This window comes from Elgaria multicarinata, chromosome 1 (assembly GCF_023053635.1).
Source record: "Elgaria multicarinata webbii isolate HBS135686 ecotype San Diego chromosome 1, rElgMul1.1.pri, whole genome shotgun sequence".
NCBI classification, from domain to species: domain Eukaryota; kingdom Metazoa; phylum Chordata; class Lepidosauria; order Squamata; family Anguidae; genus Elgaria; species Elgaria multicarinata.
The window spans coordinates 219,698,512-219,827,887 of NC_086171.1; the positions used below are offsets into that span (position 1 = coordinate 219,698,512).

The window sequence follows — 129,376 nt, forward strand, 5'->3', positions numbered from 1 at the left end:
AAGCAGGGCCCTGTACTGCAACCAGCAAAGGGCATGCTGTTGTCATCACCCCCAGTCATCAGCAGCCTTAGAGACAACGGGAATCTACCCTCTTTCTCAAGATCTTTCACCTATAAGCGTTAAAGAGAAGATAATAAACTCTACCAACTAAGGTTGTGCTTTTGATACTGTATTTGTATTTGTGTTGGTAGTTTTATTATGGTTTTAATTTTTGTAAACCGCCCAGAGAGCTTTGGCTATTGGGCGGTATAAAAATGTAACCAATCAATCAATCAATCAATCTATATAAATAAAAATGAAAAAGACCGTTCGTTACTGTCGTTATATCTCCGAAAGTTCTTCACCGATTGCTTTGAAATTTTGACACAGCGTTGCGTTTGAATACGCGAGCGTTGTTATGTAACTATGTTCTCTATGGGGTCAAAGGTTTGTCTTAAAATCGAAGAAATAGGCCTCCTCAAAACCAGTCCTGCTGATCATTGTGACATCACCAACCAGTAGGCCAATCCGCTGCCTCTGCGTCCTCTCCTATTTGCATGTTCTCTCGCAATTGGCTGAGTGAATATAGATGTCACACCTGTGACAGTTACACGTTCTGAAGAAAGGTAACTGCCAGGAGTTTCCAGTAACCTCCTCACCGTAAAAACATCCTTTTTAAAAAACCAAACAATCTGCTTTACTTCATCCAAATAATGCCTCGCAGAAGATCACACTTAGGTTGTCATACTCACAGAGCAGAGGCACTGCGACGAGAAATTGCAAATCAGACTGAGGTAGAACGGGCATCAGCAAACGAGAAAAAAAGAAGAGGAAACCAAAGGTCTCAATTAAGATGGGTGCATTGTCATTTTATGAATCTGGAATATATTTAAAAGAAAATTCAGCCCATAGGCATCTCTTCTAGCTTTGGGGACATAGTATGTCTTTAAATTATAGTTTGGAGAAAAGGTGGTTTATAAGCCTTGCTTCCTCTGTGTCACCAGGTTTATGTAGCAGACTGACAAAGTGATGGATACACACACACACACACACACACATGCAAAGAGACTTCAGTACAGTGGAGGAAAACCCCAAGTTTAAAAGACAAAGCCTAAAACATACCAGGCTATTTACATTTCTGTTATGGACATACAATTCCCAATCTGTTCAAAACTCGGTGTTTGCTGGAATATGAGAGCCTAAACAAGCATCAGCAGGCCTATATTCTACTTCTTGACTTGCAGTGGTACAAGCCAAGCCTTCTGCCACAACTAAAACATCCTCTCACATGAGTTGTCTGCTACACCTAAAGGACCATTTGTGAAAATAATATGTCAGAATAACATAGCACAAGCATTGGATCAGGTTAATCAGTCACTTGCAGCTCATCCCTGTACTGTATAGAGCAGCCTTCCCCAACCTGGTGCCTTCCAAATCTTTTGGACTCCAACTCCTATCATCTCTGACCATTTGCCATGCTGGCTGGGGCTGATGGGGATTGTAGTCCAAAGCCATCTGGAGGGCTCCAGGTTGGGGAAGGCTGATTTGGAACTTCACCAGTGTGGCTGTTGCCCCAGAATGCCTCAAATACGTGCCAAGGAACCAGCCAAGCAACGTTCAGCCAGACTTGAGGATGCACGGTTGCGAGCACAGCAATCGCATTCTACAGCTTCAGATCTGCTTTGTTCTCAACAGAATGAACGCGACAGGCTGAGAGTGGCTGAAAGACGTCAACGAGAAACAGCACATCAGCGTCAAACACGACTCCGTGGTAAACAATCACACAGTTACAATCGCCTTGCATTCCGGTACAACCCAGCTGATGATTATAGTTTGAGGTGGCATGTTCTCATTGGCACTATGACTGAAGTGTGTCCTTATTGCAAGGCTCTTAAATTGAATGGAGAAACAAAAGGAATGTGTTGCGCTGCTGGAAAAATTAAACTGCCTCAACTTGGACAACCACCAGAGCCATTACAAACTTTGCTTGCCGGATATACCGCAGAATCAAAGCATTTCCTATCTAACATCAAGAAATACAACTCATGCTTCCAAATGACGTCGTTCGGCGCAGAAATCATCACAGCTCCATTTATGCCAACTTTCAAAGTCAAAGGACAAATTTATCGTAAAGCCGGCTCCTTCCTTCCGTTTCAAGATAGTCAACATAAATTCCTACAAATGTATTTCATTGGTGATGGCAATGATGAATTGAATGCACGCTGCGGAATTTATACCAGCATAAAAAGGTCCATCGTTTCAAAACTGCAACAGCTACTTCACGAAAAAAACAATTTAGTACATTTGTTCAAAACAGCAATTGACATGATGCCATCTGATACACACAAGATTGTTATTCATGCTGACAAAACGCCTGCTGGAGAACATGTGCGAAGATTCAATGCTCCAACTATAGACCAAGTGGCAATTGTTATAGTCGGAGATCAATCTTGACAGGACCTTTCAAAGGTGAAGATGTCCTCATTCCTCGCATTCCTATGATTCCAACAGATATGCCATTTCAATTTAAGAGATTGCAATTCCCAATTCGATTGGTGTTTGCAATCACCATCAACAAAGCTCAGGGCCAATCTTTAGAATTGTGCGGTTTAGATCTAGACACAGATTGCTTCTCACATGGACAATTATATGTTGCGTGTTCTAGAGTCGGCAAACCAGACAATCTCTATATCTACACAGACAATGGAACAACTAAAAATATTGTATATCCACAAGCATTGTGAAATTAAACATATTAGAAACATTCGCTTTGTCTTTTCTTTCTTTTCAATTTAACCAGACTGAGCCACAGCAACGCATGGCAGGGTACAGCTAGTAAATAATAAAAATAAAGATGCAGCAACCTCAGGGCACAGTAGGGGCTCACGGGTAAAGCACATGCTGGGCATAGAGCGACAAGGATCTTGGAATTGTTGTAGATCACAAACTGAATATGAGCTACCAGTGTGATTTGGATTCCTTTAACTTGAGCCCGTTATTCTGTGTCCTGACTGTTAGAGCAGTACAACAATGGAACCAGTGACCTAGGGAGTTTGTGGGCTCTCCTACACTAGAGGCCTTCAAGAGGCAGCTGGACAACCATCTGTCAGGGATGCTTTAGGGTGGATTCCTGCATTGAGCAGGGGGTTGGACTCGATGGCTTTGTAGGTGCCTTCCAACTCTGCTATTCTATGATTCTATGAGAGCCATGGCTCCTGCCAGCCACCGTTGGCAATACTGGGCTATATGGGCCAAGCTGTGTCTGACTTAAAGCTTCATCCCACGTACCTGCTTCCTTCGGATTAGCCCCGTAGCGCAAGGGCCGGTGCTACCATAGAGGCCACTCAGGTGGCCGCCTAGAGCGCCAAGCTAAGAGGGGTGCCGCGAAGCACAGCACTCACGCGCGTTGTTGGCTTTGAGCCGGCCCAGCCCGGCCCAAGGATTCAGCTGGGTCTGGGTGGGCGAGATGGCGCCCCGTGCCCACCCAGCCAAAGTGAAGCCAGGGACGCTGGGGTGGGGTGGGGCAGCTCCATGTTTGGACTTCCACCTGGAAGCAGCCCTCCTAGAGCTGCTCTAGCCACCTAGAGCTGCTCAGAGCCGGGAGGCCACCGCCAGAAGAAGAAGAAAAAACCCCTGGTGAGCTTGACCCTGGCTCAAGCCAGCCTCTGCCTGACTCTTGAGGAACGGGTCGCCTCACCTCTCTCCTCAAACAGGCCACGATGTCCAGGCAGGTGGGCAAGCAGGACTCCCTCTCCCTTTCCCCAGGAAAGCTAGGGACTTGTGGACTCCTCGCAAGGCAAACTCTCCTGATTCCCGATCCTCCGCGCGTGGATCAAAGGGACTTGCACCGGGAGGCACCAGTGCGGCCCGATTCGCCTATGCCTCCTTACTCAGAAGCCTTATTCCGCTGAGTAAATGTGTGGAGTGGATCGGGATGCCAGGATGCATAGCGGATTGCATTTGCACGGAAGTAAGTCCCAGTGAATTCCAGACGGTTCAGTCCCAAATCGAAGTTAGCCAGTCCCAGCTCTCCACTTGGCGCATATGTTCAGACTTCCGCACAATTTGGGGTGGTGGTGCAAGTAGCTCGCCTTGCCTAGGGTGCAAAATAGTCTGGCACCGGCCCTGTGTAACGCTAAGCTTTCGTGGTTGTTGTTGTTTTTGCTACTGGGCGACAGCGATCCTTTGCATACCAGGAAGTCCTACATTCCTTTGAATACCCTGGGAAAATTCTGGAGCAGATTATAAAGAAGTCAATCTGTAAACACCTTAAAATCAATGCAGTGATCACTATAAGCCAACATGGACTTGTCAAAAACAAGTCCTGTCAGACTAATTTGATCTCATTTTTTGATAGGGTAACCTCCCTTGTAGAGCCTCATGTGGCGCAGAGCAGTAAAGTAGCAGTTTCTGCAGCTGAAATTCTCCCCAGGGCCTGAATTCGATCCCAGCAGAAGCTGGTTTCAGGCAGCCGGCTCGAGTCGACTCAGCCTTCCATCCTCCCGAGGTCGGAAAAATGAGTACCCAGTTAGCTGGGGGAAAGGTAATAACGGCCAGGGAAGGCAACAGCAAACCACAACGCTATAAGGCCTGCCAAGAAAACATCAACGAAAGCTGGCGTCCCTCCAAGAGTCAGTAATGACTCAGTGCTTGCACGAGAGGTTCCTTTCCTTTTCCCAACCTCCCTTGTAGACTGTGGGAATGCTGTGGACGTCATATATCTTGACTTCAGCAAAGCTTTTGACAAAGTACCACATGACATTCTGATTAACAAACTAGCTAAAAGTGGGCTAGATGGAACAACTATTAGGTGGATTCACAGTTGCCTACAGAATCGGACTCAAAGAGTACTTATCAGTGGAACCTTCTTCGATGGCCTTGTAGGCCCCTTCCAACTCTTCTGTTCTATGATTCTAAGTGAGTTGAAGGGGGGAAATGTAAAAAAAATCATTAAAAATTCTATGGATGACCCAATTCAATTCAAATACGGTATGCTTAAAGCTCTCCCTAATATCTATTACTGTGTGAATTTTGGTGTCTTTATCTTTAAAGCTTACGCAGATGTAAGCATTCCTTTAAAATCCTGCTCCTGTGCCCCAGCGGCAGCTTGGAAGATACGTTCAAAAGGTAGAGGCTAAATATGGCGAATCTTTTGGCTTTATAGCACAAAAGGATGCATGGGAGTACTTCACAATCAAAGCAGATTATACGGTGGAGTCCTTTGCATGCAATTCACAGTGATTGCACAGTATAACGCTGGTGTGATAAAGCTCTCAGTAATCTTCCTATAAAGACCTAAATAGCTTGGGACCAGGCTCTTTGAGGATCTTCTCCAGGATGGGGCTGCCTCCCCACTGTCTCCATCACTGGAGATCTTGTTCCATGGTCCTCCACTGCACAGCTGGAACTGGTTCAGAAATGGGCAACAAAAATTACCAGAGGCTGGGAGCCTACCTTTCCCTATATGGAAAGTCTAACACAGTTGGATCATTTTTCTTGAGAGAAAAAAAAGGTGTGTGTGCGGGGAGGGGCTAATGATAAGAAGATAAGAAGAGCCCTGCTGGATCAGACCAAGGGTCCATCTAAACCAGCACTCTGTTCACACAGTGTCCGACTAGTCGTTGACCAGGCACCAAAAGCAGGTCACAGTGCAACAGCAGCCTCCCGCCCATGTTCCCCAGCAACTGGTGTATATAGGCTTGCTGCCTCTGATTGAGAACATATATTTATAAAAGTATTCCTGGTTAATGTAGGGCAATGTAGATAGGGAGAAGGTTGTGTGTGCCCCCCCCCACAATTCTAGAACTCAGTGTTTTCTATCTAAGTGGAGAGAAAAGTCCTTCTTTACACAACCTGTAATTAACATGGAATTCATTGCCCCAGGGTCTGCTGATGGCCACTAAACTAGTTTGCTCTGAAAGGGGCTGGGAGAAATTCATGATGGATTAGCTCTTAGCCATAACTAAACGGAACCTTCAGGTATCTGGGGAGAATCTCTCTGAATGCTCATTGTGGGGGCAACTGACTTCATGTCTCCTTTGTTTGCTTCCCAGAGGCATCTTGCAGGCCACTGTTGGATGCTGCTGGACTAGCTGGATTTGCCTCTGGCAAAGCTGTACTTAACAAGCATTCTCCCAAGTGGCTACAGAGCTTGGAGCTACAGAAATGTCCCAGGATCTACATAAGAGTCTTAGAATAGTAGAGTTGAAAAAGGCCTCTAAGGCCATTGAGTCCAACCCCCTGCTCAATGCAGGAATCCACTTTAAAGCTTACCTGCTAGATGGCTGCAAGAGCCATGCTGGATCAGTCAAAGGGTCCATCTAGGTCAGCACTCTGTTCACAGTGACTATCCAGTTGTCAACCAGGGAACCATTAGCAGGACATGGTGCAACAGCACCCTCCTACCTATGTTCCCCAACAACTAGTGGATACAGGCTTGCTACCTCTGATACTGGAGGTAGCACTTGGCCAACAGGACTAGTAGCCATGAATAACATTTCCCTCCAGGAATTTATCCACCCCCCTTTTGAAGTCTGGTGGCTGTGATGTTCAGCTACCTATTATGTATTAAATGTAAATGGGGTACCACAGGGCTCAGTCCTGGGCCCAGTGCTCTTCAACATTTTTATTAATGATTTGGACGAGGAGGTGCAGGGAACGCTGATCAAATTTGCAGATGACACAAAATTGGGTGGGATAGCTAATACCCTGGAAGACAGAAACAAACTTCAAAGGGATCTTGATAGGCTGGAGTGCTGGGCTGAAAACAACAGGATGAAATTTAATAGGGATAAATGCCAAGTTCTACATTTAGGAAATAGAAACCAAATGCACAGTTACAAGATGGGGGATACTTGGCTCAGCAATACTACAAATGAGAAGGATCTTGGAATTGTTGTAGATCGCAAGCGGAACATGAGCCAACAGTGCGATATGGCTGCAACAAAGGCCAATGTTATTTTGGGCTGCATTAATAGAAGTATAGCTTCCAAATCACACGAGGTACTGGTTCCTCTCTATTCGGCCCTGGTTAGGCCTCATCTAGAGTATTGCATCCAGTTCTGGGCTCCACAATTCAAGAAGGATGCAGACAAGCTGGAGCGTGTTCAGAGGAGGGCAACCAGGATGATCAGGGGTCAGGAAACAAAGCCTTATGAAGAGAGACTGAAAGAACTGGGCATGTTTAGCCTGGAGAAGAGAAGATTGAGGGGAGACATGATAGCACTCTTCAAATACTTTAAAAGTTGTAACACAGAGGAGGGCCAGGATCTCTTCTTGATCCTCCCAGAGTGCAGGACACGGAATAATGGGCTCAAGTTAAAGGCAGCCAGATTCCAGCTGGACATCAGGAAAAACTTCCTAATTGTTAGAGCAGTACGACAATGGAACCAGTTACCTAGGGAGGTTGTGGGCTCTCCCACACTAGAGGCCTTCAAGAGGCAGCTGGACAAGCATCTGTCAGGGATGCTTTAGGGTGGATTCCTGCATTGAGCAGGGGGTTGAACTCGATGGCCTTGTAGGCCCCTTCCAACTCTGCTATTCTATGATTCTATGATTCATATCATAGAATCATAGAATAGTAGATTCTATGATTCTAGAATAATAGAATATTCTAGAATCTAGATTCTAGATTCTAGAATCTAGAATATTCTAGGTTCTAGAATCTATTCTAGAATCATAAAATATTCTATTCTAGAATAGCAGATTCTATATGCAGAGTTAATGGTTTATATCGTGCATAAAGTTCCCGGAAGTAAGTAGGCCTCAATGTACATACAATTTCTATGCACAGGTTGGGTTTGTAGGGGTGGGGGTTGAATGCCTGAGTGCTGATTGGCTGTGTGAGAGTGGGAGGAGCTGGAGAAAGGTAGCTATATATAGTCTGGGCTACCAGTGTGTGAGGGTGTGTGTGATGACTCTGTGAAGTGAAGGGTAGAAGTGGGGTAGAGAGAAGTGGATGATTATATGAGAATGAAGGTAGTTGAGTTATAGAGAGCAGATGTATATAGTGGAACCTTTAAGAGAAAGAACTGACAGAAACCAATATGCTTTGAACCTTGTAGCCATACACATTTCAACTGAGGAAACCAATAAGTTTATGTACACACACTTACTTATGTTAATAAGTGCTAATTACTTCTAACCAATTGGTGTGGTCTGTGCAGGGGTGACTGAGGAGAAAACAATTAATGGTGGCAGTGGAATGGGAAACAGGGCCGGGTTGCTGGGCTGTGATGCTGTGGAGCCTCAAGAATAAAGGTGAGGCAGGAGCAGCAGCAGTAGGCCCAAATCCTCACACACGTCATCAGCACGGGGTGGGGTGGGGTGTTGAAGTAGGTCCTGGGTGCGAGTGGCATGGAGAGTCCTGTCAGGTAGCTTGTGGGCGTCTCAGGTGAAGTTGAGACGATGTGAAGTGGCAGAACATCACAGTGGCCATCACCACATCTAGTGGTAGTGAATTCCAGAGTTTAACTATGCGTTGTTTGAAGAAGTGCTTCCTTTTATCTGTCCTGAAGTGTGGCCACACCACAGATTTGTAAAAACACAGTATGATACTGGCAATTTTATTCTGAATTCCTTTTCTAATAATGCCTAACAAGGAGTTTGCCTTTGTTACAGCGGCTGCACACTGCATTGACATTTTCATCGACCTGTCCACTACAACCCCAAGATCTCTTTCTTGATCTGTCACTGCCAGCTCAGATCCTATCAGGTTATCCTTGAAGTTGTTTCCCCCCCCCCCCAATGTGCAGGTTTGTTGAGAAGGTTGGGGTGCAACTCTCAGGCCATTACCTGGCATGCACGCTGGGGAGGTTGGGAATGTTTCCTGATTCCTTTGCTCATTATGTGTCACTTAGAATCATAGAATAGCAGAGTTGGAAGGGACCTACAAGGCCATCGAGTCCAACCCCCTGCTCAATGCAGGAATCCACCCTAAGGCATCCCTGACAGATGGTTGAGGAAGTGCTTTGGCCAAACACTTGATTTCTTTGAAGTTCAGAAAGAATTTTAAGGTCTATGGGCGCCTTCTCCTGGTAAAGCAATATAACTACTATTAGGCTGTACATATTACTGGAAATATTCAGAAACTCCTTTTAGACATGTGCCTATGTGAGATGGGAAACAAACTGTAGAAGGTGGATCATACAAAAGGCAATTAAGGGGGGACATGATAAAAAATTACATGAGGCAGGGAGGAAGTGGAGCTGGAGTCCTTATATCCCTGTCTCATGATACTAGAACTCAATGGGATCAACCAATGAAAGTGGATGGTGAGAAATGCAGGACAGATGAGCTCTTCCAACAGTGTATAAAAAACCCAATAGAACTACCCCAAGTTGTGGGAATGGAAACAAACCTCCACATTTAGGGGTGATATGCCTCTGAATATCACTTACTAGAGAGCAACAATGGGAGAAAGCTATCACCCTTATGTCCTCCATGTAGGCTTACCAGTGTCATGTCTAGCCCTGCTCCCCCTGGGTTGGAAGAAGGTGTTTCAGGAGATCAATCAGAATCAGACTCTGAAGTAGAGGAGTCGGCACCAGAAACAGGCCAGCCTGTACCAATGGGGGAGAAAGCTCTCACGCGCTCTTCACCAGCTGGTGGTGAACCCTCTCCAGAGCTTATCTAGTCAAGGGCAAATAATACACAGTCAATGGGAAGCCAACATTCTTCCGAAGGGGAAAGCACGGAGGGGTTAGCCGATCCTAGAGCACGCCCACACTAAAACAGGTGGAGCAAGAGGAAGGCAAGAGAAAGTCGGCCCGGCTGGCATCCCATCAGAAGCTGCGTCACAACTAGTCTCTCTGAAGTTAACACGTCTTGGGAAAAGGCTTTCCATTCTTCTTGAAAGGACGGTTTACTCACTTAGTTTGCATAGTTTTGCCCAGGGGAAAGCTCCTAGAGATTAGACTCTCTTCAAGTGGGAAAAGAGTTTATTGCTTGAATAAAGCTTTGTGGATCACTTAGCTGGCCTCCTTATTGTCTCTCAAGAAGGCAGGAGGTTTTGAAAAACACGACGACACACAGTGAGAAACAGAATGATGGATCTAACCCAGCATTGCTACTCTTATAGAATTGTAAGAGTTGGAAGGGACATCAAAGGTCATTTGGATCAATCCCCCAGCAATGCAGGAAATAGACAGCTAATGCATCCCTAGAGGTGGCCAACCAGCCTCCACCAGCAAAGGAGAGACCACTACCTTCCAAGACAGGCTGTCCCACTGTCCAATAGTTGATGCCATCAGCTGTTCTTCCTAGAACTTAGTCAACATTCTTTTTCTTGTAATTTGAAACCTCTAATCCTGCTCTTACCCGCTGAAGCAATAATTCCCACCTACCCCGCCCTACATCATCTATGTGAAAGACATTCAAGTATCTGAAATTGGCTATTTCTAATCGCCTCTTTGCCAGGCTAAACATACTCCTTCCACTTTTCCTCACAGGATTTGGTTTCTCCCTCCCTCACCATCTTTATTGCTCTCCTGTTCCAGTTTATTAATATCCTTCCTAAACTGCAGTGCCCAGAACTAAACACAGTACTCCAGGTGACGTTTATTGAAAGCAGAATAGAGTGGTACTATTTCCTCTCATAATGAAGAGACTCCACTGACTCAGGACAATGGGAGTCGATGCACCATAAATTTGGAGAGCCGAGCATAGGTAGGTTGGTGGGTGAACAAGCTGCCTTCTTCTTATTCTGGTGTCAAGCCAGAGGTCACCCCATTATATAAGCGCATCCACATTTTTGTGCCTTAATGGAGAACTTTATACGCCTCTCTCTTGAAGTCCTTCGTTTGTTTTGGCCCAATTCTCCAGCAAATCAGGACCATCTGAAACCGTCATAGAATTATAGAATAGTAGAGTTGGAAAGGGCCCCTAAGACCATCGAGTCCAACCCCCTGCTCAATGCAGGAATCCACCCTAAAGCATACCTGACAGATGGTTGTCCAGCTGCCTCTTGAAGGCCTCTAGTGTGGGAGAGCCCACAACCTCCTTAGGTAACTGGTTCCATTGTCGTACTGCTCTAACAGTCAGGAAGTTTTTCCTGATGACCAGCTGGAATCTGGCTTCCTTTAATTTGAGCCCATTATTCAGTGTCCTGCACCCTGGGGGGATCTGGAAGCTCTAACAAGCTGACATTCCAGTCTCTTCATCCAATTAGTAAGTACATCTGGGTGAAGATCCTTATATATGCCAAAGAAATGCCAAGTAGTGCCTTGTTTATCACATGTAACCTCATGCTATAGATACTTATGATGAGAAGAGGTGCTTAGTTATTAATCCCCATGTATGATTAATCACTCTCTTGGCAGCAATGCCAAGTTCAGTTATGCTATAATTGTTCTTGTGCCCAGAGGTGGATGTCCAGACTGCTCGAAGGGTCTTCTGTGCAGGAAGCTTTCGCAAGTAAGTCTGCTTTTATTAGGATACATGCAATATGCTAATAAATTAGTCTTTGTAAGCAAACTTGTGTCGGACTACTTTGTCTCCTTGGCAACCCTGAAACAACCTGAAGCTCACAGCCGGAGCTAGATGGACTGGAACAATATTGAAAGACCCCAGATTTATTTTCCAGACCTCTGAGCCATGGGCCTGAAGATCTTGAAGTTCTGATTCTTTGCTAATTAATTTTATGTCATTAACAAGGATTCTAACTAAGACTTGCAGGATGGTCTTTGAAAGAAGAAAAAAAATGCAGTTTATTTTACAAGCGGCTCCACAGAGCTTGTTCAAGGCCACAGTGTGCCGGCAGAGTGTATGAGCGAGCTGAACAGAACTGAGCATGCTCAGATGCCCACTAGAAGGGAACGTACCCGTTTTGACATCTCGTGGTGTAGACCTGCTGCTAAGAGAACGTTCTTACTAGACACCAGTTGGGTGGGGCAAGTCATAGCTCTGAGCACGCGTGACAATTGGGAAGAGGTGTTCCGGCGGTTATGTTAGTCCTACATAGACTCATTGAAATGAATGGGTCTTAAGTTAATCACGACTAATCTAAGTTCCATTCATTTCAATGGGTCTACTCTATGTAGAAATAACAGTGGATACTACCCTCTGTGCTTATGCTGAGCTGGAAGCATGAAATGCAGCGAGTGCTGCATGAGCAGTTGCCCAAGGATGCTGCCAGGCTTGCATGGCCTGGGCAACATATGGTCTGTAAGGCAGATGTTGAGCGTCCTTTTTCTTGTAGAACAACAGAAAATGATCTGCTTGCAAGGAGGACCCTTTCTAGCAGACAGAGAAATATATAATGTTGGATTTAATGCCAGGGCCTGTGATGCTGCTGCATTGGCAGACTCTATTGGATTTTATTTTGGAATTAATTCTATCTAGTTAAAAATGTTTATATTGCCTCAGAGCTGAGAGGATACAACCCTCCTCTAAAATAATGAGTAAGAACGTAAGAAGAGCCCTAATGCTGGATCAGACCAAGGGTCTATCTAGTCCAGCACTCTGTTCATTCAGTGGCCAACCAGCTGTTGACAGGAAACCTATAAATCTTTATTCCAAGAAGCCTTTCTTTAACATGCAGCCTTGGATTTCTGTGTTGTTGTTTTTTGCTTCTTTTTAAATTTTGTTTTAACTGTTTTATTGTTTTTATTTTCATTTTACCTTGTACACCGCTCCGAAATTTTTTCAATGAGGAGCAGTATATAAATATTCTAAATAAATAAATAAATAAATAAACAGGCCACGGTGCAACAGCACCCTCCTACCCATGTTCCCCAGCAACTGGTGCACACAGGCTTACTGCCTCAAATACTGGAGATATAGCACACAACCATCAGGGCTAGTAGCCATGGTTAACCTTTGCCTCCAGGAATTTATCCAATCCCCTTTTGGAGCCATCCGAATGGGTGACCATCACAACATCTTGTGGCAGTGAGTTCCATATTTTAACTATGCGCTGTGTGAAGAAGGAAAGTGTATGGATAGAAGACTGATGATATAATGTACAGCTTATCCGACTGCCAAGGAAGAGGGAGCCAACGAGGGTGCTGAGCTGGGTGCCTGGGCCCATAAGCTTGCCAGCACTGCCCAGATGTTCCAGGCAGCCAAATGTCTGGCACAGAGGAGCATGTGGATGCAGTGGGCAGGCAAGCCCATCCGGGAGAAGGTGGCCCTCATAGGAAAGCTGGGCGCTGTGGGGAAGGCAGGTTGTGAGGCTAGAGTTGAGAGGGGGAACCGGGGCCTCCACTGACTTGGCAACGGGAAGAGAGGCTTTTCCCGAGGGAGGAAGTGGGGGAGAGCAGGAAGCGGAGCCCACGAGGAGCCTCCTCCTCCTCCTCCTCCGCCCCCTGAACCACCTAGCAAAAACCACCGAAGACGGGGAGGGGGGAGCGAAGTCCCCCTCGCCTTCCTCCTCCTGCGCTGCTCCTCCCACCCAGCTGGCTTCAGCCACACAGGACTTTTCTTGGAATCATAGAGCTGGAAGGGGCCCATGAGGCCATCGAGTCCCACCCCCTCCCAGGCACCCGCAACGCAGGCCGGGGAGGACGGCAATCTCCTGCCCCGGGAAGGGGCATCTGGGACAGGCCCGGCTTCTCTTCCCCAGGCAGGCGCCGAGGACGGAGGGAGAAACGGGCGCTCTTCCCGCCGGATCGAGGGCAGGAAGAGCAGCGCCGGCCCCGCCGCCGCCCCCGCCCTCGGACTCCAGCCCCACGTGGCCTGCGTGTGGTAGCGGCGTGCGCGTGCGCAGTGTGGCGGGAGCCGCGTGCCAGGCAGGCGCGGTGGGCGGGGCCCCTGCTTTTCCCGCCTAGCAGCAGCAGTAGCAGCGATGGCCGCCGCCGGGCCCGGGGCGCTGCGCGGGCAGAGACGCTCCACGGTCGCTGGCCGCGGCTCTCCCCGCGCGTCGCGTCAGGCCGCCCTGTCGTCCCCGTCGTCGATGTCGCTGAGGAGCGGCCACCGCCTGCCCGGGCGGGCGGCGTCTGCCCCGGGCTCCTCCCCGCCGGGCAGCCCGTGAGTCCGGAGGGGCTGGAGGAGGTCGTGGCCGGGGGGGGGGCGGTTGAGAGAGTGAGTGAGTGAGTGAGTGAGTGGCCGCCTCCGCCCCGCACGAAGCCCGTCGTCGTCGAGGGAATCATCTCTCTCTCTCTCTCTCTCCTCCCCCCCCCCCCCCCGACGCAGAGCCCTGAGTAGCTCGGGAGAGGACGCGTCGGCGACGTCTGACTCGGGCAGCGACTTCGAGGCGTCGCTGCTCGGCGAGGGCAAGAAGCGGCAGGCCCGGCGGGGCGGCGTCCCCCGCCCCAAGCGTCCCCCGGTAGGCCCGGGAGCACCCCGAGCCGCCTCCCCCGGCGCCCTCCGCCCTGAGGCCGCGCCGCGTCGGGGGTGGGAGACCTCTGCGCCCCCTCCCTTGCCGCCCTCCCTCCCTCCCTCGCTTCCTCTCTTCCGTGACCCCTTCCTCCTTCTCCCTCCTCAGGGTGGCAAGCGGCCGAGGAAAGGGGCGCGTGTGGCCGTGGCGGCGCCCCGCGGGGCAGGTAGCGGGAAGCGCCCGGAGCCCAGCAACCTCTTCCAGGCGCTGACCGTGGGCAGGAGCGCCCTGGAGGTGAGAGCTCCTGGGGGGGTGGGGGGAGGCTGCCCTGGCCTGAGGGCTCCCAGAAGGAAGGCCGGCGCGAGGGCGGGGGAGGCATCGGAAGCTGTGGCGACAGAACGCAGAGTCTCCGTTTAGGGCTTGGAGTGTTAATGGCGGCATGTTGAATTGGGCCCTAGAGATGGACTGGCGGCCAGTGTAGATGGAGAAGTACTGGCATAATAGGATCCCATGGGCCAGACCCTGTTAACAGTCTCGCTGCCCTCTTTTGGACCAGCTGAAGTTTCCGGACCATTTTCAAAGCAGCCCCACTTACAAGCATTGTAGAAATACAGATGAGAGGTTATCGGAGCAATAATCCCCCAGTACCACCTTCTGGCAGTGACAGACCTTGTATTTCTGGGCGCAAAGATTACTGCAGACGCTGACTGCAGCCAGGAAATCAGAAGACGTTTACTTCTTGGGAGGAGAGCAATGACAAATCTTGATAAAATAGTTAAGAGCAGAGACACCACACTGACAACAAAGGTCCGCATAGTTAAAGCAATGGTATTCCACGTAGTAACCTATGGCTGCGAGAGCTGAACCATAAGGAAAGCTGAGCGAAGGAAGATAGATGCTTTTGAACTGTGGTGTTGGAGGAAAATCCTGAGAGTGCCTTGGACTGCAAGAAGATCAAACCAGTCCATACTCCAGGAAATAAAGCCAGACTGCTCACTTGAGGGAATGGTATTAAAGGCAAAACTGAAGTACTTTGGCCACATAATGAGAAGACAGGATACCCCGGAGAAGAGGCTGATGCTAGGTTTTGGCCTCAGCCACCAGTGGCATGTGGCCACAGACAAGTTATCCCCAATTTCATGGATCTATGGATCGCAATAAAGAAGTATGGAGTTATCCCCAAGGGAATGCAGCTTGTGGAGAAGTGGGAAGGATGATCAGGGGTCTGGAAACAAAGCCTTATGAAGAGAGACTGAAAGAACTGGGCATGTTTAGCCTGGAGAAGAGAAGATGGAGGGGAGACATGACAGCACTCTTCAAATACTTAAAAGGTTGTCACACAGAGGAGGGCCAGGATCTCTTCTCGATCCTCCCAGAGTGCAGGACACGGAATAACGGGCTCAAGTTAAAGGAAGCCAGATTCCAGCTGGACATCAGGAAAAACTTCCTGACTGTTAGAGCAGTACGACAATGGAATCAGTTACCTAGGGAAGTTGTGGGCTCTCCCACCCTAGAGGCCTTCAAGAGGCAGCTGGACAAACATGTGTCAGGGATGCTTTAGGGTGGATTCCTGCATTGAGCAGGGGGTTGGACTCGATGGCCTTGTGGGCCCCTTCCAACTCTGCTATTCTATGATTCCCAATTCACTGAAATACAGTGGTGTTGAAGAGTACAAGAGAGGTTGTATTTAGTTATTTGATTTGTATCCCAGGAAAAATGTCACCCAAGGCAGCTTATAATTGTAGGTAAAATATGATTAAAACAACAATTAAGCAATGCTTTAAAACAATAAAAACACGATGATAACAATAAAAACAGCATCCAACCCAACAGATCTGCTTACTTGACAAAAACCTGCTTGAATAAAAAGGTTTTGCTTGCCTGTTGAGGGACAACCGAGAGGGAAAGAGCTTGGCCTCCCTTGGCAGGGAGTTCCACAGCCAATGAGAAGGCCCTGTCCTGCATTTATTTATTGCATTTATATACCGCCCCACAGCTGAAGCTCTCTAGGCGGTTCACAGAAGTTAAAACAGTAAGCATTAAAAAGTATACAAAATTTTTAAACCACCAGAAACATAAAAACAACAGTATCCATTTAAAAAACAATTCTGGGGTCCGTTAGAAAACAAACTTATCGGTTGTTAAATGCTGTTAAATGCCTGGGAGAAGAGGAAAGTCTTGACCTGGCGCTTGAAAGATAACAGTGTTGGCGCCAGGCGAGCTTCATCAGGCAGATCATCCCATAGTCAGGGGGCCATCATCAAAAAGGCCCCCTCTTGTTGCCATCCTCTGAGCTTCTTTCAGAGTAGGCACTCAGGGAGATGTTGAGCACAGTGTACAGGTAGATTCATGTTGGGAGAGGCGTTATATCAGGTATTGTGGTCCCAAGCCATGTAGGGCTTTATAGGTTAAAACCAGCACCTTGAATTGGGCTCGGAAACGAATAGGCAGCCAATGCAAGCGGGCCAGAATCGGTGTTATATGCTCAGACCTCCCTGTTCCAGCTATCAATCTGGCTGCTGCATTCTGCACAAGCTGCAGCTTCTGAACCGTCTTCAAAGGCTGCCCCATGTAGAGGGCATTCCTCCTGAAGTCAGCGTTATAAAAAGGGCATCTGTTAAGACCCAGGAAGGCTGGCATGGAAAAAGGCTGTCTTTTGGGTTGTCTGGTTCCACGATGTATATCATCATCTCCATCATCTCTTTCAATTCTTCACCATCCAGTATCTGAAGCTCTCTTGGTGGTTCATAACAACTCATACACAGAAAAGAAAGTAAAGTACAATGTTCAAACATAAAGCATTATAATAAAACATAGTCTAAAAATAGACTAGTGTGGCCTGGGGCTCTGGAGCGCCCTTCCTAGGGACGCTAGATTGGCTCCTTCCCTGGTGTGTTTCTGGATGCAGGCTAAAACGTTTTTGTTCCAGCTGGCCTTTGGACATCTGTTTATGTGTTGTTTATATAGAGAGAGATGTAAAATTTCTGGAAATTTTGAAGCCATGGAAAAAAACTTTTTCTGGGGGGTTTGGAAAAAACCCAGAATTTTTTGGATAAATTGAAATAATGCAATATTAGCACTTTTTACAGATTTAAAGTCACTTTGTTACTTTAGTAACAAAATGTAATTATGGCCATTTGGTTTGGCATAAAATTATTACATTTGGTATATTAAAAGTACAGTGTATTCAAACAATTATTACAAATTGAATTTACTATTTTACTTTTTTTTGGTAACAACTGGAGCTACAAGCTCCTGAACTGTAAGGAACCTCTTTGGTTCTGCCAGTTTATGAGGTGCAGGCAAAAAAAATCAATTTTAAAAAACAAGAAACCACCAACATGAGTTAACAAAGAAAATTAGTTATGTTTCTGCTAGTCCTCCAATGTCAAGACATAAAGCAACCTTTCCCATAAAAATAAATGAGGAAAAAGGAGAAACAAAGATTCAATGAATATACGGTAGATGAAATTTAATCAGACTCATTTTATGAGCTGTAGCTATCACTATTAGTTTCAGTCTCTGCTTCAATGGCAGTGCCCCCCAGAGGCAGAAATGCATCTTGCTCTTGCATTTGACAGTTGTAGTCTGAGTTTGCAAACTACGACTTGCTTGTCCTTGGTGCACAGACATAGAATCATAGAATAGCAGAGTTGGAAGGGACCTACAAGGCCATCGAGTCCAACCCCATGCTCAAGGCAGGAATCCACCCTAAAGCATCCCTGACAGATGGTTGCCTAGCTGCCTCTTGAAGGCCTCTAGTATGGGAGAGCCCACAACCTCACCAGGCAGTTGATTCCATTGTCGTACTGCTCTAACAGTCAGGAAGTTTTTCCTGATGTCCAGCTGGAATCTGGCTGCCTTTAACTTGAGCCCGTTACTCCGTGTCCTGCACTCTGGGAGGATTGAGAAGAGATCCTGGCCCTCCTCTGTGTGACAACCTTTTAAGTATTTGAAGAGTGCTCTCATGTCTCCCCTCAATCTTCTCTTCTCCAGGCTAAACATGCCCAGTTCTTTCAGTCTCTCTTCATAGGGCTTTGTTTCCAGACCACTGATCATCCTGGTTGCCTTCCTCTGAACACACACCAGCTTGTCTGCGTCCTTCTTGAATTGTGGAGCCCAGAACTGGACGCAATACTCTAGATGAGGCCTAACCAGGGCCGAATAGAGAAGAACCAGTACCTCGTGTGATTTGGAAGATATACTTCTATTAGTGCAGCCCAAAATAGCATTTACCTTTCTTGCAGCCATATCACACTGTTGGCTCATATTCAGCTTGCGATCCACAACAATTCCAAGATCCTTCTCGTTTGTAGTGTTTCTGAGCCAAGTATCCCCCATCTTGTAACTGTGCCTTTGGTTTCTATTTCCTAAATGTAGAACTTGGCCTTTATCCCTATTAAATTTCATTCTGTTGTTTTCAGCCCAGCACTCCAGCCTATCAAGATCCCTTTGAAGTTTGTTTCTGTCTTCCAGGGTATTAGCTATCCCACCCAATTTTGTGTCATCTGCAAATTTGATCAGCGTTCGCTGCACCTCCTCATCCAAATCATTAATAAAAATGTTGAAGAGCACTGGGCCCAGGACTGAGCCCTGCGGTACCCCACTCGTTGCCTCTCCCCAGTTTGAGAAGGTTCCATTGATAAGTACTCTGAGTCTGATTCTGTAGGCAACTGTGAATCCACCTAATAGTTGTTCCATCTAGCCCACTTTTAGCTAGTTTGTTAATCAAAATATCATAGGGCACTTTGTCAAAAGCTTTGCTGAAGTCAAGATATATGACATCCACAGCATTCCCACGGTCCACAATGAGATCAAATTAGTCAGGACTTGTTCCTGACAAATTCATATTGCTTTCTAGTGATCACCGCATCGATTTCAAGGTGTTTACAGATTGATTTCTTTATAATCTGCTCCAGAATTTTCCCTGGGATGGATGTCAGACTGACTGGTCTGTAGTTCCCAGGTTCCTCTTTTTTGCCCTTTTTGAAGATAGGGACGTTAGCCCTCCTCCAGTCGTCCGGCACCTCACTTGTCTTCCATGAATTTGCAAAGATAATAGACAAATGCTTACTCCGGTCAAGGAAGCTCGTAGTCTTGGCTTTATATTTGACTCCTCGCTCTCCTTTACTCCTCACATCGAGGCAGTAGCTAAATCCTGTCTTTTCTTCCTGTATAATATTGCCAGGATTCGACCATTTTTGTCTGTCTCTTCTGCCAAGACTCTCATTCATGCACTGGTTATCTCTCGGTTGGACTACTGCAACCTTCTTCTCTCTGGCCTTCCTTCGTCTCACATCAGTCTGCTGGTCTCTGTCCACCACTCTGCCGCTAAGATCATCTTCTTGGCCTGCCGCTCTGACCAGGTCACTCCACTTCTGAAATCTCTTCATTGGCTTCCAATTCACTTCAGAATCCAATATAAACTTCTCCTGCTGACCTTCAAAGCTCTTCACGGTCTAGCTCCTGCCTATCTCTCCTCTCTCATCTCACACTATCGCCCCGCTCGTGCTCTCCGCTCCTCTGATGCCATGCTTCTCACCTGCCCAAGGACCTCCACTTCCCTTACTCGGCTCCGTCCTTTTTCTTCTGCTGCCCCTTACGCCTGGAACGCTCTTCCAGAACACTTGAGAACTACAAACTCAATCACTGCTTTTAAAACTCAGCTAAAAACTTTTCTTTTCCCTATAGCCTTCAAATATTGAGTTTGTTCTGACTCTATACTGTTAGCTTCACCCTACCCGGTGCCTGTTTACACTTCCCTGTGCCTGTTTGCATTCTCCTTCCCTCTTTATTGTTTACTACAACTTATTAGATTGTAAGCCTATGCGGCAGGGTCTTGCTATTTACTGTGTTATCTGTACAGCACCATGTACATTGATGGTGCTATATAAATAAATAAATAATAATAATAATAATAATAATAATAATAATAATAATAATAATAATAATAATAAATGTTCTGAGAGTTCTTCCGCTAGCTCCTTCATTGCTCTAGCAGTTTTGAACTCATTCAAGGGAATTTGGTGTTCTTTGACCATTTGTTTATCAATCTCAAATTGCAATCCTGCCCCCTCAACTTCTGCTTCACTTTCTCCAGGGGGTCATAGACCCGCTTTTGGGAGAAGACTGAGGCAAAGTAGGTATTGAGCACTTCAGCCTTTTCTTTGTCATCTGTTATCAATTTGCCATCCTCATTAAGCAGTTGAACCACCATTTCTTTCCTCTGTCTTTTACTACTCACGTATCTGAAGAAAGCCTTTTTATTGCTTTTAGCATCCCTCGCTAATCTCAGCTCATTCTCAGCTTTAGCTTTCCCGATGCCATTGCAGCACTTCTGTGCCACTTGTCTGTACTCTTCTTTTGTAGCCTGGCCTTCCTTCCACTTCCTATATGTATCCTTTTTTGTTTTCAGGTCATCTCTAAGCTTTTTGTGGAGCCACATTGGTTTCCTCTGTTGTCTTCTATCTTTTCTCCTTGTTGGAATTGTAACTGTGCCTTTAAAATTTCCTTTTTTAAATACTCCCACCCATCCTGCACTCCTTTTCTCATTAGGCTCCCTTGCCACGGGACCTTACTTATTATAGTTCTGAGTTTATTAAAATCAGCTTTCCTAAAATCCAGAGTACGTGTATGGCTACGCTCGACTTTTGTCTCCTTCATAATCAAGAATTCAAGTATGACGTGGTCACTTTCCCCCAGAGTTCCCGTAACTGCCACTTTATCCACTAAGTCATCCCTATTGGTCAGTATCAAGTCAAGGATTGCCGATCCTCTAGTTCCTTCCTCCACTTTCTGTAGGAGGAAGTTATCACCTACACATGTCAGGAATTTCTTGGAAGGGCCGCTTTTGGCAGTATTTGTCTCCCAACAGATATCAGGGTAATTGAAGTCCCTATCACTACTACATCACACTTCCTTGAAACACTGGCAATTTGTTTCTCAAAAGTTTCGTCCTCATCTTCTCCTTGATTGGGTGGTCGGTAGTAGACTCCGATTATCATGTTCTTTTTATTCCTTGCCCCATTTATTTTAATCCAGATGCTCTCGATGGGGCTCCCAGTCTGATCCACCTGTATTTCTGTGCAGGGATAGGTATTTTTAACATATAGTGCAACTCCGCCTCCCTTTCTATTTCTTCTGTTCTTTTTGAACAAGTTATATCCTTCAATTGCTATATTCCAGTCATGGGAGTCATCCCACCTAGTTTCAGTTATACCTATCAAGTCGTATTTGCCTTCATGTAATAAGAGTTCAAGTTCGTTCTGTTTGTTTCCCGTACTCTGGGCATTAGTATATAGACATCGAAGACCATGTGTTTTATAGTCTGGCTTTGTTCCTACCTTGTTGCAGACACTATTTTGGGGCACTATTGGAGCTGTTCTCTGTACTGTTGTGCATTGGCCTTCATCCATTGTTGCCTCGAAGTTTACGTCTCCCGCCCCAGTAAGATTCGGTTTAAAGCCCTCCTGATCAAGTTCTTCATGCTGTGGTCGAACACATTCTTTCCAGCCCTTGTGAGGTGCAACCTATCCCTTGCCAGCAGTCCATGTTCCAAGTAGTGTAGCCTGTCGTCCCAGAATCCAAAACTCTCACATCGGCACCACCTTTGTAGCCAGTCGTTCATCCGGAGTATTTTTCTTTCCCTTTCCAATCCTCTTCCAAGAACCGGGAGGATGGATGAGAAAACTACCTGGGCCCCAAAGTTCTTCAGTTGCCTTCCCAGAGCTTCAAAGTCTGAAGTGATTTCTTTGTAGCTCTGCTTGGCAACATCATTTGTTCCCAAATGGATGAGAAGAAAGGGGTATGTGTCCGTGGGCTTTATGAGCTTTGGTAACCCTTCAGTCACATCTCTAATCTGTGCTCCAGGGAGACAGCACACCTGGCGAGTCCACGGGTCTTCACGACATACTTTGATTTCAATCCCACGCAGCAGGGAGTCTCCCACAACGACTACTCTTCTCTTCTTCTTGGTTGACCTACCTTCTGCCTCTTGTTCACCTCTTGTTCACATAATCTGATACTGTACAGTTTTTAGAAATCATTTGGAGAAGTAAATATCTGAACACCTTGTCTTAAACATTTTATTCATCATGCTAAAATAAAACATCCCATAATCTGTTTTTTGGTCATTTTTTCCAATTTTTTGGAAAAAAATGAAAAGAAGCTTCGGAAAAAGTGGAAAAAACCCATTCCCCCCAATTTTTCTGTTCCCCCCCCTCCAGGCCTTCACATCTCTATTTATATATTGGAATTCTTTTTAAAAATATATTTTAAATGTTTTCAGTGTTTTAATATTGTATGTTTAATAATGATTTAAATTGTGTATTTATCTATTTTAACTGTACTTGTTTTAATTTGTAAAGCCACCTTGAATTCCAGTATTGGGACAAAGGTGGATAATAATAATATTAATAATAATAATAATTAATAATAATTCAGCATACAAAATTTAAATCGCTAAAAGCAGTTTTAGTCAATTTCAATAACAGACCTGTTCAAGACAGCTGACATTAATGCCCCATCACATGCCATTAAATGCCTGGGAGTCGAGGGTAGTCTTAGCCGGCAACAGAAAAGATGGCCATGCTGGCGCCAGGCGGCCTCAGCATATGAGAGAATTGTTGGGGGAAAGTTAATGAGATATGTAGGGGATGTGTTGAATCGTGTCCTATGTAGAGTAGACCCATTGAAATGAATGAGACTTTTGTTATAACTAACTTAATTCCTATTCATTTTAATTGGTCAACTCCAAGCAGGACTAACATTGGATACTACCCATTGGGAAACAAGGGCAGAATTACATTTCCAGGTGAGACATAAAAACTTGTTTGTGCTTTTGGGACGTCATTATTCTCTCTTGCCTCCCTGTATGTATGTGTCACAATCTTCTCATCCTTTCTCTCTCAATTGCTACAGTCTGTAGTTGATGATTGGCTTGAGAGCTATATGGAAGACAGGGAGTCTGGTTTCCTGGAGCTGTTTAACTTCCTTGTACACTCCTGTGGCTGCAAAGGTGAGTGGTATGTTCTGTCACGACAGCCTTCCTATGTTTCAGCCACCTCCTAGGTTTTGTCTTCTACATAAGAACACTAATGCTGAATCACACCAGATGCACACAGAAACCCATAAGTAAGACATGTGTGCAACAGCACACCCACTCACCCACCACTCATGTTCCCCAGCAGCTGGTGTACATAGGCATCATACTGTCTCTGATCCTGGAGGTAACATAGAGTCATCAGGACTAGTAGCCATTGGTAGCCTTATTTTCCAGGAATTTCTCTAACCCCTTTTAAAGTTATCCAAATTGGTGGCCATCACTATGTCCCACAACAGCGAACCCCACAGTTTAACTATGGGCAGTGTGAAGAAGTCCCTCCTTTGATCTGTCCTGAATCTCCCACCAATCAGTTTCATGGGAATGACCCCTTTGGGTTCTAGCATTATGACCCTTCTTTGCCTTTTTCTCCAAGCTAAAGAATCCCAGCTGTTGTAATCTTCCCTCATTGGAAGAGGCTCCAGCCCGTTGATCATTTTAGTTGCCCAACTTTGGAGGCAGTTTCCTCCTTATGCCAAGTAGCTTCTGGCTCTAGGTCTGGATTAAGATCTTTGTTGCATTGTGGGAGGATGGACTACTCACTTTTCTCCCTCTGGCAGGTGTAGTGACCCTGGAGATGCTCAGAGGCCTCCAGAACTCAGAGATCATTCAGCAGCTGACAGAATCCTTTGATGAGGTGACAGCCGAGGGAAGGGGCTGGGTCCTTGGGAGGCCTTTGTTCTGTCTTAGAGTGAGAACGGTAGAGACAACATGGTGGGCTTGGTTGAATCTCCCCCTCCAGGACTCGGCAGACTATCCACTGTCACTGAACACTCAGGCTTGGCGTCGGTTCCGGGTGGGATTCTGTGAGCTGATGGCAGTTCTTGTGCATCGCACCCAGCATGGCGTGATCTATGATGAATACTTGATGGACAGTCTTGTTGCCCTGCTGACTGGCATGTCCGACTCTCAAGTGCGTGCCTTCCGCCACACCAGCACTCTCTCAGGTAGGAGAGTAGTGGGACTGGCGAGACAGATGTGGCTCTTCCAAAGAGATTTGGGAATGCCCACGCTGTGACCTTGTCTTCCTCTCTAGCCATGAAGCTGATGACGGGCTTGGTGCGTGTGGCTCTGAGTGTCAGTTTGCAGAAAGACAACAGTCAGCGGCAGTATGAATCTGAGTGGGCCAAGGGACCGAGCCGCCGGGCCCCAGAGAAGCTGGAGGGGCTGCTGGAGCAACGCAAGGAGGTGAACGGGGGCAGAGTTGCAACCAAAACGGGTCTTGGCAGATGAGAACAACCCCACTGGACTGGGCCAGGATCCATCTCGTTCCTCACTTTGTCCCCTGAAGTGCCCACGCAGATGTTTCTGGGAAGTTGTAAACAGAGAAGGGTGTTGGAGAAAGTCAATCATAGAATCATAGAATAGCAGAGTTGGAAGGGGCCTACAAGGCCATCGAGTCCAACCCCCTGCTCAAGGCAGGAATCCACCCTAAAGCATCCCTGACAGATGGTTGTCCAGCTGCCTCTTGAAGGCCTCTAGTGTGGGAGAGCCCACAACCTCCCTAGGTAACTGATTCGATTGTCGTACTGCTCTAACAGGAAGTTTTTCCTGACGTCCAGCTGGAATCTGGCTTCCTTTAACATGAGCTTGTTATTCCGTGTCCTGCACTCTGGGAAGATCGAGAAGAGATCCTGGCCCTCCTCTGTGTGACAACCTTTTAAGTATTTGAAGAGTGCTCTCATGTCTCCCCTCCATCTTCTCTTCTCCAGGCTAAACATGCCCAGTTCTTTCAGTCTCTCTTCATAGGGCTTTGTTTCCAGAACCCTCATCATCCTGGTTGCCCTCCTCTGAACACGCTCCAGCTTGTCTGCGTTCTTCTTGAATTGTGGAGCTCAGAACTGGATGCAATACTCTAGATGAGGCCTAACCAGGGCCGAATAGAAAGGAACCAGTACCTTACGTGATTTGGAAGATATACATCTATTAATGCAGCTCAAAATAGCATTTGCCTTTCTATCACACTGCCTATCACACTGTTGGCTCATATTCAGCTTGCAATCTACAACAATTCCAAGATCCTTCTTGTTTGTAGTATTGCTGAGCCAAGTGTCCCCCATCTTGTAACTGTGCCTTTGGTTTCTATTTCCTAAATGTAGAACTTGGCATTTATCCCTATTAAATTTCATTCAGTTGTTTTCAGCCCAGCACTCCAGCCTATCAAGATCTCTTTGAAGTTTGTTTCTGTCTTCCAGGATATTAGCTATCCCACCCAATTTTGTGTCATCTGCAAATTTGATAAGCGTTCCCTGCACCTCCTAATCCAAATCATTAATAAAAATGTTGAAGAGCACTGGGCCCAGGACTGAGCCCTGCAGCACCCCACTCGTTGCCTCTCCCCAGTTTGAGAAAGTTCCACTGATAAGTACTCTTTGAGTCCAATTCTGTAGCCAACTGTGAATCCACCTAATAGTTGTTCCATCTAGCCCACTTTTAGCTAGTTTGTTAATCAGAATGTCATGTGGTACTTTGTCAAAAGCTTTGCTGAAGTCAAGATATATGATGTCCACAGCATTCCCATAGTCCACAAGGGAGGTTACCCATTCAAAAAATGATATCAAATTAATCTGACAGGACTTGTTCTTGACAAATCCATGTTGGCTTCTAGTGATCATGGCAGAATATGCCAAGGATGGCTGTCGAATCTTACCAGCCTGTTCGCACAGTAACCCATACAGACTGTGGATCTTCCTCAGTGGAGGAGAGTTTCCAGAGATAGGTGACACCACTTGTTCTTCAGGCAGGGCCATGTCAGCCATTGCAGTCCCTTGACCTTGTATGGGAAGAGGCCTCATAAGAACATAAGAGCCATGCTGGATCAGACCATCTAGTCCAGAACCCTGTTCACACAGTGGCCAACCAGCTGTCAACCAGGAACCCACAAAGCACGACATGGTGCGACTCCACCCTCCCACCCATGTTCCCCAACAACTGGTGTATATAGGCTTACTGCCTCTGATACTGGAGTTGCACTTAGCCATCAGGACTAGTAGCTGTGGCTAGCCTACTGGAAGAATTTATCCAGCCTCCTTTTAAAGGTATCCAAATCTTGTGGTAGTGAATTCCACAGTTTAACTATGTGCTGTGTGGAGAAGTACTTCATAGAATAGCAGAGTTGGAAGGGGCCTACAAGGCCATCGAGTCCAACCCCCTGCTCCTTTGAACTGGTCCTGAATCTCTCACCAAGCTGCTTCATGGGATGACACTGTTGGGTTCTAGTATTATGGGAAAGGGAGAAAAATGTCTCTCTATCCACATCCTTCACCCTATGCATAATTTTCTACACCCCTATCATGTCTCTCCTTACCCTTTGAGTCTGTGGCTAGAATGTTGGACTGGGAGTCGTGAGATCCGGGTACTAGTCCCCACTAAGCCATGGAAGCTCACTTGGGGGACTTTGGGCCAGTCACAGACTTTCAGCCCAACATACCTCACAGGGTAGTTGTGAGGATAAAATGGAGAATCATAGAATAGTAGAGTTGGAAGGGGCCTATAAGGCCATCGAGTCCAACCCCCCTGCTCATTGCAGGAATCCACCCTAAAGCATACCTGACAGATGGTTGTCCAGCTGCCTCTTGAAGGTCTCTAGTGTGCGAGATCCCACAACCTCCCTAGGTAATTGGTTCCATTGTACTGCTCTAACAGTCAGGAATTTTTCATGATGTCCACCTGGCTTCCTGTAACTTGAGCCCATTATTCTGTGTCCTGCACTCTGGGAGGATCTTGGAATTGTTGTAGATCACAAGCTGAATATAAGCCAACAGTGCAATATGGCTGCAAGAAAGGCAAATGCTATTTTGGGCTGCATTAATAGAAACATAGCTTCCAAATCACATGAGGTACTGGTTCCTCTCTATTCGGCCCTGGTTAGGCCTCATCTAGAGTATTGCATCCAGTTCTGGGCTCCACAATTCAAGAAGGACGCAGACAAGCTGGAGCGTGTTCAGAGGAGGGCAACCAGGATGATCAGGGGTCTGGAATCAAAGCCCTATGAAGAGAGACTGAACAAACTGGGTATGGTTACCCTGGAGAAGAGAAGATTGAGGGGAGACATGATAGCACTCTTCAAATACTTAAAAGGTTGTCACACAGAGGAGGGCCAGGATCTCTTCTCGATCCTCCCAGAGTGCAGGATACGGAATAACGGGCTGAAGTTAAAGGAAGCCAGATTCCAGCTGGACATCAGGAAAACTTCCTGACTGTTAGAGCAGTACGACAATGGAACCAGTTCCCTAGGGAGGTTGTGGGCTCTCCCACCCAAGAGGCCTTCAAGAGGCAGCTGGACAAGCATCTGTCAGGGATGCTTTAGGGTGGATTCCTGCCTTGAGCAGGGGTTTGGACTCGATGGCCTTGTAGGTCCCTTCCAACTCTGCTATTCTATGATTCTATGAAGTTGTAAAAGGACTGGTGTAATGTGGTCTCGCTGGCCAGTCCCTGCCCTGTTTTGTACCAATTGACGTTTCTGAAATGGGCAGCCCCACGTATAACACGTTGCAGTAATCTAAACGAGTGGTTATCAGAGCATGGATAACTGTAGCTATACTATCTCTGTCCAGATAAGGACGTAGTTGGTATATCAATCTAAGCCGATAAAAGGTGCTCTTCACCACTGAGTTCACCTGTGCCTCAAGTGACAGTTCTGGATCCATGAGCACCCCCAAACTACGGACCCGATCCTTTAGGGAGAGTGCAACCCCGTCCAGGACAGGGCAAACATCACCTCGCAGGACAGATGAATCACCCACTAACAGTACCTCCGTCTCAGTTTATTAGCCCTCATCCAGTCCATTACTGCACTGGTTCAGAATAGCCACTGCCTCACCTGGGTTTGATGAAAAGGAAAGCTAGAGCTGAGTACCATCTGCATATTGATGACACCTCAGTCCACCTCTCTGGATAACCTCCCCCAACAGCTTCATGTATATGTTAAACAGCATAGGAGATAAAATAGAGCCCTGTGGAACCCCATGGCTTAGGTGCCATGGCACAGAGCAATAATCCCCCAGCACCACCTTCTGGAATCGGCCATCCAAGTAGGAGCGGAACCACTGCAACACAGTACCTCCAACTCCCAGCTCAGACAACCTATCCAGAAGGATACCATGGTCGATGGTATCGAAAGCCACTGAGAGATCCAGGAGAACCAACAGGGTTGCACTCCCCCTGTTTCTCTCCTGGTAGAGGTCATTCCACAGGGCGACCAAGGCAGTTTCCGTTCCAAAACCAGGCCTGAAACCCGATTGAAATGGATCTAGATAATCCGTTTCATTCAAGAGTGCCTGGAATTGTCCTGCAACTACCCGCTCAAGCACCTTGCCCAGGAAAGGGATATTAGCCACCAGCCTATAGTTTTTAACATCTTCCCGGTCCAGGTTTGGCTTTTTCAGGGTGGTCTAATAACTGCCTCTTTTAAAGAGGCCGGCACCACTCCCTCTCTCAAGGAGGCATTTACAACCTCCTGGACCCAGCCGGCGATCCCCTCCTTATTTGATGTAATGAGCCACGAGGGGCAAGGGTCAAGCACACAGGTGGTCGACCGGACTTGGCCAAGCACCTTGTCCATATCCTCGGGCCTCAATAACTGAAACTCATCCAATAATGCTCTATAGAATCGAATAAAACACAGCAGCAAGTTTAGCAAACACGAGTATAATTTTACTTTGAGGTAGATAGTTTTAGGATCATGACATACAAGATTATATTCATGAAACGTAACACGTTTAGAAATATATCACATAGGAGAGAAATATATACTGTACAGACACTCTTTAAATACAGATATTGCAGATCACGAGTCAATCATATTACATCACAGCTGCCAATTAATCTTTGTATTTTAATCCTATATCAACTTTGCTGTGTGGTTTTATCCTGGTTGCGCTTTTTATACTGTATTTCGTAATTGTGTTTTAAACTGTTGGGTGTTTTACTGTGGTTTTAATTTTTGTGAACCGCCCAGAGAGCTTCGGCTATTGGGCGGTATAAAAATGTAATAAATAAATAAATAAATAAATAAGACACTGGCTGATGCAATGACTAGTCTGATGCAATCTTCTTAAGAATTGCTTCAGCTCTGGTTGCTTCAAAAATATGGACAATAAAAATCTAACCCTGACACTCTTAGACCTAGCTTTTCTATCTTAGAAGTTTGCATCTTAGAGTCTTCGACTTACGGTAAACTTGCATTTATTTATTTATTTATTTATTTATTACATTTCTATACCGCCCAATAGCCGGAGCTCTCTGGGAGGTTCACAAAACCGCCCAGAGTATGAACTTGTGGTCTCTCAGAAATCTTCATTTCGTAAAATACTTGGTGGGGGCCTTAAAACTCTTAAATCTTGCTTTGCGTGTTTCCAGTTCCAGGAGAAGCAAGAAGAGCTTGAGAATTTGATGAACGCTATCTTCAAGGGAGTCTTTGTTCATCGTTATCGGTGAGTTGGCATGAGAACAAGTGCGGATAGAGCAGGCTGAGCCAGGGAGTCATGCTGTCTGTCTTAATGCCTCCCCATTACTTGCTTCTCAAGGGACCTTCTACCTGAGATACGTGCCATTTGCATTGAAGAGATGGGCCAATGGATACAGCATTACAGCGCCTCCTTCCTGACTGATGGCTATCTCAAATACATTGGGTGGACACTGCATGATAAGGTGGGTAGTATGGACATGGTGGGTATTACTCCACATCAAGAAGAGGAACTTTTCTGCTCACAGGAGAACACTGGTAGACATACAAGGATTCCTGTACATGACATCCTCTCACCCTTGTTTACACAACCTTGACCATGGCTTTCTGCTGATCCATGGACTGCTGCCATAAGTAATTGTTCATTGTGGCAAGGTTATTTCATAGAGGATAGAGGCTCTCTCCAAAGCAGTAGGTGGATATAGTAAGGGATGATTCTAAGAGTTGCAACGAAGTGGACTCGCAGCAGTCGCTTCTTCTTGTTTTGTGTGCTGCGGCAGCCAAGCCATTTTGCAGGCTCAGGGTAGCAGTGGTGCAAAGTAGCTTAGTTCTGACAGTAGAGGGGACTGTTAACAAAGTCTGCATGTTCAGTGATGAGTGAGCCGCCTCCAGAGTGTTTCAGAAGCATTGCCTTGGTAATGCCCTGCAAGATAAGTCAGTACTATCCCTGTTTTACAGATTGGTGGGAGGGTTATCAAAGGAGAGGCTTGTCTAAATGAGCTCATGGCTGAGATGAGATTTGATCCCAGGAGATTCTTAACTCAAAGGCAGTTAAGAGTGAATAAAAAGCCAGTTTGGAGGAAAGAACTTTACAACTTGTTCATCAGATGAAGATTTTAGGCTGACATTAGGACAGCTGATTTGCAGTCCTTTGCTTTTAAAGCTGCTTAAAACCCATTTAAATCAATTTAAGCAGCAAGATTACAGATTTAGCCTATAGACAGTAATAATCCATGGTCATATTGGATGCAGAAACAACTGTCTTGTGATTCAAACATGCCTGTCTGTTGTCTGTCACAGTAGTTTAGGTCATCTGCTCAGACCGTTTGGTATAAATATTGCATGGGAGAGCATGTGGAGGTAGAAATTTCCAGCTCTGGCCATGCTGTTCCCATGTGATTAAGGCATTCTGGTGTGGTGAAGAGATACCTGCCTGGAAGTTGCTTCTCTACTACATGCCCCCGTCTGTCCTGCAGCAGGGAGAGGTCCGCCTCAAGTGCCTGCTCACGCTGCAAGGGCTGTATCGAAGCCAGGAGAGGGCAGCCCGAATGGAGCTCTTCACCAGCCGCTTTAAGGTAAGGGACCCCATTGCTCCCCAGAATTGCTGGTTGGAGTTATTGCCTCTGACCCGTCTCACTCCCAAGTAAATGTAGCAAGAGCACGGCTGCAGGAGAGAAGGTCTGGTTGAATCATGTTCATTGAGACCATCCACGGTATTCACACAGTGTGGGCCATGAGATGGCGACACTCGTCCATTGCAGCCATTGCACAGCAGCCAGCTGGCTGAATAAGATACAAGAGCAGAGGATGCCCTTCCATGAATTAGGTGGGCTTGTCAGGTCCAAGAAAACGATCTCTTCCCTTCACAGCCTAGTTCCCATGCCTTTCAAAAGTTATAACTCTAGGCGAGAAGGCTCAGACAGTTTCACCATCTTGGGATGTCTTATTGAGAGTTACCCAAACTAAGTTGAATGTGTTTTTTTTTAATGTGTGTTTATTTTATGGACTGCAGATGTTATCAGATGAGCATGTACTATATCAACTTCATTTGTTTGACATTTTTATATTGGCTCTGGGTCTGGCAGTGCCTATGGGTGTCATGCTATCTTGGACAACTTCTTTAGTGTGGCCCAGGCCCTCTGCCCCTCTCAAGTTTGGGGGGAATTAAAAAACCAAAACAAACCTTGGATGGCTGAAAAGCAGCAGAGTTAGGGCAGCAGGTCTCTGGATCTCCAGAACATTCTTCAGGAAGGAAAGAAGCAGGGCGGCTGGAGGTTGTAGCTCTGCTGCTTTCCGGCCATTGCTTAAAGGGGGCAAAAGAATAATAGAATCATAGAATAGAAGAGTTGGAAGGGGCCTACAAGGCCATCAAGTCCAACCCCCTGCTCAAGCCCTAAATGGTTTGGGGCCAGGTTATCTGAAGGAACGCCTCCTCCCATATGTACCTACCCGAACCTTAAGATTATCTACAGGGGCCCTTCTCCGTGAGCCCCTGCCAAAGGAAGTGAGGCAGGTGGCTACTAGGAGGAGGGCTTTCTCTGCTGTGGCACCCCGGTTGTGGAACGAGCTCCCCAGAGAGGTCCGCCTGGCGCCTACACTGTACTGCTTTCGTCGCCAGCTGAAGACCTTTTTATTCTCAGTATTTTAACACTTAATTTTAACTTAAATTTAAATTGTACTGTTTTAACTCTGTATTTTAATCTTATAATCAACTTTGCTGTGTGGTTTTATCCTGGTTGCGCTTTTTATACTGTATTTCGAAATTGTGTTTTTAACCTGTTGGATGTTTTTTGTGGTTTTAATTTTTGTGAACCGCCCAGAGAGCTAAAAATGTAATAAATAAATAAATAAATGCAGGAATCCACCCTAAAGAAAAAGCTGCTGCCCCATAAGATTGGGATGGGAGTTTTAAGGCGATTACAGGGGCAGTAGGAGAAGTTAGGGAGGACTGCAGGCAGACCAGCTGAGATTGTTTAGCTTGGGGGGAAAAGAGGCTAAAGGGAGACATGATATGTACAAAATCATGCAGAAGAGGAAACTTCTCTAAAATGAGGGAACTGGTGAAAAGAGAGTTGAAAGGGGGAATCAAGAGGGTTAAATCCTTGCAAAATGCATTGAGCTTCCTCAAAAGCACAATAATATAAGCTCATCTAAAATGTATTCCGCAGGTTAGGAAAGGTGGCACCAAGTTCAAGGGGTCACCAGCATGGTTAACAAGCAGTGTCAAAGAAGCTTTTGTAGAAAAGGGCTTCCTTCAGAAAATGGAAGTTTGCCCAAGTGAGGAAAATAAAAGGGAGCACAAGCTGGCACAAAGGAGATGCAAGCAAACAATAAGAGATGCAAAAAAGCATTTTGAGGAGCACATGGTTAATAATATCAAGGCCAACAATAAAGAATTCTTTAAATATATCACTTATAATGTTGTGTACACTTCTGGTCACCACACCTAAACAAGGATATTATAGAGCTGGAAAAAGTGCAGAAAAGGGCAACTAAATGATGAAGACTCATGGGCTACTAGCCCTGATGGTTGTGTGCTGTGTCCAGTTGCTGGGGAACATGGGTGGGAGGGTGCTGTTGCACCATGTTCCTGTTTGTAGGTCCCTGGCTGATGGCTGGTTGGCCACTGTGTGAACAGAGTGCTGGACTAGATGGACCCTCGGTCTGATCCATCATGGCACTTCTCATGTTCTTACTATTTTGGGCCGCTATTAAAGCTGTTCTCTCTTCATCCATTGATGCCTCCAAGTTTATGTCTCTCTCCCCCATAGGATTCAGTTTAAAGCTCTCCTGATGAAGGTCTTCATGCTATGGCCAAACACATTTTTCCCAGTCTTTGTGAGGTGGAACCTGTCACTTGCCAGCAGTCCATCTTCCAAGTAATGCAGCCCATGGTCCCAGAATCCAAATCTCTCTCGTTGGCATCACCCTCGTAGCCTGTTGTTCACCCAGAGTTTTTTTCTTTCCTTTTCTATTCCTCTTCCAAGAACTGGGAGGATGCATGAGAAAAGTATCTGGGCCCCGAAGTTCTTGAGTCTCTTCCCTAAAATTTCAAAGTCTGACGTGATTTCTTCTTAGCTCTACTTGGCAGTATCATTTGTTCCCACATGGATGGGAAGAGAGACTGAAAGAACTGGGCATGTTTAGCCTGGAGAAGAGAAGATTGAGGGGAGACATGAGAGCACTCTTCAAATACTTAAAAGGTTGTCACACAGAGGAGGGCCAGGATCTCTTCTCGATCCTCCCAGAGTGCAGGACACGGAACAACGGGCTCAAGTTAAAGGAAGCCAGATTCCAGATGGACTGTTAGAGCAGTACGACAATGGAATCAGTTACCTAGGGAGGTTGTGGGCTCTCCCACCCTAGAGGCCTTCAAGAGGCAGCTGGACAACCATCTGTCAGGGATGCTTTAGGGTGGATTCCTGCCTTGAGCAGGGGGTTGGACTCGATGGCCTTGTAGGTCCCTTCCAACTCTGCTATTCTATGATTCTATGAAGAAAATGATATGTGTCTGTGGGCTTTATGAGCTCTGGCAACCCTTCACTCACATCTCTAATCTGTCCTCCAGGGAGACAACATACCTCGCGAGTCCATGGGTCTTTGTGACATACTTGAGTTTCAATTCCATGCAGCACAGAGTCTCCCACAATGATTACTCTAACTTTCTTCTTGTTGTAGGCCTTGGTATTGTTGCCTCTGCTTGACTGGCCTCTTGCTCACTGCTGCACTGGGTCCCCTGTAATTCTTCCTCTGCAGGCTGTTCTCTAGTCTCATCTTCCAGTAGCTGAAAGCGGTTACATAGCTCTAGTGGTTCCACTGGTGCAGAGTGTCTTTTAGTTCTTGTGCTCCTGCCACCCTTTTCCAGGGATTTTCCTCTTCATTGGCTTTCCTCACCTCAACATTCCCCGCTTCTGTTTCAACTTGCTGTTGCTCTTCCTCCTTCTGTGCTTTTTTTTGCTGCTGCAAGAACTCCTCACCTCTTATTTCTTGGAGGGTGGGCACTCGTTGCTCAAGTACTCTCACTTTTTCTTCCAATAGTGCAAACAGCCTGCATTTGTTGCCAATGTTCACCATGTTGAACTCAGACAGGAACACAAACATTGCACACACTTTGCAGGTCATCATCACCGGAGAATCCTTTCTGTACATAGTCTCTATTCACTTTTTGTTTGTGCCTTTCCGATTGTATTGGAATAGCCTGTGCTTTGTCCTGTACTCCCTGAAGGTTAACAACAAAATCCCCTACTTACATGAGTATGTGTTACAAGAACACATTTTTTTTTATTAGGGTCCTTCCCCTTGACCTTGCCAAACTCCCCCTGCCAAACTCCTTCTTTATGAAGCTTCTAGTCCAGCTGGGGCAGCTCCTCTGCTCTGCTCTGCTCAGCTAGAAGTCAGGAAACAGAATGAGACTCGCCACCCACTCAGCTGCTATGAGCAATCAGGCCACACACCTTCAGGCCCAGCAGCAGCTCTCAAGACACGTCCCTTTAGTCACAGCTCTCAGGAGCACATGGTGAGCAAACATCGACTTTGAATAGGCAGCTCCCTGGATTTATTCTAGGCCTCTTCTCTTGGTCTCCTCTTCCACTACACTCCCCCTGACAAACTCCTGTTTGCTCTTCCTGTTTGCTCGCTCTCTGGGAGCTCACTTCCTTATGTATGTTCTAGCCCAGCTGGGGCAGCTTCCTCTTCTCTGCTCAGCTAGGAGTCAGGAAACAGAATGAATGACTAGATGGACCTTTGGTCTGATCCAGCATCAGGGCTCTTATGAGAAAGTGGCAGATGTGTATGTCTAGGGGTTTGTGATGCTGAAGCAGAGATAAAGGAGTGATGGGTCACAGAGAGAGTTTCAGGGTGGAGGGGTGAGTTGTGGGTTCAAAGCAATGGGTTTGCATTTGGGGGCTCAGACTTCTCTGCCATGCGTTCAGGATCTTATTTGTCTGTTAGCCTCATCAGTTTCCCTGTCTCCGAAATGGGTGTTTTGTGACTGTCCACGCCCACCATGGCAGCCATTTTGTGAATCAGCAACCCCCATGGTCAGCATTTTGTGAATCAGCAAACCCCCATGGGTTGATTTCTCTCCATTTGAGAGAAAAATGTGATGTTTTTAAAACGATAAACTGAAAAACATATTGTTGAACCTTCCACAGGAAAACTGATATGTGAATTAAACTTAAAACCCCTGGGGTTCCCCAACCCTTTTTGGACCAGTGGGTGCATTTAGAATTTTGAGAAGTCAGGAGAATTCCTGTTCAAGAATTTTTATTCAACTGCGATCTACCCATAGTTGCAACTTACCCCTGAATGCCCAAGACATGTCTCATACCAGAAACATTTGTGGGCTTGAGTCTACTTTGTTCTCAGTTGGCAGGAATCTATCTATCTATGTGTGGTTTTTCTATCTCTCTACACTGATGTGTGCGCAGAGACCTGGCAACTGAGGATAATAGCACTTCCTGCATCTGGTGAAGTGGACACTGCAAGCCCATGGATTAGTGGTAGAGCACGTTTTGCATACCTCAGGTCTCGGATTCCGACCACAGCACTTCTGGTTTAAAAGGTGTCAGGCCTAAAATAGGCGTTGCAAGGGTGGGTGGATGCTGCCAGTCCGCATCTCCCTAACAATGTCCAGTGAAAGGCCACAGGCCATGTCACTGAGCTCAGACAGCCCCCCGCTTCATTAACTTCCGCTTGTGGGGAATGGGGAACTCTCTTAAGCTTGACCGTGTCCCATTGTGTTGCCTTTTACTGATGTCCGCAGGAAGACATTGGTTGCAGCAACGTGGCTGTAACATCTCCTTTGGGCTTCCATTGCTCTGCTGTGGCGAGCCATGCCATTCGGAGGAGACCCTCCAGAGTAAATGGAGCAATTGTTTGGTTTTGTCGAAGGCAGTGTCATGGGGGGAGTTAGTAGCAGATGTGCTCCCTGCCTTTCCAGTTCCAAAAGGGACCAGCAGCAGGAAAGGCCCTCCTGTGTATCTGGGCCCATTGTTCTTTGGAAGGCCACAGGGGAGGTGCAGCAGGACGTCACCCCCTGGCCTTCACAGCCGGGGAGATGCATGTGGGAGGAGGCGGTTCTCCGAAGCGTCATGGTCCAGTGTCTAAGACTCCTGTCTTCAAGCAGACGTGGGCCTTCAGTGTTCCGTAAATGGGGGTGAGTGCCTGTGCTGCTGTCCCCACACCAAGTGCCTCTGCTGTTCCCTGCAGGAGCGGATGGTGTCCATGGTGCTGGACAAGGAGCCCCAGGTGGCAGTGGAAGCCGTCCGGCTGCTTACCCTCATCCTTCAGTGAGTTCTGTCCGGGGCGGGGGGTGGAGGAGAGACAGGGTGATGGCTGGAGCAGGCCCGCTAGCAATAGCCAGAGCGGCCTTGTGCTGAGCCAGGCCGTGGGTCTATCTGGCTCCGCATATTGGCTGCACTGATTGCCAGCAATGGCAGAGCCAGCGGCTTTTCCATCCCTACCTGCACAGGCTGCTGCTGGGGGTTGAACCCGGGGCCTTCTGTGCAGAGCTGCAGCTCTTCTTCACTGCCATGCTGACCTCCAGTCTCCGTGCAGGAACATGGGCAATGCTCTCTCAGACGACGACTGTGAGAGGGTCTTTCCACTTGTGTATGCTTCTGGCCGCCCTTTAGCTGCTTCTGCAGGTGAATTCTTATACAAGAGGTGAGTGTAGCCCTGCCCTGCTTCTCCCTCCTCCCCAGGCCACTGTGGCCGACAGAGTGGCAGACCCGGTGCTGCCCTGGTGTCTGGCTGGCCCCTGCCCTGGCCCAAGGTTCTCCGTTCAGCTCCCGCTTTCCTAATGATGGTGGCTTGGCTCCTAGGCTGCTCGTGCCTGCAGTGTGTGCTAGGGGAGAGGCTGAGGAGCACTGCGGGGACTCCCGAATCTTCCTCCAGTTGCTTCTCGCCTTCTTCATTGAAAGTGAGGTGAGGCAGGTGTCTGTTCACCGGGGCTGTTGGCGGGGGAGGCTGGCCTAGGCAGGAGTCACATCTTGGCTCTCCATCCACAGTTCCACGACCATGCAGCCTATCTGGTAGATAGTCTGTGGGATTGTGCGGCTGCCTTACTGAAGGACTGGCAGGCGCTGACTGGGCTGCTGCTGGAGGAGCCTCTTGCGGAGGAGGGTGAGTGAGGAGCGAGAAGTCTAGGTCAACTGGAAGCAGCCAGAGTGCCTGTGTCTGTTCAGCCTCAAGGCCAGCCTCTGCTGTTGTGTGGGGGAGGGACACAGTTGCTGGACATAGTTAACTTGTTCCATCAATGCTGCATTTAAAAGCCTTAATTTGGAGGGGTCCCATCCCCACCCAGTGCAAAAAGTCTGAGTAGAGTTACTGAAGGGAATAAATCAGGTTGGGCCCTCGCACCTGCAGCAGAGAGTAGATCTTTCCCTTCCAGCCTGTTTTTGGCCACCTCCAAGGGCAACAGGTGGAAGAAGGCCAACTGAGCTGGAGTGGTGGGCGCTGGCTGCCTCCACGGGGCGGCTTCCAGCATGTGTCCCTGGTTGTGGAGAGGAGCGCCCGTGCGGAGGGCCCTGCGCAGGCTTCCGTCAGACGTGAGGCATTGGGACTTCGTGGGCCGCAGAGGATGTGGGCTTTCCAGAGAATGCTTTAAAGGGTAGCACGGACTTAGGTATGTGGTTAATGTGTAATAACAACCCACCTAAGGTAGCAGAGACCAGCAGATGGACTTCAGAGTGAATCGGGGTGGGGGGCATCCTTGCTGCTTTGCTCAGTTCTTTTGCTCAACAGGCTTCGGTGACCGGCAGGAGAGCACCCTCATTATGATTTTGGTGGCCAGCATGCGCCAGGCCACAGAGGGACATCCACCTGTTGGCAGGTTTTCTGGAAAGAAGGTAACTAAGGGTGGTGGTGGAGGGTTGTTGCCGGAGTGGTTCCGGGCTTGTTTCTTGTCCCCGCTTTGATCACAGGAACTTGGGGAGTCGCCTTACACTGAATCAGACCGTGGGTCCAGTGTAGACAATAAGTCCCTTATTGTCTACACTGACTGGCAGCAGTGGCTCTCCGGGGCTTCAGGCTGTATTATTTGCCAGTCCTGCCTGGAGATGCTGCCGCCGGGGATTGAACTGGGACCAGCGGTGTGCAAAGCATAGGCTGTACCACTGAGTGACAGCCCCTCCCCTTCTAATCCGCTCGGCCCTGCTCCCGTTTCCCTGCCCCTCCCCTCTTTCTGCTCTGTCAGGTGTTTTCTGCGCGAGAGCGCAAAGTCCAAGCTGAGGACCGCCTGAGACTCACTCAGCACCTCATCCCACTGCTGCCCCAGCTGCTGGCTAAGGTGAACCATGTTATGAGGGCGGGGGTGGGCGGGACATCGTTTGGTGGAGGAAGGGGAGAGATGGAAGCATTCTGTTCTGGTTTTGCTGTGATCTTGCCTCTTGGGTCTGGGTTCTAGGCTTGGCTTCAGCAGGTGGAAATGAGGCGGTTTCCCTCGCAAGGGGCATCGTGTCTCATTTGTCCCCGGGCTTAGCTAGGCAGAAAACTGAAGGCCCCTTTATGTCCTCCCGTCTGGCAGTTCTCCGCCGATGCCGAGAAAGTGGTGCCTCTGCTGGAGGCTCTGCGTTACTTTGACCTGACCCTTTACAGCATGGGCCGCCTGGAGAAGGTAGGGGACATACGCTGGACATTCTCAATTGACTGCTTCTCCTGGCAAATCCAGAGGGTGGGTTGTGGGGCTGTGCCTGCTGGCTCTTCCCCAAGGAAGCTTATCCAGACTTGCCACTCCAAGGTCTGCTGCCTGACACTGCCGTCTTGTCTCCCTGCCCACGCCGTCCAGTACTTAGAACTGCTGCTGACCCAGCTGTGGGAGGTGGTGGAGAAGCACACCAGCTGTGAGGTGCTGGAGTCAGCGTCCAGGGCGCTACAGCTGCTCTGCCGTCTGGAATTTGCTTTTTACACCCGTGCTGATTTTGCTCGGAGCCGCTTGGTGGACCACCTGGCAGACAAGTTCCAGCATGAGGCTGCTGAGCTGCTGCAGGTACTGAGTGCTGTAGAGGGCATCTTTTGAGAGCTCAGAGGGAACTGCAGGTGGCCAAACCTCATGGCTGCCTGTTCTGGGAGTGAGTGTCGCGATGCGGGAAGCGGTGGGGAGGGATGTTGGTGTGGGTTGACAGCACAAGGCCCCAGGGTGGAAATGCCTGGGGAATGTGGGGCTGGCCCTTGAGTGCTAAAGTGGCATTGTGCATTCTTGCTCTCTCCTCCCTCCATGTAGGGATCAGAGCATCATGAGCTGGTTTACTCCTCCCACTTTCTCCAAGTCCTGTTAATAATTGCAGCCTTTTGACCTCCCCATCCAGCAACACAATTTTTCTGGATCGCCTATTCCTCCAGCCTTTTTCTGTCTCCCTTTCTCTCAGGTGGTTATGGTGGGAGAGGAGCCCAATTCGCTCCTAAATCCTGGAATCGTAGAGTTGGAAGGGAGCTATAAGGCCATCGAGTTCAACCAGCTGCTCAATGCAGGAATCCACCTTAAAGCATCCCTGACAGATACTGTAGTTGACGACCGCTAAGAAACTGCAGTTAGTAAAGATACTGGGCAGCTTGATTATTTATTTACAGTATTTATATACTGCTCCCCTTTCAGAATTTCGGAGCGGTGGAATAAAAACACATTAAAAGTACATTTTAAAACAAACAAAGTGCAAAATACACCACGGCTGGTCATTAAGGGAAGGCTTCCTGGAACAACAATGTTTTCAGGAGGTGCTGGAAGGAATACAAAGTCGGCACCTGCCTGACCTCCAGAGGCAGGGAATTCCATAGGAGGGGGGCCACCACGCTGAAGGCTCTTCTCCTGGTGGACCCCGATCGGATGATAGGTCTATGTGGAACCACCAGGAGCATACCCTTGGATGACCTTAGTGACTGGGCAGGTTGATAGAGGAGAAGGCACTCTGAGGCATCCTGGTCCTAAGTTGTTTAGGACTTTGTACACTAGTGCAAGAACCTTAAACCTGGCCGGGTTTGTGGAGCAAGTGGAAGGAGTGACATTTCTCAGGATGCCCTCTGTGGAGGAGGAGAAGAAACCCTAACGGAAAGTCTAATGTTCCTTTTCTCCCTTGCTTCCTGCTCAGTCCTCGTTTCTGGAGAAAGAGGATGCGTACAGTGTGGCCGCCACTCTCAAGCGCATCGCCATCTTCCACAGGTACATCCACAGCACCCTGTCTGTTCCTATGAATTCAGACCTGCCCTATTTCCCATCTGCTTTCATTCTTTGGGTTGAGGGAAGAGGTAGCAGCACTGCTTGGGCTTTATGATGTTTTGTCTGCAGTGCTCATGACCTGACTGCGTGGCAATTCTTTGAGCCCTGCATCCACCTCTTGCACCACATGGTGGACACAGGCGAGGTTCCCAAGCAGGTATGTATATGTGTGTGTCTGTGTGTGTGGTCTTCCTGCATTGCTACCACACCCATTTTCCCTACCCCATTTTGGAGGTAGGGTAGCTTTGCGGTTGCAAAGTAGAAGCCCTGCTCCCTGTCCCCCAGATGTCCTGACCTTCCTGTGGTGGCTACTCTCACCTTCCTTTGTTGCAGGTGGTTATCTCTGCCATGACCTGCTCCCACTTCTCACTGCTCTGGGAACTGGCCCGTCTGTCAGATGCTGCCGCTGGTCCCTTTCCCAGCCAGGTGAGAATGCCTTTGGGGGGCTCTTGGGAGCGCCCCTTTTGCATCACACCTTCCTGACTTCACTCCCTGCCCCCCTCCAGGAGCCCTTGCTCAGCCTCAAGGAGAAAGTGACATCCTTCTGCTCCCTCTGTCAGAGTTTCCTCATGGACATGGACCCCAGTGTCCAGGAGCAGGTGAGAGATACATGGCCGGGGGGTTAGGAGTGTGGCTTTTGCCTACTTCGTAAAACCTTAGAGGTCTCTAAATGTTGGCTGGTCTTGGCCAGACGGCTGCCTGATAGCTCTTTTCTTGTTTACCTTCTGACGGTCAAAACATAAAACCAGAGTCCTTTGGTATCTGAAAAGATAACCCACATATGTGTTGTGGCAAAAAATGTTTGTGGGCCACAACCCACTACATTGGATAGATGAATAAATTTTTAACTTCACTGAGTAGACACATGCACTGCAAGTATGTGAGGCCAGAGCACAAATGAAAAGAAGATCCTGTCAAATGGAGTTAAAGATCCAGTTGGAATGAGTGCGACACATTCCGTATCCTTGTTGTGTCCATCTCTTGTGGCATCAGATTGCCTTCAGAAGAAGAGCTCATCCATCAGTGGGATGTCAGGTAGAGTCTGTCAAAAGGTAGGTACTGCCGCCCAGTCTAACTTGGACTTGCAATATTCCTTGGAGCATGTGTGTCTTCTAACATGTTTCTGCAAAGGTGAATGTTTTGTATGTATGTATTTGTTTGAAATACTTTTTGGCTGCCTTCAAGGGTAAAGCCCTTGCAAGGCAGCTGTGCAATAGAATCTGATATAACCACATAAAATTAATAAAAGCCAGCAATGATGTCATGGTGACTGACTAAGAAAGAGATTTTGGGGTTGTGGTGGACAGCTTGATGAAAAGGTCAACCCAATGTGGCTGCTGTGAAAAAGGCAATTTCCATGTTAGGCATAATTAGGAAAGGAATTTAAAAAAAACCCTGACAAGATCATACTGCCCTTATTAAAATAATATAAAACACTTGGAATACTGTGTACAGTTTTGGTCACCACACCTAAAAAACAATATTGGAGAGTTGGAAAAATAACAGATAAGAGCAACTAAAATGATTAAAGGGCTGGAGGAAATGAGGAAAGGTTACAACCCACACGAGAGGCCTTCAAGAGGCAGCTGGACAACCATCTGTCAGGTATGCTTTAGGGTGGATTCCTGCATTGAGCAGGGGGTTGGACTCGATGGCATCGTAGGCCCCTTCCAACTCTACTTTTCTATGATTCTATCTGGGACTATTTAGCTTAAAGGAGAGGTGAGTAAGGGGAGACATGATAGAGATATACAAAACTATCCCTACTGTGGAGAATGTGGAAGGGGAGCCATTTTCCTCCCTGACTCATGTTGCTAGAACCCGGGGTCATCCCATGAAGCTTGATTGGTGGGAGATTCAGGACAGATAAAGCTAAGTAGGGTTAAATCGCTTCCGAATGCTTGGAGCTTACTCAGAACCACAATAACAGAAGGCACCTAGAGTGAATGCTACACCAGGTTAGGAAAAGGTAGCAACAAGTCCAAAAGGTCACCACCACTGTTAATGACCATTGTCAAGTAAGCTATTAGAAAAAAGAAAGCTTCCTTCAGAAAATGGAAGTTTTAGCCAACTGAGGAAAACAAAAGGGAGTACAAGTTTGCACAAGGGCAATGCCAGGAGACTATAAGAGATGCAAAAAGGGTGATAATGGAGTTGAAGAAGTTGAATGAAATCTTTTCATCTGCCCTCACTGCAGAAGATACAGGACAGATGCCTGTGCCTGAATTGATGTTTTCAGGAAGGGAGTTTGAGGAACTGAGGCAAATAGTGGTGACAAAAGATGAAGTTCTCAACCTCATTGACAAATAGAAAGCAAATAAATCACCAGGCCTAGATATTATTCATCTTAGAGTTCTCGAAGAACTCAAATATGAAATTGTGGACCTCCTCACAAAAATATGCAACATGTCCCTAAGCTCAGCCTCTGTACCAGAGGACTAGAAGATGGGCAATGCAACACCATTTTTAAAAAGGGATCCAGAGGGTATCTAGGAAATTACAGGCCAATTAGCTTGACATCTATTTCAGGTAAATTGGTTGAAAGCATTATTAAAGACAAAATTAGTAAGCATATAGAAGGGCAGGCCCTGCTGAAGAAGAAACAACACGGCTTCCGCAAAGGCAAGTCCTGTTTCACTAGTCTAGAATTCTTTGGGAGTGTCAACAAATATGTAGACCGGTGATCCAGTGGACATTGTTTACTTGGACTTCCAAAAGGCTTTTGATAAAGTCCCTCATCAAGGACTCCTGAGCAAACTTAGCAGTCATGGGATAAGAGGAGAGGTCCTCTTATGGATCAGTAACTGCTTAAAAAACAGAAAGCAATGAGTATGAATAAATGGTGAATTCTTCCAATGGAGGGAAGTAAGCATTGGTGTCCCACAGGGATTGGTATTGGGACCAGTTCTTTTCAATTTGTTCGTAAACGATCTGGAATTAGGAGTGAGCAGTGAAGTAAGTGGCCAAGTTTACTGATGATGCCAAATGATTGAAGGTTGTTAAAACACAAAGGGATATTTCCAAGCTGGTGAAATGTTGGAAGACTGGAGATGGGCAAGTGTTGTCTCTCTTTTTAAGAAAGGCGGGGGAAGATAAATCCAGGAAACTGACAAGGCCGCCTGATGTTAATACCATGTCTTGGATGAGGGTGTAGAGGGGCTGCTTATCAAACCTGCAGATGGCACAAAGGTAGGAGGGATAACCAACCCCATAGAAGACAAGAAAAATTCAGAACGATCTGGAAAGCCTGGAACATTTAGGTATAAAAAAATCAAATGTGGAAGTATGGGAAAGGGGAGACCTGGTTTGCTAGCAGTGTGATGCGGCAGCTAACAAAACAAAACAAAAAGTGAAGCAGAAGTTGAGGGAGCAGGATTACAGTTTGAGATTGATAAACAAATGGTCAAAGAACACCTAATTTCCTTGAATGAGTTCAAATCTCCAGGGCCCGATGAACTGCATCCTAGAGTAATGAAGGAGCTAGCGGAAGAACTCTCAGAACCTTTGTCTATTATCTTTGCAGTCATGGAAGACAGGTGAGGTGCCGGATGACTGGAGGAGGGCTAACGTTGTCCCTATCTTCAAAAAGGGCAAAAAGGAGGAACCTGGGAACTACAGACCAGTCAGTCTGACATCCATCCCTGGGAAAATTCTGGAGCAGATTATAAAGACATCAATCTGTAAACACCTTGAAATCAATGCAGTGATCACTAGAAGCCAACATGGATTTGTCAAGAACAAGTCCTGTCAGACAAATTTGATCTCATTTTTTGATAAGGTAACCTCCCCTGTGGACCATGGGAATGTTGTGGACGTCATATATCTTGACTTCAGCAAAGCATTTGACAAAGTGCCCCATGATATTATGATTAACTAACTAGCTAAAAGTGGGCTAGATGGAACAACTATTAGGTGGATTCACGGTTGGCTACAGAATTGGACTCAAAGAGTACTTATCAATGGAACTTTCTCAAACTGGGGAGAGGCAACGAGTGGGGTACCGCAGGGCTCAGTCCTGGGCCCAGTGCTCTTCAACATTTTTATTAATGATTTGGATGAGGAGGTGCAGGGAATGCTTATCAAATTTGCAGATGACACCAAATTGGGTGGGATAGCTAATACCCTGGAAGACAGAAACAAACTTCAAAGTGATCTTGATAGGCTGGAGTGCTGGGCTGAAAACAACAGGATGAAATTTAATAGGGATAAATGCCAAGTTCTTCATTATTATTATTATTATTTATTTATATAGCACCATCAATGTACATTGATGTACATGGTCTCTGTGCATCACACTGATGGGCTCTGCGCCTGCGAGAAGCTTCATTCGGGAAACTTCCATAGCCTAGAGTTTTGGCGGGAACCCCGTCCCTTCTGCGCATATCCCTAGGGGTTCCCGCTCACTTCAGTTCTTTGTTGACCGCCATTGTGGCAGCTTCAACTTGGGATCTCTCCGTTGGTCGGACCTGCTTAGAGTAAAAAAAATAATAATTTGTTATTCTATTTTATTCATCTCCTCTTTCTGTATTCTAATTCTTCCTCTTTCTGTTTTCGTGTTTAATTTCCTCGTGTTTTTATTTCTAGTGATCTTTTGATCGCTGTGCCTTAGCGCATGGCCGTTAAGGCCGCGTTTCGAAAATGTGTCCAATGTGGGAGTAAACTTCCCCCCACGGACGGGCACTCCCTATGTGTTTTGTGCTTAGGCGAAGGCCATAAAGTAGAAACTTGCCATCCCTGTATGGCCTTCACCAGACAGACCAGGAAACACAGAGCTGACCGTTTGAGATCCTTACTCTGGGATAAAGCCTTGAGAGCAGTGGATACGCCCTCTAAGGCCACCAAACAAAGACCCATGGCAACCCCTAACCGAGGGGACACACTGGACTTAAACATAATACAGGTCTCCCCAATGAGACCATCTGTATTTGCTGCTCCAGATCCTCCACCTAGTTCTACAAAGCACGCCAAGAAAATAAAAAAACCTAAACACCTGGACTTGCAAAAGAAAAAGAAATGTAAAGAGCTAAACCATCGATCTCGAGGGGACTCGCCCATAAGGCTACTGTCACCACCGATAGCCGCCTCGGTACCGAGAGAAGCACCAATACCACCTTGAACGCTCTTGGTATCGGCACCCGCTTTGGTACCGAATGCTTCGGTCTCCGAAGGAGAATTGGTGGAACCATCACCACCGGTTATGGCAGAGCAGGCTATGATACCAGCCTCGCCAGGCCAATTGGAAACTCTGAGCTCCGTCCCAGCAGAAACAGAGATCGACGAAACTCGCCATCGAGGAAATAGATCTAGATCCCCTCGCACAGAGTGGGACAGATCTTCCCAGTACTCCCATACCAGGAGACGGGAATGCTCGGACTGGGAATATCGCCCACCTTGCTATGAATATGAATCGTGTCGGTACCGTGGCTATCCTCCTGCTCTGTACCGACGCGTCTCCCCTTCGCCACCGAGGCACGGACATCGAGTGGACACTGCTCCGTATCAACGTTTTTCTCCCTCGCCATCGAGGCATGGGCACCGTACCGAGACAGCTCCGTACCGACGGACGCCACCATCGACACCGAGCCATGGACATAGAATGGACTATGCACCACCGCCATCAGTACCGAGGCAACATAGGTTAGCGCACTCGATACCGAGTCGCCCAATATCACCACGCAGGAGTACTAACCTCATTCTACAGCACACTGAAGATCGATCCCGCGACTCCCCTACTGATGACTACCAGTCTGATTCCTTATCAGTCTCATCCGTTGCGCCCTTGACCTGAGGACATAGGAAGTTTCTCAGAACACATCCTCCGCATGGCTAGAACATTGGGTTTGGAAACCCAACAACATATCGAAAAACCTAAGGACCCAGTTTTTGACACGGTGACAACTGAGAACCCTACATTAGTCTCCATACCGTACTTACCAACTTTACTGCAAACAGCGCAACAGGCATGGAATAACCCATCTTCCATGGTTCCAGCCTCTAAAGTCTGGAAAACATGTACAAGGTGCAAGAAGGGGAGGTTTCCTTCCTTATGAAACACCCAGCTCCAAACTCCATAATAGTGGAGTCATCCCAGGGAAGATCACAAAAGATACAAGCCTCCCCTGTGGATAAGGAAGGACGAAGATTCGACCTCATGGGACGTAGAGTCTATACCTCTGCATCACTTGCCATGAGAGTAGCCAACTACCAAGCCGCAATGGCCCGTTATCAGTTGTTTTTATGGGAGAAGATAGGGGCTTTGTGTTACAAACTCCCTGATGATCGCAGAGACCTAGCCAGAATTTTTCAGGCTGAGGCATCCAACATTGCAAAACAACAAATACATTCCGCTAGGCACCAAACATAGAATCATAGAATCATAGAATAGCAGAGTTGGAAGGGGCCTACTGTCAGGTTTTCGTGTTAACCTTAACAGTAATTAAGGCAGATTATTGGCAAAGACTTGCAAGCTCAGCACACCTGTTGGTGATTGAGTGAAGGGAGTAAAAGGCTCACTCTTTCACAGCAATATGCAGTCAGCCAGTGGAGGTTTGAGGGTATGGCGTAAGCTGCTGCCGCTGCCAGAGAAAGGAGTATGCTGTTTTGATGCAAAGCCAACTTTTGTCAAGGAGAACCGTAAAGCTGTTATGCTTACTTTGATTTATGGTGAGACAATTGCTTTGTTATAATTTGCTGCTACAAGCCTGGTTGTTTTGTTTTGAAGAACTTCTCTAAATAAACCATTGAAGATTCAAAGCTCACGCTTGCGTTTATCTGCATGGAGGAATTTGTACAACAATACTTATTTCCCCCAACATCTGGTTATGGGCCCAGGAGAAGAATTTTGAACTTTAATGCAGTCCCAGGAGAAGATTTCTGGAACCTTGGATGCTGTAACAGAGAGGCTTCAAGACGGCAGAGTGAGTTTGTTTAAACAACGTGAGTGCTGGATATTTGGCTGCTCTTCTGGCTACTGTTTAATTGCTTGATTGCTGGCTGTTGAAGCAAGGCTCAATGGCGGAACATAAAGACAGTGGCTTTTATTTCCCTCAGCTAGATGACTCCAATTTTTCTATTTGGTGTTACCGGATGGAGGCATTTCTGGTGAAAGAAAACGTTTGGAGAGTCATAGCAGAAGATCCTCCCACTCCTGTTAGGCAGGCATGGAATAATGATGACGCCAAAGCAAAGGCTTTAATTATTTTGGCTGTCTCAGACCAACAATTGGTTAATATCCGTGGAAAACAAACTGCAAAACTAATGTGGACAGCATTAGAGACAATTCATCTTCGTCGTGGAACTGGGTCGACCATTGTGTATTTCAAACAAATGTATCGGGCTGAACTTGCTCCAGATGGTGACCTAGCTAAACATCTGAGGAATTTAAGGTCGCTCCGAGATGAGTTATTACGACGTGAAGTAGAAATTCCTGACTTGCAATTCTGCTACGTTGTATTGAGCAGTTTAAATGAAAGTTATGAAAGTATCACTGCTCAATTAGCTGCTTTGCCCCCAGCACAGCTGACTCTTGAACTTATTCAAGTGAGGCTCATGGCTGAAGTAGATAGGCGTGTTGCTTCTAGGTGTAATGATGCAGTTGCAACTTCACAAAAGCACATATCAAACAGCAGGGGTAATTTAACTGCTGAGAGTGAGAAGATAGCGGCACTGAAAGTACGTCGTTTTTCTTGTGGAGAAACAGGGCATCTACGTAAAGATTGTAAAAAGAAGAAAGGACAAGGACAACAGCAAGGGGTGTTTAAGCGACAAGTTAAAGCGCTTGTTGCTGTGTCCACTTCAAAGAAAAGGTGGGACCATTTTGTGATAGACAGTGGTGCTACCTGCAATATGTGTAAAGATAAGAGTCTGTTTACAGGTTTAACTAAACAAAAGGGGAATATCCATCTTGCCAATGGGGAAGTAATTGAGAGTAAAGTGCTTGGAACTGTGTTCCTTAAAAGCCTAAATGCCTCAATTAAGAATGTACTATATGCTCCTGAGTTATCTGAAAATTTATTGAGTGTGTCACAATTAATTGAGCAAAACTTTGTTGTTAAATTCTCAAAGTTCAAATGTGAATTGATAAAAAACAACAAAGTGGTCTTGTATGCTAAAAAGAGAAACGGGCTGTTTCTCTTATACTGGAATGAAAAAGAGGAGAATGATAGTGTTGTGAGGTTAAAACTTTGAAATCAAAGTCAAATGCTCAATTACATGATAATTGTATTCACTCTTATCATAGGCTGTTTGGTCATCTAAATTTTAAAGCGGTATCTAAAATGCAGCCTATAGTAGAAGGGATGAAACTGAAAAGTTGTAAGTACCACATGAAATGCGTATCCTGTGCAAAGCATAAGGTTAAGCAAGTCCCTAAGGGAAAAATGACAAATAGAAAAGCTGAAAAACCATTTCAGATTGTTCATGGAGATCTTGTTGGACCTCTTAAGGTATCCAGAGGTGGAGCAAATTACTTTATGGTGCTTATAGATCAATATACGAGATATTCTTTTGTATATATGCTTCAGAAGAAAAATGAGGCATTTGAAAAATTTAAGTCATTTTGTGCTTGGGTGAAAAATAAGCATAATACCCAGGTCACCTGTTTTTTCACTGATAAGAGGTGGAGAATTCTGCTCTGCAGAATTTGAAAGTTTTCTTTCACAGCAGGGGATAGAGCACATGATTGCCACCTCACGTTCTCCATGGCAAAACGGTTTGTGTGAGAGAATGAACCAAACCCTGTTGCAGGGGTTAAAAACACTTCTGCACGATGCCAACTTAGGAGATGAGTTCTGGGCGGAGGCACTGAACTGTTTTAACTATGTGCGTAATAGAAGCATAAGTTCAGTAATAGAGTGCACTCCTTATCAAAAATTGTACAACAAAAAACCTTCTGTGAGTCATTTTAAGATTTTTGGATTTGACATGTGGGTGCATACACCACAAAGTCAGAAGTTACAAGAAAAAGGTCAACATGGAATATTTCTTGGTTATGAAAAAGGGTCATATAGAGTGCTAATGACAAATACTCAAAATATAAGATTAACAAGAAGTGTTGAGTATAATGTTAATTGGGAACGAGTTGGAATTTTCCAATCCACTCCTGTTGATGAAAGTGAAACAGAAAGTAATGATAGTGGTGATAGTGATGAAAGTGAGGATAGTAGTAATGAAAGGGACAGTTTAAAACAATCAGAAGAATCAGGGAGTGATGCAGAAGATAAACCATTGCATACTATGGACACAGTGAAAAAGGATAGTGGTGCTGATAGTTCTAAGGATGAGCATGTTGTAGTGCGTGTCAGAACGTTCTACCAAAGGTATACCTCCTGTGAGATACTCTGATGAATTTGCTGGTAAAGCCATTTATAAACCTCAAAGTTTTAAAGATGTAAAGAAATTGTCTGAGGAAGATGCTAAGCCTTGGCTTCAAGCTATACAAATGGAATTAAACTCGTTAGATAAAAACAAAACATGGAGGTTGGTTAAAAAACAACCTTTCATGGAGACAGCAGGTGGATTTTTAAAGTAAAAACTGATCATTCTTCTTCGTGGTCTCTGTGCATCACACTATGGGCTCTGCGCTTGCGCTGAGCTGAGCTTCGGAAAGGATCAGTAGCTGAGTAAAAAGAACCGTTTGGAAGGCGGGAACCCCTCCCCCACCGTCCACCGCGCATGCTCCCACCCGCTCCCGCCTTCCTCTCAGTTCCTTTGCGACCGCTTACCTGCTAGGTTCGTCGGAAGGATCCTCCTCATAAATTTTACAAACCTTTATAGCTGAGCTTTTTTCTCCGTTTTTTCTTCTCAAAACTTTTTACTTCTTACTTCTTATATTCTTTTCCCTAAAAAAATAATAATAATCTTATTCTCGTCTTGAGCTATTTTTTCTTAACTATACATTCTTCTTCGACTATACGTCTCCTCTATACCTCTTCCTTCTGTAAAAACTATTCTCTACCTTGTATGGCCCTCAGGGCGCCATTTAGAAAGTGTGTCCGCTGCGGCACAAAACTCCCTGCAGCAGACGGCCACTCCCTTTGTGTCCTCTGCCTTGGAGAAGCCCATGTGGTAGAGACCTGCCACCACTGCCAGGCCTTCTCCAAACAAACTAGACGCCACAGGTCTGATCGCCTGAAAGCCGAGCTGTGGAAAAGAACGCTCCGCTCTGTAGACACGCCTAACCCTACGGGTTCACAAATGGCGTCATCCCCTGTATCGATACCGAAAGCTTCGACAACATCAGCTTCCTCGGTATCTACGGCGCATAACGAGCCATCACGCTCTATTACTATATCGACTGCGAAGAAGCTCGCTAAAAAGGCGAAGAAGCCAAGGTCGTCACCCGACGCCCAGCCTAAAAAGAAAAAGAAGCATCCACTCCAAACGCGAGGGTTGTCGACAGCACAACAACCGACGCCAACCAGAGAACGTTCAAACCCGCCTGATTGCCCGGTCAACGAACTTCTCTCGACGCCATCGGAAGGGGAGATCAGAGAATCCTCGTTATCACCACAGAGACCACTCCCTCCTCCTCCTCCCCCTAGGAGGACTTCCAGCGCTTTGTCACTAGTCAGACCTCCCTCAGCCAGTCAAGGAGCTCCACAGTTTTTTCCTCGACGCCCCTCTCCAAACCAAGAGCGTTTCGAGCAGGCAGTCACGACTGCACTTCAGCCCTCCTCGGAAGCCTACCGTCGACGCCAGCACTCTCCAAGATCGACTTCCGGATACCGTTCTTCCCCATATAGAGAGCACCATCCGAGGGGCTATTATGATAACTACAGAGGCCGATCTCGATCACCGCCTCACGACTGGGATAGATACTCGGACTACCGCTATCCGGGGGATTACCTCTACTATGACAGGGACTCTTATTTCGATCCCTACTCAGATAGGAATCAACCTCGCCTTCCACCTTCACGAGATATGTCTGCACCACCTGTACCTCCTCGATCTCTGTCTCTACCACCTCAACCTCAGGAAGATACATACCACGTGCTACAACCTGACCAGGCTTCCCAAGAAGGCTATCAATCTGACTCTTCATCCTCAAATATCCAGCCATCGCTACCCTCTCCTGGGGATGAAGTCGGCACAAAGGACCGCCCTTCGCCATCGGAGGACATGGGTTCATTTTCCGAACAAGTCCTTTATATGGCCACTGCTCTAGGCGTCGACGCCCAACAACATCAAGAGCAGATTCACGATCCGTTCTTTGACAATATGTACACGGAAGCCTCGACGCCAACCGAAATACCGTTCTCGCCTATCTTACTGCAAACACTAAAACAGACTTGGGAATCGCCATCGCTCATCTCACCCACATTACGCAGGCTCGAATCCATGTATCGAGTTCAAGCTAAAGACGTTGAGTTCTTCTTTTCGCATCCCAAGCCCAACTCGATAATCGTAGAGTCCTCGCATTCTAGGTCACAGAAAGCACACTCCTCTCCGGTCGATAAAGAAGGTCGCAGATTGGACTTTATGGGTCGTCGTGCGTACTCCGCGTCAGCTTTAGGTCTTCGAGTGACTAACTACCAGGCACTGATGGCTCGTTACCAGGCTTTTCTCTGGGACAAAATGGGCTCCCTGTGTGACTATTTGCCAGACGACCAGAGAGAGTTAGCAAGAGCTTTTCAAGCTCAAGCATCCAGACTTTCTAAGCTTCAGACCAACTCTATCCGGCACCAAGCCGACTGTTATTCTAAACTCATGACAAACGCAATAGCCCTCCGGCGCCACGCCTGGCTTAGATCTGCTGGTCTCACACCAGAAGCCAGGTCACGCATCGAGAGCCTCCCTTTCGATGGGGATGGTCTCTTCAACTCAAAGACCGATGAACAGATGGATAATGTCCAGAAGGCAAGAACAACTGCCAAAAAGATGGGCATCGGCCCACAGCAACAGCAGCAACAACAATTCCAGAAATCCCGTCGCTGGCCACGTCAATACTAGCCATACTCACAGAGGCAGTCTTTCGACAGAACACCAAGGTTCCAGCCTTCTCAAACCTTCCAAAGGAAGACGACTACCCCTCAAAACAAGTTTAGATCCCAAAAGAAAGGGGACAATTTCTCTAAACGTCGTTTTTGACGCCACACCACACCCTCGATCCCACCTCTTTCGAGACTGTCTCGCCACATTCTTTCACGCGTGGGAAAACATCACTACGGACTCGTGGGTGTTAGACATCGTTCTTACAGGATACAGGATAGACTTCCAGACTCTCCATCCCCTCGGCACTGTGAAGTATACAACACCATCGGAAGTACTGCTTCAAGAAACATTAACACTTTTGCACAAGGGAGCTATCGAAAAAATTCCCGAACAGCTCGCAGCCGCGGGTTTTTTCTCCCGGTATTTCACAGTTCCGAAGCGAGACGGAGGTCTCAGACCTATTTTGGACTTGAGAGACGTAAATTCATTTATATGTCCCCAGAAATTCAAAATGACAACCTTGAGCACAACTCTACAACTCTTGAGAGAAAACGCCTGGTTCGCCGTCGTCGATCTCAAAGACGCCTATTTTCATATTTCCATCCACGAACCCTGCCGTCACTTTCTACGCTTCGCCATAGGCACAGACACCTACCAGTTCTGCGTGCTACCCTTTGGGCTCACATCGGCCCCAAGGGTGTTCACCAAATGTATGGCAGTCGTCTGCGCCCATCTCCGCCTCGTAGGCGTCGAGGTTTATCCATATCTAGACGACTGGCTCTTGGTATCAGACTCCAAACAGCATCTTCAAAATCACATATCGACCACTATCTCCCTATTCAACGACCTCGGACTGTGTATAAACCACGAAAAGTCCGTTCTCCAACCGACCCAATCAATAACCTTCATCGGAGCCTGTCTTGACTCCATACCTGCAAGAGCCTACCTACCACTCGAACGATCCCGTACACTGATAAACAAAGCCCGAGTCATGATGTCAGCCACTCGAACATCAGTACACTTCATCCAGTGCCTACTAGGATACATGGCATCGACCGTCGCCGTCATCGAATGGGCCAGGTTCAGAATGCGCCCCCTACAGCTTTGGTTCCTCCGACACTTTGACAGGTCACGCAATCCCAGACGACACTTCCTCAGCCTCCCGAAACATGTAGCACAATCCATTCAGTGGTGGACAATACCCAGACATCTCCTTCACGGTGTTCCATTCCATCCGACGCCGCCGTCACGGGTCCTAACCACAGACGCTTCCACCATAGCCTGGGGAGCCCACTGCGGCCCGCTGCAGATCCAAGATCGTTGGTCGCGATCGGAGTCGAAAAACCATATAAACTTTTTAGAACTCGAAGCGGTCAGGAAAGCTCTGCTCGCATTCGAACCGGAACTTTCCAACCGACACGTCCAAGTCCTCACAGACAACACCACAGTCTTATGGCACATCAACAAGCAAGGGGGCACGCACTCGTCAAAGCTCGTCAACCTTACCCTGCAGCTACTCAGTTGGACTATTCCCAGAGGAATCCACCTCACCGCAATTCACATTGCCGGTACGGACAATACCCTAGCAGACTCTCTCAGTCGCCATATACGCCCCCAACACGAATGGAAACTCTCCACCTCGATGACCCATTACCTCTTCCATCGCTGGGGCCGACCAGACATAGACCTCTTCGCCTCCGAAGAGAACACAGCCTGCAAACATTACTGCTCCAGAGGAGGTGTAGGCACTGCCTCACTAGGGGACGTGTTCCTCCACAATTGGCACGGTCCTCTACTCTATGTATTTCCTCCGTTTCCCCTGCTCAACAAGGTGATAGCCAAGATCATCACAGACAATGCCAACTGCATACTGATTGCCCCTCGGTGGCCCAGACAAGCTTGGTTCTCCTCTCTTCTCCGCATAGCAGACAAAGAACCTTACGTTCTACCACTCTACCCATCTCTCCTATCTTGCAATCATGGCCAAATTCATCATCCGGACCTACGCACCCTCAACCTCTCGGCATGGAGGATACACGCCTAGCTGCACCTGCCTCCACACCGGACCTCCCCGCAGACGTCGAAGAAATCCTATCTGCATCCATAAAACCCTCTACAAGAAACTCATACTCGAAGAAGTGGGCATCCTTTTCCGCTTTCGCTTCTGCCAACTCCTTCCAGCCTGAACAATGCTCAACTAAGGACGTCCTCCTCTTCCTCCACTACTTGTATTCTAAAGGCCTACAGTACTCTTCCATTAGAGTGTATCTCACTGCACTATCAGCTCACAGAGGCGAAATCAAGGGCAGAACCCTCTTCTCCACTCCAATCATCAAAAAATTTCTAAAAGGCTTAAAGAATCTAATTCCACCTATAAAGCCTATATATCCAACTTGGAGTTTGTCTGTAGTCCTCAATGCCCTCACTACAAAACCCTTCGAGCCACTAGCCACTACATCGCTACACCTACTTACCTGGAAAGTTGCCTTCCTTGTCGCCATAGCATCTGGCCGAAGATCAAGTGAACTCTGCGCACTCCATGTCGATCCACCATTCACAGTATTCCACACCGACAAAGTTGTTCTCCGTCCAGACCTCGTCTTCTTACCTAAAGTAGTTTCAGAATTCCACATCAATCAACCAATCGTCTTACCAGCCTTCTTTCCTTCTCCCACCACCTCCCTTGAAAAACGATTGCACTGCCTCGACGTCTGTAGGGCCCTTGCCTTCTACAAAGACAGGACCCAGGCCTTCCGCACCACTAATAGACTTTTCGTTTGCTATGGAGGTGCTCAAAAGGGCCAAGCAGTCTCTTCCCAACGCCTTGCGGGATGGATAGCTAGTACCATCCGCCTTGCATACCAAACGTCAAAGCTTCAACCCCCCACCGTGGTAAGAGCACATTCCACCAGAAGTTTGGCCACATCCACTGCCTTCGCCAGAGGAGTTCCACTTATTGACATTTGCAAGGCAGCTACTTGGTCACGCCCGTTGACCTTCGTCAAACACTACGGTGTCGACACCCATTCCAGGAACGATTCCTCCTTTCGGCAATCTTACAATGACACCGACCCTCCTCCGGTGAGTACAAGGCTTGGTAATCGCCCATAGTGTGATGCACAGAGACCACGAAGAAGAAGAACAGGTTGCTTACCTGTAACTGTGGTTCTTTGAGTGGTCATCTGTGCAGTCACACAACCCTCCCTCCGTCCCCTCTGCGGTGTCATGCTAGTTGTTCAACTCCGTCTTCCTCTCGGTACCAGGTTCGATCTAGTCGCAAAGGAACTGAGGGGAAGGCGGGAGCGGGCGGGAGCATGCGCGGTGGACGGTGGGGGAGGGGTTCCCGCCTTCCAAACGGTTTTTTTTACTCAGCTACTGATCCTTTCCGAAGCTCAGCTCAGTGCAAGCGCAGAGCCCATAGTGTGACTGCACAGATGACCACTCAAAGAACCACAGTTACAGGTAAGCAACCTGTTCATTTGGAAAAATAGTACGCCACAAGGCAAGGTTAGTTGCTCGTGGTTTCGCCCAAATACACTTGGAAAGCTATGAAGCGAATAGCACGTTATTTAAAGGGCACTTTGAACTACAGGTTGAAGTTCACAAAGGAAAGCACTGGAGGTTTAGAAATTCATGCTGATGCTAGTTTTGGAGATGATATAAATGATAGAAAAAGTACATCTGGAGTTTGTTACATGTTAAATAACAGTTTATTTGATTGGTCCTGTAAAAAACAGTCTACAGTTTCGTTAAGTTCTTGTGAAGCAGAACTGAATGCTTTTAACTATGCAATTGTAAACATTGAATGGTTATTATAATTGTTAAAGGATGCCGAGATTGATGTACCAAAACCTGTTATTGTTTATCAAGACAATCAATCAAGTATTTCTATCTTAAAAACTGATAGTTGTAAGCAAAGAACCAAATATTTGCAAATCAAATTGTGTCATGCAAAAGAATATATAAGAAATGGTTTATTGCAAGTTCAATATTTAGCTGGAAAAGACATTCCTGCGGATTTGTTGTCTAAACCGATAAGTAAGAAGTTGACAAAATACTTACAATTGTATTAAATGAGGTAATTACTGTATCGGTGTACACAAAAAGCAGGGGGATGTCAGGTTTTTGTGTTAACCTTAACAGTAATTAAGGCAGATTATTGGCAAAGACTTGCAAGCTCAGCACACCTGTTGGTGACTGAGTGAAGGGAGTAAAAGGCTCACTCTTTCACAGCAATATGCAGTCAGCCAGTGGAGGTTTGAGGGTATGGCATAAGCTGCTGCCGCTGCCAGAGAAAGGAATATGCTGTTTTGATGCAAAGCCAACTTTTGTCAAGGAGAACCGTAAAGCTGTTATGCTTACTTTGATTTGTGGTGAGACAATTGCTTTGTTATAATTTGCTGCTACAAGCCTGGTTGTTTTGTTTTGAAGAACTTCTCTAAATAAACTGCATTGAAGATTCAAAGCTCACGCTTGCGTTTATCTGCATGGAGGAATTTGTACAACAATACTTATTTCCCCCAACACCTACAAGGCCATCGAGTCCAACCCCCTGCTCAATGCAGGAATCCACCCTAAAGCATCCCTGAGAGGGTTGTCCAGCTGCCTCTTGAAGGCCTCTAGTGTGGGAGAGACCACAACCTCCCTAGGTAACTGATTCCACCGTCGCACTGCTCTAACAGTTAGGAAGTTTTTCCTGATGTCCAGCCGGAATCTGGCTTCCTTTAACTTGAGCCCGTTATTCCGTGTCCTGCACTCTGGGAGGATCGAGAAGAGATCCTGGCCCTCCTCTGTGTGACAACCTTTGAAGTATTTGAAGAGTGCTATCATGTCTCCCCTCAATCTTCTCTTCTCCAGGCTAAACATGCCCAGTTCTTTCAGTCTCTCTTCATAGAGCTTTGTTTCTAGACCTCTGATCATCCTGGTTGCTCTCCTCTGAACACGCTCCGGCTTGCCTGCGTCCTTCTTGAATTGTGGAGCCCAGAACTGGACACAATACTCTAGATGAGGCCTAACCAGGGCCGAATAGAGAGGAACCAGTACCTCACGTGATTTGGAAGCTATACTTCTATTAATGCACCCCCAAAATAGCATTGGCCTTTCTTGCAGCCATATCACACTGTTGGCTCATATTCAGCTTGTGATCTACAACAATTCCAAGATCTTTCTCGTTTGTAGTATTGCTGAGCCAAGTGTCCCCCATCTTGTAACTGTGCATTTGGTTTCTATTCCCTAAATGTAAAACTTGGCATTTATCCCTATTAAATTTCATTCTGTTGTTTTCAGCCCAGCACTCCAGCCTATCAAGATCACTTTGAAGTTTGTTTCTGTCTTCCAGGGTATTAACTATCCCACCCAATTTTGTGTCATCTGCAAATTTGATCAGCGTTCCCTGCACCTCCTCGTCCAAATCATTAATAAAAATGTTGAAGAGCACTGGGCCCAGGACTGAGCCCTGCGGTACCCCACTCGTTGCCTCTCCCCAGTTTGAGAAGGTTCCATTGATAAGTACTCTTTGAGTCCGATTCTGTAGCCAACTGTGAATCCACCTAATAGTTGTTCCATCTAGCCCACTTTTAGCTAGTTTTTTAATCAGAATGTCATGTGGTACTTTGTCAAAAGCTTTGCTGAAGTCAAGATATATGACGTCCACAGCATTCCCACAGTCCACAAGGGAGGTTATCCTATCAAAAAATGAGATCAAATTAGTCTGACAGGATTTGTTCCTGACAAATACATGTTGGCTTCTAGTAATCACTGCATTGATTTCAAGGTGTTTACAGATTGACTTCTTTATAATGTGCTCCAGAATTTTCCCAGGGATGGATGTCAGACTGACTGGTCTGTAGTTCCCAGGTTCCTCCTTTTTGCCCTTTTTGAAGATAGGGACAACGTTAGCCCTCCTCCAGTCGTCCGGCACCTCACCCGTCTTCCATGATTTTGCAAAGATAATAGACAAAGGTTCTGAGAGTTCTTCTGCTAGCTCCTTCATTACTCTAGGATGCGGTTCATCGGGCCCTAGAGATTTAAACTCATTCATTTGACCATTTGTTTATCAATCTCAAACTGTAATCCTGCCCCCTCAACTTCTGCTTCACTTTTTCCAGGGGGGTCATAGACCCGCTTTTGGGAGAAGCCCGAGGCAAAGTAGGAATTGAGCACTTCAGCCTTTTCTTTGTCGTCTGTTATCAATTTGCCATCCTCATTAAGCAGTTGAGCCACCATTTCTTTCCTCTGTCTTTTACTACTCACGTATCTGAAGAAAGCCTTTTTATTGCTTTTAGCATCCCTCGCTAATCTCAGCTCATTCACAGCTTTAGCCTTCCTGACGCCATTTCGGCACTTCTGCGCCACTTGTCTGTACTCTTCTTTTGTAGCCTGGCCTTCCTTCCACTTCCTATATGTATCCCTTTTTGTTTTCAGGTCATCTCTAAGCTTTTTGTGGAGCCACATTGGTTTCCTCTGTTGTCTTCTATCTTTTCTCCTTGTTGGAATTGTAACTGTGCCTTTAAAATTTCCTTTTTTAAATACTCCCACCCATCCTGCACTCCTTTTCCCATTAGGCTCCCTTGCCACGGGACCTTACTTATTATAGTTCTGAGTTTATTAAAATCAGCTTTCCTAAAATCCAGAGTACGTGTATGGCTACGCTCGACTTTTGTCTCCTTCATAATCAAGAATTCAAGTATGACGTGGCCACTTTCCCCCAGAGTTCCCGTAACTGCCACTTTATCCACTAAGTCATCCCTATTGGTCAATAACAAGTCAAGGATTGCCGATCCTCTAGTTCCTTCCACCACTTTCTGTAGGAGAAAGTTATCACCCATACATGTCAGGAATTTCTTGGAAGGGCCGCTTTTGGCAGTAATGGTCTCCCAACAGATATCAGGGTAATTGAAGTCACCCATCACTACTACATCACACTTCCTTGAAACACTGGCAATTTGTTTCTCAAAAGTTTCATCCTCGTCTTCTCCTTGATTGGGTGGTCGGTAGTAGACTCCGATTATCATATTCTTTTTATTCCTTGCCCCATTTATTTCAATCCAGACGCTCTCGACGGGGCTCCCAGTCTCATCCGCCTGTGTTTCTGTGCAGGGATAGGTATTTTTAACATATAGTGCAACTCCACCTCCCTTTCTATTTCTTCTGTTCTTTTTGAACAAGTTATATCCTTCAATTGCTATATTCCAGTCATGGGAGTCATCCCACCAAGTTTCAGTTATACCTATCAAGTCGTATTTGCCTTCATGTAATAAGAGTTCAAGTTCATTTTGTTTCCCATGCTCTGGGCATTAGTATATAGACATCGAAGACCATGTGTTATAGTCTGGCTTTGTTCCTACCTTGTTGCAGACACTATTTTGGGACACTGTTGGAGCTGTCCTGTGTACTGTGGTGCATTGGCCTTCATCCATTGTTGCCTCAAAATTTACGTCTCCCACCCCCGTAAGATTCAGTTTAAAGCCCTCCTGATGAAGTTCTTCATGCTGTGGCCGAACTCATTCTTTCCAGCCCTTGTGAGGTGCAACCCATCCCTTGCCAGCAGTCCATGTTCCAAGTAGCGTACCCCGTGGTCCCAGAATCCAAAACTCTCACGACGGCATCACCTTTGTAGCCAGTCGTTCATCCGGAGTATTTTTCTTTCCCTTTCTAATCCTCTTCCAAGAACCGGGAGGATGGATGAGAAAACTACCTGGGCCCCAAAGTTCTTCAGTTTCCTTCCCAGAGCTTCATAATCTGAAATGATTTCTTCGTAGCTCTGCTGGGCGACATCATTTGTTCCCACATGGATGAGAAGAAAGGGGTATGTGTCCGTGGGCTTTATGAGCTTCGGTAACCCTTCAGTCACATCTCTGATCTGTGCTCCAGGGAGACAGCACACCTGGCGAGTCCATGGGTCTTCACGACATACTTGGGTTTCAATCCTACGCAGCAGGGAGTCTCCCACAACGACTACTCTTCTCTTCTTCTTGGTTGACCTACCTTCTGTCTCTTGGTCACTGCTGCATGGTGTCTCCTGTACTTCCTCCTCTGCAAACTGTCCTTCAGTCTTATTCTCCAGAAGCTGAAAGAGGTTGCTTAACTCCAATGGCTCCACCGGTGCAGAACGCCCTCTAATTCCTCCGCTCCTAACTGTCACTCTTTTCCAGGGAGTTTCCTCTTCATTGGCTTTCCTCCTCTCAGCATACTCCACTTCTGCTTCAGCTGGCTGTTGTTCTTCAATCTCATGTGCTTCTTGTTGCTGTTGCAGTTCCACCGTTCGGTCTAAGAACTCCTCGACTTGTCTTATTCCTTGGAGGGTGGACACTCGCTGCTCAAGTCCTCTCACTTTTTCTTCCAAAAGTGCCACCAGCTTGCATTTGTTGCAGGTATACGCCATGTTGAGCTCAGGCAGAAACAAGAACATTGCACACCCTTTGCAGGTCACCACCTCTAGGGACTCCTTTCCATCCATATTGTCGATTTCTACTTGGTTTTTTCCCTTTTTGATTATAGTGGAATTGCCTTTGCTTTGTTGTGTCCTCTCTGAAGGTACACAACTATATGAGTATGTCTTAAGGGAAAGTAAGATCTTTTGGTTGTTGTTGTTTGTTTGTTTGTTTGTTTTGGTGGTGGTTTTGTGGGGTTTTTTTTCTCTTTATGTTTTTCTTTGTTTTTCCCACCTTTTTTTTTTTATTTAATTTTTTTATTTTTTATTTTATTTTTTAGAGGCCTCCCCCTTGACCTCCCCTGCCGAACTCCCCCTGTCAAACTCCTGTTTGCTCTTCCTGTTCGCTTGCTCCCTGGGAATCTGGCTTACTTTTATAGCTCCTACTTGAGCTGGGCCAGCTGCTCTTTCCTGCTTCTGTTCAGCTCCAAGTCAGGAACCAGAATAAGGTCACTGAGAGGCCAACAACAATCAACAGCAATTAGGCACTGATTGCTGAGTCCAACTGACAATCAGGCCACACCCCCTTCAGCTCCTGCAGCAACTGTCCACACCTACCCTCTTCACTCAGCACTCAGGAGCACATGGCAAGTACACGGCCTCTTTGAATTGGCAGCCTCCTGGGTTTCCTTGAGGCTTCTCTTCTTCCCCTTTCCTTGGTTTCCTCTTCCCCTATACTTCCCCTGTCAAACTCCTGTTTGCTCTTCCTGTTCGCTCGCTCCCTGGGAATCTGGCTTACTTTTATAGCTCCTACTTGAGCTGGGCCAGCTGCTCTTCCCTGCTTCTGTTCAGCTCCAAGTCAGGAACCAGAATCCCAAGTCAGGAACCAGAACAGACTGTGGCACTAGGACAATGATGGCTGCTATTGCCTTACGCAAGCATGCGTGGTTGAGGTCCACAGCCTTGTCACAGGAGGCACGGACGAGGATAGAAGATTTCCCATTTGATGGGATTGGCTTGTTCCACTCAAAGACGGACGAAACCATGGATTCTGTCCAAAAAGCCAGGACGACTGCAAAGAAGATGGGCTTAACGCCTTTCCAACAACTCCCCAGACAACGTCGCTGGTACCGCCAGCAATACCAGCCGCAAAGTCGCTTTCAACCGGATCGTCCCTTTCGACAACAGCAACACCACAACAATCAAAACGGACCCAATACTTTGCAGGAAAATTCCCCACCTATTGTAAACGGCAGGATTTCCAAAAAACTAAGCGTCTTTGACTCCCAGCATCAGACAGACGACACAACAACTGTCATTTTCAACGGTCACCTTTCCAATTATTTACATGCTTGGGAAGGGATCATGACGGACAAATGGGTACTCAGCATAATCGAGACAGGTTATGCAATCGAATTTGACACCCCCCCTTTTCCGGACTAAAGTTAACAATCAGGAAAAACTTCCTGACTGTTAGAACAGTGCGACAATGGAATCAGTTACCTAGGGAGGTTGTGGGCTCTCCCGCACTAGAGGCCTTCAAGAGGCAGCTGGACAACCATCTGTCGGGGATGCTTTAGGGTGGATTTCTGCATTGAGCAGGGGGTTGGACTTGATGGCCTTGTAGGCCCCTTCCAACTCTGCTATTCTGTGATTCTATGATTCTATAACTCCATCTACGATACTCAACAACGAGGTCAACACCTTGCTAGAAAAGGGAGCCATCTGACCCTTATTCCAGCACGAGATACTCGGAGGCTTCTGCTCCCAATATTTCACTGTCCCCAAAAAGGATGGGGGTCTCAGGCCCATCTTGGACCTCAGAGATGTCAATCTTTTCATAACAACCCAAAAGTTCAGGATGGTCACTCTCTCATCCATCATTCCCCTGTTAACATAAGGAGATTAGTTTGTCACAATAGACCTCAAGGATGCATATTTCCATATCTCAATACGGGAGGACAGCCAACAGTATCTCCGTTTCGAAATAGGGAAAAGGTTCTACCAATTTCTAGTGCTTCTCTTTGGATTAGCCACCGCACCAAAAGTGTTTACAAAATGTATGGCCGTGGTATGCGTTCATATCAGAACTTTAGGCATACAAGTTTACCCATACATAGGCGATTGGCTCTTGGTAGCAAAGACTTATCACCAGCTCCAGAATCATCTTTCCACTACTATGGAAACGTTGTACAATCTAGGTCTATGTGTAAACACAGAAAAGTCTATTCTACAACCCACTCACACCATCAGGTTCATAGGAATAGACATAGATTCTGTACACAGCAGGGCGTCTCTCCCCATACAAAGAGCTCTTGCGTTATCCACTCTCGCCAAAAAACTCCGAAAACGCATTACAACATCTGCTCATGCGGTGCAAAGACTATTAGGTTATATGGCAGCAACAACAGCTGTGGTCTCCTTCGCAAGACTCCACATGAGAGATTTATTTATTTATTTATTTATTTATTACATTTTTATACCGCCCAATAGCCGAAGCTCTCTGGGCGGTTCACAAAAATTAAAACCACAGTAAAACACCCAACAGTTTAAAACACAATTACGAAATACAGTATAAAAAGCGCAACCAGGATAAAACCACACAGCAAAGTTGATATAAGATTAAAATACAGAGTTAAAACAGTAAAATTTAAATTTAAGTTAAAATTAAGTGTTAAAATACTGAGTGAATAAAAAGGTCTTCAGCTGGCGACGAAAGCAGTACAGTGTAGGCGCCAAGCGGACCTCTCTGGGGAGCTCGTTCCACAACCGGGGTGCCACAGCGGAGAAAGCCCTCCTCCTAGTAGCCACCTGCCTCACTTACTTTGGCAGGGGCTCATGGAGAAGGGCCCCTGTAGATGATCTTAAGGTCCGAGTAGGTACATATGGGAGATCTGCAAAATTGGTTCATCCGAATCTTCGACACCCAACTAGACGATCAGCACACCAGACTTCAAATACCCAACAAGATAAAAGCCTCCCTGATATGGTGGGAAAACATGCACAACCTCACAGAGGGAGTCCCTTTTCGAAAACCACTGACGACCAAGACAGTAACCACAGATGCCTCACTCTCTGGCTGGGGAGCACACTGTGGTCCACTCAAGGTACAAGCTCTTTGGTCGAGATCAGAAGCAGCGAATCATATCAACTATTTAGAGCTGCTCGCAATAGAGAAGGCGTTAAGGTCCTTCGTAGTAACTCTGCGCTACCAACGCATCACAGTGGCGTCAGATAACACCACAGCCGTGTTTTATTTAAACAAACAGGGAGGAACACGATCCAGTCGCTTCCTTCACCTCACCGAAAGGATATGGAAATGGTGCATCATGCACCATATTTACATCACAGCCATACACGTGGCTGGACAAGACAACACTGTTGCCGATTCATTAAGCCGCACTACACTGAACACTCACGAGTGGATGCTACACCGCGATGTTGTCACCCTCTTGTTCAGTCAATGGGGACATGCTACTGTGGACCTCTTTGCCACAGAGCTCAATGCAGCATGCGCTCAATTCTGCAGCCGAGCAGGCAGCAGCCCGAACTCGATCGGGGATGCTTTCAGCATCAGGTGGAGAGGAACTCTATTTTATCTCTTTCCTCCAATTCCACTCATAACAGAGTCCTGAGGAAGACAATACGGACTGCATCCTTATAGCCCCTTGGTGGCTGTGCCAACCGTGGTTCACCAAGCTACTTCTCCTCTCTGACAGTCTGTTCTACAAACTTCCTCAACTACCAGATCTGACAACACACCAAGGGCAAATCAGACGTCTGAATGTCCAGACATTGCGATTAACAGCTTGGAGGATCACGCCCTAGACCCCAGCTGCTTACCTGAACCAATACAACGAATCATAAATGAGTCCAGAAAACCGGCCACACACCACTCTTACTTGGCGAAGTGGAAGTGATTGTTGCTGTTTGCGCGAAATTTGAAGTTTGATCCCCTAACAGCCTCCATATCTGAAGTGTTACACTTCCTATATTCCTTGCATCAATCTGGATTTAAACTAACATCCCTAAGGGTTTATTTAGCAGCAATTGAGGCGTATCAAGGCCATAGGAATGTATACCCTCTTTCCTCACACCCACTCGCGAGGAGTTTTTTGAAGGGTCTGCATAATACGTCTGGACTGTCACGCTCCATAATCCCTGCTTGGAATTTGTCGGTGGTTCTTCATGCCCTCACTAAGGCTCCTTTTGAACCACTGGCAACTGCTGATTTGAGACTTTTGTCTCTCAAACTAGCTTTTCTGGTGGCAGTTATGTCAGCAAGAAGGGCAGGGGAACAAACAGCCCTAAGAATAGATTCACTGTTCTTGGTGTTTCATAAGGACAAGGCGGTTCTCCACCCTGACGTCACCTTTCTGCCAAAGGTGATATCAGATTTTCATATAGGACAGGACATTATCCTTCCATCCTTTTTTCCAGCGCCATCAACGCCACTAGAATGCACTTTACATTCACTGGATGTTCGCAGGGCCCTGGCTTTTTATAAAGCGAGAACAGAATCCATTAGGACCACATCCCACCTGTTTGTGTCTTATGGAGTAAAGTCTAAGGGTTCAGCAATTTCTGCTCAAAGACTCGCCACTTGGGTCGTTGATACCATTAAATTGGCATATGAAATCAAAAAGTTACCTGTTCCATCACAGGTCAAGGCAGTTGCCACATCAGTAGCTTTTGGGAAGGGAGTTTCACTTCCAACTCTCTGTAGAGCAGCTACATGGGCTAAACCCTCTACATTCATAAGGCATTATTGTCTTGACGTGTGTGCCAGACAGGACTGCACCTTTGGTTGAGCGGTCCTTTCAGAGATTCTTCGCTGAAGACACCAACCCACCTCCAAGGTATGTTAGCTTGCTAGTCGCCCATCAGTGTGATGCACAGAGACCACGAAGAAGAAAGTCAGGTTGCTTACCTGTAACTGTAGTTCTTCGAGTGGTCATCTGTGCATTCACACGACCCACCCTCCTTCCCCACTGGTGTATATCAATATATGTCGTAAAACAAGATTTCCTCTCAGTACTGAGTTGGCCACAATGTTGGTCACTTAGGAACTGAAGAGGTGGGCGGGAACCCCTAGGGATATGCGCAGAAGGGACGGGGTTCCCGCCAAAACTCTAGGCTATGAAAGTTTCCCGAATGAAGCTCCGCGCAGGCGCAGAGCCCATCAGTGTGTGACCTGCTGAATCTGTGGGTCCAGAGACCAATTGGGATAGGCCCATGTTTGTCATGGATGCCATGAACTCCCAAGCTATTATGTATATTATTATTTGTATTATGGCACATCAATAAACATGGTGGCACTCAGTCATCGAAACTGGTCAACTTCACCCTTGATTTGTTTCGGTGGACTGGACAACCATCTGGACAACCATCTGTCAGGGATGCTTTAGGGTGGATTCCTGCATTGAGCGGGGGGTTGGACTTGATGGCCTTGGAGGCCCCTTCCGACTGCTGTTCTATGATTCTAAGGAAGTGTGATGTATTATTATTATTATTATTTATTTATATAGCACCATCAAAGTACATGGTGCTGTACAGAGTAAAACAGTAAATAGCAAGACCCTGCCGCATAGGCTTACATTCTAATAAAATCATAATAAAACAATAAGGAGGGGAAGAGAATGCAAACAGGCACAGGGTTGTGTAAACAGGCACTGGGTAGGGTAAAACTAACAGTATAAAGTCAGAACAAAATCAAGTTTTAAAAGCTTTAGGAAAAAGATAAGTTTTTAGCTGAGCTTTAAAAGCTGTGGTTGAACTTGTAGTTCTCAAATGTTCTGGAAGAGCGTTCCAGGCATAAGGGTCAGCAGAAGAAAATGGACGAAGCCGAGCAAAGGAAGTAGAGACCCGTGGGCAGGCGAGAAACATGGCATCAGAGGAGCGAAGAGCACAAGCGGGGGAATAGTGTGAGATGAGAGAGGAGAGATAGGAAGGAGCTAGACAGTGAAAAGCTTTGTAGGTTAACAGGAGAAGTTTATATTGGATTCTGAAGTGAATTGGAAGCCAATGAAGAGATTTCAGAAGTGGAGTTACATGGTCAGAGCAGCGTGTAGTAGTGATGGGGTAGTAGTGATGGGGGACTTACAATAACCCTGATACCTGTTGGGAGACCAATACTGCCAAAAGTGGCCCTTCCAAGAAATTCCTGACATGTGTGGGTGATAACTTTCTCCTACAGAAAGTGGAGGAAGGAACTAGAGGATCGGCAATCCTTGACTTGATATTGACCAATAGGGATGACTTAGTGGATAAAGTGGTAGTTACAGGAACTCTGGGAGAAAGTGACCACGTCATACTTGAATTCTTGAATATGAAGGAGACAAAAGTTGTGTGTAGCCATACATGTACTCCGGATTTTAGGAAAGCTGATTTTAATAAACTAAGAACTATGATAAGTAAGGTCCCATGGCAAGTGAGTCTAATGAGAAAAGGAGTGCAGGATGGGTGGGAGTATTTAAAAAAGGAAATTTTAAAGGCACAGTTACAAACAATTCCAACAAGGAGAAAAGATAGAAGACAAAAGAGGAAACCAATGTGGCTCCACAAAAAGCTTAGAGACGACCTGAAAACAAAAAGGGATACATATAGGAAGTGGAAGGAAGGCCAGGCTACAAAAGAAGAGCACAGACAAGTGGCACAGAAGTGCTGCAATGGCGTCAGGAAGGCTAAAGCTGAGAATGAGCTGAGATTAGCAAGGGATACTAAAAGCAATTAAAAGGCTTTCTTCAGAAACGTGAGCAGTAAAAGACAGGAAAGAAATGGTGGTTCAACTGCTTAATGAGGATGGCAAATTGATAACAGACGACAAAGAAAAGGCTGAAGTGCTCAATTCTTACTTTGCCTCAGTCTTCTCCCAAAAGCGGGTCTATGACCCCCCTGGAAAAAGTGAAGCAGAAGTTGAGGGGGCAGGATTGCAGTTTGAGATTGATGAACCAATGGTCAAAGAACACCTAATTTCCTTGAATGAGTTCAAATCTCCAGGGCCCGATGAACTGCATCCTAGAGTAATGAGGGAGCTAGCAGAAGAACTCTCAGAACCACTGTCGATTATCTTTGCAAAATCATGGAAGATGGGTGAGGTGCCAGATGACTGGAGGAGGGCTAACGTTGTCCCTATCTTCAAAAAGGGCAAAACGGAGGAACCTGGGAACTTCAGACCAGTCAGTCTGACATCCATCTCTGGGAAGATTCTGGAGCAGATTATAAAGAAGTCAATCTGTAAACACCTTGAAATCAATGCAGTGATTACTTGAAGCCAACATGGATTTGTCAGGAACAAATCCTGTCAGACTAATTTGATCTCATTTTTTGATCGGGTAACCTCCCTTGTGGACTATGGGAATACTTTGGACATCATATATCTCAACTTCAGCAAAGCTTTTGACAAACTACCACATGACATCCTGATTAACAAACTAGCTAAAAGTGGGCTAGATGGAACAACTATTAGGTGGATTCACAGTTGGCTACAGAATTGGACTCAAAGAATACTTATCAATGGAACCTTCTCAAACTGGGGAGAGGCAACGAGTGGGGTACCGCAGGGTTCAGTCCTGGGCCCAGTGCTCTTCAACATTTTTATTAATGATTTGGACGAGGAGGTGCAGGGAACACTTATCAAATTTGCAGATGAGACAAAATTGGGTGGGATAGCTAATGCCCCGGAATTAAGTTAAAGGAAGCCAGATTCCAGCTGGACATCAGGAAAAACTTCCTGTCTGTTAGAGCAGTACGACAATGGAATCCGTTACCTAGGGAGGTTGTGGGCTCTCCCACACTAGAGGCCTTCAAGAGGCAGCTGGACAACCCTCTGTCAGGGATGCTTTAGGGTGGATTCCTGCATTGAGGAGGGGGTTGATGGCCTTGTAGGTCCCTTCCAACTCTGCTATTCTATGCTTCTGTGATTCGAAACGTCCTCATGTTATCGATATCCATCATGCTGTCTCCCCGTTACAACGGGTGCCAGCAGGCATACAGAAAGTCCTTTCCGCATCAATAAAACCATCTACTGCTAGATCATATGCCAGGAAATGGACAGCCTTCTCTTCATTTGCAACATCAAAGGCCTTCACAGCTGACAACTGTGCAATTATAGACAGTCTAGCCTTTTTACACTATCTGTATAAGAAAGGACTAAAATACTCTTCCACAAGAGTATACTTGGCAGCGCTTTCTGCATACCATGGAGAGATCGATCACAGAACTCTGTACTTGACACCTCTCATAAAAAAAATCCTACATGGTTTAAAGAACTTAGTACCGCCTGTCAGATCCATGTCCCTGGAGTGGAGCCTATCAAAGGTGGGCTTTATCCCTTGCCTCAAGCGTATCAAGCGGTGGTGCTTGGCTTGAGCAGGGAGTAGCCTCGGCCGGATCTGGTGTTCAGAGCCTGTGTCGCCCCATAATAAGTGGTGGCAGATGGGAGGTCTGGTGTTCAGAGCCTGTGTCGTGGCATACCTCCCCCCCCTCTCCGGCTGCCCCAAATGGAAAATAAAGTCAGGAAACAGTGTGGTTAGAAGGAGAAGGGAACATGCTGTCAGGGCGTGGGGGTGGTGCTGCTCTTTGGTCCACACTCATTTGCCAGTGACATCCTCCCTTGCAGCCGGTCCCTCTTACTTCGGTGAGCTCCTGCCTCTCTCCCCTACCTGCGTCCCCCTCCCATTTGTCCTTTGTGCTCCTTTCCAGGCCTTTGTGCTGCTGAGTGACCTGCTCCTGATCTTTGGCCCGCAGCTGGCTCGAGGAGGCAGCCATGGCCCTGTGCTGCAGGGGCTTGTGTACCGGGCAGAGTCTGCTCTGCAGTCGCAGCTGGCAGGCTTCCTGGTGGACCGTGTCTTCAACCACAGCCAGGCTCCAGGTAGTCTTTGGGCGGCGGGTCTGCAAAGGGTTGAGGGCAGGGGCAGGGTGGGCCCATGCACTGACTCTCCCCTTCCTCTGTCAGACAGCGAGGACGAGGAGCTCCAGGTCGAGCAGCTGCACCAGCGCCGCAACTTGCTGGCTGGATTCTGCAAACTCATCGTCTACGGTGTGTTGGAGCTGAGTGCCGCCTCAGATGTCTTCAAGTATTACTCCAAGGTACGTGAGGCGGGGCAGAGGGCTTTGTTTCCAGACCGCTGATCATCCTGGTTGCCCTCCTCTGAACACGCTCCAGCTTGTCTGCGTCCTTCTTGAATTGTGGAGCCCGGAACTGGACGCAATACTCTAGATGAGGCCTAACCAGGGCCGAATAGAGAGGAACCAGGACCTCCCGTGATTTGGAAGCTATACTTCTATTAATGCAGCACAAAATAGCATTTGCCTTTCTTGCAGCCGTATCACACTGTTGGCTCCTATTCAGCTTGCGATCTACAACAATTCCAAGAACCTTCTCGTTTGTAGAATTGCTGAGCCAAGTATCCCCCATCTTGTATCTGTGCATTTGGTTTCTATTTCCTAAATGTAGAACTTAGCATTTATCCCTATTTAATTTCATCCTGTTGTTTTCAGCTCAGCACTCCAGCCTATCAAGATCACTTTGAAGTTTGTTTCTGTCTTCCAGGGTATTAGCTATCCCACCGAATTTTGTGTCATCTGCAAATTTGATCAGCGTTCCCTGCACCTCCTGGTCCAAATCATTAATAAAAATGTTGAAGAGCACTGGGCCCAGGACTGAGCCCTGCGGCACCCCACTCGTTGCCTCTCCCCAGTTTGAGAAGGTTCCATTGATAAGTACTCTTTGAGTCCCTGCACCTTGGTCCTTGGTTGACAGCTGGTTGGCTACTGTGTGAACAGAGTTCTGGACTAGATGGACCCTCAGTCTGATCCAGCATCATGGCTGTTCTGATGTTCTTAGAGAGCCAGTGTAGTGGTTAAAAGTGTTGGACTGGGAGTTGGGAGATCTGGTTTCTAATCCCCACTCGGCCATGAAAGCTCACTGGATGACTTTGGTCTAGTCAGACTTTCAGCCCAAACTACAGTCGTGTGAAAAAGAAAGTACACTCTCTTGGAATTGTATGATTTTACATATCAGGACATAATAACAATAATCTAATCCTTAGCCGGTCTAAAAATTAAGTAAATACAACCTCAGATGAACAACAACACATTACATATTACACCGTGTCATGATTTATTTAACAAGAATAAAGCCAAAATGGAGAAGCCATGTGTGAAAAAGTAAGTACATCCTTACTGCTTCCGTAGGAATTAAGATGCTAAGTAGCAGATAGGTGCTGTTAATCAAATGTCCGTGATTAATTGATCATCAGCAAGTATGACCACCTCTATAAAAGCCGAAGTTTTTTTCAGTTTGCTGGTCTGGAGCATTCAGGTGTGTGTTAACACAATGCCAAGGAGGAAAGACATCAGCAATGATCTTAGAGAAGCAATTGCTGCTGCCCATCAATCTGGGAAGGGTTATTAGGCCATTTCCAAACAATTTAAAGTCCATCATTCTACAGTGAGAAAGATGATTCAAAAGTGGAAAACATTCAAGACTGTTGCCAATCTTCCCAGGAGAGGATGTCCCAGCAAAATCACCCCAAGGTCAGACCGTGCAATGCTCAGAGAAATTGCAAAAAACCCAAGAGTTACATCTCGGACTCTATAGGTGTCAGTGAGCATGTTAAATGTTAAAGTTCATGACAGTACAATTAGAAAAAGACTAAAAGTGGGCTAGATGGAACAACTAGTAGGTGGATTCACAGTTGGCTAGAGAATCGGACTCAAAGAATACTTATCAATGGAACCTTCTCAAACTGGGGAGAGGCAATGAGTGGGGTATCGCAGGGCTCAGTCCTGGACCCAGTGCTCTTCAACATTTTTATTAATGATTTGGACGAGGAGGTGCAGGGAACGCTGATCAAATTTGCAGATGACACCAAATTGGGTGGGATAGCTAATACCCTGGAAGACAGAAACAAACTTCAAAGGGATCTTGATAGACTGGAGTGCTGGGCTGAAAGCAACAGGATGAAATTTAATAGGGATAAATGCCAAGTTCTACATTTAGGAAATAGAAACCAAATGCAGTTACAAGATGGGGGATACTTGGCTCAGCAATACTACAAACGAGAAAGATCTTGGAATTGTTGTAGATCACAAGCTGAATATGAGCCAACAGTGTGATATGGCTGCAAGAAAGGCCAATGCTATTTTGGGGGTGCATTAATAGAAGTATAGCTTCCAAATCACGTGAGGTACTGGTTCCTCTCTATTCGGCCCTGGTTAGGCCTCATTTGGAGTATTGTGTCCATTTCTGGGCTCCACAATTCAAGACGGACGCAGACAAGCTGGAGCGTGTTCAGAGGAGGGCAACCAGGAAGATCAGGGTCTGGAAACAAAGCCCTATGAAGAGGGACTGAAAGAACTGGGCATGTTTAGCTTGGAGAAGAGAAGATTGAGGGACGCCATGATAGCACTCTTCAAATACTTAAAAGGTTGTCACACAGAGGAGGGTCAGGATCTCTTCTCGATCCTCCCAGAGTGCAGGACACAGAATAACGGGCTCAAGTTAAAGGAAGCCAGATTCCAGCTGGACATCAGGAAAAACTTCCTGACTGTTAGAGCAGTACGACAATGGAACCACTTACCTAGGGAGGTTGTGGGCTCTCCTACACTAGAGGCCTTCAAGAGGCAGCTGGACAACCCTCTGTCAGGGATGCTTCAGGGTGGATTCCTGCATTGAGCAGGGGGTTGGACTCGATGGCCTTGTAGGCCCCTTCCAGCTCTGCTATTCTATGATTCTATGAACAAGTGTGGTTTGTTTGGAAGGGTTGCCAGGAGAATGCCTCTTCTCTCTAAAAAAGAACGTGGCAGCATAGCTTAGGTTTGCAAAGTTGCATCTGAAGAAACCACAAGACTTCTGGAACAATATCCTTTGGACAGACGAGACCAAAGTGGAGATGTTTGGCCATAATGCACAGTGCCACGTTTGGCAAAAACCAAACACAGCGTATCAGCACAAACACCTCATATCAACTGTCAAGTACGGTGGTGGAGGGGTGATGATTTGGGCTTGTTTTGCTGCCACAGGACCTGGGAACCTTGCAGTCATTGAGTCGACCATGAACTCCTCTGCATACCAAAGTATTCTAGAGTCAAATGTGAGGCCATCTGTCCGACAGCTAAAGCTTGGCCGAAATTGGGTCATGCAACAGGACAATGATCCCAAGCACACCAGCAAATCCACAACAGAATGGCTGAAAAAGAAAAGAATCATAGAATCATATGATAGAATCCTAGAATAGCAGAGTTGGAAGGGGCCTACAAGGCCATCGAGTCCAACCCCCTGCTCAATGCAGGAATCCACCCTAAAGCATCCCTGACAGATGGTTGTCCAGCTGCCTCTTGAATGCCTCTAGTGCAGGAGAGCCCACAACCTCCCTAGGTAACTGATTCAAGGTGTTGCAATGGCCCAGTCAAAGTCCAGACCTCAACCCGATTGAAATGCTGTGGCAGGACCTTAAGAGAGCTGTGCATAAACAAATGCCCTCAAACCTCAATGAACTGAAGAAGAGTGGGCCAAAATTCCTCCACAACGATGTGAGAGACTGATAACCCTCCAGAACCCTACATTCTGTTTTCCCATACAGAAAATGATTACTTCAAGTTATTGCTGTTAAAGGTGGTTCTACAAGCTATTGAATCATAAGGTGTACTTACTTTTTCTCCATTTTGGCTTTATTTTTGTTAAATCATGACACGGTGTAATATGTCATGTGTTGTTGTTCATCTGAGGTTGTATTTACCTAATTTTTAGACCTGCTAAGGAACAGATGATTGTTATTATGTCCTGATATGTAAAATCATACAATTCCAAGAGGTGTACTTTCTTTTTCACATGACTGTACCTTACAGGGTTGTTGTTAGGATAATTTGGAGAGGAAGAGGATTATGCTCGTCGCCCTGGATTCCTTGGAGGAAAAAGAGTGGTATATAAATGCAATGAATATAAACAAATGAATACATAATAATAAATTATAATAAATAATAATAATATATTTCTTACCTGCCTCGCCGATTGGATCAAGGCGGAGAACAACAGCATGCATAAAATACTGATTAAAAACATAGCATATGCTGTTAAAAACATCCTAAAAGCATACTAAAAGTATCCTAAAACAGAATAGAATAGTAAGCGCCCAATGTTCTGTTTCCCCCACTTTATCAGTTCTACAACGACTACGGAGACATCATCAAGGAGACACTGAATCGGGCTCGCCAGATTGACCGGACCGAATGGGCTCACACGCTGCTCCTCAGCCTGCAGCAGGTATCGGGCAGGGTTGTGGTGTGGTGTGGCTCTTGGATGGGTGGGTGGGGTGACATTTGTGCTGCTTCTTGTGGCTGATGAGATTTCCTCCTCCTAGCTGCTGACTCAGCTGCTCCTGGAGCAGGGACCAGGCGGCGTAGACTCTGCTGCTTTCCTGGAGATCCGGGACTTGGCACGGCGTTTCTCTCTGCTCTTTGGGCTGCACCAGCTGCAGAACCGCCCAGCGCTCGTTGCCCTGCACAAGTGAGCATGGCGCCAGTGCCTTTCCCTGTTTCACGTCTGGGTGGAAGGTAGTGGGAGGAGGACAGGAAAATGCCTGTTTAGGAGGCCAGTTCCGTGGGGGGAAATGTTTCCAGGATGTGATAGGGAGGCTAATGGAAGGGCTGGTTCCAAAGGCTGATGCAGCCTCTGTGGCACACTCCCCCTTTCATAGAATCATAGAATAGCAGAGTTGGAAGGGGCCTACAAGGCCATCGAGTCCAACCCCCTGCTCAATGCAGGAATCCACCCTAAAGCATCCCTGACAGATGGTTGTCCAGCTGCCTCTTGAATGCCTCTAGTGTGGGAGAGCCCACAACCTCCCTAGGTAGCTGATTCCACTGTCGCACTGCTCTAACAGTCAGGAAGTTTTTCCTGATGTCCAGCCGGAATCTGGCTTCCTTTAACTTGAGCCCGTTATTCCGTGTCCTGCACTCTGGGAGGATCAAGAAGAGATCCTGGCCCTCCTCTGTGTGACAACCTTTTAAGTATTTGAAGAGTGCTATCATGTCTCCCCTCAATCTTCTCTTCTCCAGGCTAAACATGCCCAGTTCTTTCAGTCTCTCTTCATAGGGCTTTGTTTCTAGACCTCTGATCATCCTCGTTGCCCTCTTCTGAACACGCTCCAGCTTGTCTGCGTCTTTCTTGAATTGTGGAGCCCAGAACTGGACGCAATACTCTAGATGAGGCCTAACCAGGGCCGAATAGAGAGGAACCAGTACCTCACGTGATTTGGAAGCTATACTTCTATTAATGCAGCCCAAAATAGCATTTGCCTTTCTTGCAGCCATATCGCACTGTTGGCTCATATTCAGCTTGTGATCTACAACAATTCCAAGATCTTTCTCATTTGTAGTATTGCTGAGCCAAGTATCCCCCATCTTGTAACTGTGCATTTGGTTTCTATTCCCTAAATGTAGAACTTGGCATTTATCCCTATTAAATTTCATTCTGTTGTTTTCAGCCCAGCACTCCAGCCTATCAAGATCACTTTGAAGTTTGTTTCTGTCTTCCAGGGTATTAGCTATTCCACCCAATTTGGTGTCATCTGCAAATTTGATCAGCGTTCCCTGCACCTCCTCGTCCAAATCATTAATAAAAATGTTGAAGAGCACTGGGCCCAGGACTGAGCCCTGCTGCACCCCACTCATTGCCTCTCCCCAGTTTGAGAAGGTTCCATTGATAAGTAGTCTTTGAGTCCGATTCTGCAGCCAACTGTGGATCCACCTAATAGTTGTTTCATCTAGCCCACTTTTAGCTAGTTTGTTAATCAGAATGTCATGTGGTACTTTGTCAAAAGCTTTGCTGAAGTCAAGATATATGACATCCACAGCATTCCCACAGTCCACAAGGGAGGTTATCCTATCAAAAAATGAGATCAAATTAGTCTGACAGGATTTGTTCCTGACAAATCCATGTTGGCTTCTAGTAATCACTGCATTGATTTCAAGGTGTTTACAGATTGACTTCTTTATAATCTGCTCCAGAATTTTCCCAGGGATGGATGTCAGGCTGACTGGTCTGTAGTTCCCAGGTTCCTCCTTTTTGCCCTTTTTGAAGATAGGGACAACGTTAGCCCTCCTCCAGTCGTCCGGCACCTCACCCGTCTTCCATGATTTTGCAAAGATAATAGACAAAGGTTCTGAGAGTTCTTCCGCTAGCTCCTTCATTACTCTTGGATGCAGTTCATCGGGCCCTGGGGATTTGAACTCATTCAAGGAAATTAGGTGTTCTTTGACCATTTGTTTATCAATCTCAAACTGCAATCCTGCCCCCTCAACTTCTGCTTCACTTTTTCCAGGGGGGTCATAGATCCGCTTTTGGGAGAAGACCGAGGCAAAGTAGGAATTGAGCACTTCAGCCTTTTCTTTGTCGTCTGTTATCAATTTGCCATCCTCATTAAGCAGTTGAACCACCATTTCTTTCCTCTGTCTTTTACTACTCACGTATCTGAAGAAAGCCTTTTTATTGCTTTTAGCATCCCTCGCTAATCTCAGCTCATTCTGAGCTTTAGCCTTCCTGATGCCATTTCGGCACTTCTGCGCCACTTGTCTGTACTCTTCTTTTGTAGCCTGGCCTTCCTTCCACTTCCTATATGTATCCCTTTTTGTTTTCAGGTCATCTCTAAGCTTTTTGTGGAGCTGCATTGGTTTCCTCTGTTGTCTTCTATCTTTTCTCCTTGTTGGAATTGTTTGTAACTGTGCCTTTAAAATTTCATTTTTTAGATACTCCCACCCATCCTGCACTCCTTTTCTTTTTAGGCTCCCTTGCCACGGGACCTTACTTATTATAGTTCTGAGTTTATTAAAATCAGCTTTCCTAAAATCCAGAGTACGTGTATGGCTACGCTCGACTTTTGTCTCCTTCATAATCAAGAATTCAAGTATGACGTGGTCACTTTCCCCCAGAGTTCCTGTAACTGCCACTTTATCCACTAAGTCATCCCTATTGGTCAATAACAAGTCAAGGATTGCCGATCCTCTAGTTCCTTCCACCACTTTCTGTAGGAGAAAGTGATCACCCATACATGTCAGGAATTTCTTGGAAGGGCCGCTTTTGGCAGTAATGGTTTCCTTTGTCCCAGGGATGGAATAAAGTTTGCCTTCCAGGAGCCAGCAACCCCCAACTCGAGATTGGGTCTTGTCAACCTGCCGTTCTTCGAGCTGCTGAGTGAATTCTCCCCAAGGTTGCTGCTCCCAGACAAAGCCCTGCTGTGAGTGCCTTGAAGGGGAAGATGGGAGAGGGCTTGGGAGGCCGCTGTGCTTGAGCCCCGTGGAATTGGGCTCTTGGGTGGAAAGAGCTTATGCACAGCCTGGTCCTAATGCACTCTCCCACCCCCCACAGTCTATCGTATTTAAAGAAGATTAGTCAAGCTTACCTTTCCTCCGGGCACAGAGAGGAGCCTCACTGGGCCTCATTCATCGCCTATCAGCATTCCCTGAGCCCCCAGAAAGATGCGTCCCTCCAACCTGATTCAGCTGCCAAGAGGAAGCCCGGAGCTCTTGCCAAGAGGAGACGTCTGAATGGTGGGAGGGGGGCCAACAGAACTGAGGGGAGCAGGGGATTGTGGGTGGTGAATGGGATGTGCTTACAGGAGTGGCTGGGGCCACATGGGAGGTGCTCGGGAGGGTTTTAGCCAGACTGGGAGGGAACTGGTTGTGCCTTTGGGGAATCGGATGGAATCCCATATTTCTGGTCTACTTTACTAGAGTCCTCCGAGCATGGTGATGATGCCAGCCTCTCCTCCAGCAGCCGCCTACAGACCCCCCTGCTGACTTCCACCGCCCTTCGGGGCAAGCGCCAACCAGATGTACTTATGCTAGGACACGAGGATTCGGGCTCTGAATCGGAGTTTGTGCAGAGGTAAGGTGCAGTACAGGTGGACTGGGGGGCGAGGTGGGTGGGTAGGGGGCACAACTCATTGCCGCCGCCTCACCTTGGAACTACCACTCTTGTGTTAAATTACTTAACTAACAATTAGTTGGTTGAAAGCATTATTAAAGACAAAATTAGTAAGCATATAGAAGGGCAGGTCCTGCTGATGAACCAACATGGCTTCTGCAAAGGCAAGTCCTGTCTCACTAATATTCTAGAAAGAGATCTTGGGGTTATGGTGGACAGCTTGATGAAAAGGTCAATCCAAAGGCCAAGGGAATGAATTAACGTAACACATCTATGTGAAACTGTATAATGGCTGGTTGCTAAATACAATAAACTTGACTTCGACTTGAAAAGGTCAATCGAGTGTGCAGCTGGCAAAGTGTTAGGCATTATAAGAAAAGGAATTGAGAATAAAACTGCCATTGTCTTACTGCCTTTATACTAATCTATAGTGCAACCACACTTAGAATATTGTGTACAGTTCTGATCAACACACCTAAAAAAAAGATATTAACAGCATTTAACAACGTTAAGTTTGTTTTTAATGGACCCCACAATTGTTGTTTTTAAATGGATACTGTTGTTTTTATACTGTTTTTATGTGTGTGTGTGTGTGTGTGTGTTTTAAATTGTATACTTTTAATGTTTACTATTTTTAAATGTTGTAAACCGCCCAGAGAGCTTCGGCTGTGGGGCGGTATATAAATGTAATTAAATAAATAAATAAATAAATAAATTATAGAGCTGGAAAAAGGGCAGAAAAGGGCAACTCAAATGATTAAGGGGTTGGAGCATCTCCGCTATGAGGGAAGGTTACAACAGCTGGGATTGTTTAGCTTGGAAAAAAGGGAGGCTAAGGGGATACCTGATAAATGTGAACAAAATTATGCATGGTGTGGTGAATGTGTATAGGAAGACTTTCCCCCCTCTTAAAATACTAGAATCTGGGGTCATCCCATGACGCTGATTGTTGGGAGATTTTGGACAGATAAAAGGAAGTTTTACACAGCGCATCGTTAAATTATGCAATTCACTACAAGTTGTAGTGATGGCCACCAAATTGGATGGCTTTAAAAGGGGGTTGGATAAATTCCTGGAGAAGCCTATAAATGGCCACTAGTCCTGATAGTTGTGTGCTGTCTCCAGTATTCGAGGCAGTAAGCCTATATACACCAGTTGCTGGGGAACATGGGTGGGAGGGTGCTGTTGCAGTCATGTCCTGCTTGTGAGTTCTGGACTAGAGGGACCCTTGGTCTGATCTAGCATCAGGGCTCTTCTCATGTTCTTGTGCTCTTTGCAGCCAACCACGGCTGGCCTCCCAGCAGCCCCACGAGGCTTTTCGCACTCGCCGGCTGCAGGAGCAGAAGGACTTTGGACTGGGCAGGAAGCTGGATCGGTAAGGATGGCTGGGCTGGACCTTCTCTATGTTGTGGGGCTTGGCTGGGAACTTGCATTACCTTGCTTACCTGGAGCATTTGGAGTAGGATTCTGTTCTTCTTCGTGGTTTCTGTGCTTCACACCCATGGGCTCTGCGCCTGCATAGAGCAACTTCGGGGGGGGTGAGGACTTCTAGAGCTAGAGGCGTTCTAGATGGGAACCCTTCCCCCACCCTCAACTCAAATATTCCAACTGTTCCAGTCTTCCCTTCAGTTTCTCTTCAACCGCCATTGTGGTAGCAGTGTGAGGAAAGCTTCTAAGTCAGTGTTTAATATTTATTATGAGGCATTTCGTTTAAATTTACAGTTGATTTTATTCTTTCTAACTATTTTATTTGTACATATTTCTGTCTTTAATTTTTGTGGTTTTGTTTGTTTCGCGATCTCGGATCGTCTGTTAGGGCGTATGGCCCTCAGGGCGCCGTTTAGAAAATGTTCCCGGTGTGAAAGTAACTTGCCCCCGTCCGACGGCAGCGCTAAAAAGAGGCACGCTCTGGTGCTTCAGAAATCATATAAAAGTTGTTTTATTGGTTTATATCCAACATCCTCTGCTCAACGTTCTGGACTGCTTGTCCTTCGTCAGGAGCTGGAAACAGTTGCTGCACAGCTTTCGTTACATGGTGCAATTTTCCTCCCTGCACAGTCACACCCCCATCTGACAGCCACAGTTTGTTTCCTCCGTTTGGGAGAGGGGCACATAGTTCAAGCATGTTCACACTGTCAGGCGTTTTCTAAACAAACGAGAAGACATCAATCTGATAGATTGAAAGCCATTCTATGGCATAAGGCTCTGGAAGCAGTTGGTGATAAAGAACCGATAATGGCATCTACTTCAGCAATTTCACAGGAAACAGTTGCTACCCAAAAATGGGGGTAGGCAGAGATTCACAGAATAGCCGAGTTGGAAGGGGCCTACAAGGCTACCGAGTCCAACCCCCTGCTCAATGCAGGAATCCACCCTAAAGCATCCCTGACAGATGGCTGTCCAGCTGCCTCTTGAAGGCCTCTAGGGTGGGAGAGCCCACAACCTCCCTAGGGAACTGGTTCCACCACTCGATCCAAAGGGAGAGGCGGGCAAGAAATAAATATATTATTATTATTATGACAGTGCAGATGTTATGCACCAATTATATATTTGTAAAAAGGTTTATTGCTACTGTCTGTCACTATATGCATATCGCGTAGTTGCGTGCCTTGGGCACTTCGTATATATTAGATTCTTCATCGTGGTCTCTGTGCATCACACATATGGGCTCTGCGCCTGCGCCGAGCTTGTTTTGGGAAACTTCTAAAGCCGAGGCTAACGCTTTCGGCGGGAACCCCTCCCCCACCATCCACTGTGCATGTCTAGGGGTTCCCGCCCTTCCCCTCAGTTCTCTTTCGACCGCCTTGTTAGCAAGACGTCTCATCGGGAGCTTCTGCGATCTCTTTGAGAAAGCTAGCCGAGTGCTTTTCCAATTGGAACTAGTCTTCTAATTTAGTGTAGATAGTTATAGTGTAGATAGTTTTTTTTTAAAAAAGATTACAATCTTTTCCTTAGATAAGCTTCGCTTTTTCTTCTCAGCATTGACTGGCCTCATGGCCGTTAAGGCCCCATTCCGCAAGTGTTTGGAGTGCAGAAGTAAGCTTCCCCCAACCGATGGACATTTCTTGTGTTTGCTGTGTTTGGGGGAGGCACATATTGTTGAATCTTGCCGATTTTGTATGAGATTCACAAGACAAACAAAATGCCATGGGGCGGATCGCCTCAGATCCTTACTCTGGCAAAGAGCTTTGGAAGCTGCTGATCAAGCGAAACTTCCATCAACAACTACTATCTCTGTTCGTCACGTTCCTCCTCCAGATTCGAGGGCCCCCACTCTCGGAAAGAGCCACCTAGGGTCCCCGGCGTCTACCCGGGCTTTGACTGCTGACACGGCAAAAAAGATATAAAAAAAAGCCAAAACAAATAAACCTACGGAAAATGGACATAAAAAGAAAAAGGACAGACCTGCAAAAGCGGCTTCTGCAAAGACTGTGCTGAGGATTCCTATTCCACCATTGCTAGAATCTCCTATCAGGCAATTACTTCCGCCAGTACCAACAGCTCAAGTAGCTGCATCGGTACCAAGGATGGAAGGACCGCCTGTAGCATCAATGTCGGAAGGGGAAATACGTGATACTTCACCTTCCAGGCTGGGAACGGCACACAAACACCGTGGCCGTTACGAATGTGAACCTCGGGATCGACGTCAAACCCGATCACCAAACTCACCCAGGTCACATTCCTCTGACCATCGCAACCGAGATTTGCAAACCAGATCTGATTACTGTGATCAAGAGTTTCAAACCAGATCGGCTTGGAGCCATTACCCAAGATCTCCTGACAGAGACTGGGATAACTATTCTAGTTGGTCAGGTCCTCCTTGAATATCATACCAATATCCCAATTGGCAACGAGAGTCTAGCTACTACAATGATCCACCAAGATACTTCACTGATCATCGATCTCAATACTGCGTCGACCCACCTCGATACCGATCACAGCCTTCGGTCACGATTTCGCGACCACCGATTGACGACGCAGCGCTCCCTACCGACCAACTACTGCTATCGATACCAGCGCCAAGAACAGAAAACCCGAGACCTTCTCCGCTCGCAACCGAGCCCATTAGATCTCACCATGGAGATGCAACCATAGATGGGGGACAGGCGAGTAACGTATCACAATTGAGGGTGATTCAACTGCCGCAGCCTGCTTCCCCACAACAACCGTTGCAGTCAACAGAAGTGGATCTGCTACTGCAGTCAGAAGGAAGACACCCTGATTCACCTACGAGACCAACCTCATTATATTCGGGATGATTATCAATCCGACACTTCCTCCTATTCAACAGTGGCCCCATCAATACCGTCCCTGGATGACATAGCCACAACGCAGGAAGGTGCCTCCCCATCCGAGGACAATTATAATTTCGCCGACCAAATCTTGCATATGGCGCAATCCCTAGGCATAGAGACTCAGCAACCATCAGAACAAATATTGGACCCTGTATTCGATGCTGTGTACACGGAAGCAGCGACTCCAGTCTCTATCCCATACCTACCTACTTTGCTGCATACAGTTAAACAGTCCTGGAAAGCCCCAGCAACCATGGGTGCAACGTCGAAACGTCTGGAAGCCCTTTATAAAGTGCAGGAAAAGGGAGCTGAGTTCCTTTTCACGCATCCTAGGCCCAATTCAATAATAGTTGAGTCTTCTCAGAGGAAAAGCCAAAAAATTCATGCTTCCCCAGCAGATGAAGAAGGGCACTGGCTTGATCTCCTAGGCTGCCGAATTTATTCTTCAACCTCCTTGGGACTTAGAGTGGAAGACTATCTTGCTGTGATGTCACTCTACCAACTTTTCTTATGGGAAAAGATGGATGCACTTTGCAACCATCTCCCCGAGGACCACAGGGAACTTGCAAGGGTCCAAGCCCTTCGTCTGTCCCGGCAACAATTGAACACAACCTGTCACTTGACCGATTGTGGCGCCAAGGCCATGATAGGATCTATAGCCTTACGCCATCATGCGTGGCTCCGATCTGTCGGACTTACCCCCGAAGCAAGATTGTGTATTGAAGAACTCCCATTTGATGGGGAAGGACTCTTTAATGCTAACACTGATGAAACTATGGAGGCGATACAAAAAGCAAAAACAACTGCAAAGAAAATGGGACTGTCTCAACAGACCCAACAACCAGCCATACGACAACGTCGCTGGACGAGGCCACAGCCATATTACAACCCCCGTCAGTACACGGAACGCCCACGTTATAGCCAACAACCACCAAAAAAACCCACAAACATGTGGGAAGTTCCGACAGAATCGCCAAAGATCGGACCAAAACCAAAAGTGGAGTCTTTGACTTTTTCAACATATCCCTTTCACATCGGAACATCCCCAAAATTTTCGGAACACTTCTGTCAAAGTTCCTACCAAATTGGCAACTCATCACCACAGACAAGTGGATCCTAAAAATTATCCAGTTTGGCTATTCCATAGAATTCGAAGTCTTCCCTCCCCTCGGTACCGTGAAGATAACACCTCTGTCACAGGTCCTGCTTGCGGAGACCAACAGCCTGCTAGCGAAGGATGCTATTCAGAGAGTCTACCCATACCGCGCCGGAGAAGGATTCTTCTCCCGTTACTTCATGGTACCGAAGTTGGATGGAGGACTTCGACCTATAATGGACCTAAGAGAACTGAATTGCTTTATAAAGACCAAACGATTCAGAATGACAACATTAGCAGGACTTCTACCCCTTCTTCGAGGAGGGATTTGGTTCGCGTCCATAGACTTAAGAGATGCATACTTCCACATTGCGATCAAGGACGCCCACCAGAAGTACCTCAGATTCATTATTGGTACCGAGATGTTCCAATTCAGAGTGTTGCCATTCGGCCTCTCGACAGCCCCAAGAATTTTCACCAAATGCATGGCAGCCGTTTGTGCATTTCTTCGTCTAAAAGATATAGAAGTTAACCCATATCTAGACGACTGGCTGCTCGTAGCATCGACGGAAGAGAGACTCAGAACAGCGATAAGAATAACACTGAACCTCCTCGATGCCCTAGGCTTGCAAGTCAACACCAAAAAATCTTGCCTTACACCTACACAAACAATTGTGTTTATCAGAACCATAATCGATGCCATCACTGAAAGAGTGTACCTGCCACAAAAAAGAGCGCTCACACTTTCGACGTTGGCACGCAAACTACACCGCAACGGAAATACCACGGCGTTCGAGATCCAAAGGCTGTTAGGTCTAATGGCTTCCACCATAACAACTGTGCAATGGGCACGACTGCGAATGAGGACCCTACAAAAGTGGTTCCTCAACAATTATCACCACAACTGCCATGCTCCTACTGACTATCCCGAAAAGGTTACAGAGCGACCTAAAGTGGTGACAACAACAGACAACCTGCTATACGGCATGCCCTTTTCCCCGGTACCAGTAACAAAAGTACTGGTAACGGATGCTTCCCTATCGGGTTGGGGTGCGCACTGTGGCCCCCTTCGAGCCCAAGGTGTTTGGACACAATCCCAGAAATCTCTACATATCAACCTCTTAGAGTTGACAGCAGTTCGTTTAGCCCTGCGATCTTTCGAGACTTATCTGACAGGCCATCACGTCAGAGTACTCACGGACAATACCGCAATGCTCTGGTACCTCAACAAGGAAGGGGGTACGCATTCATCTACACTTCTGCAACTAACGTTACAGATTTTCCTTTGGGCAAAAGACAAGAAACATTCTGATATCTGCCCTGCATATCGCAGGCAAGGACAATCGCCTTGCAGACTTGCTAAGCAGACATCACTCAACCTCCCACAAATAGGAAATCAATCGACATGTCCTGGCTACAGTCTTCAACAACTGGGGATGGCCTCAAGTCAACCTGTTTGCGACTCCTCGCAACACAGTCTGCCCTCAATTCTGTTTGAGAGCGGGAATAGGTCACCAGTCGTTGGGAGACGCTTTCCAGATCTCCTGGCACGGAACAATGCTTTATCTCTTCCCACCTTTCCCGCTCATCCCAAAGTCGCTACACAAGATCCTACGCGATCGGACGGATTGCATAATAGTGACACCTTGGTGGCCACGGCAACATTGGTTCAGCCTCCTCAAGAAGCTGTCCAACAACTGATTCCTGCGGTTGCCGGCATACCCGACTCTCCTCACCATGGATCGGAGCAATACACGTCACCTCGACCTCCATACGATCAACTTAACTGCTTGGAGGATAATGCTGCGATAGGTGCCCTTGATAACAGTATCACTACCATCCGGCTAGCGGCTCGGAAACCGTCGACTAGAAAATCATATGAAGCAAAGTGGAAAAGATTTTCTGTCTAAGTCGAGTCTAAGGGAACCCAGCCTGCCAAAGTGTTGTTAGCAATAATACTGTCTTTCCTCACAACGTTGTATGATAAGGGACTTAAGTTATCCTCCATTAAAGTTTATCTCGTAGCAATTTCAGCCTACTATGGCCAATTTCAAGGATCTTCCTTGTTCACCCATCCAATTGTGAGACAATTTCTAAGGGGCCTAAGAAACCTGGTCCCCACAGTAAGGACGATAACCCCGTCCTGGAGCCTGTCAGTTGTGTTGCAGTCCTTCACTGCGAAACCGTTCGAACACATGGCAACTTCAGATATTCGACTCCTATCGTGGAACGTTGCTTTCTTGGTGGCCATAACCTCTTCCCGTAGGGTGAGTGAATTGGCCGCCCTACGCGTGGACAAGCCTTACCAACTCTTTCACAAAGTGCAGGATGGGTGGGAGTATTTAAAAAAGGAAATTTTAAAGGCACAGTTACAAACAATTCCAACAAGGAAAAAAGATAGAAGACAAAAGAGGAAACCAATGTGGCTCCACAAAAAGCTTAGAGATGACCTGATACATATAGGAAGTGGAAGGAAGGCCAGGCTACAAAAGAAGAGTACAGACAAGTGGCGCAGAAGTGCCGAAATGGCATCAGGAAGGCTAAAGCTCAGAATGAGCTGAGATTAGCGAGGGATGCTAAAAGCAATAAAAAGGCTTTCTTCAGATATGTGAGTAGTAAAAGACAGAGGAAAGAAATGGTGGTTCAACTGCTTAATGAGGATGGCAAATTGATAACAGACGACAAAGAAAAGGCTGAAGTGCTCAATTCCTACTTTGCCTCAGTCTTCTCCCAAAAGCAGGTCTATGACCACCCAGGAAAAAGTGAAGCAGAAGTTGAGGGGGCAGGATTACAGTTTGAGATTGATAAACCAATGGTCAAAGAACACCTAATTTCCTTGAATGAGTTCAAATCTCCAGGCCCGATGAACTGCATCCTAGAGTAATGAAGGAGCTAGCGGAAGAACTCTCAGAACCTCTATTATCTTTGCAAAATCATGGAAGATGGGTGAGGTGCCAGACGACTGGAGGAGGGCTAACGTTGTCCCTATCTTCAAAAAGGGCAAAAAGGAGGAACCTGGGAACTACAGACCAGTCAGTCTGACATCCATCCCTGGGAAAATTCTGGAGCAGATTATAAAGAAGTCAGTTTGTAAACACCTTGAAATCAATGCGATGATCACTAGAAGCCAACATGGATTTGTCAAGACGAAGTCCTGTCAGACTAATTTGATCTCATTTTTTGATAAGGTAACCTCCCTTGTGGACCGTGGGAACGCTGTGGACGTCATATAGCTTGACTTCAGCAAAGCTTTTGACAAAGTACCACATGACATTCTGATTAACAAACTAGCTAAAAGTGGGCAAGATGGATCAACTATTAGGTGGATTCACAGTTGGCTACAGAATCGGACTCAAAGAGTACTTATCAATGGAACCTTCTCAAACTGGGGAGAGGCAACGAGTGGGGTACCGCAGGGCTCAGTCCTGGGCCCAGTGCTCTTCAACATTTTTATTAATGATTTGGACGAGGAGATGCAGGGAACGCTGATCAAATTTGCAGATGACACCAAATTGGATAGGATAGCTAATACCCTGGAAGACAGAAACAAACTTCAAAGGGATCTTGATAGTCTGGAGTGCTGGGCTGAAAACAACAGAATGAAATTTAATAGGGATAAATGCCAAGTTCTACATTTAGGAAATAGAAACCAAAGGTACAATTACAAGATGGGGGATACTTGGCTCAGCAATAGTACAAATGAGAAGGATCTTGGAATTGTAGACCGCAAGCTGAAATTGAGCCAACAGTGCGATATGGCTGCAAAAAAGGCCAATGCTATTTTGGGCTGCATTAATAGAAGTATAGCTTCCAAATCACGTGAGGTACTGGTTCCTCTCTATTCAGCCCTGGTCAGGCCTCATTTGGAGTATTGTGTCCAGTTCCAGGCTCCACAATTCAAGAAGGACGCAGACAAGCTGGAGCGTGTTCAGAGGAGGGCAACGAGGATGATCAGGGGTCTGGAAACAAAGCCCTATGAAGAGAGACTGAAAGAACTGGGCATGTTTAGCCTGGAGAAGAGAAGATTGAGGGGAGACATGATAGCACTCTTCAAATACTTCAAAGGTTGTCACACAGAGGAGGGCCAGGATCTCTTCTCGATCCTCCCAGAGTGCAGGACACGGAATAACAGGCTCAAGTTAAAGGAAGCCAGATTCCAGCTGGACATCAGGAAAAACTTCTTGACTGTTAGAGCAGTGTGATAATGGAATCAGTTACCTAGGGAGGTTGTGGGCTCTCCCACACTGGAGGCCTTCAAGAGGCAGCTGGACAAACATCTATCAGGGATGCTTTGTGGTGGATTCCTGCATTGAGCAGGGGGTTGGACTCGATGGCCTTGTAGGCCCCTTCCAACTCTGCTATTCTATGATTCTATGAAAGAAAAGTTCGTTCTTAGACCAGACTTAGCCTTCCTCCCGAAGGTTGTATCGGATTTTCATATGGCTCAGGACATTATTCTATCAGCCTTTTTGCCATCACCCTCTATGGCAGTAGAGGTTAAACTGCATTCACTAGACGTACGCAGGGCCATAGCCTTCTACAAGGCTAGAATGGAATCCTTCCGTAAAACCAAGAGTCTTTTAGTGTGTTACGGAGGTCCAAATAAAGGAAATCCAATGTCGTCGCAACGCCTGGCACATTGGATTGTCAATACTATAAAGTTAGCCTATGATTTAGCGTGATTAACCATCGAAAGTGCTGTTAAATCCCACTCGACTCGAGCCATTTCCACGTCCACCGCTTTCCTCAAGGGTGTATCCATACTGGACATCTGTAAGGCAGTGACGTGGGCTCAGCCTTCAACCTTCATCTGGCATTACCATCTGGATGTCCGCGCCAGGGCTGACTGTTTCTTCGGGTGAGCCGTTCTGTCATCGATTTTGCATTAGGGCATCTCCACCTACCCTCCACCAGTAAGTGAGCTAATTAATCGCCCATTTGTGTGATGCACAGAGACCACGATGAAGAAGAACAGGTTGCTTACCTGAAACTGTGGTTCTTCGAGTGGTCATCTGTGTAGTCACACAACCCACCCACCATCCCCACATCGGTGTCAATGTTTTGTTTCGATACCGAGTGTTTATCTCCTTGTTATGGGATCGACAATTTGGTCTCAGAGAACTGAGGGGAAGGGCGGGAACCCCTAGACATGTGCAGTGGATGGTGGGGGAGGGGTTCCCGCCGAAAGCGTTAGCCTCGGAAGTTTCCCAAAATGAGCTCGGCGTAGAGCCCATATGTGTGACTGCACAGATGACCACTCGAAGAACCAGTTACAGGTAAGCAACCTGTTCTTCCTTCCCCTTTTTCTGAAGAGACTAAAGCTGGGCTTCCCAGCATTGATCCCATGGATGCCCCCGGACACCTCCCTTGGCACCCATGAAAGCCCCTTACGCTTCTCATTTACTTTACATGTTTTACTGTGGCTGTGCTGGAAAGGGGGTGCAGCCATTCTGTGATGGTGCCCATGACAGTTTCTCAAATTTGTAAATGTGCTCACAGCCCCAGCAAGGTTGGGGACCTCTGGGCTAAAGCACCACCACGGGAACTTTTCAGTCTGAAACTGAAAGCAGCTTTTGGCCAGGATTCCGTACGGACAAAGACAGCAGAGTTCGTCCACCGTAAACCTTCCTTGTGTTCGGACTCACAGTGGCAAGTCAGCCGGATTCCATGGTGGAAGGTGCCTGCAAGGGCTGGGCGGAGCTGTGACTTCACCTGCAGGTGGCTGTGGCTTTCCTCACCCTGCCCGGCACGATCTGACTGCTGTCCGGACTGGGGCTTCCCAAAACGTCCCACCCAGCATCTCATTTAAACTGCATGCCATGGATCTACTCCATGCAGATGTGCCGACGGTGCAGACAAGGCCGCTCTGTTCAAACCAGAGAACACTGCGTGGGCAGTGGGGTGGAGTTGCCCGATGTAGACTGGCCCTCAGCCCTGCTGACTCAGAGCCTCCATGGAGACCCTTTACTTTGGGTGGCACAAGAAGTATCCCAAGAGAAACCCAGAAGAACATAGGAGTGGCCTACTGGACCAGGCAAAGGCTTGTCTAGTCCAGCATTCTGTTCACGTAGTGGCCAAGCACAAGTAGGATGTGAGTTCCACAGCATCCTCTCACTTCTGCTCCTCCCTAGAAGCCATTGATAACCGTGTTCTCCATGAATTTGTCTAATCCCTTCCCCCACCCCACCCCACCCCACCCCAGCTGAGTGGGTTTAAACCATCACTACATCTTGTGGTAGTGAATTCCATAGTTTAGCTCTGTGCCAAGAGGTCCTTTCATCAGGAGTCCTGTCTCCTGCCCAGCTTCAAGGGAAGATGTGTATTGGGGCGGGGTGGGGGCAGCTGGACAAGCATCTGTCAGGGATGCTTTAGGGTGGATTCCTGCATTGAGCAGGGGGTTGGACTCGATGGCCTTGTAGGCCCCTTCCAACTCTGCTATTCTATGAGTAAAACCTCTCCTTACAGTTCTCCACCCCATGCACAATTTTATGCTCCTTTATCATTCCCCTGCTTTCTCATCCTTTTCTTAAGCTAAACCTTCTCGAATGTTCCCTTTCATCAGAAGGGCATTGCTTCCTGACCTGGATGATTTTGAGCAGCTGTCTGCATGGCATACACCTGTTTTTTGAGACCTCTGAATCCCCAGAGCTGGGAAATGAGGCAACCCTTCGCAGGGGGCCAGAGCAGGGTTGGTGAAGCTCCTGTGCCCCCCAGGTGATGGGAAGCCTGGTCATGGTTCAGCCCAGGGCAGACGCCCTCCACCTTGTGTTCGAGGCCAGGGCTATGGAATATGTTGCCACATGGGCCTCTCTGTAGACCAGGGATAGGCAGCTGTGGCTGCCAGATGTTTTGGGCGACAATACCCATAATCCCTGACCATTGGGGGCTAATTGTAGCTGTGGTCCAAATCTCACTTGTTCCCTGAACCACTGGGCTTGGGTGGCCTCAGTTGCCTGCTGCATTCCCTGTGCAGGAGTTCCTCTTTTTTTGCTGCTGCTCTCTCTCAGCTCATCCCCACCCAACGTTACTACCTTGGCAGAGGTGGGGGAAAGCAGCTAGTGGAATGGGTGGAAGTGTGTCCACGCTCTTGTCCAGCCTTCCTTGGGAGCACAAGATGTAGCGGGAAACATACAAGCCAGCCAGCTTCTCCCACGTGATCTTCTGAGCTCTCTCCAAAAAGGTCCAGTTGTACAGCCTGGGGAAAGGGTGGCGGCTGGGAATTGGTCAGTGCCTAATTTGGCTTCCTCAGAGCAGAGCAGCGAGCTCTGTCCCTTTGTGCCCTGAGCTGCTCCTGTCCTTGGGAGACAAAAGCCTCTGGCAGAACCTGGGCTGCACTCTCCCCCACAAGATTGAATTGAGGCACAGACATTAGCAGCCCGGTCTTCCAGTGAGAAATGACCTTCCAGGCTGGAACTACCATAGAGAAGCTGCAGCCAAGGGTGTGTAATGCTCTAGATTCAGGATGGCAACAGTGGCTTCTACAGATGTGTCCAAGGGTAGACCTCAGGCCTCCTTGCAAAGCACCCTTTGCGTTGGTGGTGGTGGTGGTAAAGGGCTTGAAGCCCAGTTCTCTGTGCTGTCACCACGTAAGGAGAAGAGCCCCGGGTGGGAGTGTTGGACTGGAGCAGGGGAGACTGAGGTGCTTGTCCCCTTCTGGTCATGGAAGTTCACTGGGTGACTCTGGGTCAGCCACGAACTCTTATAAAGAATGTAATAAATAAATTAAAAATAAGCCTAACCTACGTCACAGGGTTGCTTGTGAGGATAAAATGGGGAAAAGGAGAACCGTGCCAGCCGCCTTGGGCTCTTGCAAGGGGGAAAAGGGGGGATATAAATGTCGTAATAAATAGGTTGCGAACATCAGCAAGGACTTGGCAGGAGCGGCTGCAGGAAAGCTTGCTGTGTGGAAGGGGCCTGGGATTCTGAGGTGATGGCCGCCCCCACAGCGCAAGCGTTGAAACCCCTGACTGACGGGCTGGGAGAGCTGCAGCTCTTCAGGGGTCAGAATGCTTCCTGTGTTTCTGGTCCACAGGCTGAATTTGATGGAAGCTGAAGAGGCAGTGATTGAGGAGCTGGAAACCAGCGAAGAGGAGAACGAAGAAGAGGCCGCTTTTGGCTCTGGGCAAGGTAACGGGGAAGGTGCAGAGAAGGCCCAGAGAGTGCAGCCGGCCCAGGGCTGCTCACCAGAAGACAAGGGAAGAAGGGGCCTCTGTCTCCCCTCGCTTTCTGGTCTCCCTCTTGAGGGCCTTTGAGCAGTGTGAAACTGGGGCAGGGGCAGGGTGGGTGCTTGGCATTCCCCAAGAGATCCCTTTTTCCCATTTCTGTCTTAAGGGCAAAGGCTCCTCGATTGGGACTGGCCTCGTTTTTGTTACTTCTTCAGTTCTGTCACACAAGAACTCCTTTGCTTACTCAAACCAAAGTCCACCTAGTCCTGTTCCCAACAGCCAGGTGTCTCTGGAAGCTTCCAAAGCAGGTCATGAACATAGAGATGGTGGCCTGCCTTTCCTGCCCACTCCCCGCCCCAAAAAACCCCTGCCTCAGCACAATAAGGTTTTGTTTAGCTGTTGTGGCTAAAGGCTGTCAACAGACCTCTCTTCTTGGAATGAAGCTTAAGGCTTTTTGAAGGGGTAACTAACAGGGCTGGTCCCAAGGGAACAAAATTCATCCATCCGCCTGCTTGTCTGTCTGTGCAGGATCCCTGAGGTGGTAGTGCCTCCTGCCCTCCTCTCCAGCGGCTGCCTGAGAGAGAGAGAGCCGTCACAGTGCCCAGTCTGTGCACCGCAGAGGAGGAGGAGGAACAAGTTTCAGTGCTCCAGGTTGGCCTTTCATCGACAAGGCCCTGTTTGGGTGGCCTTGGGGCTCAGCTCACCCCTATTTCTCAGGGGCAGTTTGTGATGTGTGCCGTTAACCTTGTTTCCTCTACCTCGGAAGGAGGCCTCAGGGACATTTTCTGTTACATTGTTTATTAGGTGCTGAACAGTGCCTCGATCTGGCTCTGTCTGTTAATCCTTGTTAGTAAAAAATAAAGGTGCTTGTTGAAAAAACCAGTGGTGTCTCAAAGAAGCTTGCTCTCACCATTTTCCCCAGAGGGTCTAGCCTGCATTGAGACGGATGACGTAGGACTCGCTGTGGGTCACATACCGCACCCAGCGGTGAGGAAGGCTCGGCTGAGGCCCCAGGAAACGCAGAAAGCGGATTTGCAGCCCAGAACAAGTGTAGGCAGGCACCTCAAAAGAGAGGTTGACGGGGCCCAGTTCCAGCAGGCCTGCCCGGCTCAGGCCTGGCACCTCCAGCTGCAGAAGAGCGGAGGCAAATCTGTGAAGCGGGAAGGTGTCCCACCCCGTTCCCCCCATCACAAGCTAGGAAACAGTGGGGCAGTCACTGCATCTCCTTCCCTTTTGGCTACGGTGCATGGCCGAGCCCACGGCTAGGGCCTCCTCTCCCTCCTGCTTGCCCCTCACCTTAAACAGGGCAGAGAGCTGGGAGCCACCCTGCACTCGGGGCACGACCCATTCAATGGACTTGGTGGTGGGCTGCAAGACTGCTGTCTGTTCTGGGCTGCTCAGCTCCTGGGAGAGGCTGGAGAGGGAGGAAGACAGAAGGGTTAGAACCCACCCACCCCAAACAGCAGATCACACTAGGCGTGTGGGCCGTGCAGCACGCAGTCCAGTGAAGACGATCTCTGCCTTGGAAAGGGTGCTGCCCGGAAGGGCAGGCGAGAGGCTTCTGGCTCACCTCAGAGTAGCCTTGGGAACAGGGAGGTGGATGTGGACATTCACCGCATGGCTGCAAGAGAGACAGACAGACCACTACTAGCTGAGTAATTGGGGGGGGGGGAATGGGGAGCTGCACCTCCCCGCCTCAAAGCCCCCACGGAGGGTGTTTTACCTCTTGGGTGATAAGTCACAGCGAAGCTTGAAGTAAACTTGCACCCTGCAAAGGGAGGAAACGGGAAATCAGGGAGAGCTCTCCCCCCCAACCTTCCTAAAGTGAGTACAGATTGTGTTCAGGCAGCAGCAGGACTCACCGGCCATTGGGGTCGTGGCTGATGGTGGGGAAGAGGTGGAAAGGCAGGGCAGTGGGGATGTCATCAGCCAGCTGGTACTGCATCAGGGCCAGCTGCTCAAAGGAGAGAAGCACTCAGGCACTGTGGCCCTCGCTTCCACCCCCCTCCCACCCCCTCGCTTCCCTTTACCTCCCCTTGGCTTGGGTTCACCCGAAGGATACGGCTGCGCTCAAATTCATCCAGCTTGACAGAGTTGTGGAAGGAGCATTCGTCCACACGGACCGCCGTACCATAGCCTAGGGTGGGTAAGGCAAGGACAAAGAGGAGCATTGAGGAGGAAAAGGTGATTCCTTGAGCTGGGAGAAGAGTTATTATTTTTATTTATTTATTTATTTATTTATATAGCATCATCAACGTACATGGTGCTGTACAGATTACACAGTAAATAGCAAGACCCTGCCGCATAGGCTTACAATCTAATAAAGTTGTAGTAAACAATAAGGAAGGAAAGAGAATGCAAACAGGCACAGGGTAGGGTAAACAGGGTGAAGCGAACAGTATAGAGTCAGAACAAACTCAATATTTAAAAGCTATAGGGAAAAGAAAAGTTTTTAGCTGAGTTTTAAAAGCTGTGATTGAGTTTGTAGTTCTCAAGAGTTATGAGGGCCACACACTCACCTCGTAGTTCCATCTTGCCGACACAGAATTCCTCAGTGAGGCCGACCCGCATCTCTGCAAGGGACGAGAGACAGCCCTGGTGAAGTTCATTCCTTACCCATCTCAAGGGGCAGGCGCCCTCCGCCGTGAACACAGCGCTGTCCTGCAGAGGCTTCTGCACAAGATGCTCCTTGCGCTCGCCACCTAAGCGCCACTGGAGTACAGGGTCCGGTCTAGGTGTGGCAGACGTGCTTCTGTGCCATCCTGGGTCCAGTCCTGGCCACCATCCAAGGCTCTCCACCTGTTCCCGAGATTGTGCTGGGCTTTCTCAAGAGCATCAACAAGGACTGGGTAATGGGTCTGGAGCTCTCCCTGGGAAGCCCTGTGGCTTCCCTCACAGAGGGGCGGTGGCACGAAGCACGGAAACGACATGAATCCACTGCTGAAAGGATCACAGCAGTGGCAAGGAAGCCAGCGGGGTGCTGGTAATTTCTGGTGGGCAGAATTCCAAAGAGCACCCCCTTAAAGGCAAGCTAGGCACAATTTCAGGTAGCGTCAATAGCTGTAAGGGGGGTGGGGAGAGCAGGAAATCCCCTGGGTGAAATGACCTCGGGACTAATGGGAAGGAGTCCTGACTGCAGACAATGTCCACAGATGTGCAGCAATATTGACTGGCTTCCCTCTGGAACCGTTCCTTGAAAGGAGCCCGCGAACAGCTTCTACTTGCCTGAGCAGCTGGGCAAGAAGCTCTTGAGCCGAATCTCCCCCTGGATGTCTGTTTTCATGGGAGTGCCCTGGGGAGGGAAAAGACCCAAACACTCAACTCCTCCAGCCTTGAGAGAACCCTGTGGCTCTCAGGAAGGGCTGGCTGCACAAGAAAGGTTCTCCGCTGCAAACCCTTCTCTTGCCAACAACTCACATTGGCTGCGATGATGACTGTGAGGCGCTCCACCACATCCAAGAAAACCTCGGGCCGCGAACCCTAGGGAGGGGGAAACACGGAAACGACTGCTGGTGGATAGAAGCCCCATCCACTCATGGCAGTGGGGCGGGGTGGGGTCTCCTGATGTCATAAACGTACAGTTGACACAGACTGCCCAAAGGGCCAAGGCACCAATCCCACCCACCCCTTTGGAAGGCTTCATTGGACTTAATTGGATTCCTGCATTGAGCAGGGGGTTGGACTTGATGGCCTTGTAGGCCCCTTCCAACTCTGCTATTCTATGATTCTATGACAGGCGGTCGTTAGAGAGAGCAGCCCCCACCTCCTGGGGAATGGAGAAGCAAGTGTGTGTGTCTGGGGTGGGTGGGTTGTGAGTGACCCAAGGCAGAGTTTCTTACCTGCTCCCCCCGCAGGGGCAGGACAGGGCGGGCAGCAGCACAACTGGGAGCCACTTTGCTTTGCTGTGTGTCTGCTCCAAACTGTAACCACATGAAAGAACAAGCGCCCAGAAGGATGGGTGGGTACGTCTGTACCTGCTGCACCAGCATCCAAGTCAGTTTATACAAATGTTGGACGGCCCAGAGCTAAAACTCAGCCCAGCAGCACCCCACTCAACACGCCCCCCCCCCGAGGAGGATGCAAAGCCACCAATGAGCACCCTCTGAGTGCAGCTGTTCAACCAGCCAATAGATCCACCCAGTTATAGTATTGTCCAATCCTCATCTTTCCATTTGGTCAAATGCTTTGCTGAAATCAGCTTTCCCATGATCCGCCAAAGTAGTAACTCCAGACAGGAGATACCGTTGGTTTATTCTTGATAAACCCACGTTAGCTCCTAGTAGTCAATGCATTTTTTTTCTACCACTGATTTTTTCTGCCCTAGAATTTTGCCTAGAACCCATCAGGCAGATTGGTCTGTAGTTTCCCAGATCCCCTACCCCCAACACACACACTTTTATATAACTGTGACAACTGCCCACCTCCATTCTTCCAGCATCTTACCTGTTCTCCACAAATTCTCAAAAGATTACAAACCATGGTTCTGAAATAGCACCTCTGACACCATTAGGTGTAATTCCCAGGGTTGCAAGTCCCTCCTTATCTAATGCATTCTGTTTTTCTTAGGTTGAAGACAATCTCCGTTGCAGGAGAAGACCAAGGCAAAATATAGAACCGGTCTTCATAGTCTCTGCATCACACTTGATGGGCTCTGCACCTGTGTGGAGTCTCGTTTCGAGAACTTTCCACAGCCGAGAATCGTTTTCGCAGGAACACTCCCCCCCACACCTCACTCCGCAGACTCCAGGGGTTCCCGCCCTCTGTTCTCTTTCGACCGCCGTTCTTGCCGCATTGGGAGTTCGCTCCGTGAGAACAGTGTTTTTTCTCCTGATGAGGAATTTCTTCACCCCTTTGTTCAACTCACTTACCTATTCTTTCTCCATCTTCCGCTTCCAAAATTTTTTTTCCCCCTTCCACCACTCTTTTTCTCCATTTCCTGTTTCCTCTCCCCTTCGTGGCTCTTATGGCACTGAGAGCGCTATTTTAAAAGTGCTGTCATAGGAGCCAGGTCCCCCTGCCTCCTGTGCCTGGGGGCATCCCATGTAGCAGAATCCTCTAAACAGGCCCACCATAATCAGTCTGCCTTCCTGAAAGCAATTCTCTGGGAAAGAACCTTAGAAGCAGCAGATGCCCCCAGAATGTCTCAGAAGGAAAGGCAGCCAAGACAGTCGCCTCTGCCTGCCTCCCCTCAAGCAGGGCCATCAACTCTTAAGCATGGGTCAAATGGACCCCCCAGCGCCAGGCAGCCCTGTAGCAGTCTCTATGGCTAAAAAGACAGCGAAGAGGGTGAGAGAGCATAAATCCTTCTCTGAAGAGCATAAGCAGAGGAAAATATAAACATGCTCCAAAGACGTCCAAGGATACTGCCTGCAAGCATGTCTCCGTACCGAGCCCGGTGACTCCCATCGCCACCACGACCACCAAGTCCCCCCGATACCAACTGTCCCGTCAGTACCGTCACTGGACTTGGCAACGCCAGTCCCAGCTCTAGCGACTTGAATCAGAAGGGGAAATCCAGAATTCCCTTTCTTCCAGAGAGCACCTTCCACCAGCTCAACCGGTATCTGAAGATAGGGACAACGTTAGCCCTCCTCCAGTCGTGTGGCACCTCACCCGTTTTCCATGATTTTGCAAAGATAATAGACAAAGGTTCTGAGAGCTCTTCTGCTAGCTCCTTCATTAGTCTAGGATGCAGTTCATCGGGCCCTGGAGATTTGAACTCATTCAAAGAAATTAGGTGTTTCTTGACTATTTATCAATCTCAAACTGGAATCCTGCTCCCTCAACTTGTGCCTCACTTTTCCCAGGGGGGGTCATAGACCCGCTTTTGGGAGAAGACTGAGGCAAAGTAGGAATTGAGCACTTCAGCCTTTTCTTTGTCATCTGTTATCAATTTGCCATCCTCATTAAGCAGCTGAACCACTATTTCTTTCCTCTGTCTTTAACTATTCACGTATCTGAAGAAAGCTTTTTTATTGCTTTTAGCATCTCTTGCTAATCTCAGCTCATTCTCAGCTTTAGCCTTCCTGTGTGCCATTTCGGCACTTCTGGGCTACCTGTCTGTAGTCTTACTTGGTAGCCTGGCCTTCCTTCCACTTCCTATATGTATCCTTTTTAATTTTCTGGTCATCTCTAAGCTTTTTGTGGAGCCACATTGGTTTCTTCTGTTGTCTTCTATCTTTTTTCCTTGTTGGAATTGTTTGTAATTGTGCCTTTAAGATTTCCTTTTTTAAATACTCCCATCCATCTTGGACTCCTTTTCTCATTAGGGTCATTTGCTGAAAACACATTAGCAGCCAAACCATGGTTTAGCGTGTCATCTGAACAGGCCCTATATTATTCATTGTTTGTAACCATTTTTATTTTTAGATGTGAAAGCTGCCTTGAGGGACCTTCACTGCCAAAGGATGGGGTAAAAAATACCTAACTACAAGCTGATATGGAAGTGACAATAAACCCATTTTGGATTCAAATGAGGGAACAATATCCAGGATCCCATTCACTCTAATGCCGAAGACCCCTACTGAGGACAGAGGAGACTGTTTCTGGGTCAAACCTCCCCATTTCTACTTACCAGGCCCACAGTACTGAGGTCAAGGAGGCTGAAGTGTTGGCTGAGCACAGGTTCCATCTGGATAAAGTTCTTCAGCACATCAGGTGTTGTTGTCTGGATGTAGCCATAATCCTGAGGGAGATGGGAGGGGAAAGTTACGGGTTGAATCAGAATTGCAAGGGGAGGAGAAAGTGAGCACGCACACCCAGAGCTCAACATACTCCCCAACTAATAAAAGAATTGGAAAGATTGTTACAAAATCAGTGATGATGGTTTCTTTGGAAACATCCATTAGTCTGGATGCAACATCAACGCACAGGACTTGCTAAAACAAAGCTACTTCAAGTGTGGTCGCTGACCTTGCAGTACCTGGTAGAGCCTAACGTGAGTGTCTGTAGCCTCCTTTCTTAAGACTAATGAAATGAAGGCACCAGGGCTTGGACAGCAGCCAGTTGCTTGTTTACCATCTTGCCTGATGAAGACTTCTGGAGAACTCTAAAGCTTGCACAGTACTGTGTGACCTTTGAGTTGGCATAATTTTTGGAAATGTTCTTTTGGAAAATTTCTTTTGACCACCATGCCTACCTTCACTTTTTGTGTAGCTTGAATAATAGCAAATTTAGCTGTTCAAGAGTGTGATCCTACACTGTCAGAAGATGATCTTATACCACCTGAAGCTGGGGCTTCATCCTGTCCATCTCCTAGGTAAAGCTATCCAGTTTGGCTTCCACTGGTTTTTAAGAAGTTAGTACACCATCTGAAGCAGCTCTGGACCAGTTACCCGAGAGACCACCTCCCACACAGGCTGCACTGATCTGAGGAGGTGGCCTCGCTTACCATGCGGCACCCTAATGGTGTTCATTTGGCCATGGGGTGGAGGAGGGCTGGGCCTACCTATTGCACCCACCATGTAAAATGGTAGCCCCAATGAGATCAGGTGGGCTCCCAGTATGGAGGGTTTCTGCCCACAACTGAGCCCGCATTTGCTCACCCAGGTGTTTTCCGACCATGAACTCCTTTGGGATTTTTTTTTAATAAAAAGTGGTAAAAGCAGTATTAATCTTGCACTCTCCTCCGCCCACAATGTACCAGCAGCTCATCCAACACTTCATAGATGAGAGCAAAGTTCAAGCTGACTGTCTTCTCGTTCAAGGAGCCACAATAATCACGCATCAGCGTCACCAACCTGCAAAGAGAGGTGCTCAGAAGGGGGGGTCCTCAAAGGCGCGTCCCCCCCAGCTCACGCAGCTCCCATCGTCCGCCTCACCTGTTGAGAAACTCCACTGCAGCGAACGGGGAGGTGCCAGGCAGGACGGTGGCCACGAAGTAGAGCCCGGCGTGCCGCACGTGGACGAAGTGGAGCCCTTGATCTGCCTGCTGGGTGGAGGAGACCCGGACCGGGGATTAGCCCTATATGGCTCGGGTCCAGGTTATTTGAAAGATCGTATTCTCACTTATGAGCCTGTCCGTGCTTTGAGATCTTCTGGAGAAGCCCTTCTTTCAGTCCCACCATCTTCACAGGCACCCTTGGTGGGAACATGGGAGAGGGCCTTCTCGGTGGCTGCTCCAGTGCTCTGGAATTCTCTTCCCGGGGAAGCTAGGCTGGCTCCCTCCTTGATGGGCTTTCGGAAGCAGGCTAAAACTTGTTTGTTCCAGCAGGCCTTTGGAGAATAATCTGGCCCTCCATCTATGTTAATGTCTTATAATTTTGTTGTGTATTTTAAACGTTTATGGTTTTGTTCTCCCCTCCCCATGTATGTTTGAAACTTTGTACAGCCGCCTTGAGGCCCAGCATTGGGCAAAAGGCTGGATACAAATAAATAATAATAATAATAGCAGCAGCCGGGCCGGGGCGAGATCCCGCCAACCCCGGTCCCCCCCCACCCACTTACCATGAAGACGGGCGCCTGGTCCGCCGGCAGCGCCGTGATCTTGCGGTAGAAGGTGTCCACCAGGTCCAGGCCCCCCTCGCCACGGACTGGGCCAGGGCCGTGTTAAGGAAGAACCGGCGCAGGCAGGAGGGGGGATAGACCCGTGGGGGGAGGGGCGGGGCGGGGGGCGAAGACTGTGGAGCCGCGCAGGGCTGCAGAGGAGGCAGGGGCTGCCCGGCCTTCCCACCGGGCGGTGCCCGGGGGAGCCACGGGGCGGCTCCGCGCCGGAGGATACAGTCCTTGTAGAGGAGCCGGTCGCCCTTGGACGAGAGCACGAAGACCTGCGGCAGCATCGCGGCCTGGGGCGGCTCCCTCACGACTGGCTGCGGCTGCGGGGATCCGGCCTGCAGAGGTCTGCCCATGCCCCGGAGCGCTCTTGGCTCGGGAAGGCGGGGCTTCAGCCGCAGCGCCGCCCTCCGCTTTCCCTTCCGCTCTGGTCACGTGGCAGCTCCAAGGCGGGGAAGTGGGAGGGGCTTCCGCTCGCACGGGCCCTGATTGGGCGGGTCGGGCGTTCAGCGCAACCCGGGCCTTGGCCGTGCTGGGCGGGGCTTCGGGTCACGTGGGCAGGCGGAGACCGAATTGGCGCCACTTTCTCGCTCTGTCAGGCGGGAAAAGAAGAAGGAGAGAAGATGGCAGCGGCGGGAAAGGCTGGCGGCAGAGATTACGCCGAGGAGCGCGGTGAGTGAGGCTGGCAGGCTTGGCTTGGCTTGGCTTGGCTTGGCTTGGCTTGGCAGGCAGGCTGGCTGGCTGGCTGGCTGCCGCCCCCGGCGTGGCCCCCGGCCCTCTGACGCGGCTCCGTCTCTCTTCTCCTGCAGCGAAGGCGGCGGCGTTCCTGGAGGGCTTCTACCGCCAGAGCGGGACGGCGACGCAGGCGAAGGAGTTCCCTTACCGGGAGCAGCTGGTGAGCCCCGCCCGGAGGCTGAGCGAGGGGCCCCTGAGCACGTGCAGAGTGCGCGCGCCCCCGGGCCCGAGGGGGGCATCGCGGGCCGGGGCTGCTCTGCCCCCCTCACGCCCGCCTCCCCCTCCCTTCCCCCTCCTCCCCCCGGCAGGCGTCGGTGGCCCAGCGGGAGCAGGTGGCCCTGTACGTGGACCTGGACGACGTGGCCGAAGAGGACCCGGAGCTGGTGGACGCCGTCTGCGAGAACACGAAGCGCTACGAGCGGATCTTCGCGGACGCCGCGTGGGAGCTGCTGCCCCAGTTCCGGCAGCGGGAGGTGAGGCGGGGGCGGGGGCTGCGGAGGCCTCGGCTCCCCTGCAGCGGAGGGAGGATCTCGATGGACGGGGCGGGGGCTGCAGGGGAACAGCCGCCCACCCACCCCCTCTTCTCCTCCTCCTCCTCCTCCTCCTCCTCCTCCTCCTCTTGCCCCCCCCATCCCCGCACCACGCAGGTGACCCACAAGGATGCCCTGGACGTCTACATCGAGCACCGCCTGCTGATGGAGGGCCGGGGCCGGGAGGCCGGCCAGACCCCCCACGACCCCCAGAACCAGTTCCCCCCGGAGCTCATGCGCCGATTGTGAGTGTTGTGCCTGCTGCTGATCATCGTGATATGGTGGTCCGGTCTCCTCCAACCTCCGGATGGGCCGGACTGCAACTCCCATCACCCCATTGGCAAAGCCAATGCGATGGTGGAGGCCAATACTTCTCTGCTGGCTCGTTGGGTTGGACTTAGTGCTTTTGCGCCCACCACGGCTTCCCAGTTGCCCAGAAGCATGCTGGGCCAGGGAAGCAGCGGGCACTCTTCCCCTGGCAGCAGAGGTAATCAGTGGTTACCCGAGTCTGCCTACGAAGCAGCCACTTAATTGTATAAATGTGTGTTTGGTCAATCTAGTTAAAGTAAAAAAAGGACCCTGTTTAGGATGTAATAGCAGCTAGCATGAATTTGTTTGATTATTGAGTTATCTAAAATGATTTCTAGGTGGCTTCTAAAGGTGAGACCCTCTCAGTTTAGCACACACAAAGTGGATGCAGTTTTTCAAATCCTTAAGAATATGTTTCAATAAAGTACATGAAAACTGAAATTGCTAATTGAAATCAAAATTTATCAATCAAAATCAATGGCACAGGCTTACGGGAAGGCCAGTGAATACAGGTGGTGGTTCTTCAGACCTCTCCTGAAGCCCTGCAAAGAAAGGGCCTGACGCATCCCTGGTGGAATCTGATTCCAGAGGCGCAGGGCCCTCTCCCTTGCACTCCCCCCCCCCCCTGTCCTCGGTGGCAGGCCAGTGAGAAGGGCCACTGTGGATGACCTTGGAACGCCGGTGGGTGCGCGGGCAGGCGGGCGGGCTGATGCAGAAGAAGGCGATACTTCAAGTAGCTCATGCCCAAACCATTTAAGGCTGTAGAGGGAGTTGTGTAGGTTTCTGTGCCTTCTAACGGGTTGTTGTTGGTTATATTTTAGCAGTGTGGTCCAAACATCTGCTTCAATGACTCAGTCATTGGCACCAGGGCCTAGCTGACAGGAACCTGCTTTGCATGCAGAAGATCCCATGTTTGATCCCTGGTTCTGATTAAAAAGGATCGGGCCACAGCCACAGCTGCTAGAGAGACCCCGAGGAGGTGCTGTGAGTCAGGGCAGCAGAGAACATTGTGCTGGGTGGACAAATAGCCTGACCTTGTATGAGGTAGTAAACTTCCTTGATAGTTCTGTATCCTGAGAGAAGTATTGGGTTAACTAGCTTCCACAGAGTTCAGAGACTTGTGAGATATTCATAGGATCGTAGTATTCTAGAGTTGAAAGGGGTCTTGGATATCATCTAGTCCATCGTCCCAGTTAAGGCACGAAACTTGAAACTACACCATTGCGTTTATCTCTCATTGGAGAGGGAGGGGGCCTTTGGGAGAGAGTTGGTGGGCTGGACCGGACCCCCACAATCCACATGTTGTTTGCAACAGTTTGGAACCAGGTTATGTGAGTGACCCCCTTTGCACATGCTGTGAGATGTGCATGGCTGTGTACGCCAGCTGCTGGGGAACGTGGACAGAGGGTGGCTGTTGCACTTGTGTCCTGCATGTGGGTCTCCCGCGGGTAGCTGGCTGGCCAGTGTGCGGACAGAATTGGGCTGGGCCAGTGTGGTGGTGCTTCCTATGGCCTTGTGTGATCAGCCCCAGAAGCCCCTGCTTTTATGCCCACCAGTGAGGTCAGTGCAGGGCCCCGGGGCAGCGAAGATGTACTTATTTCAAGTTGCTTTCTCTAATTGAGCTTCATGACCTTTATTGGTCTTCGTTAGTTGAAATGGTAGGTTTTTGATTTATGGCTTCGTTAATTTGAAATGATTTTATGCTGGGTGGCAGTGTTTATAGACCTAATTAATTTGTAGCGTTGTGTATTATGATTTTTGCTGCGTGTTTTGCTGTTTTGTGTAAATGCTATATGAAAACCTCCTTGTGAGAGTATTTCTCAGAAACGGTGGGTTAAACGAAGGAGCAGGCTCACTGGCAGGGCACCTGCCGGCCTCTTCCACTGGCGTCAGTCCATCTCCTCTTGACTCTTCCTTCACCTCCTCTGCTTGGCAGTGAGCTATACTTCAAGGCACCATCGAGCGCCAAGGCCCGGGTGATCCGGGAGGTGAAGGCGGAGGCCATTGGGAAGCTGGTGACCGTCCGAGGCATCGTCACCCGGGTTTCCGAAGTGAAACCCCGTATGGTGGTGGCCACCTACAGCTGTGACCAGTGCGGTGCAGAGACCTACCAGCCGGTGAGTAGCCAGACCTCCGAGGGTGGGGGGAGGGCGTGAGAGCGGCTTCCTCCCCTCGCCCATCTGAGCCCTCCTCCTCCTCTTCTTCCTCCTGTTGCCTCTGACTAGATACAGTCTCCTAGTTTCACACCTCTGCTGATGTGCCCAAGCCGGGAGTGCCAAACCAACCGGGCTGGTGGCCGCCTCTATCTACAGAGCCGAGGCTCCAAGTTCATCAAGTACCAGGAACTCAAGATACAGGAGCATGTGAGTTTTGCGTGGGGTGGGCTCTTGTGTTGTTCATGAAGAGCAGGGGCGTTTCCTCCTGCCTTGCCCATTTCCACAGTGGCAAATGGAAGCAGTTGTCTCAGGGAGCAACGTGGCACCAAGCCACAGTCTGGCTGCCTTCTGTGTGTGTGTTGGGGGTGGGGGTGGCACTGTGGCCCAGTGGCAGAGAAGCGTGCTTGTCAGCCTCCCAAAGGAAAAGGGTCTCCATTGGTCAGGCTGGGGAACGTGTCCCATTTAAAGCGCTTCAACATCACTGTTCAGTTCAAATTTCAAGGGCCATTTACGGTTTTAAAAACGTAATCAAGTGTATTGGATCGTATGCAACGGTTCAAAACCTGGGAAAAGGCGGCGGCACAAAGTCCTGCAAGCAGGGCACTGCCAGTTCCCCCATAGCCTCACTTCAGAGGCCCGGGGGTGCCCGGAGGAGGAGAGGTTCGCAAGAAGAGCTGTATGCTTGGGCAGGGTGATGTCGGGGGAGAGGTTCCCTCTCGGGTAACTTGGTCCCGAGAGTGTGGACCAAGTTACTCTGGAAGTAAGTGTCAGCACTTTGAACCGTTCTCAGAAATGTGGGCCTTTCTCCCAGGTCAGCCCCCTCAAGTCATGGATGTATCATGTTTTATTAAGTACAAAACTGGCAGCGAGTAACGCCTTTTTCAAGGTTTCAGGGCAAGCTGGTAGAAGGTTTCTCCCTCTCTCAAAATACTAGAACCCAATGGGGTCATCCCATGTAGCTGGTTGGTGGGAGATCCAGGACAAATAAGAGGAAGTACTTCTTCTCACAGCACACAGTTAAATTATGGATCTCACTACCAAAGGATGTACTGATGGCTTTAAAAGGAGGCTGGATAAATTCCTGGAGGCGAAGGCTATCCATGGCTACTAGCCCTGATGGTTGTATGCTATCTCCAGTATTCGAGGCAGTAAGCCTTTGTGCACCAGTTGCTGGGGAACATGGTTGGGAGGGTGCTGTTGCACCATGTCCTGCTTGTTCTTCCCTGGCCAATGGCTGGTGGGCCACTATGTGAACAGAGTGCTGGACTAGATGGACCCTTGGTCTGATCCAGCATAGAGATGTGAAGTCCCGGAAAAATTCGGATAAAAAGTTTTTTCCGAAGCCTTTTTTTGTTTTATTCTGAAAAATTGGAAAAATGAAGAAAAAATAGATTACCAGATGTTTTATTTTAGCATGATCATAGAATCATAGAATAGCAGAGTTGGAAGGGGCCTACAAGGCCATCGAGTCCAACCCCCTGCTCAATGCAGGAATCCACCCTAAATAAATAAAACGTTTAAGGCAAGGTGTTCCGATATTTACTTCTCCAAATAATTTCTAAAAACTGTACAGTATCAAATTATTACAATGTCTGTGCACCAAGGACAAGCAAGTGCTAGGTTGCAAACTCAAGACTACAAATCTCAAATGCAAGAGGAAGATGCATTTCTGCCTCTAGGGGGCAGCACTGACATTGACGCAGAGGCTGAGACTAATAGTGATAGCTAGAGGTCAGGAAATGAGTCTGATTAAATTTCATGCATATTCATTGAGTCTCGGTCCCTGCCTTTTTCTCAGTTCTTTTTATGGGAATGGGGGCTTTATGTTTTGACACTGGAGGACTAGTGGAGACATAAATAATTTTCTTTGTTACTAATGTTGGTGATTTCTTCTGTTGTTTTTTAAAATTGTTTTTTGCTTGCTCCTCATAAATTGGCAGAACCAAAGAGGTTCTTTACAGTTCAGGTGTCCCAAACAGTAAAGGAGCTTTGTAGCTCCATTTGTTACCCCAAAAAATTAAAAACGTTTAAAAAAGTAAATTAAATTTGTAATAATTGTTTGAATACACTGTACTTTTAATATACTAAATGTTATAATTTTATGCCAAACAAACTGGGACATAATTACATTTTATGTTCCTAAAGTAACAAAGGGACTTTCAATCTGTAAAAAGTGCTAATATTGCATTATTTCAATTTTTCTGAAAAGTTCCGTTTTCCCCTCAAAAAAACCAGGAAAAAAAGGTTTTTTTCCATGGCTTCAAAATTTCCAGAAATTTTACAACCAGCATCAGGGCTCTTATGTTCTAACAATTCAGGCTTCCTGCTGAATAGCTGCAGGAAGGGCCAGGAGGCGGACAGGACTTGAGTGTCAGATGCCCACCCTTGTTCAGCCTCCGTATCTGCCCAGCATGGAATCTCAGTCATGGTGGCACCCTCACCATCCTCCAGGGCATTGATCGCAGTTCCCAGGCACACAAGAAGGCCACCCAAAGATGTAAAGATAACTGCAGCCGTTAATAAGCTGCAGAATACAAGCACTGTTATCAGTAGTGCTGTAATAGCTGTTAAGAGCATAATACGAGCGGAAATCGCAACAGCCCTTGGCGGAAATGGCCTATAAGCCAGGAATAGGCCTATGCAGCTGCCACAGCCTGGCTCTCAGCCCATCACGGACTCCCCAGAACTCTGAAAAGAGAGCCCACTGGCAGCCGCCTTATGTCTTGGCTGCTGTCTAGCTTCCCATCTCTCACTTGGGGGAGGTGAATCCTTTAACTTCTCTTATGAGGGGAGTCCAAGCTCTTTCCCCGCTCTTCCTGCTTTCAGGGTGAAGTAGGGGTGCTTCCTTGCTCATGACCCCCAAAGGAGTCGTTGCTTTCATATGCCCTGGCTGGTAATGTTCCCAACAGTGACATCTCCTCCTCCAGAAGGGCCCACCTGGACCAGAAACCTGAGGCAGAGATCAAAGTCTTGGGGTGAGGGGTGGGCAGCCAGGTCTCCTCAGCCAGCCCTGCATGCAACAGTTCTCGGGGTGACTCTGCTGTACCGCTACCGGAAAGTCCCTCAGTCCTTGAGGAAAGGGCTGGGGGGGGGGGGGGGAGGGCTGCCACTCAGCATAGGCTATGCTGAGCTAGACAGGATGAACCCGGTACAAGGCGTCCCCCTGGGTTCCTACAGCTGTTTCTCTTACCCTTTCTCCACTTCCACTCTTGGTGGAAACTGGAAACAAAATTTTAAGATGAATTTAAGGTTGAAACTAGCTGCAGGCTGTGCAGCTCCATCCAGCTGCCCTCCGCTCCACACCCCACCAGCCCTACACTGGAAGCATCCCGGCAGGGCTTCAGCACGCGATGCGCCAAGTGAGAGGGCACTGCTCTCCCTCTGTGCAGACCACGGCCAAACTATTTAACTGAAGGAATGCTGCCAATTCATCCACCCAGGTGGGGTGGAAGTGTCTGAGCCTGAGGTCATGGGAGTGTGGTGTGGCTGTGCGGCTGTTTTCCCTCTGTAGGGACCGGTCTGGGCCCACCTGAAAGGGTGAGGGGGCCCTGCCTCCCTCGCCCCTGACATGGCTGCCTCCGCTGTTTGCAGAGTGACCAGGTGCCGGTGGGGAACTTGCCGCGCTCCGTCAGTGTCAGCGTGCAAGGGGAAAACACTCGGCTTGTGCAGCCAGGCGACCACGTCAGCGTTACTGGCGTGTTCCTTCCGGTGCGGCAGACGGGCTTTCGGCAGCTCCTACAGGTGGGCGATCCACTGCGGGGTGGTGGCCAGGGCCCAGGTGACGTTCTGGGGCTCTGAACTGAGCACGTGGCTTGCTGTGATTCAGGGCCTTCTCTCAGACACGTACCTGGAGGCCCATCACATTGTCTGCATGAGCAAAAGTGAGCAGGAAGAGCTGGGAGAAGGGGACCTCACGGAGGAGGAGCTGCGCCAGATTACAGGTGAGAGAGAAGACGGTCCTCTCTGCCCCTTCCCCCACCCTCACCTCAAAAAGCAAACCTGGAGTGTAGGACTGATAGGGTGGAAACGCTGGTGGCTTAGCCAACACTGTGTGTTTGGGGTTCAAAACACTTTTGGCAAATTCCTGCAAAGTATGAGACTTAGCAGCCAGGGGAAAATAGGGATGGGGACCTTTATTTGGATTAAAGAACCGCAGCTCGGAGTGGAAGTAGGCGGACAATTCACCCATCAGAGGGAGGGAGCAGCAGCGTTTTCCAAAGGCTGTGTACTGAGGCTGGTGCTGTTTCTAATTCTTGCTCTTTGCGCAGGGCAGCAGCGGAGTTTGCCAGTTGCACCAAATGAGGGTCAAACTGCACATGATGGTGCTAAACCTGTGTTTTCAACAGGAGGCTTAGCGCTGGGCTTACGTCCCCCTTTCCCGGTTCTGCTCCGGTCTTCCTTCCCTATTGACCAATCCTGGGTGCTGCTGTGGCTTTATTTGTATTTATACACACGCCCGCCTTCCTGGTTTCTTGCAGAGGAGGACTTCTATGACAAGCTGGCAGCCTCCATTGCACCCGAGATCTACGGCCACGAGGACGTGAAGAAGGCGCTGCTGCTGCTGCTCGTGGGCGGGGTGGACCAGAACCCACGGGGCATGAAGATCCGTGGTGAGGCTTGTGGCGGGGGGCAGCTTCTCTTCCCAGGCTGCATGCGTGCGTGCAGGAGGCGCCCTCTGCTTCGCTGCTCTCAGGGGAATCGTGCCCCTGCTCCACCCTCAGTCTTCCTTCATTTGCACTCCGCTCCAAGGTCCTTCTTCCCAAAGCAGCCGAGGGTGGGGAGGGAGGGAGGGAGGGAGGGAGGGGCCCTGCTTTCTGCCTTCAGAGCTGGCCCTGAATAACAGCCCACCCCCGCTTTCCACCAGGGAACATCAACATCTGCCTCATGGGAGACCCTGGCGTGGCCAAATCGCAGTTGCTGTCGTACATCACCCGCCTGGCGCCACGCAGTGAGTATCATGTAACGGGGGGCAGTGGCAGCGGCCCCTCCCTGGGCGTCGCTTGTCTGCCAGGTGGCCACTCTGGGTAGCGAGAGGAGCTGCTTGGCTTCTACCCAGCGGATGGGCCACTGTTTGGGATGGGGGGGCGGGCTCTGCCCAAGCTTCAGAAGATCCCACAGCGGAAAGGCCTGCTGGACTCAAAAGAGTGCGTGTCCATCCAGCGTCCTGCCTCTCACAGCAACCGGCCAGGTGCATTTTGGGCAGCTCACCCTCAGGGCCCCGAGGGCAAATGGCTCTCTTAAGGATCTGGTGTTCAGAAGCAAACCCCCCCCACACACACACACACCTTCTTGCCATTTGTGTGGCCCTGGGCCCCTACCTGTGCAGTCAGCCCCTGAGGCGGTGGGTGGGAGGGAGGGAGGGAGGGAGGGAAGAGGCTTCCTGTTCATCCCCCTGTCCCATCTCTGCAGGCCAGTACACAACAGGGCGGGGGTCTTCTGGTGTGGGGCTGACGGCTGCTGTGTTGCGCGACCCGCTGACGGGGGAGCTGGCCTTGGAGGGCGGGGCGCTGGTGCTGGCCGACCAGGGCGTCTGCTGCATCGACGAGTTCGACAAGATGCTGGAGTCCGACCGCACGGCCATCCATGAGGTGATGGAGCAGCAGACGCTCTCCATTGCCAAGGCCGGCATCCTCACCACACTGAATGCCCGCTGTGCCATCCTGGCAGCCGCTAACCCTGCCTACGGGCGCTACAACCCCAAGCGCAGCTTGGAGCACAACATCCAGCTCCCGGCTGCCCTGCTCTCCCGCTTCGACTTGCTCTGGCTGATCCAGGACCGGCCGGACCGTGACAATGACCTCCGGTGAGTGAGAGGGGGGGCCAGGTGCTGGGGGCGGCCGGGCGAGCCCTCCCTCTCCCCCCTTGGGTGGGGGCAGGAGCCTGGAGGCCCCCTCCTCGTCCTTCTCTGCCGCCGCTGCCGCTGCTGCCGCCGCTGTGGCTGACCTGTTGTGTGTTTCCCGCAGTCTCGCCCAGCACATCACCTATGTGCACCAGCACAGCCGGCAGCCGCCCTGCCAGTTCCAGCAGCTTGACATGGGCCTCATGAGGTGAGTGGGCCTGGGTGTGTGTGTGTGGGGGGGGGCACCGGGGCTCTTGTCGGCAGTTTAGAGTGGGGAGGGGCTGCTCGAGCCAGAAGCCCCCTCCCCGTGTGGCAGGCCGGGAGGCTTCCTGCCTCGGCGTTCCCAGCCCAGGCCCGTCTCTCCTGGCCTCCCTGCAGACGCTACGTAGCCCTGTGCAAGCGGAAGCAGCCAGCAGTGCCGGAATCGCTGGCAGATTACATCACGGCGGCCTATGTGGAGATGCGGAAGGAGGCCTGGGCCAACAGAGACACCACCTACACCTCGGCCCGCACCTTGCTGGGGATCCTGCGCCTGGCCACTGCGCTGGTGAGCAAAGGAGCGGCGATGGGGGGGGAGAGAGTAGGCCAAGGGTGCCGGTTGTCCTGAGGCCTCTGGACCTCTCGAAGTTCCACTGGGAGGGGGCTGACCAGCGGCGGGGAGGGCTGTGCGATACCCAGACCATGTCCCCTGCATCTGAGGAAGAGAGCTCTGGGCCACAGGCACTTATGCCTGGGGTCTCCCAGGTGGGGCCCCTCCCGATTTGTATACTGTATTTTAGAGGGCTTTATTCAGCAACGCATTTGCTTTAGGTTGGCATGCTGCAAAGCTAAGCGCTGGCCTCTAGGGCGATTTTCATTTCCAAGGATGCGTCTGGACCCCAAAGACATTCTTAGGCAATCAAAATGGTGGGTGGCTGCAGCCCAGCGTTTCATGTTGAAGCAGGCCCAGCGGCCTGTGATTTCCAGAGTCTTCTTTTTTGAAGATGGAGACATTTGCTGTTCTCCAGTAGCGACGGGGCGAAAATCTGCCTGGGCCAATGCCCTGCGCCCGCCCCTCCCAGGCCCCAGGTAGATGTTCACTCCATGGCTCCAGGACAAAGGGGTCGCAGGTCAAGGCAGAACTCACTTCCGCACTGACCTGTGCGTGCCCATTGTCCTCTTTTTCTCTCACTACTTTAATGGTGGCCTCCCACCCCCATTTGTGCATTTTCTGGAGGCCCCGGGGGTGCGCATTGCCAAGCGCTCACCTGGGCCAACTGCTCGAACAGGGCCAGCTGGGCGGTGCCCCGTGAGTTCTTCAGTCACTATTTTCCAGTCTTCATTACATGGGCATTTTATATAGTCACTGCACCCCCAAACTCCCTGCTGCTTTCCCCATATCAACTAACTCTTCCCTATTGGTCAGAATCAAGCCAAGGAACCAGTGTGGTGGCTAAAATGTTGGACTGGGAGTTGGGAGTTGGGAGATCCGCGTTCTACTCCCCACTCGGCCATGGAAACTCACTGGGTGACTTTGGGCCAGTCAGACTCAGCCCAACCTCCCTCATAGGATGGTTGTTGTGAGGATAAAAATGGGGAGAAGGATTATGTATGTTGCTTTGAGTTCCTTAGAGCAAAAAACCCGGGGTATAAATTGAATAAATAAACAAGTACGGATGCTCCACTCATTCTTCCAACCATCCTCTGAAAAAGAATCATAGAATCATAGAATAGCAGAGTTGGAAGGGGCCTACAAGGCCATTGAGTCCAACCCCCTGCTCAATGCAGGAATCCACCCTAAAGCATCCCTGACGGATGGCTGTCCAGCTGCCTCTGGAAGGTCTCTAGTGTGGGAGAGCCCATAACCTCCCTAGGTAACTGATTCCATTGTCGTACTGCTCTAACAGTCAGGAAGTTTTTCCTGATGTCCAGCTGGAATCTGGCTTCCTTTAACTTGAGCCCGTTATTCCGTGTCCTGCACTCTGGGAGGATCGAGAAGAGATCCTGGCCCTCCTCTGTGTGACCTTTTAAGTATTTGAAGAGTGCTGTCATGTCTCCCCTCAATCTTCTCTTCTCCAGGCTAAACATGCCCAGTTCTTTCAGTCTCTCTTCATAGGGCTTTGTTTCCGGACCCCTAATCATCCTGGTTGCCCTCCTCTGAACACGCAAGGCAAGTCAGGGATTTCCTGGGCGGAGCACACTTGGCAGAGTTTGTCCCCCAACAGATTTAAAGCTCCCCATTATGACTACTTCATGCTTCTCTGACATTTCTGCAGTTTGCTTTTGGAAAGCATCACCCACATCATCTTCTTTGTTGGGTGTCAGTAGTAGACTCCAACCGCAATATTGTTTTTATTCCCAGATGCTTTCAATTGAGCCGCCATGTTCATTCTCCTGAATTTCTGTATAGGTGTGTCATTTCTAACATATAGTGCTTCTTCCCTCTTTTTAAAGAACTTATGTCTTCTGATTGTTATATTCTACTTTTAGGAATCCCACCAAGTCTAAGTTATGCTTATTTATTTTCTTCAATCAAGAGTTCAAGCTCATTTTGTTTGTTTCCCACATTCTGAGCATTTATATAAAGGCACCAAAACCCACGAATATTACGCTCCAATGACACACACCCTGCATTTTTATTAAGAGCTTTAACAGGCCCCACTGCACCTGCTCTCCCAGTTCCTGCTACAGTGCAGGTGCCCTTCTCTGCAGCCCCCTGCCTCTGGGTTTCCGTCTCCATCTGCCACAGGATGCACTTTGAAGCCCTCCTAGTCAGATTTGCCATTCTTTGGCAAACCCATCCTTAGAATCCTAGAATAGTAGAGTTGGAAGGGGCCTATAAGGCCATTGAGTCCAACCCCCTGCTCAATGCAGGAATCCACCTTAAAGCATTTCTGACAGATGGTTGTCAAGCTGCCTCTTGAATTCCTCTAGAGTGGGAGAGCCCACAACTTCCCTAGGTAACTGGTTCTCTAACAGTCAGGAAGTTTTTCCTGATGCCTAGCTGGAATCTGACTTCCTGTAACTTGAGCCTCTTACTCCGTGTCCTGCACTCTAGGAGGATCGAGAAGAGATCCTGGCCCTCCTCTGTGTGACAACCTTTCAAGTATTTGAAGAGTGCTATCATGTCTCCCCTCAATCTTCTCTTCTCCAGGCTAAATATGCCCAGTTCTTTCAGTCTCTCTTCATAGGGCTTTGTTTCCAGACCCCTGATCATCCTGGTTGCCCTCCTCTGAACACGCTCCAGCTTGTCTGTGTCCTTCCCAGAACTGGACCCACAGCATTCCCACAGTCCACAAGGGAGGTTACCTGATCAAAAAATGAGATCAAATTAGTTTGACAGGATTTGTTCCTGACAAATCCGTGTTGGCTTCTAGTAATGACTGCATTGTTTTCAAGGTGCTTACAGATTGACTTCTTGATAATCTGCTCCAGAATTTTCCCAGGGATGGATGTCAGACTGACTGGTCTGTAGTTCCCAGTTTTGGAGATTTGAACTCATTATAAATTTCAAACTGCAATCCTGCCCCCTCAACTTGGGCTTCACTTTTTCCAGGAGGGTCATAGACCTGCTTTTGGGAAAAGACTGAGCCAAAGTAGGAATTGAGCACTTCAGCCTTTTTTTCTTTGTCATCTGTTATCAATTTGCCATCCTCATTAAGCAGTTGAACCACCACTTCTTTCCTCTTTTACTACTCATGTATCTGAAGAAAGCCTTTTTATTGCTTTTAGCGTCCCTCGCTAATCTCAGCTCATTCTTAGCTTTAGCCTTCCTGACGCCATTTCAGCACTTCTGTGCCTCCTGTCTGTACTCTTTTTTTGTAGCCTGGCCTTCCTTCCACTTCCTATAGGTATCCCTTTTTTGTTTTCACGTCGTCTCTAAACTTTTTGTGGAGCCACATTGGTTTCTTCTGTTGTCTTCTAGCTTTTTTCCTTGTTGGAATTGTTTGTAATTGTGCCTTTAAATTTCCTTTTTAAACTACTCCCACCCATCTTGCACTCCATTTCTCATTAGGCTCACTTGCCACGGGACCTTACTTAACATAGTTCTGAGTTTATTAAAATCATAGTACTAGCTACAGGAAGGGGAGGTCGAGTTCTACCATTCTGATCCTTGGCCGGAAAGAGCCTATTGGTGTGGCAGGATTACAGAGGGCATTTATCTTGGAAAACTGCACCACCGAAGGACTGGCTTGTGGTGGAAAAGGACCACGAGGTGAATAGGGCGATGTCATGTTCCCTCCCTCCAGGCACGGCTCAGGCGTGTGGACATGGTTGACAAGGAAGATGTGAATGAAGCTATGCGCCTTATGGAGATGTCTAAAGACTCACTTTTGGCAGACAAGGGACAACCAAGCAGGTGAGATGCTTCCTAGTCTCCCTCGTTGTGTAGGGAAGCAGACATCTGGGAGAAGACACTGGATTGATCCTTTCCTCTCTTCCCTGCCCCCAGGACGCAGCGTCCCTCGGAGCTGATCTTTGCAGCAATCCGGGAACTGGTTCCTGCTGGGGGCACTCGCTCGGTGCACCTGGCTGAGGCGGAGCAGCGCTGTGTTTCAAAGGGCTTTACTCCCACCCAGTTCCAGGCTGCTCTCAGTGAATATGAGGAGCTCAACGTCTGGCAGGTGAACCAGAAGAAGACCCGTCTTACTTTCGTCTGAACCATTCTGGCCTGCAGGGGGCAACTCAAGCCCGTTCTGAAGTGAGCTGGTGGCAGCTGTTCCCCGAGGGGCTGCCATAGACTGCTTCCTGCTAGTGTCCCTTTTTACAATTGATCTGTTCTCCCCTAATAAAAGTTGCTTCCATCTTTTGGAGTTGATGCCACCTCTTCCAAGGTAGTCTGGGGAAGATTGCCGCCGTCAGTCTTAGAACTACCCGTTCCAGGTAGCAGTGCCCTTTTAGTGAGAAAACAAAATGGGGGCAGGGAGTGGAACGTATGGTTCTCCCTCTGGCCAACGCTATGGGATCCTGTGCAGTGCACAGAGCTACTGGCCTTTGGTGTTTGCAGGAGGGTAGGCCTTTCTTTACTGTCCAACAACTCCCCGAGAGACTTCAGTTGGACTCGATGGCCTTATAGGCCCCTTCCAACTCTACTATTCTATGGTTCACTCCTCCCCCTATCTTGCCAGAAATGAAACAAACCAATCTCTGGGCCTTTTGATATAGCTTGGCCCTGCCTCACAACCTAGACATGAAAATTCTGGCAAAGAGAAGTGGAGCTTCTTTGAACTTAGGTTGGGTTCAAAGCTGCTTGCCTCTTCCCAGGAACAGAATGCTGAACTGCACCGTAGTCACTCAGTTTTGGCTGCAGATGTATGTTCACAGTTCTAATCTGTCAGGTATGCTTTAAGGTGGATTCTTGCATTGAGTGGGGCGTTGGACTTGATGGCCTTATAGGCCCCTGCAACTCTACTATTCTATGATTCTATGGTGCAAAAAATTGCAACTTCAACTACAACCTGGAATCAGCTGCAGTGCTGTCCTACTTGTCCCACAGGCAGCTGGTTGGCCACTGTGTGGAAGAAGGCTGAACGGACCTTTGTTCTGATCCAGCACGGATCTTATGTTCTCAGGTAGAAGACTAAAGCTAGGAGAAGGCTGAGACATGAAAGGCTGCCCAGTTCTTTCAAAGTCCTATGAGGAGAGACGAAGAACTGGGGATACTTAGCCTAGAGAAGATTGAGGGGAGACATGAGAGCACTCTTGAAATACTTGAAAGATTGTCACACAGAGGAGGGCCAGAATCTCTTCTCAATCCAAAATAATGGGCTCAAGTTACAGGAAACCAGATTCTGGCTGGGCATCAGGGAAAACTTCCTGACTATTAGAGCAGTATAACGATAGAAACAGTTACCTAGGGAGGCTTTCAAGAGGCAGCTGGACAACCACCTGTCAGGTATGCTTTAAGGTGGATTCCAGCATTGAGCAGGGGGTTGGACTCCATGGCCTTGGAGGCCCCTTCCCACTCTAGGATTCTATGATACTGCATAGGAGAGCTCTGCTAACAGAACATAGATGCTGCATGTTAATACCAGCTCTTTGAATTGGGCCCTAGAAATGGACTGGCGGCCAGTGTAGATGGAAAAGTACTGGCATAATCGGATCCCATTGGCCAGTCCGTTAACAGTCTTGCTGCCCTCTTTTGGACCAGCTGAAGTTTCTGGACCATGTTCAAGGCATGGTGCAAATGGGAGTTTAGTAGAGCATAGATAACTAGCTAGGCTATTTCAGTTAAAGACATAGCATATCAGTCAAAGCTGTTAAAAGGTGCTCCGTGCCACCGAGTTTACCTGTGCCTCAAGTGACAGTTCTGGGTCCTAGAGCACCTGCAAACTACAAACCTGATCCTTTAGGGGGAGCGCAACTCCCTCCAGAACAGGTTGAACAGCACTTAGGCAGGCAAACCACCCACTAACAGTAACTCTGTCTCTGGATCGACTCAGTTTATCCAGTCCATTGCCATGCCCAGGTCCTGATTCAGAACAACCACTGTCTCACATGGATTTTATGAAAAGGAGATAGAGCTGGGTGCCAGCTACATATTGGTGTCACCTCAGCCCAACACCTCTGGATACCTGCACCACTTTGCACTTACCTGCGTTGAACGTCACATGCCACTACGCCAATTCCTCCTTGGTGCTCTTTGCAGTTCACTTGGCTTTACACCATTCTGAATAACCTGGTATATCTATATAACGGGTTACCTCATTACCAGTTGCTCCCAAGGTCAGAACTAGAGCTGATTTCAACATAACCACCGGAGAAATTGCCTAAGCTGTTCACCAGCAGAGCACGCTCTGCCTCGGTAGGAGGTGGGTCTTCCTTCGCTGGAGGCGTTTCAAGAGACTGCATGGCCACCTGACAGGGATGCTGCAGCTACACCCTGCAGTGCACAGCGGCACCGAGCAGGGAGTTGGGCTAGATAATCTCCAGGGTCCCTTCTGACTATGATTCTACAGTTGCTCATAACCATCATTTATGAACAAATGAAATAATGCCAGGCCTACCACCAACCCGTGAAAGACTTATAAAGACGAATTAAAATGAAATTGCCAATATTCTTATGCAGTCTGCATTGTAAAGACTTCTGGTCCGCTTCCTGTTCTGTAATCCATAAGAGGACCCATCCTTGTATCCTCTGACAGATAACTTAGGAGCCTCAACAGAGGAACATGAATGGAAGCCCTCTGAGACCTTGTTCCCCACACAGAAGGGGGCAAACAGGCTGATCCCTTCCCTTTGGCCTTACCATTGCCAGGTCTGGGAGGATGAGGGCAGTATGCCTACACAGGCCCACCTGGTTTGAAGGAGGAAAAAGAGGGTTTAACGCACACACACACCACAACTTTCTGCAAGGGCAGATGGTAGAGACCCTTTCTATCTGGTTTATCTATTTGCGCTTCCAGAGTCTCAACACTTAATTCATGGAGCTCATTTATATAGAGAGACAATGTTTTTTTTTCTGCTTAAAGCTTCTTCAGGCCATGCTGGAGCCGAGATTACAAGGGCTTTCAGTAGGATGGAGTAAGGCGATCCACTCCCCATCACCACAGAGACAACACACATGTACAGCATCAGGCAGCACAACCACTTTATTAGGATGTGCTGGAACACCTCAAAAGAAGAGTCCCCGCATCCGTCGGCCAATGCCCTGGCGGTCATAGAGAATGTTAAATTTGTTCACAAACTGGTTCATGGTGTTGCAGGTCTTGGTGATGGTGCCCAGGTAGGTCATGAGGCCAACGTCATTGCATTGCTAGGAGGGAGACACAAGGAAGCATGAGCACGGGAGGCAGGCCACGGAAAGCACCCAACAGAAAAGGCAGTCTCCCTGGCACCTGCAAACGACACAGTGGGGGGGGGAACCTACCTGTCCCTCACAACTTCACTTAGGGTGCCCTTCTCAAAAGTGTGTCCTCATCACAAGTACAGATCAGCTTTATCAGGGATGCTCATGAAGCAATATCTTTATGTAAATCTTTTATTAACTCACATTTTTAAACTACTATCTATTTTAAGTGTTTTATTAAGTGAACTGTCTGGTGAGAATTTATCCTAAATGGCAGCACGCAAATATATACAAATAAGCAGTTTTCATTGTTGGAGCAAAACTATTTCCCCACATCTTTTCATTTTTAAATGTTTGACTTCTTGAATAAAATGCTTTCCTAACACTGTGAAGTTTTTAGAACAATTAAAAACAAAAACAAAAACCACCTCCCACAACCCCCCCCCCCCGCCCCAGGGGGAACACTTCAGCCAGAAGCAGCTAACAGCAAGGCTTCTGTTCTGATCCTGCACAGCTTCCTCCTCATGTTGACCAATGAGCGCATCCCTTATCGCTGCTTTACATGCTCTTCCCTCTCTTCTGCACTCAGCAAGGTGCAGGCAAGTGCCCCTCCCCTCCCCGGGACTCACGTCATAGAAATCTGTCTTGAACTTGTCAGTGCTCAGCACAGGTAGACAATGGCAGAGGGCATAGGCCTCACGCAAGATCTCATGGTTGAAGGGCACCTCGCCTGCATGGAGAGGGAGGGAGGGAGTCAGGTAAGAAATAAGGCCTGCGCTGCTTTCCTGCCCTCTGCACGGGAAAGAGGAAGCACAGATCAAGGCCCACCTGCTGCTTCACCCCAGCTCACTCTCACCTGCTTCTGAGGCTTTAACGTACTCCAAAATGAGTTTGACACGGCTGTGAAGCATCTTTATGGCGCTGTGCTGGGCAATGAGGTGCTCAGCCACTACAGGGACATGCAAGGGAGAAAGTCAAGGGATATGCTTCCAGCGGATGCTTGGAAGTCTGCAGACCACCCAATCAGCTGTAGGCCCATCGTGCCTGAGGAATAGCAAAGACCACCACCACCACCTGGATGAGAATCGCCTCCCGCAATTCAGAACTTCCATGCAGTCAACATGAGGCCATCTGCTCCAGCTCCCCTCCCTTTGAAGCCTTCATGCCAACCACACGCACACTTGTCCTCAGTCACCTGTGGAGTTCTCGCCACTGCCTGTTGCCGTCATCCGTGCCACATGGTCAACCCCAATGCGCTCAGCCTCCTCTGTGGCTAGTGTGTACGTCAGCTCAGCAAACAACATTGTGGCCTTGATGGAAAGGAGATGGCGGAAGAGATGAGCACATGACACAAGAGGTAGAACAGGAGCCTCCGCCCCCATTGTCAGAGTCACTAATATGGGCCAGGCCAAGGGGCAGATCTCCCCTGCTGGAAAGGATGTCCCTTCTACCCACAGGCTTGTCAATCACCATGCATGGCAGGAGCTCAAGGAAGAGGCAGTACAAAGTATTCTAAGCTATCCCAAGAGCTGCCAGCAACTTTGGAAGAGGGGAGGGAGAAGAGAACAGGCAGGTGGAGGAGGCATGGTGGGACTAACCTCTCCGTTGATGATATCAATCACCGACTCAAAGACACTGACAGGCAGCTGAGGGGGGAAGAAAGAAAGAGAGCGCACACAACAGCTCATTCAGATGTCCTATGCTTGGTACAAAGGTGCAGCTGTCTGAGGCATCCATTGTGCTAGGGAAGAAGAGAAGCAGGTACTCACGTCAGTGTGCTTGGTCATGGGGTTTAGCTTGAGGAAGAGCGGGCTCTCGATGATCTCACACACCTGAGGAGGAAGGGATGGGGAAGGGCCATCAGCAGCTGCAAAGGTCCTTGCCCCTCCCCCTAGTAGAGCATGAATGACGCCATCAGACCCACACCAGAGGCCTTTGCCCATCCTCACCATGGCTGAAGGGAAGCTTCTGCAGGCCCCTCAAAGACTGAGGAATGGGGGCTCACCTGTTTGTGGACATGGATGTCAGACTGGTCTGGGGGGCCACCGGTCGTGTACCAGCCCAGGAACTCCAAATCCTTAAAGACTTGCTTAACTGTGGGAAAGAGGAAGGAAACGCAGAAGACCCAGCTAGCCTTCTTGGCCTGCGTGCTCCCTTCAGATCCTTACGCTAGCCCTCTTCCTCCCTGCCCACAACGCCCTACTTACACTGTTCCTCCTTGGTGTAGTAATACTCTTTGTCAATCACCACATTCTCTTCCACAGTGTGTGATAGCAATTCAAAGGAGTTCATCACCTCAATGTTGCGGCCCTCCTGGCGACCGATCAGGGCCCCGATTACTGCGGAGCAGTGCGTGGGGGTGGGGGTGGGGAGAGAGAGGGCTTTAGGGTCTCATATGTCAAAGTGCTCTAGAGGAAGAGGAACACGCCCCCCCCCACCTTAGAACATAGCAATTCGGGCCCGACTGGGGGTGGGGCGAATCCCCCTCCGGCCCTATCACCACCCACCTGAGAGCCTTTTCCAACGAGCCTCGAGCGGGAGGGGAGGGGAGGGGAGGGGAGGGGGACTCCTGCGCAGCTCTGCTCCTTGGCCCGCTCGTGCGCCAGGCCGCCGCAACAGGCAGGAGTCCAACAGGTGCAGGGGCAACGCGGCTGAAGGCGCAGCGTGTCGACCCCCCTCGCCCTCGCCCTTCCTGGGGGCGGCAGAGTCACGCGCGTCTCCCCCCCTCCCGCCCTCCCTCTCACCCACCTTGGACCGGGCGCCCCTCCTGCGAGCGCATCCGGACCCAGTGGTCGCTGATGTTGAGGATGACGAGCGGGTGCAGCGCCACCGACACGCTCCCCGTCACGCCCGACGCCATCACCGCCGGCGCGGCTGCCGAGAAGGGAGAGAGGGAGCCGGGTCAGGCCGCCGCCGCCCCCGCCGCTTTGCCCGGGAGCCCCCCGCAGCAGCGCCCACCCGCCCCCCGCCTTACCCGCCGCGTCCACCTCCATGCCGGCCCCGTTGCTGCTGCTCCCCGCTGCGGCCGGGCAGGAACCGACGCCGGGGGCAGCGCCAGTAGCAGCAGCAGCAGCAGCAGCCATCTTGGCTGCGTATGTCCCGCTGCAGCCCCCGTAGAACCGCCTGGGACGAAATGCGCATGCGTCCCTTGCCCAAAGAGATAGGATTATTAGAGTGACAATACGATTGACTGGAGACGGAAGTTCCTGGTTACTCTTAACGCTACCCCCCCCCCCCCAACCTTTCCCCGCGCGGATGGAACAAGAGTTCTCCAAGGAAGTCTGAGCAGAGGCGCGGGGGGCGGGGCGGGGGTCCCGGGCCTCGCTGTGATTGGCAGCAGCGTCTGCCCCGGCCCGCCCATTTTCCAGCTGCACAAATGCCCTGTCAGAAGTGCCCCCTCGCCCCCGCCCAAGCCAAGCACGTGATTGCTCTTCACGACTGGACAGATTATTATCACCAACACTAGTAGCACCGTAAACTTAGAGACAGATTGACAGGGCCGGACGGACACCCAAGAAGAAGGACAGACCAAGAGAAGCACACCACTGGGGGTCACCTGCGGCCCCCAACTGAAGCCACTGCAACGGATCGTCAGTGAACTCCAACCCGTCAGCATCACAGACGCTTCCTTCTCACAAGCGGATGCTAACCAGCAACAGGACACAGGACAGAGACACAAGCAGAGGGACCAGACCATGCAATAGACCCAAGTGCCATCTCTGCCCCCACATCTGTCACAGGACCCAACAACATCAGTCACGCCATTAAGGGCTCTTTCACCTGCATCCTCCAATGTAGTATATGCCGTCATTTGCCAGTAATGCCCCTCTGCAGTTTACACAGATCAACCTCTGCACAAGAAGAGTAAATAGACACAATTCAGACACAAGAAAAAGCAGAACTCAGAAACCTGTGGGTGAACACTTCAACCTTCCAAGGCACACCATTGCTGAGTTGAAAACCACTGCATTACAACAAGTGCACCACAGAGGAAGAATCCAACAAGAAATGGATGAACTGGAAATTATCAAGAAACTGGACACTATACAACGTGGTTTGAACAAAGATGACAGCTTTCTATCCCAATGCATGATTTAACAACTTCTATTTGAACACTGTAACTGCTTAACTCCCAAACCTCACCTCAGGGGAACCCTTCCAAGTGAACACTACAATCCTGTGGAATTTCCAGGGAGTGAAGAGGTTAGTCTGTTTACAAGCAAGCACAGCAGTTAAGGGAAGCCACTTAGTTTGTTTGCAAGAGATAAGCTTCTCTCAAGACCAATGACATGAGAACTTTTGTAAATTGCCCAGAGAGCTTTGGCTATGGGGCGTTATATAAATGTAATAAATAAATAAATAAATGAGAATGGCTTTTGAGTCAGTTCCTGAGCAGACAGGAAGAGGGAGACAGAAAAAGGTTGATAAGTCTCCGTTTTCTATGACCTCCTACAGCAAAGAGGCAATTTAAGATTGGTTTGGTTGAATTCTCTGATCTCCTAGAGGAAACTGCCTGGGCCTGGGGCAGCTTCAGTGTCTGAAAAGAGTAACTTGGGAGGACTCTAATGTAGGTAAAGTGAGAATCCTGGAAGCTTAGCGTTGGTAGGGACACAAAATAAGATGTGTTAGCTGTTAATTTCTTTTGTTTGCTTATCCCAATACAAGCCTCAGAGCTGTGTGTCTGGTAGATTGCCCCAAAGGGAGAGAGGGCCAGAGGGAAGATCCTCCTGTAAAATCTATGGTATTCAGGTACCACCAAGGAAAGACTTGAGGTACAGCAAACTAATTTATTATGAAGCTGGAATGTTATGTACAATGCCAGCTACTGCCAGATTCCATCATGGCTCTCTGGCCTTGATCTCATTTTTTGATAAAGTAACCTCCCTTGTGGACCATGGGAATGCTGCGGACGTCATATATCTTGACTTCAGCAAAGCTTTTGACAAAGTACCACATGACATTCTGATTAACAAACTAGCTAAAAGTGGGCTAGATGGAACAACTATTAGGTGGATCCACAGTTGGCTACAGCATCGGACTCAAAGAGTACTTATCAATGGAACCTTCTCAAACTGGGGCGAGGCAACGAGTGCGGTGCCGCAGGGCTCAGTCCTGGGCCCAGTGCTCTTCAACATTTTTATTAATGATTTGGACGAGGAGGTGCAGGGAACGCTGATCAAATTTGCAGATGACACAAAATTGGGTGGGATAGCTAATATCCTGGAGGACAGAAACAAACTTCAAAGTGATCTTGATAGGCTGGAGTGCTGGGCTGAAAACAACAGGATGAAATTTAATAGGGATAAATGCCAAGTTCTACATTTAGGAAATAGAAACCAAATGCACAGTTACAAGATAGGGATACTTGGCTCAGCAATACTACAAATGAGAAGGATCTTGGAATTGTTGTAGATTGCAAGCTGAATATGAGCCAACAGTGCGATATGGCTGCAAGAAAGGCCAATGCTATTTTGGGCTGTATTAATAGAAATATAGCTTCCAAATCACGTGAAGTACTGGTTCCTCTCTATTCAGCCCTGGTTAGGCCTCATCTAGAGTATTGTGTCCAGTTCCAGGCTCCACAATTCAAGAAGGACGCAGAGAAGCTGGAGCGTGTTCAGAGGAGGGCAACCAGGATGATCAGGGGTGTGGAAACAAAGCCCTTTGAAGAGAGACTGAAAGAACTGGGCATGTTTAGCGTGGAGAAGAGAAGATTGAGGGGAGACATGATAGCACTCTTCAAATACTTCAAAGGTTGTCACACAGAGGAGGGCCAGGATCTCTTCTCGATCCTCCCAGAGTGCAGGACACGGAATAATGGGCTCAAGTTAAAGGAAGCCAGATTCCGGCTGGACATCAGGAAAAACTTCCTGACTGTTAGAGCAGTGCGACAATGGAATCAGCTACCTAGGGAGGTTGTGGGCTCTCCCACACTAGAGGCATTCAAGAGGCAGCTGGACAACCATCTGTCAGGGATGCTTTATGGTGGATTCCTGCATTGAGCAGGGGGTTGGACTCAATGACCTTGTAGGCCCCTTCCAACTCCGCTATTCTATGATTCTATGATTCTATTGTCTAGCTTGTGTATGTGATTGCGTGGGGATGGCCTTAACAGTTACTTTAAAAAAATGGACTGGATCTGTGAACAATATACCTCCCTCCTGTTTGCCTAAATCCAAGGAATTCTGGTTTAAAGAAAAGTTTAAGCTTTAGAGCAGGATGCAGACATACAACCCCTAGTTCAAAGAGAGTGTTGCTAGAGGACAATTTTCCAGTCTTCCCCTTGCTTGAACAACAGAGTCATTGAACAAAATCTGGTGGCAGAAGTGCAAGTGCATAATTGCATTCTGTGATTGTTTCTTCTGCCTTTTTGTTCTTTTTGGGACACAGACTTTATACTTGTTCTTTATGCTTTTGGGGGTATGTGTATGTTCACATTCAGTAATGGCCAAGAGGATGGGTCAGCAATTCTTCACAGGATGGCTCGTTGTCAAGTCAAAGTCAGGTGCTTGTGAACATCAGGCAAAACCTGTCACTAGAGTTGTACAAGATACCAAGGACAGTTTTACAGCACATGCTGAGCTTCAAGATGATGGCATTAGTAGTTCCATTTGCTCTGGGAGTAGGGGACAATGCAGCAACCAGGACAATGTAGAGGTTCACAGCAGTGGCAGCACCATGGACCAACTGCAGACTACAGCCATCACTATTGGAGACATGGAATCATTGTCAAAATCATTGAAGGGTGAAGGGAAAAAGAACACATGTTCCTTTGATATGCACTTAAAAGGGCATCACTACATTCGATGCATCCCATGTTACAGCAACCAGAACACTGTAAAGATCTTCCTGAATATTGAAAAAATGCCTGCTCCTTTCTGAACAGTTTATCAGAAAGAAACTGTAAATGCTCATTTGGCAATCAGCTTCAAGAACTGAATGAATTGGCTGAAGCAAACAAACCTTGCTTGCTATCGCTCCCAACCATCTCTGAGGTAAGATGGACAGAGTACTCCTTCTCCGTCATGGATACAATTCTTCACTCTTGGCACACGCTTGTTACATACTTTGAATAATTGAAGGAGGATGACCGCAAGGGATTCTTTACTTACCTCATCAGAGAGGAAAACCTTAAGCTCATGCCATTTCTGGCAGACATCCTTTGTGTGTTCAGCAGGTACCAGAAGCAGCTTCAAGCAGATGCTTTCACCATCCTGGACCTGCTGAGGATGACAGCGGTGGTCAGATCTAAAACCAATGCTCTCACAGAGATACCTCTGCTTGGTAGGTGGGTGGAGGCTCTGCATGAAAGCACTGAAATCGATGAGACTGGACCAAAACAACTGAAAGGACTGACCGTAATAATGAGGAAGCCAAGGAGGTGTAAGTTGCACCACCAGTTTGTTACTGACAGCCAAGATTCTGCTCTCTGACTCAGAGCTGAGCAGAAACAGAGAAGATCAGCTGACCCAGCTGAACTAGAAGCTAGAGAAGGAAGCCAGCTCCCAGAGAGCGAGCAAACAGGGGCAGCAAACAGGAGTTTGACAGGGGGAGTGTAGGGGAAGAGAAGACCAAGGCAAGTGGGAGAAGAGAGGCCTCAAGTAAATCCAGGAGGCTGCCAATTCAAAGGGGCCGCGTGCTTGCCATGTGCTCCTGAGTGCTGAGTGAAGAAGTGAAGGTGACAGTTGCTGCAGGATCTGAAGGGGAAGGGGCCTGATTGCTGATTGTTCTCAGCAATCAGTGGCCTGATTGCTTTTTTTTATATATATATAATTTTTATTTATTTTCTACACTATATAAACATACATACAACATTACAATAATAATAATAAAAAAGAAACATCAAACAACTGCTACATACATATTGAATAAATGTTGAGTACATATATGTTGAATAACTATTACCTATACATTATTATACTACAACATCATCATTCTTAACATAAAAGTGCACCCCCCACCTCGGGATCTATTCCTGAGTCCAAAATCTGATCGTTTCTTCTGCTGGCGGTTTCCCACTTCCCTTAGTAAACACAAATATTAGGAACTGTTTCCAGATTCCTTCAAATTCATTTATTTTAGTTACGCCTTTTCTCCACTTAATATTACTTGTCAATTTATCATTAATGGCTATATCCCATACTTCTTTGTACCATTCTTCAATAGAATATTCCCCTTGAATCTTCCAGTTCCTAGCTACCATCAATCGTGCTGCAACCAGAAAACTCGATATCAACTCTATAGTTCCTTTTCCACACTTTATATCTTCAAATAGTGACAGCAATGCAATCTTTGGTGTTTGTTCTATTTTCATTCCCACTATTTCTTCAATTTCTGAAAACACCATCTTCCATAATCTTTGTACATATTTGCATTGCCACCACATATGTAAATACGTTCCTTTTTCCCCACAACCTCTCCAACAATTTGCTGAATGCTGATCATTTATCTTATTCAGTCTAATCGGGGTTAGGTACCACCTCCATAAAATTTTAAAATAGTTCTCCTTTATTCTCACTGATAAACTTCTCAACACTCTTTGTTTCCATAGTCCCTCCCAGCTCTGTCGCCCTATCTGTACCTTCAAATCTGACTCCCATACCATTTTCTCTGGGTTCTCTCTAAACTCCTTCTCTAACAATAATTTATATATTTCACTCATTAACCCTTTTAAAACTATACTACCTCCTTTCCCTTTTTCCTTATTTACTATTAACTCTTCAAACTTCGTCATCTTTCTACAAACTCTATTATCTTTAATCCACTTTTTATTCCATTGTTCTAATTGCCCATATTCTAACCAAGATAATTTTTTCTCCTTTAACAATTTTTCCATATCCTCTCTTGTTTTTATATCTCTTAACCAATCCTTTAATTTCATTTTACTTTTCTCTTTTAATATTTTACATAATCTACCCTTCAGATCCTCTGGGAAATTCTTTAACATTATTATCGGTGCTAAGGGAGAGTTGCTCGGAAGCAGCTTCCCTTTAAATTTACTCCAAATTTCCCATTGAGTCCTCAGGAGTGGATTATCTATACTTCCAACCCACTTTCTCCCTCCATCTTTAAAAAAAACATTGTCCAAGTTCATCTCTACGTTACTTATAATTTTTTCTTCCATCCAATATAAATCTCCTACTCCTATAATTGCTTCTACAATATGTCTTAATCTATTTGCTACGTAGTATAATTTTATATTTGGGAGACCCAATCCACCCTTTTTTTGGCTTAGATACCAATTATTTTTATTCACTCTTGCTCTCTTTTCTCCGTTACAATATTTATTAATAATATTTTGCCAACTTTTTATCTCAGTTTCTGATATTTTTATTGGTAACATCCTAAACACAAAATTAATTTTAGCTAATATCTTCATTTTTATTAAGGCTATTCTTCCAAACCAAGATAAATTTAATCTTTTATATTTCTCCAATTTCTCTAATACCTCCTTCTTTAACCTCGTTAAATTTTCCCTTTCAAGATTCTCTAGATTTTTTGTAATTTTAATTCCCAAATATTTAATCTCCTCCTTAACTTTCATTTCTATTCCCTTATGTTCCCAATCCTTTTCTTCCTTCTTAGTATAATTAAACAACATCATCTCTGATTTAGACCAATTTATTTTTAACCCTGTAATTTCTTCAAATTCCCTCAACTGATATTTAATTCTTTCTAATTTTCTTATTGGGTTCTTAATGGTCAATAAAGTATCATCTGCAAACATGTTTAACTTTATTTCCCTTACCTCTCCAATTCCTTCTAACTCTTCATCCTCCCTTAGTGCCTTCGCCAAAACTTCCATAACCATTACAAACAGGACCGGCGAGAGCGGACATCCTTGTCTTGTTCCTCTGGCTAGTCGTATCTTTTCAGTGAGTCCGTCATTTACCACCACTACAGCTGTATTTTGGGAATATAACTGTTCTATTATACTTTTAAATTTATTTCCAAATCCCAATTTATCTATAATAATCTTTAATGCCTGCCAGCTCACACAATCAAAAGCTTTAAAAATGTCCAATGCCATAATTCCTGCCTTGATATTTGATTTTTTTATTACATTTATTACATTTAAAACTCTTCCCACTAGATTATGCATCTGCCTTCCTACCACAAACCCACATTGATCTTCTCCTATATATTCTGATATAAATTTATTTAACCGTTTAGCCATAATAGATGTGAAAATTTTAGCATCCTGATTTATTAACGAAATAGGCCTGTAAGAATCGGGATTAGTCAAATCTTTATCTGGTTTTGGGATCAGAATTATCAATGAATGTTCCCATGATTCAGGTATCTTCTCTCCTAATAATATCCTATTATAAAGTTCCATTAATTTTGGAACTAAAAATTCTTTGAAGACCTTATAATATTCTGGTCCTAAACCATCTGCTCCCGGTGATTTACCAACTTTTAAATTATCAATAACCTCTTCAACTTCTCTTTGAGTTATTACTTTCTCCATTAACTCTTTATATTCTGATTTTATTCCATTCTTTATAAACCTTCCAATATACTCCTCCACCTTTTCTTGTTGAGTTTCTTTACCCTTATATAATTCCTGGTAAAATTCCTGAAAATTTTTTATTTTATCTTTCATTGTATGACAGTAGTTCCCTCGATTATCTTTCAATGTTTCTATCCCATTCCTCCCTTTTTCTTTTTGTGTGAGTCTGGCAAGCAACCTAGAATTCTTATTACTATTTTCAAAATATTCCCTTTTCATATACATTAAATTCTTTTGAACCTCCTCTATATTTAAATTTTCTGATTGTTTCTTCTTAGCTTGTATTTCTACTAATTTATATTTATCTTTACCTCGCCAATATTCTTCCTTCAAATTTTTAATTTCTATCTCTAATTTTTCCTGCTCTGCACGTTGTTGTCTTTTTAAGCTGCACGTTTCTCTAATACAAATTCCTCTTACTACAGCCTTCATGGTGTCCCAAACGACTGACCCAACTGTTCCTCCCTTTTCGTTAATTTCCCATGACTCCGACAGTTCCTTCTGAATTTTCTCTACCAGTTTATTATATTTCAATATTTTTGTATTCAACTTCCATCTATATGCCTCTTTATAATTCTTCTTAACTGTAAATTCTAAGCTTAACAAGGCATGATCAGTTACTTTTATTACCCCCCTTTCCATTTTACAAATCTTCGTTGCAAAATCTTTTGAGACAAATATATAGTCTATCCTGGAGTATGTATGATGAACTGGGGAAAAGTATGAGAATCCAGGCTTAGTCCCATTGAGTAAACGCCACGAATCTGAATAATCATTTTCTTTTACTAGTTTATTCAATATAGTTATATTATTCCTCTTTTCAACATTAGTGGGATTTGACCTGTCCCATCTATTATCCATAACCATATTAAAGTTCCCAGCTAATATGACATACCCCTCCTTGAATTCTTCTATTTCTTTAAATAGCTTTATAAAAAACTCTCTATGTCTCTCATTTGGGGCATACACATTAATTAGCGTATATACCTTTCCTTCAATTTTACCTTTTAACATAAGATATCTGCCATTATCATCCTTTTTTGTTTCTTCTAATATAAACCCACTTTTTTTTTGAAATCAAAGTGGCCACTCCATTTTTTTTTTGATGTCCCTAATGACTTTTCATAATAAGCTAACCACTTTAATTTTATCATATTTGAATTCTCGGAGCCTTGGTGTGTTTCTTGGACCATTATAATATCCGATCCTTCTTTATTAAACATTTGTTCTATTCTCCTCCTTTTCACGACTGCCCCCAAACCTTTAACATTGAGTGTTGATACTTTTATCTTTTTATCCATATTCACCCTTTTGAAATCTCTTCCGATCCCTTGTGCTCTGCAACTCAAATTTACTTACATAAAAACACAAACTCCATACAACAAACCCCCACCCTCCTACCCCAACCCCTCCCCTCCTACCTTCCCCCCTCCCCACCCCCCCACTCTGATCCCCCCCCATATCCCCGTGAGTCTAATACTCCAGCCATCTACTTTAAGGGGGGTGGGGAGGCAGTGCT

The 129,376-nt window shown here is 47.8% G+C and overlaps 4 protein-coding genes across 5 annotated transcripts; 2 read left to right on the forward strand and 2 right to left on the reverse strand.

Annotated features, from left to right (window-relative positions):
* The first annotated feature begins 13,762 nt into the window (after nt 1-13,762).
* Nucleotides 13,763-92,062, forward strand: STAG3 (STAG3 cohesin complex component). The gene is made up of 33 exons (XM_063146214.1): nt 13,763-13,944; nt 14,110-14,242; nt 14,402-14,527; nt 23,153-23,249; nt 23,894-23,970; nt 24,076-24,280; nt 24,370-24,521; nt 29,694-29,767; nt 29,861-29,984; nt 30,996-31,094; nt 36,730-36,809; nt 37,078-37,185; nt 37,344-37,446; nt 37,530-37,644; nt 38,266-38,369; nt 38,717-38,809; nt 39,047-39,136; nt 39,308-39,508; nt 40,605-40,675; nt 40,802-40,889; nt 41,066-41,158; nt 41,239-41,331; nt 69,738-69,924; nt 69,991-70,124; nt 74,200-74,301; nt 74,399-74,544; nt 77,144-77,272; nt 77,404-77,517; nt 77,548-77,596; nt 77,771-77,922; nt 79,241-79,336; nt 91,385-91,479; nt 92,046-92,062. Exons 1-33 carry the CDS (start codon nt 13,763-13,765, stop codon nt 92,060-92,062), a joined length of 3,729 nt encoding a protein of 1,242 aa, XP_063002284.1.
* Nucleotides 92,063-92,298: 236 nt separating this feature from the next.
* On the reverse strand, nt 92,299-100,414 carry AP4M1 (adaptor related protein complex 4 subunit mu 1). Of its 2 annotated transcripts, XM_063147531.1 has the most exons (15): nt 100,237-100,414; nt 99,963-100,048; nt 99,338-99,447; nt 99,160-99,256; nt 98,092-98,202; nt 95,357-95,437; nt 94,935-94,997; nt 94,743-94,809; nt 94,037-94,090; nt 93,548-93,654; nt 93,380-93,471; nt 93,241-93,285; nt 93,088-93,138; nt 92,814-92,931; nt 92,299-92,645 (listed from the first exon to the last, which is right to left on the reverse strand). In XM_063147531.1, the coding sequence occupies exons 1-15, from the start codon at nt 100,361-100,363 to the stop codon at nt 92,445-92,447; spliced, it is 1,410 nt and encodes a 469-aa protein (XP_063003601.1). In that variant the 5' UTR covers nt 100,364-100,414; the 3' UTR covers nt 92,299-92,444. The 2 variants fall into 2 exon arrangements, with proteins under 2 accessions (XP_063003601.1, XP_063003602.1); XM_063147532.1 differs by lacking the exons at nt 99,160-99,256; nt 99,338-99,447.
* A 178-nt stretch (nt 100,415-100,592) lies between these two features.
* Nucleotides 100,593-114,369, forward strand: MCM7 (minichromosome maintenance complex component 7). The gene is made up of 15 exons (XM_063147521.1): nt 100,593-100,679; nt 100,817-100,902; nt 101,051-101,215; nt 101,390-101,517; nt 103,518-103,698; nt 103,807-103,944; nt 107,329-107,478; nt 107,564-107,678; nt 108,216-108,347; nt 108,602-108,685; nt 109,147-109,540; nt 109,701-109,784; nt 109,955-110,123; nt 113,806-113,915; nt 114,009-114,369. Exons 1-15 carry the CDS (start codon nt 100,631-100,633, stop codon nt 114,214-114,216), a joined length of 2,193 nt encoding a protein of 730 aa, XP_063003591.1. The 5' UTR covers nt 100,593-100,630; the 3' UTR covers nt 114,217-114,369.
* A 2,760-nt stretch (nt 114,370-117,129) lies between these two features.
* On the reverse strand, nt 117,130-120,442 carry COPS6 (COP9 signalosome subunit 6). Its single transcript, XM_063147514.1, has 10 exons — nt 120,319-120,442; nt 120,093-120,218; nt 119,552-119,683; nt 119,350-119,438; nt 119,114-119,176; nt 118,943-118,990; nt 118,540-118,654; nt 118,201-118,293; nt 117,974-118,074; nt 117,130-117,311 (listed from the first exon to the last, which is right to left on the reverse strand). The coding sequence occupies exons 1-10, from the start codon at nt 120,425-120,427 to the stop codon at nt 117,171-117,173; spliced, it is 1,017 nt and encodes a 338-aa protein (XP_063003584.1). The 5' UTR covers nt 120,428-120,442; the 3' UTR covers nt 117,130-117,170.
* Nucleotides 120,443-129,376: the final 8,934 nt, after the last annotated feature.

What these genes read in the sequence shown, in the direction of transcription:
- STAG3 (XM_063146214.1), top strand. Translation starts at nt 13,763, where the DNA reads ATGGCCGCCGCCGGGCCCGGGGCGCTGCGCGGGCAGAGACGCTCCACG. An exon ending in CTGGTCCCTTTCCCAGCCAG is followed by an intron (nt 41,159 to 41,238) that starts GTGAGAATGCCT and finishes GCCCCCCTCCAG; the next exon opens with GAGCCCTTGCTCAGCCTCAA. An exon ending in CTCCCAGACAAAGCCCTGCT is followed by an intron (nt 77,273 to 77,403) that starts GTGAGTGCCTTG and finishes CACCCCCCACAG; the next exon opens with TCTATCGTATTTAAAGAAGA.
- AP4M1 (XM_063147531.1), bottom strand. Translation starts at nt 100,363, where the DNA reads ATGGGCAGACCTCTGCAGGCCGGATCCCCGCAGCCGCAGCCAGTCGTG. An exon ending in TGAACCCAAGCCAAGGGGAG is followed by an intron (nt 93,472 to 93,547) that starts GTAAAGGGAAGC and finishes TCCTTTGAGCAG; the next exon opens with CTGGCCCTGATGCAGTACCA. An exon ending in TGTGACTTATCACCCAAGAG is followed by an intron (nt 93,139 to 93,240) that starts GTAAAACACCCT and finishes TCTCTCTTGCAG; the next exon opens with CCATGCGGTGAATGTCCACA.
- MCM7 (XM_063147521.1), top strand. Translation starts at nt 100,631, where the DNA reads ATGGCAGCGGCGGGAAAGGCTGGCGGCAGAGATTACGCCGAGGAGCGC. An exon ending in AACTCAAGATACAGGAGCAT is followed by an intron (nt 103,945 to 107,328) that starts GTGAGTTTTGCG and finishes CGCTGTTTGCAG; the next exon opens with AGTGACCAGGTGCCGGTGGG. An exon ending in CTTGACATGGGCCTCATGAG is followed by an intron (nt 109,785 to 109,954) that starts GTGAGTGGGCCT and finishes GCCTCCCTGCAG; the next exon opens with ACGCTACGTAGCCCTGTGCA.
- COPS6 (XM_063147514.1), bottom strand. Translation starts at nt 120,427, where the DNA reads ATGGCTGCTGCTGCTGCTGCTGCTACTGGCGCTGCCCCCGGCGTCGGT. An exon ending in ACATCCATGTCCACAAACAG is followed by an intron (nt 119,177 to 119,349) that starts GTGAGCCCCCAT and finishes CTTCCTCCTCAG; the next exon opens with GTGTGTGAGATCATCGAGAG. An exon ending in TCAAGACAGATTTCTATGAC is followed by an intron (nt 117,312 to 117,973) that starts GTGAGTCCCGGG and finishes TCTCCCTCCTAG; the next exon opens with CAATGCAATGACGTTGGCCT.